The sequence below is a fragment of the Ruditapes philippinarum genome, unplaced genomic scaffold (assembly GCF_026571515.1).
Source record: "Ruditapes philippinarum isolate M1 unplaced genomic scaffold, ASM2657151v2 ctg2061_1_1_1_1, whole genome shotgun sequence".
Lineage (NCBI taxonomy): Eukaryota > Metazoa > Mollusca > Bivalvia > Venerida > Veneridae > Ruditapes > Ruditapes philippinarum.
This window is the reverse complement of record NW_026864207.1, coordinates 1-108,092: the sequence shown is the minus strand read 5'-3', so window position 1 is coordinate 108,092 and position 108,092 is coordinate 1. Positions and strand designations below refer to the sequence as shown.

Below are 108,092 nucleotides of genomic sequence, written 5' to 3'. Positions count from 1 at the left end.
AAGACCCCTATTGATTTTGGGGTCACAAGGTCAAAGGTCAAGGTCACTATTACCTTAAAACTGAAAACAGTTTTCGCTCAATAACTCAAGTATTAATCAACCTACAGCTGTAAAACTTTATAGGATGAACAGTCATGTCCAATACATGACCCCTATTGATTTTAGAGTCAGAAGGTCATAAGGTCAGGGTCACAATGACCTTACACTGAAAATTGTTGTTTATGGAGAACAACTTAAGTTTCATTTGGCCCACAATATTCAAACTTCATAGGACGATTGTCCATATTGGGTAGAAGACCCCTTTTGATTTTGGGGTCACAAGGTCAAAGGTGAAGTTCACTATTAACTTAAAACTGAAAACAGTTTCCGCTCAATAACTTAAGTATTAATTAGGGCTGTAACGGTTTACCGGTACAACGATATATTGCGGTGCAGGATAAATAAATATTGTACCGCATTTAGTTGTACTGGTTTTATTTAGTTATAACAGTGTTCCATAATTTCCTCTATAAATAAAAGAAAGTCTTCCATAATTTTCTTGATAAAATGAAAATGTCCCATGCACAAAAAAAAATAACAAACCAAAAGTAGGAAGTGTGTAAAAAAACGGTGATAGGATAAAAGAAATACATGGTGCCCGGGTAAACAAATGCTTGAATAAACGAATCAAAGCGCTTCGGTGATTTACTATGGCAGATGAAAATAATTACCAGTACCTTAGATTAATAACAATACGTATCGCAATATATTGCAATACGGATGTGGCATATTGCAATATATTGCAATACGCTTTTTACCGTATTGTTACAGCCCTAGTATTAATTAACCTAGAGAAGTAGAATTTTACAGGATGAACAGCCAGGTCCATATCTCCTTTTGTGACAATGTTGCCCTTCTTAACTTGTGTACTCTACTGGCTTACTAAACAGTTGATGTCCCAATGATGCAAATAGTGTGGCTTTCTTTTAAATTGTCATGGTTTTGATGCTTTTAGATTCCTTTTGTTTTACATGACAAAAAGTCTCTGTGACAAGCACTTAATTTATGACCCTGATGTGTACATGTATTTAAGTTTATCTATACCCACCACAGGTCACCCATATGGGCGAGTCCTCCAGAAGTCTGTTAGTAATTTGTTAGGAAGGATAGTGCATGAATATGGAAGATGCCCCAATTCCAGGGGCTTTTCTGGTTCTTTCACTTGTAAGGTGTAAAGCACCATTGCATTGGACATCTGTTTTAAGTCTCATCCAAAAGACTGTTAGTAAGCAAAGAGGTAAGCCAAAAAATCATCTTTCCTGTTTGGCATCATATGACCTAAATTGTGTTTGTGCTCTGCAAAACCATACCAAATAAAAAAACATCTTGTATTAATATATCACAACAAAAAATGTTTAAATAAACACTTGATACCATGTTAAAAACTAATATATTCTTTCAGATTCATCAGTGTAAACTGCAAAAGGGTGATGTAAAAGACAGTGAGAGAAACATTGAAATAAAGTCCGACAACAAATCTGATAATGGTAATTATAATTAACTATGATCATTTGTAAGAATTAATATATTTCTATAATGATTTTTCTATAAGTCAAAAGTTTCAATTCCTTCCTCTTGTTTATAGAAAACCTGTACATTTAGTTTTATGGTATGTATAATAAGTATTACACAGTTTGTTAGTGATTTATGTGACCTTAAATAAAATTTTATTCTGACCAAATGACATTAAAAATATTTACACTTTTTTATTTTTTGTCTTGATAAGCAATCAATAGGCAAGATTAGTCTGATTAAATCATAAATTGTATCTTATGAGTCAATAGATTAAAAAATCTTTTGACAAACCCACTGTAAGGATTTTGCACCTAAAGGATTTATTTGTCAGTCATTTTTCCAAGGTAATATCACAATAGATACCTGAAATGAGTGCCTGATATCAGTTTTCCAAATAATAATTATCTTGGATATGTGTATTTGTAACTATTTTAACTTTCACTTTGTCCAATAGAGATGAGATTGTGTTTAGATACAATTACATGTAAGAAATGAGTAGTTACAATTAATTATATAATATCATAATTAATTATATAATATATATAATATATTATAATATCATTTTGATATTTTTTTATCATTAATTTGCCTGAGTATCCCTTTAAGGTTTTGTTCAATTTGTATTTGACAGATTTTGTCTAAAATCCCCACTATGATTCGTTCCCTAGTTTTTTCATATCAGGCGCTAATTCACAGCTGTCTGCTAATTAGTATAATGATCGTAAGAAAGTTTCTACCGTTTCACCTTCCATTTGGTTTTTCTTTGGATTGAAATGTTTATTGAATTTTCTTAAGACAGTGTCATATTTCTTCGCATTACTTTCTGACAGCTCAAAGGATTTTAACAAATTGTCAGCTTCCTTTTCCATGGAAGATATAAGTTGAGCGACTTTTATCTCTCCTTTTTCTTTATCTGATTCCTATATACATGTAGCTAAAACAGTGAAACACCAAAGAAGCCAGACTTGCTGCGCTAATATTTAATTTCAAGATTAAATTAGATAAAAACATGTGTGCCAGAAAAACTGTATATACTGAAACCATTTAACATTTGCTACCAGGTAACCAGAACGGAATGCCAAATAATTTACTGGCTAATGCAACTGAAGAAACTTATTTTTAATACAGGCAAATTACAGGCATGGACATCAAAAGTGCATCTCTGTGTCACAATCATGTTGCCAGCAGCCAAGATAACGAATGGAAAAGCCATTCATGGGTAACCAAACATGGCTTCCATATACCAAATTAGCCACTGCATAGGGGGAAGCTGTTCATTGTTTGACTCCAGGTCGAAAAGCAATACCAACCTGTTCCACTAAACATTTTGCGATAACAGTGCCAATGGATGTCTTTCGGCCAACAAATGCAACCGGTATCCAATCACAGATGATGGGTATAAGTCCAGCCACTGCAAGAGTCCAAAGGGTATAATGCGAAGCAAAGTTACAGATGGGTAAAAACATTTAGCCAAAGTTGCTTTACAACGCATACCTGGTGTATCATAGAGACAGTCACAGACACCAATGGTTACCCATTAATATGGCCAACAGGGCAGCGATTGCAATGGACAAGCCTACACCAAAACAACTCGGGCCAGCAAAGCAAAATGCAAAAGCAACTGTGGTTTCACCAAGTACTGTGGGCAAAACACACTCAACCCAGTCCATAACATGAACTAGATGTACCAAAATGACAGTGCCAGTACGCGAGAATGATAGCCCCAACACGCCTCATAAACAGAAACGATTGGCATCTACCACCATAGACAATGCATGGGGAGGGTGCAAACATTGTAGATACATGGGTTGATAAAGTAAGATAGCAATAAGCAATACTGATTCAACCCTGCCATTCAGGGGAATCAACTCAACCTGAACCTGCGCTCATGTGATTTCTTTATACCTATATAATTACTGACATTCCATAGCAGCGGTTTATCACAGGGTACCCAGGAGAAATAGCTGCCACTCTATGGGCAACTCCGTAAAACAATGTAACACTGCCCGTTTCCTACTAAGTACATTATGCCAAAATCTCTCAAATTACATGTACCTCTCGTAACTGACACGTCTGACTCCCTTTTAACAAAAACAAAAGAGCAACTAAAAAAGTAAGATAAAGCAGTTTCTGAATACATCAGAGTCCTAATGAATTGTCTATTCATTATCTTTGTAGCACGCATATGATTGTGAATCACACAGTAAGGTCAAGGTCAATGTCACGTTAGACGTCAAAGGTTAAATATCAGAAATATCATGTTTGCTATGTAAATCTAATACCCCTTTAAAAAAAAAATGTTCAAACATGGCTCAAATGTTACCTCCACTAGAGGATGTGCAGAAGCCATGTCATGGCTTTGCTGGCTCAAGATCAAGGTCACATTGGAGGTCAAAGGTCAAATATCAGACAATTTTGTGACCACTCTGTAAATTTTATACCTTTTGAAGGATTTTTTCTACAAACTTAGTTGAAGTGTTAACCTTAATAAGACAATGTTCAGAACACATGTCAATTGCTCTACTGGTTCAAGGTCAGGGTCACAATCTGAGGTCAAAGCTTAAATTTCAGCCAATTTTATGGCTCTTCTAAAAATCCTTTACAACCTGAAGGATTTTCTTCAAACTTTGCTCAAATGTTCATGTAAAGAAGGTGTTATGCAGGACCCATGCAACTTTGTGATGACTTAAGGTCAAGGTCACCCTTAATTATCTGCAATGGCAGTTCTAAATTTTTCGTATGACCTTTTTTAAAATAATAATTGCCTGTGTCATAGAAAATAGCTAGGGGTATTTGTCTCTCCTGTGGCAGCTCTGATTTATTTTGCCAGAGGCCAATTTAAATGGACTTTGCACAAGTTGCCATCCACTGTACGCAGTGAACAGACTTGTAATAAGGGTCTCTCTTTTATGTAGGAATAATTTATAAAAGGGCATAGAGGAAATTAATTATAAACTGAATAGTTAAGATTTTTTTTTTTCAGATGACACCAAATGCCAGTTTATATCCAGTTTACACAGGTTACAATCCACTTAATGACAGACATATCTATTGGGTCAGTTCTTTTCACAGAAAAAAATCAAAATAGTGGATAAATAATATGAACTATTAACTTAATAATGAAACCAAATTTATTATTAATACCCCCACAAACGAAGTTGAGGGGGTATATAGGAGTCATATTGTTGGTTGGTTTGATGGTCCATCAGTTGGTCTACTCCATGGTTTCTGGATGATAATTAGAGTTTGTAATGAGGTGTTGTAATCCAACCTGGTATATAGCAAGCTTATATGAAGACCCCGGTTGGTATTGCTTTTTGATCCCCTGGGTCACCCTTACTAAAAATAGAAAAATGGTTTACAGACAATAACTAGAGTTAGGAATGAGGTAGTGTGATCAAACTTGATGTAAAGCAAGCTTATATGAAGACTCAGGCTGGTATTGTATTTGGACCCCCTGGGGTCAAGGTCATTGTTACTTAAAATAGAAAAATGGTTTCTGGACAATAACTACAGTTAGGAATGAGATATTTTAATCAAATTTAAATTAAAGCAAGCTTATATGAAGACCCTGGTTGGGATTGCTTTTGGACCCCTGGGGTGAAGGTCACTGTTACAAGAAATAGAAAAATGGTTTCTGGACATGAACTAGAGTTAGGAATGAGATAGGATAATCAAACTTGATGTATAGCAAGCTTATATGAAGACCCCAGTTGTTATTGCATCTGGACCCCTAGGGTCAAGGTCATTGTTACTTAAAATAGAAAAATGGTTTCTGGACAATAACTACAGTTAGGAATGAGATATTTTAATCAAATTTAAATTAAAGCAAGCTTATATGAAGACCCTGGTTGGGATTGCAATTAATTGAAATAATTCTTTGCACTCAGTTGAAACTTTATAAATTACAGGTCAAGTTGAAATTTTTCTTCAGACCACTTATTTTTTTAAAGTCAAGGTTGCTGGTGGTCTTTAGTGATAGCTTTAGTTTGCATCTACTTTACACAAGACACCACTTTTAATCCATTTTTCAACAGTTTCCACCCACTTAACACCATTTAATGTTACTTTACACCACTTTTTGTACTTTAGGCACACTGCTGGGCTTGTTGCACAGTCCATACTATAGCTTAAAATCTGTAATGGATTTAACTCATTACAGTGTTGGAGCAGACACTTGACTGAAATTATGATAACAAATTAGAAAAATACCATTTTTTGTGTTGATTTTTTCTGTTTTTGTTCATCAACATACTTAAATCAGTGTGAGAAGATGAATTAGCTGTTTAAAAAAAGCACATTTCTTTGGATGAAAAGGCAAGATTTTAGCATTTCATTATTCAAACGCCCATCTGGATAGTACTGAAATATAGCATACAGTGTGATGCTCCAACATATTTTTTAGTCTTGCCCATTTATACTTAGTTCTGATAGGAAACTTGACAAACAGTGTTTTATTTTCAAATTTGTTATTTCTTTCATCTAAAATATTAAATAATTTTAAAGCAGAAAACAAACCCATTTCACATTTCAAAATAATTGCCAGCCGCAATCTTCTTAGACTAGGTCATACACCTAGCCAAAAAAATTCAGAAATCCTAGTTGGTCATATTGTTTGCTATTTCATTAGCAATGGGTCCTTATTAACAGAAGTTCAAAACAAAAGTAAACGACTGGGTCGTGTAAGTATTAATGAAGTATGCTTATTTTTTTCTTCAGGAATGAATATTGCAAACACCTACCTTAGGGAAACAGCATCAGACTCAGAGGACTTAAATGAGCATAACGTACAAAGATCATCCTGCTCTGCTGTCAAGCATTCTAGAGTGGAAGAAGAACTTTCTGCCAGAAAAACATTGGTATGTGCCGTGGCAAATTTGTCTTTTAAAATTTGCATATCATTATATAAATATAAGACTCCTGATTAACTTATTGTATTTGATATTAATTTCATTTAAAACCTGTACTTTGAATGAATAAACAGATTTGATTTTGTTTTGTTCTGTAGAACTCGAGAAGGGACTTTAAACATGGTCATCACCAAACATTAAACATCAGATGGCACAAGAGGGACTCTGAAATGGTCACAACATATTTTTCAAATTGTATTTATGATGTATCAAGATATGATGCTAAAGGTGCTTTACCAGGTAAATAAAACATTTCCTTTTTAGCTCACCAGAGCACTGCTCATTCCTGTGGAGTTTTATCAAAATCAACCTTATGGTTAACTAGATGTTATTTTCAGAAATTGTGAAGAAGACAGAGGATGGACACCCATTCAGTTGTTAAGTGCTCATGTGAGCCAACAATTGTCCATATGCTGGCAGCATTTGACATGTTATTCAGGTTAATTTTCTGAAAATCTGTAAAATTTGAATTTACTTAGATATTTGGAATAAAGCATATCCTGGCAGAAATTAATACTGTTGATGCTCTGCTAGACCAAACATGAAAAATTTATTTATGTGCCTGCGGTAAAAAATGGCTGATGTAGTTTAGCTTAATTAATGGCCTACATTGAAGAGTCTTGACCTATTGTAGTACTGTTTATAAGGTAAGCAGTTTAGGGCCATGGTGGCCCTCTTATTATGTGTTCTTTTAGTACAAATTTAGAAATTCTTATTCTCCAAAATCACTGTTAGAGCTTAGATGTTTTGCCTGAAATATTTCTTAATGGACCTCTACAAAGTTTTAAAAAATTATAGTCCTAGGGTTAAAATTGGCCCCATCCCAGAGGGACATAGCTTTTCCTTTAATGCATATAGAAAATTCTTTGAAATTATTCTCCTTTAAAACCAAAAGGACTGGAGCTTAGATATTTGGCATTAAACACTTCCTACTGGACCTATATAAAGGTTGCCCAAATTATAGCGCTAGAGCCAAAAATGGCCCAACTCTCTGGGGTCATGAGTTTTCCTTACATATATATAGATTATGATTTGAAAATTCCTTCCTTCAAATCCAATAGGGCTAGAGCCTAGATATTTACATGTAGCATTGGCTCTATAAGAGTTATATAATTGGTCCAGATCTGATGCATTACAGGTCACAAGAGCTAAAATTAGTCTTTTTTAATAGAATCTTTAAAAACCTCTTTCTTAAAAAAACACAATGCTCAAGGCTTCGATATCTGACATGAGCATTATTTTGTGGTACTCTACAAAATTTGTATACCCCTGGAGTCAAAATTTGCACCACCCAAGGGGTCACTTCGTTTATATAGAGTCAATTAGGAACTTTTTGTGGAATACTACAATGTCTAGAGCTGAGATATTTGGCATGTTGCATTGCCTGATAAACCTCCACAAAAGTTGCATAAAATATTTCAGTTAAATGGATATGTAGGTCAAAAGAGCTAAAAATAGACTTTGAAAATGACAACCTAAAGATCTTCTCAAAAACTGTAAGGCCCATAGCTTCAATATTTTGCATTTAGCATAACTTCATGGTCCAAAGCTTAGATATTTGGCATGAAGCATAACCTAGTAAACTTCAACAAACTTTGTGGAAATTTTTACAATTTTGTGCATACATAGGTCACAAGAGCTTAAAATAGACTGTAAAATGAAATCTCAAAAGGTTTTCGGTATGTCAAACAGATATTAGTTTGAATGAAACATTAGCTAGGGAAGTAACTGGAGTAATATTTTTTTGTCAATAACTTTTGTATTCATCTGATGGTAAAAGAAAAAAAAGATTATTAAATCTAAAATAGATTTTACGATTTGATTTGGGTTATGAAAATTTGTTTTCAGTAACTTTACTGTAATCAAGTTGATTTTGGTAACATTACGGACCTAAATATTGTGGAAACCAGATTTTTTCACTGCCTGATAAAAGTTACAGTTACTACTTGGAAATAGTATGCTTAGCCCAAAATGGTTGATATTTCAAAACGGGAGACTTTGTTTATCTACCATGATATCCGAAGTTGCATTTCATAAGGATACCCTTGTGTCCTCATGTGAGGGCTCTGGGGCTAATGGCCCCCTTTGTTCTTAAATATCCCTTTCAGTTTGTCTTGAAATTTTGAATGAAATTATTGTTGTTTTCTATTGCAGGATATAAAGAAATACAGAAATTTATAAGAATCCATCCAGATGTTCTATCTGAACTCCCTTTATCAAAGAGGATATGGAAAATTCATACCAAAATAAACAATGAAAGAAATAAGTCCAGACAACTAGCTAGAAAAACAATGCAGGAAAAATGAAATAACATATCAATTATATCTCTTAGATTGAAAATATTTCATTTATTTACATAAGTAGAAAAACATAACAAAACTGAAATGTGTTTAAGGTCTGAATGAAACACGGATTATAATCAGCTGATGCAGTATGAGGACAATGTTAATTTAGAATGTGTGAATTTGATATCTGGAGTTTCCTTGTATGACAAATGTTTTTATTGTTAACAAAAGGATTATTTATGATTCATCATAAAGAAAATTGGAAAATGTAGTTACAAATAGATATTTGTGAGGTTACTGATTCAACAGTTTTGATATATATTATGTTAAGTGTATTTTGAATATCTAACTTAAAGGAATTAGAAAGGGACTGAGCTTAACAATGAATTCATTATCTATAAGTCACTTTACAAAAGTTTCATGTTTGATTTTCAAAGAATGATAAAACTGTTAGGATATCGTCTTAACAGTCATGATAAATGTTTCATTAATTTGAAAGAACAATCCTGATAAACAAATGTCAAATTTCAATATTGTTGTATGCTTAATATGCTTTATCCTTTGCAATTAATACAAATTGAATGCTGAAACTGTAAACCACTTGTCATAGACTAGCAAAATTGTCTGGAAACTGATCAGGTTCAAAGCAATATGATCTAGAATGTTTAGAATATGTTTTACATTTAAGATGAATTACAGTAGGTGCCAAAATAAATGTAACGGCCATGTCTTATGTAAAATGTAATTTCTTGTAAAATTTAAAATGTAAAGTCACTGTAAATACATGTTTTCTGTAATATTTAAAGGTCAATGTTACAGATTTTGTTACTATAGCAAACTTTGTCTGTACAATGACCTTGTCTTGGATCAAAAAAATCTTTGACAGACATATGTCATTACTCAATGAATTGAGACATGTTTCCATGTACAACAAAGGTGCCATCTGTCATCTTGATAACAGTAAACTTACATGAAGTTACAGGAAATCTGTATGAAGGCTTTACATGTACATAGTTGTAAAGAAAGCAATTATCAATAAAAATATCAAACCACTTGGATTTATTATTGAATGCTATAAACATGCTTTCCAATTTTTTTTATGCCCAAATGTACAATTCAGCCTGCCAAAGTGGATTTCTTGGCTTGAAAGTGGATCATTGTTTTAGTGACAATATTTTTTTTCACCTACAACTTTTAAAAAAACGTACAAAAACTTTACTTGCGAGTCATGAAACTTCACAGGAATGTTTGTCAGCATGACTGTGTAGTTGTGCACCTGGGTTTTCGCTTGTAGATATTTTCAGCAGTTGCCCAGTTATTTGCTCTTGACTTATTTTTTTGCTACATGATGACAATTACAAAACTTCATATATGAAAATAAGTTTAAATTTAATTGTTCAGAAAGATGAGTGGAAACAGTTACAGACAGGGATCCCATACAGCTTTAAACAAAGGTTTAAAATAAGATCTGTATGACTAACCTTTGTTAAACTACAGTAAGCTTTATGGATCTATGAAAAACTCAATTCTGAGTATGGTAGACATTCATTAAAAGAGTCAACATTAAACTGAATACTAACTTTTGATAATCAAATACTAGTCACTGATAAAAACCACTTGAAGTTATATGCAATAAAAATTAAAATGACAGTTTGTCAGTGGTTTATTTCAATAGCTAGCTGGCAAATGTCAGATCAACATATGGTATACCAACATTTATATAACATTCAGAAAGTATTTCATTTTGTTTGTGCATGTCGTGTCAAGGCTAACTCTGAAGTAGGCCTTTGCTCCAATTGTTTGCTTGATAGAATATTTCATATTTTGTAGTCTTAATTCTATTAACGTGACTGTAACTCCTTTTTAGCTCACCTAAGCACAATGTGCTCAATGGTGAGCTATAAGAATCGAGTTGCGTCCGTCGTGCGTCATTAATGGCGTCAAACTTTTCATTAAAACAACATCTCCTCATATACTATTAGGCCAATGTTGCTGACACTTGGCAGGAATGTACCTTGCATGAAGCTCTTTTAAACTGTTCAGAGAATTCAATTCCATGCAGAACTCTGGTTGCCATGGTAACAAATATGAAAAATTTAAAAAATCTTCTTGTCAGAAACTATGAAGCCTAGAGCTTAGATATCTAGCATGTAGCATAGTCTAGTGGACCTCTACAAAATTTGTTCAAATCATGGCCCCAGGGTCATTATTGGCCCCACCCCGGGGGTCACTTGATTTTAAATAGGAAAATTTTAAAAATTTTCCTGTCAGAAACTATAAAGCCTAGAGCTTAGATATTTGGTATGTAGCATAGTCTAGTAGACCTCTATCAAGTTTATTCAAATCATGGCCCCAGGGTCAATATAGGCCCCACCCTGGAGTCACTTAATTTTACATAGACTTATATAGGAAAGCTTGAAAAATCTTCTTGTTGGAAACTGTGAAGCCTAGAGCTTAGATATTTCGTATGTAGCATATTCTAGTGGACATTTACAAAGTTTGTTCAAATCATGGCCCCAGGGTCATTATTGGTCATGCCCTGGGGTCATTTGATTTTATAAAGGAAAACTTAAAAAATCTTTTCAGAAACTATAAAGCCTAGAGCTTAGAAATTAGGTATTTAGCATTGACTATTAGACCTCTATCAAGTTTGTTTAATTCATGGCCCTAGGGTCAATATTGGCCCGGCCCTGGAGTCACTCAATTTTACATAGACTTAAATAGGAAATATTTAAAAATCTTCTTGCCAGAAACTATGAGGCCTAGAGCTTAGATATTATTTCGTATGTAGCATAGCCTTATTGACTTCTACAAAGTTTGATCAAATCATGGCCCCATGGTCAATATAGGCTCCACGCACTGGGGTCACTTAATTTAACATAGACTTATATAGCAAAACTTTAAAACTCTTCTAATGTCAGAAACTATGAAGCCTAGAGCTTAGATATTCGATATGTAGCATAGTCTGGTGGATCTCTAGTACCAGGATTGTTCAAAGTATTTCCCCAGGGTCTTTATAGCCACACCCTGGGAGTCACTTAGTCATTTGATTGTTTTTATTTTCAGAAAATTAAACTTTCATTTTCTCTTGAAATTTATTTTTAGATATGACCTGCAAATATTAAAGGTACTGTATGTTATATATTAAGAATATAACATCCTATCATCATATAGGCAGTTCTGATATCCAAATAAATAGTTATGAATATAAAAGATATCATCAAATGATTGACAATTTTTTACATAGCATATAATATTTTTTTTAGTTGACTGACATTTTTTTTATCTAAATCATATCTCAACTGAGGCAAAAGATCATAAAATTTTAAATTGTGCAATATCCTTACTTAATTGGCTTTCTGTTACATTAAAACATCTGTATTTTTTATTTGAACTAAAGATTTTTCATATATATATATATTTTTTTTAGTTACAGTGTCTAGATGGTTTTTTTATTTGAACAAAAGATTTTTAATATAAAATTATATTTTTTTATGTTACAGGATCCTTATTGTTTGAAATAACAGAAAATCATTTTAATGAGGATATGGCCCAATTTTAAAATTAATGATAATAAAGGGAGATAATTAAAAATGTGTTTTAGATAAAAACAAAAATGTCAGTTTGCATCAACTAAAAGAAATTTTTATTTTTTTCTGATAAATATATGCTATATAAAAAATTGTCAATCATTTGATGATATCTTTTATAATCATAAGTATTTATTTGGTAATCAGAACTGCCTATAGGATGATATACCCCAGGAAATTGTGCTTGAGAAAATGACCTAATTTTGCCTCAGTTGAAAACAACATGTGTGATCAATTTTTATTGGGAACTATAAGTTCTACAGTACAATTTGTTTTAGATATATAAAGATTAACTTATATTTTAAGCTTTTAAATTAATAAATTGGATTTATGCAGTTATTTAAGGTATGACCTTCCTAATGCATTACCTCTGCTTTGAAGAGTATTCAAATAGGCTAGAAATTGAAACTAAGGGCCATGGGTTCAAAACTTCAGAAGGGTCAACTTTTTTTCTTTCATTATTTTTTCTTTTAACATTATTTATGTATTTTTCATAACCTTTTTGGACAGAAAAAAGTGATTAATTTTAATAACAAAATTTATAAAGGTATTTATTTACTAAATAATGCTAAATCTTATTACAAATATAGTACGTGATATTTTCAAAGTCTAATGAGCCCTTCATTTTCGAAAATTTTAGGGATTTTTTTAGTTAGGCCCTCTAAGTTGGAAAATGGTCAAACATTTGTTAAAAATGGGTGGGGTAGGGAAATTTTTTTATACATATTTCATAAAGTTTCAGTAGAAACAGTCATTTTGCTTTTGTGGAATGTTAGATGAATGTTATTTTTTGTATTCCTAATAATAATTAATGGGAAAACATTTTTCATAAGGATGATATTGTTGATTATTTAAAGGTTCATCATTACTGGAAAAGGGCCCTTTTAACATCCAAGCTTAACTTCACAAGTGACCATAAAGTTTGTTTAAATTTCGCAAGCAGGTGTCTTTTAAGGCATATATCTGATCTATATTGTCAATTTTGTTCAGTTCCTTATAGTGCCCGTTAGGGTGGTTTTAAAGTATTTGGAAAACAGTTGCAGGGTTTGTTTTTTGGGAATGCTGACAGGTCATGACATTTTTGGAAAATAATGAAAATCTCTCTACACAAGCATTCCAGAAAGGTCATGACCTCCTAGCCATCAATTATACTTTATTTTACATGGACTTGTATAGGAAAACTTTAAAAATCTTCTTGTCAGAAATATGAAGCCTAGAGCTTAGATATTTGGTATGTAGCATAGTCTAGTGGACCTCTACAAAGTTTGTTCAAATCAGGGTAATTATTTGCCCCCCAACGGGGGTCATAGGAAAACTTTTAAAGTATAAAAGCCAAATCATGGCCCAAGGGTCAATATAGGCCCGTCTTGGAGTCACTTAATTTTACATATTCTTGTCAGAAGCTCTAGAGCTTAGATATTTGGTATGTAGCATAATCTATAGACCCTTTCATTTAAGCGATAACAGTCAGTGAAGAGTTACTTCCCTTACCGGATGTGACGTAAATGGGGGATAAAACTATGCATGCCGCATAGAAAGTTAGCTTATTGAAAAGTTAAATGCATAAATACTGATCGTTCAATTATGATTATAACATGTAAAAATTTACGCATGGATACATAAATTCAATATCAAGACAAAAGAAAAAAATACAAAAGCAAAGATTGAGATTAATTCTCGCTACCACAGATTTATAAATCTACATGTCGCAACGGAGTGAAACAGAGAAATTTCAAAGTGAAATTTTTCATTAGATCTAGATTTTCTCAAATGCCAGGATAAAAAGCTAATAACTAAATCAAATTTTAATATTTTACAAACACCTATACACACCGAAATTGCCTATTATAAATTTAAATGGCCATTTTCTAGTTTTCTGTGTTATTTTCTGTCATTTAGAAAATTCTGGCGTATTTGTAACAAACCTGAAAACACGGATTTATATTACATTAGTAATGTAAATCCGTGTTGAAAATAAGATTACCAATGTCTTTTAATGATTGTTTTTTCAAGCTTTAATAGAACAATAACAGAATGCATTATGTCAATACTTATACTAATTCTTTTTCATTACGCCGTATAAAAATTATTTCAAAGAACCAGTGAAGGATATAATTTTATAAATATTCCGGAAAGAACGAAAACCATGTGGCATTGACTTTTATAATTTTAGATTCGCAACAGACGATAATAAGATAAATTTGATATTAAAAATCTATTCTTTAAAGACCTTTTTCCAGCAACTTATTTCATAGATAAATAGATGTGTATATATAAGCGCCACTGGGCCGTAACTTATTAATTAAAAGGGTACATATGTCGTATATATACAAGCGGCACTTGGCTGTGATATCATAAATCACCAGGGTGCATTTTTTAGAGTTATAACATTACATCAGATTACGTCACTTTTGTTAGTTGTCAAAATATTTATGGTCCGAATTTTGTTATGGATCATCTTAGGGACTTTATTGGTCATGCCTTACTGATTTGATACTCGATCCAGAGTCCTACCAACTGGCACAGTCAAAAATACGTAAAATTATAATTCAGTTAATAACAACTTGTTTTTGTTGTTTTTTGTGCTTTTTAAAATATTTGATAAGCAGAGTATGAATTAAAAAGTATCAAGTTGAAAATATTACTTTACCAGCTTGAATAATATATTGGTGTGATGTACGATTTTTTGAGAGTGCATTTTTGCCGACACAAATAGTATACAGTCCTGTACATTCAAACGAATTTTATTTTTTATGCCTTTACATTTTTTTTTAAATTACATAGATTTATATTGTTTTCTTTTCTTTGACTTAGTAATGCTTAAATCAAAATTATTTTAATAAACCAGTATCTTGCAATTAATTATCACGCAGCCGTTTTTCGAAACAACAGAATACTTACATTTTTGAAATTCAAAATATCTTTTGGGTATTTTATATTAGCAGAGACCTAGATACATTATTTATATTTCTGGTATTAGCAAGTTAGTATGATTTAACTGCCTGGTAAAATTTTCATTATTAAGAATCTAACGAAAATGGTAAGATCATGATCAGTTACCCAGGAATATGGTCTACCATTAAAACAAATCGTTAACCATATTAAATAGTAAACATATTTATTCATTTCACCATCCTTTTTATGTAATATCTTATTTAATTACACAAAATTTTGGCAATTTCAATCTGCCAATCTTAAAAGAGAAAGGTTTAAGATCTTTATATCCCTCTATTATTATACTTAATCGTATCGGCATTGTCCACCGTATCCCCCAATGACGTCATCCAAGGGCGACAACTTGAATACGGTCTTAAATGAAAGGGTCTATAAGACCTCTACCAAGACTGTTCAAATCCTGGCCCCAGGATCAATATAGGCCTCGTCCAGGAAGTCACTTTATTTTATATAGTTATATAAGCTATGAAGCCTAGAGCTTAGATATTTTGTATGTAGCATAGTCTAGTGGACCTCTACCAAGATTGTTCAAATCATGGCCCCAGAGTCATTATAGGCCCCACCCCATTGAGTCACTTGATTTTATTAAACTTATGTAAGAAAACTTAAAAAATCTTATTGTCAGAAACTATGAGGCCTAGAGCTCAGATATTTATTATGTAGCATAGTCTAGTAGACATCTACAAAGTTTGTTCAAGTCATGGTCCACGTGTCATTATTGCCCTGTCTGAGGGGTTACATGATTTTATATAAGAAAATTTAAATCTTGTCAGAAACTATAAAGCCTAGAGCTTTGATATTTGATATGTAGCATAGTCCTGTGGACCTCTACCAGGTTGTTTAAATCATGGTCATTGGTTCAAATTTGGCCCCACCCTTGCATTCACTTGATTTGCATAGACTTGTATGTGTACAGGGAAAGTTTATAAACTTCTTATGTGATACCGTAATACCTAGACCTTTAATAGAATTTCATCAAGGCTGTTCTAATAATTGTCCCAGGGTCAATATGGGCCCTGCGCATGTAAGTGATATAGGGCCACCATGGCCCTCTTGTTTGCTATATTGATAATTGAAGAGCTCTTGACTGCCTTTTCACCTTCATGCCTATATAACTAACATTAAACATAGTTATTTTCAATTCTGCAAGACTCAAGAGTGGAGTCTAGAACCTAAATGTTGAATTTAGAGTCTGTTTCATTTAAAACATTTAAGGAAGTCCTGGAGTAAAACATATTATGACAAACAAATGTAAAACCTGCCACAGGTAATTTTTGATTTGTTGGACAGTTAGAATGTATGTGTATCACACTGCATGATCTATCCCAGACACCAGAATGTAGGAAGAATGTGTCATCTGTTTTATGACATGTATGTCGGGTAGGCTGTCAATAAATATACCACACCCATATTTTTCAGAGTTTTGGCGAGGATGACGCTTTTTCAGTGTACATGTATGTACAGTTTTGATAAAAAAGTTTACCTGTACTGAGTTATGGCATTTTTTGCACTACCAGAATATATAGACGGCTATTGATAAATATCTGTCATACACACTAGTATTCTTTAGAAAATTCAGCAAAATTCAATTCTTTTTTAGTGTCAAAAAGTAAGATGGTTTAGTCTGTAATGTAAAATTGATGTAAAAATTATTAATTAAATGCATTTATTCATAGACTAAGAATAGATATTTGGGATACACATTTTCAGTTTTTTTTTTTAAATAATGCTAGACGTCTTAGTCTGACATGTACAATTTTGACAAATTTCAGCTCAAAAAGCTCTGTATTTTAACTTATTCACAGACACAATTACATTAAAGCCACAATAGCTCTCAGAAATGAAATATTCATTGGTTGAAGAAAAGCTATGAAATGTTGTGACCATGCTAAGTTTCCAAAAACTTTATTATAAGACAAATGTTCAATTCATATTGTTCAATTTTAAATAGAGAAATAATAAATAAACACAGAATTTATTATTTTGGCTGGAAGCAAAATTAGGTAACCCTTGTTTACATTTTGTGTGCCAAGTGATTCTATAATTAGAAATAGCATGTAGATAAACGGTATTGTAATCCTAGTTATATTATTACAATACAGTAATGATGAAAATCATGGGTTTTTCATACATATATTTAGTCTCACTTCATCGACAGAGTTGTAAATCAGGTTATGAATATAAACAATGTAAATAAAAACATTGGGAACATGACTATATTTTTTATACAATATGCGGTAGCATTTAACATTTATAAATGAACAATGACGTTAAAGTTACATTTACTTTTAGAGGTTACATTTTATTAAGATACTCAAAAATAAATATGTTTCTGAGAGCTAATGTGCTTTTAAGGCAGGAATTTATACAACCTACATAAATGTTATTTTTAGTGAATATGTTAAACTGTTAGAACATCATGTAAAATAGCATTGGGTCTGAGAAGAAAGCCAGTAATATTCGAAGTAGAAATCGTCCTTACATAATGTGTGACTGTCATACTTTTTGTGTTGATGCATTGTTGATTTCTTAAATTTCTTATGATTAAGGTATGTAAATATGTGACCTATGACGCACACCCTGCGAGTCAAAATTTATCTTCATCGATATCTTTTTAAATTTTGGATCTTTTTTTTTTAATATCATTCACCATAAAATGCACATGTGTCCGCTGTCCAAAAAAGCTATTGCTTGTCTAGTTTGCCCTTGTATTTTCAGAGAAAATCTGCAAAAAATTGCATTTTTACTGGGAGATCAAATTTTTTGCTGCGATTTTCTATGAAAATACCAGGCCAAACTAGACAAGTTATAGCTTTCTGGACAGCAGACCACTATGCACATTTTATGGTGTATAGTATTTCAAAAATAATCTGGTGTATAATATTTCAAAAATAATCTAGTATTTAAAAAGATATTTTTTAAAATAAATTCAGCTTACCAGGTGCGCCTCATAGGTCACATGTTAACATACACGAAGATGCTTTGTTGAGATTTTACCTTTTGGAAAAATGATAAGGCTGAATAAGGAATTTTCCATGGAACCTCTGTAGCTGAATTGGTTAGAGCGACCAGTAAGCGAGCAATTATGCCTTGTCTGGGATGTCCAGGTTCGAGTCCTGGCAGAGGTTTAAAATTATACTAGTTTTTCCAGGGTATTCATTTAGTCATAAAAAAATCAGAATTTAATTTTGAAATTGAAAATATTTTCATTGAATTTTATTAGAAATTAGAGGGCGACAATGTGTCTTCACAAAACTTTCTGGTCTGTTATTTAATTTATCAATTTACTTGACAACTTGTCTACACTATCAGGAGCTGTATGTCCAAATGCTATTTCATTGTTTTAAGACAATGATGCACAATATCAGCTGTGATGTAAAAGGTACAAGTATATAAGAATTCCAAAGGCAGAAGAACAAACATGATTACAGCATGCATCTATAAACCAGTACCTCACTTACATATTAAAGTTGAATGATACAAGTGTTTGCAAAACAGAAAAATGTCCAATAATTTTCCTCAACAGTAGCTGTGAATTTAGGTGAAAATTGTTAAAGAAATTTAAATATTGAAGCAACTGAGATACAGGTGTTAGTAATAGTTATAATATATGTTACTATACATTTATATATTTCCTCCAATAGGGCTGTTACAATTATTTTAGCTACGTCATGTCAAAACCAGTAACATGCATCTGCAGTTTTACAAGGATCCATGCTGTTTGCATATAGCTTGTGCATAATTTGTTAAATCTGAATGTGATCAGTGAATCAATGTAGAGTCCACTGGTTTATGCTTCATGCCAAATATCTAAGCTCTTGGTCTTGTCTGTTTCTTGAGAAGAAGACTTTGAGATTTTCCCTATATAATTCTGTGTAAACTGGTGACCCCAGGGCGGGGCCAATTTTGATCCCAGGTCATGATTTGAACAACTTTGCTAGAAATCCACAAGACAATGCTACATGCCAAATATCTAAGCTCTCGGCTATCTGGTTCTTATGAAAATGTAAAACTGGTGACCCCGGGTCAATTTTGACCCCATGGTCATAACTTGAATAATTTACGTATATATCCACAGTCACCAGACAATGCTACATGCCAAATATCTAAGCTCTAGGCCTTCTGGTTCTTGACAAGAAGATTTTTGAAGAATTTCCCTATATAACTCTATGTAAAATTAGTGACCCCCAGGGCAGGGCCAATTTTGACCCCAGGGTCATGATATGAACAATTTTGGTAAAGGTCTACTAGACAATGCTACACACCAAATATCTAAGCTCTAGGTCTTCTGGTTCTTGAGAAATTTTTTGAAGACTTCCATTTTAGTTGCCATGGCAACCAGAATTCTGCATGAAATGTTATTCTTTGAACAATTTTGGCAGAGGACCACCCAAGGAACATTTGAAAATTGGACCAGTGGTTAAAGAAGAGATGTCATTTAAGTAAATTGTTGACGGACGCCAAAAGGTGAGTGATCACAAAAGCTCACCTTGTCACTACGTGACAGGTGAGCTAAAAATAACAGATAATGAAACAACTGTATGCATACAATTTATTCAATAATTTCATTGGCAATCAAAATACATTGAAGAATAAGACAATATATTAAAAAAATGTTACTGTATATATAACTTACAATATAGCATGTATGTGGCCATCATTTATATTACTATATCAATTTCATTATTATTGTAAAGAAGTTAAAGTACATATTAAAATACATATTATCCGTCAAAGCCATTGCTAAACAAAACAGAGTTACCAATCACCCCTGTCTGGGATATTTTTTAGATGATACACAAATCATAATATATGAAGTTTGAGGTATGGATCTGTATTTTAGATGTAGACACAGGGCAATGAGTGGAGCAGACACAAAACAAAGTGGCAACAGACCACATTAACATTTAACCTCTTGAGTGTGACCTTGACTTTGAAGGTAGGGACCTGGTTGTTGTGCATAAGACATTGTCTCGTTTTGGTGAAATTTGTGACAAGCTTTTTTAAAATCTCTTGTTGAATGTTAAAAGCTAGTATAGATCAGACACAAACCAGATCCTGTAACAGCCTAACCTTTCATCTGTGTGACCCTGACTTTGAAGGTATGGATCTGGTTGTTGTGCATGACAGGTAGTCGCCTTCTGTTAAATTTTTTTTCAAAATCTCATGAATGATGGCAGAGTTATGTAGAAGGACGGACAAATGAGACCCATAACCCATGTCCCCCTTGCATCATAATACAATTCTTTCACAAGAGCGTTGATAGTAACCAAGATTATTTGACTTTTTAAGTTTTCAAGTCAAAGGCTTTGACAGTAACATATACAATCTAAATGCTGCTCCACGGGGGAATATAAATGATTTAACAAGAGGACCCAGGGGGTCCTTAATCTCTCAACTGAGCCTGGGTATCAATAGCACACATGAGTCAAAATTCATCAATGTCTTGATTTCATTAATGTAGCTCAACATATGTAAAAAGTAGTTCACCATGTCAAAATCTAGGTCATCATTCCATTTTGCATTCAAAACTGTACATGTGATCAAAGTTTCAAGACTGTAGCTCAACTTACAAACCAGATAAAAATTCTCACAAACATTGTGAAAATTATGCTAAAATGTGATTTCTAGAATGCTGACAAGCTTTTTCTATTACTTGACCCAGTGACCTATTTCTGACTCAATCAGGGTTCGTACAGACATCCAATGCCAAAATTCAAGGACTTTTTAAGCACTATTTAAGCACATTTTCCCATTTTTCAAGCACATTTGTTGCACATACACCGACACAATCTTTAACCTATGATAAGATAGTTTGATCACCATTTTTTGTTAAATATATATTTTCTAACATTATAGAAGAACAACTAAGGGTGCATCAAGTACAGATTAGTTCAAAACAACTGCAATTTGTCCACTTACTGTTACCTTGAGTAAACATTTCATTGATTTTGATACTAAATTGGATCTTTTTTTTTTATTTTGTTAGCCGTTGATTATTATCAAAACTATGTCATTCTGTGATTCAAACATTTTCAAGCACATTTTTAGCAAATTTAAGCACTTTATAAGCACTTTTCAAAAGAGTAATCAAATTCAAGGACTTTTAAGCACTGTTTTACATTTTTAAGCACTTTTTAAGAAAGAGACTCAAATTTAAGCACTTTTTAAGACTGTACGAACCCTGTCAAAATTGACCAAGTTTCATACTTGACCTGGAGGTCATCAATATGAAAATTGTCACCAATATTCATTAAGATTAGGCCTAAAATGTGGCCTCTAGAGTTATGACAAGTTTTTTTCTCTTATTTGTCCCAGTTACCTAATTTTTAGACCAATCAAATTTTTTTTGTGGTAAACATTTAACAATGGATGCTTCTGTTGTAGTTTGGGAGCATTCCAAATGTTACTCAGGAAAAATGTTGTTTAAAGATATTCCTTTCATTTGACCTATATGTAGGTTTGGACCAATAAAATTTTTATAAACAACTCTGCTAGTCTGAGATGCTGTTTAAACATTTTTATTTAATTTGATCTTGTGACCTAGTTTTAGGGCTAAACCAATTTCATTGAAAAATTTTGGGTACAATGCTTCTAGTGAAGTTTGGCAACATTCCACCAACTCCTATGGCAGGAGATGTTGTTTAAAGCATTTTCTATCATTGACAACTGACCTAGTTGTTTGATCAAATTTCTTTGAACAAATTTGGTAGACACAGACCCAAGGATGCTTGAGATGAAGTTTCGTAACATTCCAGATCCTATTATGGAAAGAGATGTTGTTAAAATAAATTCCTTTAGCTTGACAAACTGACCTAGATTTTAGACCAATCAAATTTCTTTGCACAACTTTAGTAGACATCAACCTAAAGATGCTTCTGATGAAGTTTGGTAACATTCCAGGCAATAGTATGAGAGAAGTCACTTAAAGGATAGCCTTTAATATGACCTACTGATCTAATTTTGGGACAAATCAAAATTGATCAACTTTTGCAGGTGAATGCCAGGAAGGCTCTGACCAAGTTTGATCAAATTTTGACTGATGGCTTGGGAGGAGATATCATTTGAAGCAATGGTACAGATGTGTGCATCAACGACGGACATTGTGAGGTCCCAAAATGTCACCATGTCACTTTGTGATTAGTGAGCTAAAATTGTGATCACTAGAGTCATAACAAAATTCTTCCAAGATATAACCGGATTACCTACATTTGTAGTTTTTGACCCTTAGTATGTGACCCTATCATTCACTTTTTGCGAGCTGAAATCAATGTTTTTTGCCAGGATCTTATACCTATCCAACCTGGATCATTTTTTTTACATGGCGCCTTCACTGCCGTTTGAAGTGATTTCACATCAATCTGGTTGTGCAGACCCGACCTATCCATGCTATCTAGCACACCTGTTCCAAACAGTTTGTAATTTAGTGTCAACCAAATAGCAACTATTGCCTCTGGAGTTATAGCATCAAAAGCGAACAGACTCACATCGCCTCCCTGTAGGAAAACATCTTCTTTTGAATCATACATTGTGACAGTAAATGTTTTCTTTCCAACAGCTATTGAAGGTATTAGTGTAACATCAGGATTTTCCTTATTTTTAAGAAATGAGAACGTGATTGTTTCTGCGAAAATCTGACAAAGATCATTCGCTGTAAACAGATCATTTTTTTTTACTTCAATTGCAATCAAGGATTCCTTTTCAGACAATGATGAGATGGATGACGCTACAGACGATGATGATGATACACGTGGTAAATCTCCCCCTTCCTCTCTATGAATCTCGCAGACATTTATAATTGGTAAATCAGCCATTATGATGTCTGTTCTACCATGCCAGCCACTTTCCCAACCTGAAAGAGTTTAAAATTTTCTTTTTCATTCAATGAAAATACATAAGATCAAAATGCCACTTACCAACTTGCATAGTTTTTTTTTTTGTAGAAATTTTAAACATACATTAGTCTTTAAGTTGCTTTACTGTAGACACATTGTATATAAATATATTCATACATGTACATCTGTAAGTCTAACTTGACAACTGTCACAGTTTTTCATTACACTTTTAAAACTGTAACATGATGCTAACTTTTTAGAAGATGCACCAAATTATGTTTCTTCATAGACAGCCTGGATAGATGAAACGGTTAGAGCGTGAGACTTGTCATGTTGTTTCTGCGGGTTAGATTCCCAGGGCTGGACAACTAAAGTTACTACAATCTTTCGGATGAGACTTTAAACCAAGGTCCACTGTATGAGTGCTTTAAATTTCACCTGGCACGCAAAAGAACCAGGAGAAGTTTCTGGAATTGGGATGTTTTTCTGTATCTTGCAGTAGATTAGTAATTTTAGATTTCAAATGCAATACCCCCTCTAGGCCAAATAGCTTCTGACAAGAAGATTATTACAGTTTTTCCTAAATAAGTCTATGTAAAATCAAGTGACCCCCAGGCAAGGCCAATATTGACCCTGGGGCCATTATTTGAACAATCTTGGTAGAGGTCGACTAGAGAATGCTACACATGCTTAACTGTGAAAATTTTAGCCCCACCTTTTCTATTCATGGCTAGGTCAACGGACTTTTCCAGTATTTTAAACAGTTACAAATTGACTGACTGGCCATCCAATTGCTATACTGAGGAAATGGTTGACCTAGTTTACATAAAAGAACATGTGCTTTTGTTTGTGATACTGTTTGTGAGCAGTTGACCTACAGTAGCCCTGAATAGAAAAGATGGGGCTTGAATATTTTCATGCAAAAAGTAGAAAGGTCCACTGCTCACAAACAGTATCACAAAGAAAACCATGTGCTCTATTGTGTAAACCAGGTCAAGCAGTAGCCACATATTATCCCGGATTAGTGGTTGGATCATAGGCAGTCAGGCAATTTAAATATTTCTGTAAACACTGAAAAGGTCCATTTGGCACATCCCTGCACACTTGCATACAAAATATGATTTAAATTGATGAAGCCTTTAAAAGGTATAGAGCAGAAACCTATTTTCCAGAATGATGGAAGGATGTAACTATCCAGTCACCGACAGACGGACAGGGGTAACACTAAATGACCCTTCACTATTCTTTGAATGGGAGGGGCATAACAAACATTATTTTTCAAGCCTTAGACAGGTGGCAAACCAGGTGACTACTATAGGACACCAGACTATATCACAACAGTTGAGCTTAACTAGCTTACCAAAGCTTGTGTCTCCTTGCTGACCACACAAGTTGTCATGACCTACACAAGGACATCCCTCTGAAGTATCATATGCTGCACCAATATCATAGAGGTAGGAAGATGACGGAGCTAGTTTGCTGAATAAATGTTGTGCAAGAACCAAAGTCCATGGCCATTCTTTAGAGGTTTTTGAAATTTCTTTAAGGGCTTTGTATTCTGAAAAAAAAAGAGCACATTACAACAATAGGAAAGAAGCCAGAGGCATCGCATAATATAATTTTATTCAACTCGTGCAATAAATTCAGTATTGAACTTACACTCATTCAATATCCTCTATATCTTACTTTTGGAATGATATATTACATGAGATTAGTATTTATTTGTTATATATGTAAACAAGAGCACCGCTAGGCGGAGCATTATATGCCCGAAAGTATTTTTTTTTTAGTAGGATGACCTTAACCGTTGACCTTTTGACCCCAAAATCAATAGGGGTCTTCTACCCAATATGGACAATCATCCTATGAAGTTTGAACATTGTGGGCCAAATGGAACTTAACATATGCTCCGGCAACTGTTTTCAGTATCAAGGTAATAGTGACCTTCACCTTTGACCTTGTGACCCCAAAATCAATAGGGGTCTTCTACCCAATATGGACAATCATCCTATGAAGTTTGAACATTGTGGGTCGAATGGAACTTAAGTTATGCTCTGGAAACTGTTTTCAGTTATAAGGTAATAGTGACCTTGACCTTTGACCCCAAAATCAATAGGGGTCTTCTACCCAATATGGACAATCATCCTATGTAGTTTGAACATTGTGGGCCAATTGGAACTTAAGTTATGCTCCGGAAACTGTTTTCAGTATCAAGGTCATAGTGACCTTGACCTTTGACCTTGTGACCCCAAAATCAATAGGGGTCTTCTTCCCAATATGGACAATCATCCTATGAAGTTTGAACATTGTGGGTCGAATGGAACTTAAGTTATGCTCTGGAAACTGTTTTCAGTTATAAGGTAATAGTGACCTTGACCTTTGACCCCAAAATCAATAGGGGTCTTCTACCCAATATGGACAATCATCCTATGTAGTTTGAACATTGTGGGCCAATTGGAACTTAAGTTATGCTCCGGAAACTGTTTTCAGTATCAAGGTCATAGTGACCTTGACCTTTGACCTTGTGACCCCAAAATCAATAGGGGTCTTCTTCCCAATATGGACAATCATCCTATGAAGTTTGAACATTGTGGGTCGAATGGAACTTAAGTTATGCTCTGGAAACTGTTTTCAGTTATAAGGTAATAGTGACCTTGACCTTTGGACCCCAAAATCAATAGGGGTCTTCTACCCAATATGGACAATCATCCTATGAAGTTTGAACATTGTGGGCCAATTGGAACTTAAGTTATGCTCCGGAAACTGTTTTCAGTATCAAGGTCATAGTGACCTTGACCTTTGACCTTGTGACCCCAAAATCAATAGGGGTCTTCTTCCCAATATGGACAATCATCCTATGAAGTTTGAACATTGTGGGTCGAATGGAACTTAAGTTATGCTCCGGAAACCGTTTTCAGTTTTAAGGTAATAGTGACCTTGACCTTTGACCTTTTGACCCCAAAATCAATAGGGGTCTTCTACCCACTATGGACAATCATCCTATGAAGTTTTAACATTGTGGGCCAAATGGAACTTAAGTTATGCTCCGGAAACCAAATTGCTAACGGACGGACGGACGGCCGTACGGACGGACGCCAGGGGGTATAACATAATATGCCCTTTCGGGCATATAAAAATGGCACTAAGCGGCCATCTTACCAATTCAATTAAATTAATACCAGATTGTTATTATCACATGATTACAAAATTATGAGTACATGGGTTGGTTATTTGTGAACCACAATATGTAAAAACAAACATTGTGCAATTTGCCATGAGCGTAACTGAAGATCTCTATATGTCTGCAAATATAGGATCCAAGCTGCTTCCTTATTATAAGTTTGAAACACCAATGTACCTAAATGGTAAAAGTCAAGATGTACCCACATACAAATGTTTCTAATCATTTTTTAATAGTATTATATGAACTTTTAAGTATAGTGAATAATTTGTGATGTATATAGGATTCTTTAAATATTTAATTAATGTATCCAAATAAGAGTAGTTGAGATGTATCTAGTAAAACTGTGCTTTAGTCAAGATTTAACCATAAAATTAATAAACAAACTCTTTTTCTATCAATCTGCGAAGTCTAAATTGAAATAGAGCCCTCTTTGTACTCAAATATTAAAAAAATATTGGTTGTAGAAGCGGAGGTCAAGTAAAGTGCGCCATTTGTAATTTGAAGTGACAGATAAATGAAACAAAGAAATAGTATTATACGATTGGTCAATAGTATTCCGGTAATTATCTTAACCAATCAAATCCTTATATAATATTCAGAGCGGAACAGTATACATGCAGATAAAATACTGCCACAAGCGAGATCCTTGTGCATTTTTTAATGAAATACGTACGAAGAGGGCATTTGATCAGTGAAGACTTCGCAGATCGATAGGAAAAGAGTTTGTTTATGGAACGTACGTGGAAATTCTAGCCGTTTTTTTGTTTTTTTCCGTAAAAATCGATCAGAAATCGTGTTTGTATACATGAATGGACTGGACGTCGAAAACGACATGAATTGAAAATAATGGCATTTTGCGAAACTTTTCCCAATTTCTTTGCTATTTGAGGGATTTTGATGAAATAAAAAGCGTTGGCACTTGGATTGATCCTTTCAGATGGCGACCAGAAAGAGATAACCGTGATCTGGTCGTTTATTGCAGCAGTGTTCTTGTTTGTTCTGCATGATGTTTTTGTTTCGTTGGGGGCCTTATATCTTTATATACATATATAGACCGATTATGTAAAATATTTGATTATGTGACTAGCGCCTGTGTGTTGGTCAAAATGTTACATTAAAACAAAAACCTAAAAATACATGGATTTTATAATTCATTGATTAAAATTCGTCTGATTGCATATCAAACTTATTCTCTGTTGATTTGATGCTTTAGCATCAAAACTTTTACTTGTTTCAATTGAACCCCTGCCTGGTAATCCGTCTGTGCCACTATCAGGTCTAGGATTTCATGATATTTATGGACTGTCTGTAAATTTATAGACAGTCTAGAAATTTAAAGATTTTTCAATCCATAAATTTAGATATTCAATGTGAAATTTGCTGTTTTTAGTTTTACAATAAAATCCGCAGCTTAAGACAAGTTGTTTTATTGATTGTTTATATTTACTAAGGTAATGGGCTAATTTTCATCTTTGTATGATGATTTTGAAATTTTTGTTAAATGTGAAAATTGAAAGTCATCAAACTGTTCTGAATCTTAACATACTGTTACATTTAATCATATAATACCTAACCTTATTCATTTTAACCTGCGGTTTTAAATTTTAATGCAACTTCTACTATTTTCTTACTTCATGTCTGTAAATTTACAGATAAGAAAATCTGTAAAATTATGGATCGTCCAAAAATTTACAGACTGTCCGTAAATATCATGAAATCTTAGACCTGACTATGCCAACACCCATGTGTCTGTGAGCTGAGCTACATGTCAGGAAAATGCTAAGTTGAAATTTCTTATAAGCCAATGATATCATTTTGCTTATAAAATATATAATAATATAATATAATAATACATGTAGATAATTACTTACCATTTTCCATGTTCTTAAAATACAAGAACAGTCGCTTGAAAGCAGCTTGGATCTCTTCGTTTTCAGGTATCTGAGGAGTATTTGGTTCTGAGTCAATAAATGCACTAAGTTTATCCACTCCTTTACGAAATACTATCCCGAATGTAAACATTTGGTCGACATCAGGCATTTCATCAGACTCTCTAAAATAAGCCTTCGTAAATGAACACGCATCTTCCAGGTTCGTCCGTTTTATTTTGCAACTTCTGAAAATGCAATGTTGTGCTCCACATTTTACAATATCTAACCCAAATTTAAGGCGACGTTTTGCATGAGAATCTGAAAGAAAGTTCTCAAAAACATCCGGCAATTCAACTTTTATCTTCTTCTTGACCGGCTCCCCTTCCGCCATGTCTTTAATATTACGCGCGTCACTGCGCATGTCTTAAATATCAAGGCTGTGACTAAAAAAAGGATTGGAGCACCACACTAAATACCGTATTCCGGTATATACCGGACAAGGCGCTTGAATGATAAAATGCTAAAATCTTGTCTTTTTACCCAACGGAATGAACTTTAACAGGTCTAATTCATCTTTTCACACCGAATCAAGTACGATAATCAAGGAAAAATGTAAAATTCGGCGAAAAAAACGATATTTGTCTATTTTGTGATCATGATTTCTGCAAGCGTCTAGAGGTACTGCTCCAATCCTGTATTGAGCTAAATCCAAATATCAATATCCGGAATATAATTCCGTACTAGCCGTACATCATACCGTACACTTTGTGTCAATAGCGCCATTGTATACACACCGGTCTCTCAAATATCGACCAGTAAGACCGGTGTACACAATGCAATAGCGGTTAAATCAAATAAGATTTGTTATATTTTTTTCATTTAAAATTCAATAATTTCAGGACCAGACAACTGTATGATATAGATTCTCATTCCGTGGTGGACCTTATTTTGAGAATAGATATATACTGGTTGACGTCCTATACTCGGACAATTTTTGCTTTTTTTTGCCAGTAATACATTTGTTGAAAAAAATCAAAAAAGAAAAAAGGGTATTGAAAGCCATGTAAAAATGAAGATCAACTCCCTGTGGTCGCATTTCAGAAAATAATCCGCGCAATAAAATCTTACTCTCGGTGTCGAGAGAATAACAGGATCCTCCCAGCAAACACATGACGTCAAAATAATGTCGGATGGACGTTGGATTTTGGTCATGACGGCGGCGACCCTATTCTTGCATATCGGACAGACATTTCCGCGGATTTCACCCGTTCCAGAAAAACCGGTCTGGCGTCCCCCCATGCCAGACGAGTTACGTGACGTCATTGGATACATGACGTTTCGTTTTACTATGTCATCAACATGAATGGAATAGTAAATTCATACTCTCCTATTACGTTTAGTAATGTTAGCGTTTGAGTGGAAAATCAATAAATGAAAATTTATTTTGATACGATATGCAAGAAAACATTTCTATCATTTTTTTGAGATCCAGATGGGGAAATTCATCCCTCGGATACCTGCCTATGGGCGGTGAATCGGCAAGCCTCGTCACCACCCTTTGGGCAGGTACCCACGGGACGGATTTCCCTATCCGGAACTCAAATACATGACAGAAATTATTATTCCAACGTCTATTCGACGACAAAATACCAACGTCTATTAGACATTCTGTTTTGACGTCGTGTTTTGGTCGGTAATCTGATCTCATAAAAAGAGAGGCCAAGAAGATTTTGTTTATTTGATTCGCGGCATACGCTCCCTAATTTCGTGTCCACATTTAGTAAAATTATAACATTTATCCTCCCATGAGTAACGTACGTAGCGCTTTTGTTAAAAAAAAAACGTTCAAGTAAATTGAATTAATTTAAATTAAAAGATTCATATACTCTGAGTTGAAAGTCCAGATCTTTGTTAATAAGAGGTTAATACACGGCAGGAGAGGGCCGGAAGGTGATAATCGGCCCGCAAAATGAATAATGGACCCGAGGGCTTTAGCCCGAGGGCCATTATTTATTCAGGGCCGATTATCACCTTCCGGCCCTACTCTGACGTGTATTAATGTCTTTAATACACTTGGTAGATCTAATAGTAGCATTTAAAAAAACAAAAAAAAAACAACAACAACAACAACAAAGTTCTTTCGTTGAAATTCTTGTCTACTCTTCTACTGTTCTGTACAGAGATGTTTACTGTTTGTGTGTTCAAAGCAGTAGAATCTAGAAGCAAGTTTTATTTTCTTTTTTTTTTTTCGGAATGAATTTGTCGTATTATTTCTTCAAATTTCAATAGTAACAAAAATGTGTTTGTACTAAATACGCTTAAGCTCTCATAATAAAAATAAAGCGATTCGTGCTGACAACCTACGTTAACTGTTTGATGACGTAAAATATGACGTCATTGTTTCAGTTTGTGCACGTGCACATGTTCTAAGGGCTGATAACTAGTTCTCGGCCCCGGGCCGCAAACTCATAATAGGTCACGTGACACTCATAATCAATTGAAATCATAGGCAATTTTGTTACTATATATAGTAACAAGTGTATTAACATGACAATATAATTATATAAGGATCTTATTGTATATAAATAATTTAACAGAATGCCAAAAAATATTAACCTAATTTTCTGTAATTTCCTAGATGTTCCTATCTTTAAAGTTAATGTTTTCAAAACTAAATTTTATTCACATAAAATAGAGTATTATTAAAGATACATATGATTTTTACTGTTAATAATTAAAAAAACAAAGAAAATTCTCATTTGAATTCCTAAATACTTGTAAAAATGACAAAACTAATTAGCTCCTATTTAGCTGTCAAGCGAACCTATATACTTATCAAGATTGTCTCCCTTGGTCTTAGGATGATATTTTTAAGTTATTGATTAAAATAAATGAACGATGATAAAACCTTGAATTACAATAAATGGCATAATTTTTACATAGGACAGCATAATCATATGGACAGATTCCTAACTTTACCACAAATGAAATAAGATTTATTCTTATTGAAATTTAATTGTCATTATGCTCAATATTTCACTGTCAAGTTGACCTTAATTAGCTATAAATTTCAAAAGATTGACTGATTATGATATAATGGTGATTGACCAATAATTGATACTGGATAATGCTAAGGATAAAATACATAATCTGCCTTAATGTAAAAAGAATCCTCCACTCTTTTTATAGATTGAATGTTACAGACACATTTTGGTTATTTTATAGAAATTTCCTCTTGTCATGTTAACTATTAATCAGTCAGGCTTAATTAGTTATAAAATGAAAAGGAATTATAGCAAAATGTAAAACTTACTTTCATTTAATCCTTTTCACTCACTATATACCATTGGATAAGCATAATGCAACTTTAAGTAATAATTACTTTTCTTATATATTAGTATTATGATAGAAATATATCAGTATAAATGAACTTAACACAAAAATTCATAACTGGTAGGGATGTAGCCTTTTGTAGACCACTGATTTACATTAAACACTTCACTTATTTCAAGTTAAATAGGATTTCGCTAAAAAGTTCATATCCTTTACAAATGGCTTGTTTTCCATTTTTATTATTGCACAAGTACATGTATGTACGTAATGGATGTGACCAAATAGAACATATGTTAGTGATTGGACATTTCATGAAGAATAATCTATGTCTACACTGGTTATTAACAAGGTATCATTATCATCAATGTTTCACACCAAATTATGCAAAAAAATAGTGTGCTTGGCTGCTTACTCATATGGTACAGCTTCTAAATACTCAAATACATTCTCACAAATAGAAATGTAATGTAAGTGAATGTACTGTATAAAAACCAATAATTTCTGGTGAGCGATTCAGGGCCATTATGGACCTCTTGTTTTCAATTATATGATATATTCAAATGAATTGGAATATCAAGGTAGTTTTGTTATAATATCTAATAATTTCAATATACCGAGAATGATATTTTATCTTGTGTTTTGTGTAGTATGTAGTAGTCATAGTACTTGTGCAGTGCCAACTGAACTATAGTTGAAGCAATTTGTGTGCTTGTATGCAGTATAAGGTGTCACCAACTTGCTAGATATGCCTACGTTGAAAACAAAAGAAAAGGTGAAATGAGAAGTAAATAAGAAAATAACACAACACAGTAAAAATATTCTTCATATAGAAATAATGGTTGCGAATCGAACCTGCCTTGCATTGATATTCAACTAAAAATTTAACTGACAGTCTTACCTTCTGCGTTAAGTGGACAGTTTGTAAAATGTGTAGTTTTTTTTTATTTATATCGTTAAAAGATGTTAAATACAATATGATAACCGTTTTACACCTTTATATTTGACTTGACCACTGCGTCACTAAATAATGATATTAAACGTACTCAACACTTTTACCTATGTCTCTGATATAAATAATAAACACAAAAAAATATTGTTTGAAAATTTTCGTAATATTTTCGGGAAATCACTGACCCGTGAATTGCGTAGCTTATCTACACAAACGTTATTTGACTACAAACCTGTTTTAAATAACATTGAAACAGAAAAGGCCCTATATCAGAAATGATGAAGGGGGTTTATAATTTATTATCTCTCATGAATAGAATCAAAAGAAAAAAAGAGACTGCAAGTTTCAACTATATATATATTTGCTTTGGAATATTGCTCTTGAGGGATCTCTTCTTTCCCAGAATACAACAAACATTCAAACATTGAAGAATCTGTGCAAAGAGGATAGAAATATATATAGAAGTCAACACAAAAATTAAACTTATTACGAGGTCGAAAAGCATAAATAACATTTCTGCAACATTAAAATTTTTGGCTGCCAGGCCGCTGGGCCGCCAGGCCGCCAACTTCACAAAAATGACAAAATAATGAAGTGTTCTCAAAGTGATTTTTCACTTTTTATATATCCTTTAAATAACAAGAATTGTCTTAAGAATTCATTTAATGTCGTTTTATTGTATAAATAACATTTCTACATTTCTAAATATGGTTTTTATTTCTTTTATGGTAAGATAGGTCTTTAAAAATTAATTAAAAGAAGCTTTAATTTCTTTGCCAAACTATTATTCTTTAAGTTCAGGCCGCTGGGCCGCTAGGCTGTCAACTTCACGCCGCCAGGCCGCCAACTTCACGCCGCTGGGCCGCCAGGCCGCCAACTTCACGCCGCTGGGCCGCTAGGCCGCCAACTTCACACATCTATCATTATCTCGTATTTGAAAGTTCATAAAAATGAAAAAAACTGGTTCTGAATTTTCCTCTTATTTTGATATTGCCTTTGCGGGTTCATGCTTTTCCGGAATCTTAAAGCCAATACTTAAGTCGATGCGTGGTTCGTATTTAAAATAAAAATTATCCAGTCCCACCCTGGACTTGAACTCTATACCTAATCTTTCCGCAGTTCACTGTCAAAGTTTTCGATCACTTACACAGTGTTCCCCTATCAAATGACCCGTGATACACCCATATGTCTGAATTGAACTTTGAGATAATGCCGTGGACATCAAAAGTTACAGGGTGAGGAAAGTACAGGCTGACCAGGACTCAAGCCCGTCCTATGCCCGCCCGACTGAGCTTTCTGGCCGCTAACACTTTTTCTCCACTAATTATTTAACAGTTCTATGTCAGTCGCCATTTATTCCATAATAAACACAAAGATAAATAATTATTGAATGAGCTGCTAAAAAAGAAACATTCCGTTATCAGTTATCTTTATCCTCGCGAAATAATTGTGATATGGGACAACGAGTGATAATCTATTGAATTGCAGAAATATTTATAGTTCACTCGGCCCCTTCCTGTATCTTTCGTCCAATCATCATCGAAAGATTTTCAAATTTTGCTCCACTTATCTGTATGCACAATATCTTTTAAGAAAAAATATTAAGTGACAATATGGCAGTTTCCAAATATGGAGAATTAAGCTCCGCCTACTGGAATGGTCGAATCCTATATAGCTCGAAAAAGAAAAAAACTTCAGACATTCATTAATTTTTAAACTTTACAAGTTTACATGTTTTTTGTTGTTGTTTTTCTTTAATATTTTTGTGTGTGTTCGTGTGACCTAGTAAAAATTGTGCAATTTCTTTATGTAAACAAAGGAATTAAGGAAAGTTGTAATGAATGGCTATAGAAAGGATGCTTTTAGCACAATATGCTCAATTTCTACAAACTGTCTGGTTTCAATAGCATGACTGCAAAACCGATTGATTTTTTACATACTGATATTACATAAATGTCTGTCTTTATAAAATGAATCTGCTGTATACAATAAAAAGCCAAAATATATTGGGCTTAAAATGACCAGCACGAATTAGCTAGATTATATGTTTGAAGTAATGCAGGAGCTGTTGAGTGTTCATGATCAGTAACAGCATCAATAAAATATTATCAATTTTTATTGAAAGAATTCATCATTATCTCCTTCTATTGGATCGAAATTTGATTCGTCTGCAATGAACAGTCTTGTGACCCGCAAATTATACATGTTAAGCTTTTCTACATGTTCCATCAAATGCAATCGTCCGTTGTAGTATTAGCATGTTTTGGCAAAGAGTCAAACGTTGCGACAAAAGGGGCGGAATGAACTATATGTCGGTATTAGAATTATATACAAATTTAGTGCAGCGGTCGCTATTGCTCCCCTGCATTTAATTTGTATATAAGTCTAATATATGAACTATAACCTATATATATATTGATAATTTATCTCATACATAAGACCTTATCAGTTGTGTGGGGAAATTGCATAAGTCAATTTCTTATGATCTATATCATTTTCTTTCACTATTTAACAATTGTGAGATTATTTGTATCATAGAGAAACAAATGTTGAAATTAAAGAATTTTAGATTGTTTGCTCTTCAGGCCGTAATTTTCATCTATAGGTGGGTGAAAGTGATGTTTGCACTATTTTATATTACACTTGTGCAATAGTCACACTAAATATATATTACATATGTTATTATAGATTAATAAGCTACAGCTTTAATTTCTGCGCCAGATCTAAGTTATATAATGGACCGTTCATTAATTGTACGTTAGTTTCATTTTCAAATCAACTACAAAATCTCCAACTTCATTATCTTCCTTCTAGCGGCCGTTACTTTTATGATGAGTATTTTTAAGATGTAATTTTGCACCTCTCAGCTATAAATATATAAAATGAGTGTCCGCGGGTTTAATCCCATAACCATACGGAACAGACATTTTCAATGTAAACAAAAACATTCATGATAATGTCAGTGTAAAAAAAAACATTCATAATAATTAAAAAAATATGTTAAGTTTCACCTGTTCCATTCTACCAGCCTGATGCCTTACATGGAGTGTTTTAAACGTGCATATATGTTTTCTTTTGTAAATAAATTACCTTCAATATATTTTTATCATTTTGTATTATTTTGTTTCACCATGATCTAATTCTGTAACAAACAGAGGCTAAAAGATATTACATTTTCAATCAGAGCTTGTCATGTCATGTAATAATACTCGTCTCAGTGGCATTTAATAGCTGTGATATATGGTCCATCATTGTTGATTGCAATTAATACTGAGACAGATTACTATCGATAAAAGATAGGAGAGGCGGGGTATAGCCTGATGGATTATTTCTGAATTTTTAAAACAATTTCAGCATCATTTGCCTTCCATCACATAGGCAAAAAAATAAATACCACTTTACATCGGCAAAACTCGAGTATATTCTATTCATAACGTTAGTTTGGTTCAAGCCATAAAAACGCAACCTTGTGTTTTTTATGTGGACCTTTTACAGTCATTTGTAGCTTTCCGACCAAACTCAAATTTTTGCACCGTTTATATATAGGCTGCGTCCTGTAAGCAATCATACTTATTAATTAATAGCAAATTTACCAAGGAAATTGTGTATGTTGAAACAATGTCAGTTTGTTAAATTTACTGCCGTCTATAATTATTGCATGCATTGTTAGTTAGACATTGCTAACATTTCTTCCGCCTGAGCAGAATTTTTAATGTGAACCAATAAGTAGCGACTTGCCAGTTTTCTAGTGTTGCTCCAATTTTCGAAATGGAAACTATAGTGGCTTTAGCTAATACAATTGTCTGAGATTTCCAATAACAATATTACATAATTAGCTCTAACCATTTTTAAGATGTTATTTAACCATTGTTGAAGAAAATCTAAGTCTCGTCTTCAAAATGGATATAGCTAATGATTGTTAATTACAAACAAAAACAAAACAAAAAAGTGTGCAATACATTTATTTCCAATAATAATCTATCATATAAGTACAAATGAAGAAATAATTTCAATTCTACCGCCTATTAGTATATAACTAGTGATATTCATATAGTTATATTACGAGGATATTGGGACAGAAACAGTAGCCTCTAGGGTGGTAACAATTTTTTTTCCATATCTGGGCTAGTTTCCAACCCAGGATGACCCATATTTTAACTTAGCAATCATTTAGACAACCTTTCTGGCCAATTTCAAGGATATTTGGATAGAAACAGTAGCCACTTATGTTAACGAGATTTCTTTTTCTTAAGCTCAACTGGCATACTTTATCATCTGAGATAACCCATAATGGAACTTGTTTGAGATATCAATTGGACAAATATCCTGACCTAATTTCAAGACAATTGATACAAAAATGTGCCTGCTAGATTGTCAAGGAACTAAATGTGGACAGGCAACAGACTAAAGACATTCGCTAACTCTAAAATATCATCCTGAGCATGTTCAGGTGAGCTAAAAATTAAGGGCATTGAAGCTCTTGAATGGGGACTGTTTTCAAATGTTGCAATGCTCTAACTTAAGTCACATTGACCAAAAATACAATTTCAATACTTTATTTACAATAATCAGTTAACAATAAACATAGTAAAAATAATACAAATAACAAGTACATCAAATGACAAATAATCATTATCTAAAGTTTGCATTGCCATAATGTAGTGGCTCTGTATATTTAATAATGGTTTTTCATTTGTCAATATAATAAGTCAAAGTATAATTTGTGTATTTAAATGACATGATATTCAAAGTTAAAAAAATATATTTATGTATAAAAGTAAGTGTAAATTGTAATTATACACAAAAATTAAGAAAAAAATTGCATAAATATCACAAGATCTGTTGTTGTGAACAGAATATGCCATCAAAGCCAAACTCAAAACTGTAACCCAATCCTTTGACCTACAAACATATTTCTTGCATGTGATTGATTTATGTGTCACCATGTCAGAAGTTGCATGAAAAGTTGCTTATATACAAAAATTGAAAAATGATTTGTTTTTGTTTTGTGTAAAATAAGAGTTTCAGGCTCAATTGTCAAAAGCTGCAGAATAATTTGACAATGTATGTAATATTATACATGTTACCTAATCCTTTAGGCAGTTTCAAAGATAAGGCCCTTAGGTTGTCTAATTGTTCTGACAAACATGTCACCTTGACCTTTGACCCCAAAATTATAGGGTTTATCTACTGGCCCAGACCAACGAACCTGTGAAGTTTCAGAGCAGAAGGCCCGTCTGTTGATTTGTAATTGGTTGAAATCTATTTAAAACATTAGGTAAATTTTAAATTTTGCATTTAACCCAACTTTTGTAAGGGTCTTTAATGGACAAGCCAATTTTATCATCTGAAGGTAAAATGAAAATGGGTTGAAACAGTTTTGAAATGAAACCCAAATTTGCCTGGCCCTTTGAGTTGTGACCCCAAAATCCCCATGGTAATTTTTTAGTCTCTGAACAATGCTTTTATGAAGTTTGAGGGCCTATGGCCCATGGGTTGTAAAGTTATTTGTAGGAAATTGTTCTGGCATTTAAGGTGAATGTGATCTTAACCTTTGACTCCATGACCCTAAAATCACCAGGGGTAATCAACTGCCCAAGAGCAATACATCTGTAAAGTTTGAAGGTCAAGGGCCAATTGGTTTTTGATTTATTGAACAGAAACTGAGCTGACATACAAAATCAATGTGACCTTGACCTCTGACCCCAAAATCGATAGGGATCATCTACTGGCCAAAACCAATGTACCTTTGGAGGTTTTGGGTCAAAAAACCCAAAGGGTTTTTTGACCTTGGGGGGGGGGGGGGAGTTTTTCCAAAAAGTCAATATGACCTTTGACCCAATCAAAATTTATGATCTACTTGCTAAAACCAAGCATGTGAAGTTTGGTGACAAAACCCCGCATTTGATACTAGCGGAAAAAGTTTTTGAATTCAAGGGGAATTTTATCTTTACCTATGACCAAAAACCCAAGGGGTTATCTACTTGAAGAACCAAATTTCCCGGATTAAGGGCCCAAGGGGGCCCCTGGGTTTGAAGTTTTTGGTCGAAACTATTTCTACATGCAAGGTAAATTTGACCTTGACCTTTGAATCCTTAACCCCAAAATCAATAGGGGTCATCTATTGGCCAAGATCAATGCACCCTTGAAGTTTATAGATGAAAAGCCCAATAGTGGTCATCTACTGGTCATGACCAACCCCCTTGCCAAGTTTGAAGGTCTAAGGCTTAGGTACTCTTTAGCTATTTGATCGGAAACCATTTGGTCTACAGACAGACCAACAGACAAATGCAAAGCAATATACCCCCACTTCGTTGAACGGGGGCATAAAATGTCCATAAAGAACAATGATGAAAACAAATAAGACAGACAGATGAACATATAGAGGGACAATTTCAAAACACTATATGTATGTAAGATATATATCATTATAAAAATAAAAGCATTTTTTCATTAATTTGAGATATAAATAATTCATTTCAATTCTAAGATCATAGAAATCTTTTTATTTATATAATTATTTAAGATATAAATACATATATTACATATTTCAAAAATTCCAGTGTTAGTCACAATAATATACAGGTCCAAACGACAACAGTTTTGGGGTAAAATAATTCATTTTGACTTAATTTCATTTTCATTTCATTAATATCCTCATCTCAACTCCTTGAGAAAAAAAAATGAAGTATTTAATATTTGTTTACTCTAAACAAGAGGACCAAATTCCCTTTGATCTCTAATTTGTTTTAAATAATAGATTGCCAAAGGAACATCATTAAAAGGACAGTAATATTTAAAGTAAATAAGATACAATTTTTAAAACAAGAGCTATTAAAGTGGACTACCTCCTAGAATATCCTCAGTATTAGATAGTAAAAACAAACTGATAAATATCATATTTTGAAAAGAGGAACATAAAATAAAACAAGACTGGCTGTTAAAACATAAATCATATATGAGGGATTCATTTCCATTTTGAAATGATATACAAAATACATTGTATAAGGATTCTATCAATATTTTCACAAAGATTTACTTAATCTCTATTTGTACATTGCAATATGTTTAAATGGAGAATCAAAATTTTTTTTCATATGTTTTGTATACATATTAATACAAGAGGGCCATGATGGCCCTTTTATCGCTCACCTGATTACTGAGGCTCTAAATGACAAGAAACAACTAATATTGTTAGCTTTGAGAGAAAAGCAGATATAATGTCATAAGGACATTTAGACTGTAACTATAGTCTCTACAATGTTAACAAGATTTTTCTATTTTTAACTCCTGTGACCTAGTTTTTCATTGGTGGTCACCCTAATCGAACTCATGTGAGATATTATTGAGAAAAATATTCTGACAAAGTTTCATGATGACTGAGAAATAAATGTGACTGCTAGTGTTAACAAGATTTTTCTATTTTTAACTCCTGTGACCTAATTTTTCATCGGAGGTCACCCATGATCAAACTCATCTGAGATATTAATGAGACAGATATTCTGACAAAGTTTCATGATGATTGAGGAATAAATGTGACTGCTAGTGTTAACAAGATTTTTCTATTTTTAACTCCTGTGACCTAGTTTTTCATTGGACGTCATCCATGATCGCACCCATCCCAGATATTAATGAGTCAGATATTCTGACTAAGTTGCATGATGATTGAGGAATAAATGTGACTGCTAGAGTGTTAACAAACTGTGGATGGACGACAATCACTGATCCAGCAATATTTAGTACTATGGTTCAACTTTGCTGTAATTATTTTTGTCCTAGAAAGCAGTCATAACCGACAATGAAAAACAGACACAGTTAAGGTTTGAAATTAGAAATTAACTTTAACAATTTAAAGTAAAAGGAAACCAAAGATGAACACATATACAGGACAGTGGCGGAATGAAAACCTTTTTACACTGGGACAAAATTTGACCAACTTTAGTAGGACCTATATAGTAGGACCAAATATCAAAACTGGGGGCCTTGTACTTTCAGACAAGAATTTTAAATTTGCATTTTTGAAACTCCTTTTCTAGCCCAGTAAGCTGCTTGTGCCCACTGGGCAAGAAAAAAAGCCCCCTCCTCAGCATGTCTGAAGTTGCATGCGATGTTGCTTATATGCAAAAATAAAAATATGATTTGTTTTGTGAGATCTCAGTGTTTCAGGCTCAATTGTCAAATGCTGAGGAAAAATTTAATAATGTATGTTATATCATATTTGTTTTATAAAAGTGCCCATATGCAGTTTCAAAGCTGTGGCCAAGGGGTTGTCCAGTTAATGGTCTGATTTGTGTCATACATGTGACCTTGACCTTTGACACCAAAATCTATAGGGGATTATCTTCTGGCCAAGCCCAATGCACTTGTGAAACTTGAAGGCCAATGGCCCATGGGTTGTAGAGTTATTGGTAGAAAACAGTTCTGACATTTAAGTTTAATATGATCTTGACCTTTGACCCCATGACCCAAAACTCAATAGGGGTCATCTTCTGAACTAGAGCAATGCATCTGTGAAGTTTGAAGGACAAAGGCCAGAGGTTTGTTGATTAAATGAATTCTAAAGCTTTTCCTTTCTGACTGTATTTAAATGATCCAAAGGTGGGGCAAATTTGACCTCATGGTCATGTCTCAATCAGAAATGGTAGCTGAACAGAAAATGTAGTGATCAAGCAAACAATGCTCTAGGCCAAATGTCTAAGCTGTAGATTGGTTGTTGCAGAGGAGGGTTTTCCCAAAAAAATTAATTAACAAGAGGGGCGTAGTGGCCTTGAATAGCTCACCAGGAACGACTGACTTTTGTTAAGTAAATTTGCATTTATGTTTGTCAGAATGATTTTATTTATTTAGATGATGTACCATTTGAGCTTTGTAGCTAAATAAGCACATTGTGTAGACATGGATTATTCTTCGTGAAATTTCCCATCACTACTTGTTCTATTTCTTACAATCTAACATATACAAATACATATGATAATGAAAATGGAAGCCATTTGTAGAGGACATGAACTCTTTAAATCAAAATGAGTTAAGTGTTTAATGTAAACTAGAGCTATCACTAAAGGTGATTCATACCCCCACCAGCAACCTTGACATTTGAAAAATAAGTGGTCTGAAGCAAATTTCAATATTTTGACCTCAACAGTCAAGGTCATTTTAAACTTCAGGTCATACTGAAGTGCTAAATAAATGATAATATGCTATGTTTTGTCTGGTTTTAACACCAATTCCAACCTATTTTTGGTTATTTCTTAACAATCCATCCACCAAATGGCCATGCTTGATTAGAATCCATTATCACCAATTAATCCTGTAGTGACCCATAAATAATTTCATATGATTTCTGAATCAGTGGTGTGAGACAAATGACCATAACATTGAATGTCCAAGATCAATATTCACTGAAAAATTTCACATTACCCGAGCCACACAACTGACGGAGGATGGTCTCTACAGCTTAACCACAAGGTCAGGTGAGATAATAAAATGTTATGATAGTAAAATCCATGTATCACCAGGATTGTTCCAGACAAACTATGTTTCTCCAATGTAAAAAATCATTATACATTTTTCTCTGCCTCCTTAAGTGGCATACCACCTTTCTTGACTACCCAGCGCCCACCATCATTTGGTAAATAGTAAGGATCAACTCTTACTTTTCCTTTCAGTTGTCCTAACTGAACTTCATTTTCATAAATAGTTTCAACCTTCTTATTTCTCAAATGTGTAAGAAAGTCAGCAGTAAATGATCTATTCTTGATGTGAGTAGTGATTCCTGTACCCAGTATTGGATAATTTATTGCAAGCCACAAAGCAAGAATTGTTACATATGATATCTCTCTATTATTTTCAAAAATGAAAAATGGTGGACTCTCCAGCAAAACATCATGGTCAGTATCATAGAGATAAAACAGCACATCTGTTTTTGACATACCTATTGTTGGGATCAAGAAATGTTTCAAATCAGGATTTATCTTTTTCTGCAGAAAGGCAAACACAATAGTTTCTGCAATTATTTGTTGCCTATCTCCAACTAAGGAATCACCATCTTTTATTTCAAAAGAAGATGTACTTGGTTTTCCTTCATGATCTTCAAATATTTCATCATCATGAATTTTCATTCCAACTCGTCTTCCCAAAAGGATATCTAAACTTCCATGCCATACATTTATATTTCCTGTAATGTAAAGAAAATTTCTAAATTACAAACAGGGTTCGAATTTAAGCTTGCATACTTGCTAAATGCGAGTGAAAATTTCAAAATGCGAGCAATAATTTCATAAACTTGCTTTTTTGGCGAGTACAAATAATTGGCAAATATATCAATTATCATATATTTTGAATTTTACCAGGGTGGTGTTTATTTGGAGTCAAGTTTGAAACCAGAAGTTTATATTTGTTGAACCGATACGTGCATGCTTTCCAAGTTATATCGGTTTTTTCCATAAGCTAAAATTAGAATCTATTTAATGCACCCTTTTGATTGGCTGAAGGTACTCGGTAGTACGTCACACACGCAAGAGAGTAAGTCCAATCATGAAAATCGAATGCAAACTAAACAAAGAATTGGCACCACCAAATATGTCTTCTAATGTAATTCTTTTGTAAATATTTGGTTTAATCTTATTTATTTTACATCGATTGTAGGACAAGTTCCTAGAGCTTATAATTAACTGTGCTTGATGACTGTTTCCTGGGTTTCTTACCAGAAATCACGCCAAAAAAAAGGGACTGTGAAGTTTTGTGCCGGTATTCAAAACTAAAATATTTGTGTTAAGAAGACACCACAGTCCTTCCCTTTGTAAATATTGTTTGTCTATGACTGCATTTATTACTCACAATCATAAACCACGGAGGACTAATTTTTTGAAAGAGGCTATAGATCATATTTTCGTGTAATGTTTGAATATTTTATTTAAGTACATGTACACGTCTTTGTCCTATTTTCCTCTGAGAAATGAAATACATTTTAGCATCAGATAAATATTATGAATAAGAAAATAGATGAAATCACTTAATACTTCTCACTGCTTGCTTTGGATTATAGCTTTGCTGTGTGTTTGACTCTTGAAATAAAGAATTTGAAACCGTTGTAAAAAAGCAAGTTGTTTTTTTATTTAGCAAGTAAACCAAAAAACTACTTGCTAAAAATAACAAGTACAAAATCTGGCTAAATTCGAACCCTGACAAAGTAGCATAATCCAAAATAAAATTTTATTTCTGAAACAAGAGTGCGATGATGGCTCATCGCTCACCCGAATATAATACTCTCCATAACAGGGAACAAGTAATATTGTAAACTATAAACGAAAAACTGATATAAAATCTAAATCATAAACTGATATCTCAAAGTTCATAATTGTTTGTGAAGTAGTGCACATGAAGAAACATTACTGGGAAAGACTGCTAAGGAAAAATAACAGTTACATAAGAAGTAAATAGATAATATATATTAAATAAAATAAATGGTTTCCTTTGATTCAAGTCAATGCCTGCTGTGAAATTCAATGGTAGATTCACTTGTTGCCATGGACAGGTTTTTCAATATTTGGGCTATGTGACCCAAGGTGACAAATATTCAAACTTGACCTAGAAATCATCAAAAAACCTTTGATTAAACTTAATTTTGTTATAAAATCTTGCCATAAATGGGTACATTGAAGTGTTCAGTTATGGAAACAAACAGGGCCATGATGACCCTAGATCGCTCCCCTGACCTATCAACCACATCCAAGCAATGTCTTAGACGAGCATCCTGGCCAAGTTTGATGACAAATGAGTCAAAAATGTGACCTCTAGTGTGTTAAAAAGGTTTTTCCATATTTGCGCAGTGTGACCTAGCTTTTGACCTCAAGTGACCCATATTCAAACTTGACCTAGGAATAATATAAACAAATTTGCAGACCAATTTTCAGGATATTTGGATAACAACAGTAGCCAGTAGAGTTCACAGATTTTCTATTTTTAGCTCCTGTGACCTAGTTTTTCATCAGAGATACCCATATTAGAACTCCTATAAGCAATTAACTAGACAAGCATCCTGACTAAGTTTTATGAGAATTGAGTCAAAATGTTACCATAAGAGTATTAACAATGTTTTTTCTATATTTGGGCAGTGTGACCTAGTTTTTGACCTTAAGTGATCCATAATCAAAATTGACCTAGAAATCATCAAAATGACCTTCCAGATCAATTTCCAGGATATTTGGATCAAAACTGCAGCCACTAAAGTGTTAACAAGATATTTTTACTTTAAGCTCCTGTGACCTAGTTTTTTTATCGGAAATGACCCAGGTTTTTCAATATTTGGGCTATGTGACCCAAGGTGACAAATATTCAAACTTGACCTAAAAATCATCAAAACAACCTTCCTGAGAAATTTCAAGGATTTTTGTATCAAAACTGCAGCCAATAGAGTGTTAACAAGACTTTTCTATTTTTAGCCCCTTTGACCTAGTTTTTGACCGGAGAAGACCTCTATTCGAACTTGACCTAAAAGTCATCAAAACAACTTTCCTGACCAATAATCAACCCATTTCGATCAAAACTGCAGCCAATAGTGTTAACAATCTTTTTCTATTTTTAGCTCCTGTGACCTAGTTTTTACCCAGAGATGACCCATATTCATACTTCGCCTAGAAATCATCAAAACGACCTTCCTGACCAATATTCAGGATATTTGGATCAAAACTGCAGCTACTTAAGTGTTAACAAGATTTTTTTCTATTTTTAGCTCCTGTGACCTAGTTTTTGACCGGAGATGACCTGACTTCAAACTTGACCTAGAAATCATCAAAACAACCTTCCTGACAAATTTCTAAAATATTTGGATCAAAACTGCAGCCACAAGAGTGTAAACAAGGTTCTTTAATTTTTTGCTCCTGTGACCTAATTTTTTACCAGAGATGACCCATTTTCAGACTTAACCTAGATATCATCAAAACATCCTCCCTCACTGATTTCCAGGAAATTTGGATCAAAACTGCAGCAACTAGAGTGTTGTTAAGATTTTTCTGTTTTTAGCTCCTGTGACCTAGTTTTTGACCCGAGATGACCCATATTGGAACTTCTCATAGAAATCATCAAAACAACCTTCCTGACAAATTTCCAGGACATTTGGATCAAAACTGCAGCCACTAGAGTGTAAACAAGCTTTTTTTAATTTTAAGTCCTGTGACTTAATTTTTGACTGGAGATGACCCATCTTCGAATTTGACCTAGAAATCATCAAAACAACCTTCCTGACAAATTTCCAGAATATTTTGATCAAAACTGCAGCTACTAGAGTGTTGACAAGCTTTTCTATTTTTTGCTCCTGTCACCTAACTTCTGACCTTAGTAACCCATCTTTGAACTTGACCTAGAAATCATAAAAACAACTTTCCAGAAAAATTTCCAGAATATTTGGATCAAAACAGCAGCCACTAGAGTGTTTACAAGATTTTTCTATTTTAAGCTCCTGTGACCTTGTATTTAACCGGAGATGACCCATCTTTAAACTTGGCCTAGAAATCATCAAAACAACCTTCCTGACAAATTTCCAGAATATTTGGATCAAACCTGCAGCCACTAGAGTGTTAACAAGCTTTATCTTTTTTTGGCTCCTGTGACCTAGTTTTTGACCCGAAATGACCCATCTTCGAACTTGACCTGTATTTCATTGAGACAACATTCTGACAAAGTTTGATGATGATCCAATGAAAACTGTGACTGCTAGAGTGTGAACAACCAAATTGTTGACGATGAACAATGCACACTGCCGGACGCCGGACATAGCTTCATCACTATACCTCACCTTGACCACTTCATGGTCAGGTGAGGTAAAAAGAGAAATAATGACCTACTAGTTATAACCAATCAATATGTGAAATATAAAGACCTTGACCTTTGAACTCATTACCACATTATGACTAATCAATATGGGAAATACGAAGACTGTAATAAAAAGTTTTCAAGGTAATAAATGGAAACAGTATTAACATTTAAGGTCCCTGTGACCTTGACCTTTAGTGATTCCAAAATCGATAGGGATCATCTACTACATATGGCCATTCAATATGTTTGTGATGAATAGTTTTCAAGATAATGACCAGTAACCATTGACATTTAAGGCCCCTGTGACCTTGACATTTGACATAGTGATCCCAATATCAATAGGGGACATCAAGAAGTTATGACCAATCAATATGTGAAATATGAAGACTTTGTGATATACAGTTTTCAAGATAATGAGCGAAAATCATTCTGAAATTTAAGGCACCTGTGACTTTGACCTTTACCCTAGTTACCCCAAAATCAATAGGGGTCATCTAATAGTTATGACCAATCAATATTTGTAAAATGAAGACTTTGTGATAAACAGTTTTCAAGATAAAGAGCAGAAACCATACTAACATTAAATGCCCCTTTGACCTTAGCCTTTACCTAGTGACCTAAAAATCAATAGTGGTCACCTTCTAGTTATGACCAACCAGTATCTAAAATATGAAGACTTTGTGATAAATATTTTTCATGGCAAAAAGTGAAAACCATTCTGACTTTTAAGGCCCCTGTGACCTTGACCTTTGAACTAATGATCCCAAAATCAACAGGAGATATCTTCTAGTAAAGGCACCTGTGAACTAGTGACCAAAAAATCAATAGGGGACATCTACATGTTATGAACAATCATTATGTGATATATGAAGACTTTGTGATATAATGAGGGGTAACCATACTGCTATTTAAGGCCCCTTTGACCTTGACCTTTGACCTAGAGACCCCATAATCAATAGGGATCAACTACTAGTTATTACCAATCAGTATGTGAAATATGAAGACTATGTAATAAAAAGTTTTCAAGATAATGAGCAGAAACCATTCTAACTTTTAAGGCCCCTGTGGCCTCGACCTTCGATCTAGTGACCTCAAAATTAAAAGTGGGTCATCTTCTCATTATTACCAATCATTATGTGAAATATTTAGACTTTATGATTATTAGTTTCCAAGATAATGAACGGCAACCATTCTGACATGTAAGAATGCTGTGATGTTGACCTTTGACCTAGTGACCCTGAAATCAATAGGAGTCATTTACTAGTTATGACCAACCAGTATGTGAAATATGAAGACTTTGTGATAAATAGTTTTCAACATAATAAGAAGCCGCCAATGTGACCTTGACTTCGACCTAGTGACCCTTAAATTATTAGGGGTCATCTACTAATTATGACCAATCAGTATGTGAAATATCAAGACTTTATGATAATTAGTTTCCAAGATAATGAGCGGAAACCATTCTGACATTTAAGAATGCTGTGACATTGACTTTTGACACTAACATCAATAGGGGTCATCTAATAGTCATGACCAATCAGTATGTGAAATGTTAAGACTTTGTGAAAAATAGTTTTCAAGATAATGAGCAGAAACCATTCTGACATTTATGGATCCTGTGACCTTGACCTTTGACTTAGTGACCCTAAAATCTATAGGGACCATCTCCAATCACTATGTGAAATATGAAGACTTAGTGATGTATAGTTTTTCAAGATATGAGATGAAACCATTAAGCTTTATGATAATTAGTTTCCAAGATAATGGACATTTAAGGATCCTGTGACCTTGACCTTTGTCCTAGTGACCCCAAAATCAAAAGGGACCATCTAGTAGTTTAATATGACAAATCACTATGTGAAATATGAAGACATAGTGATGAATAGTTTTCAAGATAATCAGCGAAAAACCATTCTGACATTTAAGGCCCCTGTGACATTGACCTTTGACCCAGTGACCACAATTTAAATAGGGGTCATCTACTAATTGTGACTACACAGTATGTGAAATATGAAGACTTTGTGAAAAATAGTTTTTAAGCTGATCAGTGAAAACCATGTGGTCTACTGACGGCCAAACCGACTGACCTTAGTAAAACAATATACCCCCTCTTCTTCAAAGGGGGGGGGGGGGAGGGTAGTTGGGGGTGGCAGCGGCATAAAAATATTTTACTGCATCAAAACTTTAATCTTAAGGTATGACCACCCCAATGGGCACTATAAGGAACTGGAAAATTACAGCATAGGTCAGATATAAACCTTAAAAGACATGCATATGCAAAATTTAAGCAAATTTCATCGTACGGAAATCAAGTTATGTTCATTTTCCTGAACTTAAACTAAGATGTCAGAAGGGCACTTTTTCAGAACAAGGCACCTTTGAATAATATACAACATCATCTGTCTGAAAAATGTTTAAACATTAAATTTTTGGTAAGAAACAAATACTTACATTCAGCTAACAATCCACATAACAAAAATGATTGTTTATACTCAAACTTTATGAAATATGTATAAAATTGTTACCCAACCCACCCTCTGACCATTTCCCTACTTAGAGAGCCTAATTTTAAAAATCCTTAAAATTTACCAAATTAGTGTCTGTATTCAAAGATTCCCTAAATTTTTTCAAAAGTATATGGAACTAGAAGGGTTTATGTCACAAAAACATATGTCTCCCAAAACTATGTATGGTCACTGACATGTGAAGTTTCACTGAGATCCCACCAGTAGCTTGACCTGTGAGAGCCAGACAAGATTTTTCTATTTTTATAACGAATGACATTCAACACTCCTTACAGCTCATCCTGAGCCAGCTCAGATGATCTAACAAGAGCCACCGCTGGGCGGGGGCAACGCTCGACTTTTTACTTTTTCTAAAAGCAAAGAAAGAAATATTTGAACAAATCTTAACGTTTCCTTTTCATAAATTTTATCGGTCTGTCTTGTCACATGAGTTTTGTCTACATATTTTGTATATATAAATAGAAACACTGAATGCATTCTAAAAATAGAAACGCCGAATGCATTCTAAAAATTGAAACGCGGAATGCATTCTATAAATAGAAACACCCAATGCATTCTATAAATAGATACATGCAATGCATTCTATAAATAGAAACACGCAATGCATTCTATAAATAGATTCACGCAATGCATTCTATAAATAGATACACGCAATGCATTCTATAAATAGATACACTCAATGCATTCTATAAATAGATACACGGAATGCATTCTATAAATAAAAACACGCAATGCATTCTATAAATAGAAACACGCAATGCATTCTATAAATAGAATCACGCAATGAAATAGATACACGCAATGCATTCTATAAATAGAAACACGCAATGCATTCTGTAAATAGATACACGCAATGCATTCTATAAATAGAAACACGCAATGCATTCTATAAATAGAAACACGCAATGCATTCTATAAATAGAAACAGTGTTGTTGTTGTTGTTGATGATGATGATGATGATATATATACATACACACCAATAAATATATATGGTCATCAAATGCATAAATCTGAGAAAATTCAGTAATTTAACCTTCAAGGTCAAGGTCATCAAAGAGCCCAAGTCAATTTGGGTTTGATAAACAACAAGGTCTTGTCCTTAAGAATGTTCTATTATAATATGAAGTTGATCCCTTCAATAATAGCAAAGTTACAGCCAGTTACAACCAAAACAATGAAAATTTCAATAATTTGACCTTCAAAGTCAAGGTCATTTATGAGTGAAGGTCAAAGTATGTGTGGTTATTTTTAAGGGTTATCCTTGAAGATTATTATGTTCAAGTTTGAAGACAATCCATTCAAAAATAACAAAGTTACAGCCGATAATAGCCAAAAAAATTAAAATTTCAATAATTTGACCTTCAAAGTCAAGGTCATTTATGAGTGAAGGTCAAGGTATGTGTGGTTATTTTTAAGGGATATCCTTGAAGATTATTATGTTCAAGTTTGAAGACAATCCATTCAAAAATAACAAAGTTACAGCCAATAATAGCAAGAACAAGCAAACTTTGGACTTTTAACCTTGAAGGTCAAGGTCATTTATGGATGAAGGTCAAGGTTAGTGTGGTCTACTGAAAGGTCTTGTCCCAAGGGTTGTTGTGGCCAAGTATGAAGACAATACATCAAGAAATAAAAAAGTTATGATCCAGGTACAAGTTTGCGGACGGCAACGGCAAAGGCAACGGCAACGGCAACGCGACTATAACAATACCTCTACTTTTTTTTCAAAAAAAAAAAAGTCGAGCTAAAAACAATAGAAAATCATTCATTTCAATAAATTTTAATGGAATTTACCTAAACTAGTGTCTCCATAAACTCCAGATATAGGTTCTTTACAACAATGACATATATCACATTTATTTTTAGATGTGTCATCAATCACATACGGCTGATACACTGCCAACGGTGAAAGAATATGATGGGCCAGCCGTACAGTCCAAGATGTTTCATTCTTGCAAGTCTTAAACTCAGGCTTTTTGTATGACATTTTTTCTCCCAAATCTGAAACAAAAATGTAATTGAACTGTAACACCAGTGTTACAAGCAGTTTGAGTTTCTGCTGTCTTATGAAACAAATCACAAGAACATGAAGAAGTCTTTTAGTAATCTCAGTTAATACCACTTGAAATGGTACAATCCAATACTTTTAAAAGGGATGCCAATACACGAAATGTTATGGGAAGTCTTTCAAAGTGTAATGTCAAAAAAGAGTGAACTAGAAATGTTTTGTCAAGCATCTGATGCCCCCACATGCAGCCAAATTTCAAACTTGACCTGCGCATTCCTTTGACGTTAGAGGGACTTAACTCTGCCAAAAATCATCGAACCATGACCAAATTCAGACTTGACCTGCGCATTCCTTTGACGTATCCATATATTAAATTTGAGTTGACTGTGTAATACCGTTGGATAGATAATGAAGGGAAAATGAAAATTTCATCAAGGGGCATAACTGTCAAAAATCATTGGACCCTGACCAAATTCAAACTTAACCTGTATTTACTTATGATATATCCATATGTCAAATTTGAGTTGAATGTGTGCAACTGTTACTAAGATAATGAACGGAAACTGATGATGACGGAATGACGGAACAGACTGGGTAACACTATATGCCCCAGCCATTTTAAGGCGGGGGCAGAAAAATGTATATAATAAAAAGAAATTTAATTTTTTCTTGAATACAGGATTTATTTTCATCTTGTGGTATAAAAATTATCATATCTCACTTATGGCGACTGAAATGGAAATGAATCGCCGCTAATCTGTTGATATTGTTGTTTATTGATACATGTATTTGATCGGCAATTATCAACACTCCAGATATGTCACACGTTGACTTCCAACATCAGCTCAATTGTATCGCCGCGTTTCATTGGTTTTCCAATTATACCGACCAATGAAAATAAGTTAAACTGACCATTTTGATATAGGCGGAGCGTGGTAGATTACTAGATTTTGACATTTGGAAAATTATTGCACATGTTTATCCTAATAACGGCGACATTGATTTCGCTTTTCTAAGCAAACAGAGTGCATAGAAATGTGAAATGTGTTTATTTCTAATAGTTCTACTGCTAAAAATTTACAGGACAGTAGGTCTAGAGAACTTTCAAAATTGGTTGGACCTTTCAAAAAATTTCCGGACATGACCCACCATCCAACAATGTTTCGCTTGGACTGTCTTAGATGAGGAAGTTCTGTCTTAAGGCAGGATATTTAGGAGAGATGTTTTGGTGTTTGATGAGGAGGGAGACGGCAATTAAGCTAACTGCTATCAAGGCTACAGGCAGTATATCATGTGGCAGCATAGGAGCCTTGGTGAAGATGTGAGACGTGTTGTGCTGTCCTGTGCCTTTTGGGTCATCTGGGACAAATACACTGACCCATTTGGGCAATACACTGGTTTCATGCCTTCTCGATTTGCAAGATTGAAAAATAATATACAAAGAAAAAAGAATAAACAGTCTTCATTACATTTTGGTTTTTATTGACAGCATCAAAAGTAATGAAATAATTTAAAACAAATAACTGAAGATAAAACAATCACTACAAATGATGCATATCCCCACATATCACTAAAGGCAAATTATGCTTCAGAAACAAAAATTTACTTCTAGAAGAATTGAAAGATGCTTAACAAGAGCTGTCACAGGAGACAGCGAAGCTCGACTAATAAAGTACTGGACTCAGTAAGGAAGACAAAACTATGAAAGAAAAATCAATTATGTATAATTATGTATTAAGTTAAAGTAAAAAAATAACATTGTTAACATAAATTCCAGATCAAGGGGAATAATTCGCTAGACTTATGAACCTTGTCACAGAACATGTGTGTAATGATAAGAAATATATATATTTGAAGTTTGAAGTAGATACCTTAACAAGAGCTGTCCGTAAGACAGCGCGCTCGACTTTTTTATTGCTTGCCAATAAAAAAAGTTTTTGCAGTAAAAGGCAATACAAGAATCTCTGTATTTTTAAAGTGAACAATGGCCATGAGCATTAAGATATTTAGTGAAGAATTATTTTATTATGACATAATTTATGGTAAAGTGAACAAGTGGATAGGAATGAATTTTTTTAGATTTTTTAAGTTTTTTAGTGCTTGCCTATAATACAAAACATTGACAGTTAAGGGCCATAATTCAAATAAAATCTTTGACAGAATTACCTTCTCCTGGACATGTTTGGGAATCATGATTGTAAACAAGTATTCCAACTTTCAAATTAATATCTCAAACAGTTCAGTCAAAAAGTGGACTGGTACTAAAAACTTAACCAAGATTCTAAGTCGATAAAAGGCCTTAATTTTTAAAACAAATCCTTGACAGAGTTACCTTCTCTTGCGTACAGATGGGGGTAATGATGTGAAATAGCATTAAAAGTTTCAAAGCAATATCTCAAAGGGTTAAGGCAATAAGTGGATTTTACCCATATTCAATGTATTTTCTAAGTCAAAAAGGGGCATAATTCTGTCAAAAAACCTTGACAGAGTTATGTTCCTCTCTTGTCTGTTGATGAAGGTCGTGATGGTAAACAAGTATGGTCAGTTTCAAAGCAATACCTCCAATGGTTTTGAAATAAAGTGAGGTGGTACAAAAAACTTAACCAAGCTCAATACACTTTCTAAGTCAAAAAAGGGCCATAATTCTGTCAAAAACCTTGACAGAGTTATGTACTCTTGTCTGTAGATGGAGGTTATGATGGTGAACAAGTATGGTAAGTTTCAAAGCCATACTTGTAATACTTCTGAAATAAAGTGGGGTGGTACGAAAAACTTAACCAAGGTGTGACGCCGACGCCGACGCCGGGGCGAGTAGGATAGCTCCCCTTTTCATAGAAAAGTCGAGCTAAAAAGTAAAGAAGTTATAATATTTCTTAAAGAAAATCCTCAAGTTCAAAGAGAGATAAATCTGTAAATATTACTTCAAGAGTTATGAACCTTGTCACATAAAATGTAATTGATGATAAGGAATAAGTATATGAAGTTTGAGGTAGACACCTTTAAAACTAAAAAAGTTATAGTAAAAGATAACAATTTTCAAGTAAAAAAATCTAAGTTTAAGGGGAGATAATTCTTGCAATATTGGTGCTACAGTTATGAACCTTGTCACATAGCATGTGGTTAATTATAAGGTGCATATACAGTCGAGACTGCCTTAGCGACCCCCTGATTTCAACGACTCCCTGTCTTATCCGACCTTGTTTCAGTCCTCCCAACATATTTTCCTATATAAATGGTCTGAATTATACGACTCCCTGTCATATGTGACAAGCGACCCTAATTGTCTGGTCCCAATGCATTGCTTTGTCTGATTTAAACGACTTTCACACCTTTTAATTGAATGTCCATTAATTAGGTAAATAATACCTGTTTTAACACCCAAAGAGACAAAATAATTAAGTCCAATTACAATCCAGTAGTCAGTACCCTTAAAAAAAAACTCTACACATCTCTTTCTCAATTACACGGATTACATGTATACAGGTATCAAGTGACGTAGCGTCTTGAGTATTACTGCCAAATATGGTAAGCATGATGCAATCGATGTGTGTTAACAAATTGAGGTCACAGGTGTAATGAACATAATGAACTGAGTAAACTGGGAAAAAAAGGATGGAGTGCTAACGGAAGATTTTTTTAGGCAGCATCTTTTTTTATTATTTACCTTTCTATGGGTGCATGAATAATACAGAAAAAAGTTGATACCAGACTAGTTAATCCTTTGGATATGGATATGTTATTAAAAGTATGATATTTAATTTAAGAATTTGAATGCATCAAATTCAAGTTTATTTTGTACCATTATGATTCAATATAAATCTAATACAAAAAATAAAATAAAATTTTATATTATATACATGCGATTAGAATTTATATTTGCTTTACAGGGATCTTTTTTTATTTACATCAAATATTTTAAGTACCGATGTGTATTTGCAATTTTCTATGAGACTGTATTAAGAGACTCCCTGTCATATGTGACCTTTTTCTGAAGATCCCTTGGAAAGTCACATATGACAGTCTCGACTGTATTTGAAGTATGAAGTTGGTCCTTTAAGAAATAAATAAGTAACTGTAAGAAATAATTTCTTTAAGGAAAATTCTAAGTTCAAGGGGAGATAAATCTGAAAATATTTGTGCTAGATTTATGAACCTAATGATATGGTTGATGATAAGGTACATATATTTGAAGTATGAAGTTGATCCCTTAAGAAATAAAGATGTAACAGTAAAAAATAGTGTTTTTTAAGGAAAATTCTAAGTTCAAGGGGAAATAAATCTGAAAATATTGGTGCTAAAGTTATGGACCTTGTCACATAAGATGTGGTTGATGATAAGGAACATATATTTGAAGTATGAAGTTTATCCCTTAAGCAATAAATAAGTAACAGATAAAAAATAGTATTTTTTAACGAAAATTCTAAGTTCAAGGGGAGATAAATCTAATACTATTGGTGCTAGAGTTAAGAACCTTGTCACATAAGATGTGGTTGATGATATGGAACATATATTTGAAGTTTGAAGTTGATACCTTAAGAAATGACAAAGTTATAGGAAAAAATATTTTACTGCATCAAAACTTTAATCTGAAATCTGGACATGGACGTGGACGCCAACGCCGGGGCGAGTAGGACAGCTCTCCATATACTTTGTATAGTCAAGCTAAAAAGTAGTAATGAAAGTGAAATAATTTGTTACAAGAAGGCCATGATGGCCCTGAGTCGCTCACCAGAAACAACTGCTTTTCAGTGTTGGAATGTCAATATATTCTAATATTAAATTTGAGCATAGAATATCTTTAAACAATTATTTGAAGAAATGCCATGACCTGGGGCATTTAAGCTTTAGCTTAAACGGGGCTAATCAAATTAATATGAGCAAACTTGATAAAAGACTACCTAAGAATGCTACAAAGTTTGATGATCATCTATCAATTATTTCAGTAGGAATTGATGTTTAAAGGTTTTTTCTTTTTTTAGCTTTAGTGGCCCCTAAAAGGGGCTAATCTAATTAATATAAGCAAACTTGATAAATGAGTACCCAAGAATACTACAGACAAAGTTTGGTGATCATCCATCAGTTGGTTCTGAAGTAGAAGATGTTATAAGGTTTTTCTATTTTTAGCTTTAGCGACCCCTAAAAGGGGCCAATCAAATTAACGTGAGCAAACTTGATAAAAGATTACCCAATAATGTTACAGACAAAGTTTGGTGATCATCCATCAATTAGTTCTGTAAAAGAAGATGTTTACACGTTTTTCTATTTTTAATTTTAGCGGCCCCTAAAAGGGGCTTATCAAATTAATATGAGCAAACTTGATAAAAAACTACCCAATAATGTTACAGACAAAGTTTGACGATCATCCATCCATTAGTTCTGTAGAAGACGATGTTAAAAAGTTCTATTTTCAGCTTAAGCCGCCCCTAAAAGGGGCTAATCAAATTAATGAGCAAACTTGATAAAAGACTACCCAAGAATGCTACAGACAAAGTTTGGTGATCATCCATCAATTAGTTCTGTAGCAATAGACGTTTAAACATATATCTATTTTTGATTTTAGCGGCCCCTAAAAGGGCCCAATCAAAATAATATGAGCAAACTTAATAAAAGACTACCCAACAATGCTACAGACAAAGTTTGGTGATCATCCATCTATTAGTTGTGTAGAAATAGACATTTAAAGGTATTGCTTTTTTTAGCTAAAGTGGCCCTTAAAAGGGGCTAATCAAATTAATATGAGCAAACTTAATAAAAGTCTACCCTAGAATGCTACAGACAAAGTTTGGTGATCTCCATCAATTAGTTCTGTAGAAATAGACATTTAAAGGTATTTCTATTTTTAGCTTAAGCGGCCCCTAAAAGGGGCCAATAAAAAAAAAAATTAGCAAACTTGATAAAAGATTACCCAAGAATGCTACTGACAAAGTTTGGTGATCATCCATCAATTAGTTCTCTAGAAATAGACATTTTATGGTATTTCAATTTTTGGGGGCAGTGCCCCCAGAGTTAACAGACCGTCTTTCAATATCCATGTCGTTCTTAATACCAAACTGACAACTCAGAAAAAACAAGTCCCTAAATATTTACCAAAAACTTCAATATGGACGTATTTGATTACAGTTTTGATCCAAATATGATTAAACAACGTATTATATTCACAGAAGTATCTGAAGAAAACTAAAATGTATTGTAAATATGAATAAATATCTACTTAGGCGTAGGAATAACAAAATCTAAAAATAACGTATTAGTATCACAGGAGCGATCTTGTTTATATCACGTGACTCATTCTAAAGCTATCAATAGATACCGAAGATAAGCTCTTTACACGGTCTACAAAATAAGATTTATTTTCGTTATATTTTATATTTCTCATTAAATGCATTAATGAAATATGTATTTATGATTTAAATGAATAATTTTCAACGAAATGAAAATATCTTCATTAAATCATAATGTACAAAAATGAAATTTTGTGCAGAAAATGCATTTAACGAAAATGGCTCCAATTTATCCAGTACACGAAATTAACACAAAATGTATACGACAATATTTATTATCTTTATTTAAATGTATAGAATTGCATGCTTGTTGTGATTTAACGATTTGTATGACAAAATATAAGGAAAATGTCTAATGTACGAAAAATACATACCAAAATCGTTGAAAAAAGCATTCGAAAATAAGATAATACGGAAATAAGATTAATCTTTACGATGATTTACTTTATAGTATGTAATTCCTGTAATCAACTGAAGAAATACTATACTAAAGATGAATAGCATCTGTGTAAACAATGATAACAGCTAAGCAAAAATATGAAAAATAGATAAGAAAGCGACAACGAAAATAAAATGAATGCGTCCCTGAAGATGCTACGAAAATAAGTACATACAAGGAGTCGACGAAAATAAGATCTATTTTGATCATGATTTATATATTACTTTTGAATTAAATCAAAAGTTACTGTTAAAAGTTATGAGAATTTCTTTGTTCCTATTAGTTTAGTATTGGTTAATGAATGAAAGAGTGGTGCCTTTGTTAGGCCTTAGATAGCCTAAAGGCGATTATCATCTTACCAGGGAATAATCACTCTTCCATGTATTTACCTGTTTATTACATGTTTCCTGTGCCATAAGAAAAAGTATGTCATTTTATATTATAACTTTCAACTTTGCAGTTCCTATATATATGTAAAATCAATGCCTCGAAAGCGGTTCTTTTCAGCTGATTGTTAAATTCATTGTTGGAAATAAGTTATTTCAGGAAGAAAAGGCTATGTTACTCCAAAACTGAAATTATAAATTTCGCTGTTTAAACTTCCTGAAACATCCGTTATGTTATTTTTTTCTCACTAATGTCAACAAAGGCTCTGGAGCTATCATTTTAAACTAGAAATATTACTCCTCACAGATACCCCTGTAATAAAATTATTTTTACTGTTCAGCATGCTATTTGTTTTAGTCATTGCAAAAGACTGTTCCTACACACACTGCAAGTTATTTGTATCCAGTTAGTTTATTCAACGTCTTTTTCAAAAGTTTTAAAACTGTTTTATTTGGTCATATTCAGTTTTACGTAGATAGAACATTAGATAATAAAACATCAAGAAAAGCTGGGATCAATATCTTAGCAATTAAAACAAGCTAAAACATGTAAACAGCACAGAGGCCACATTTATAAGTGTTATATATATATGAAACTAAATTGATGATCTTTTATTAGTCAGGTTAGAATCTTGATCATGTGATGTAAAGAACTAGCTCACTAGTTTAAGTTGAAGGAAAAAATAATGTATCAAGCCACACTTATAACTATATTTTAATGAAACTGTCAGCATGTTTACCTTGATTATCATAAATTTAATTGGTCATAAGGACACCTTCATCTTTTTTGTCTTGTTTTTAATTTTTTTAGAAAAACTGTAGCTTTAGAACACTAATTTAATAAATTTATTGAAGCAAGAATTTGTTTCTTGTTATTGTTGTTTGGTGTAAAAAGTGTGATCACTGCATTTTTGTCACAACAGTGCATTTATTACACTATGCCTGTACGTACTATCCCGACATGTTGAAACTTCAAAGCTCTGCCCCCATCAGTCCTCTCAGTACTTTTATTAGCTTTAGTGGCCACTAAAACAAGCCAATCAAATTAATATGAGCAAATTTGATAAAACACTACCCGAGAATGCTATCGACAAAATTTGGTGATCATCCATCAATTAATTCTGTAGGAGAAGATTTTTAAAGGTTTTTCTATTTTTAGCCCTAGGTAGAGACCCCTAAAAGGGGCCAATCAAAATAATATTAGCAAACTTGATAAAAGACTACCTATGAACGCTCAAGACAAAGTTTGGTGATCATGCATCGATTAGTTCAGTAGAAAAAGATGTTTAAAGGTTTTTCTATTTTTAGCTTAAGCTAATCAAATTCATATGAGCAAACTTGATAAAAGACTACCAAAGAATGCTACAGACAAAGTTTGGTGATCATCCATCAATTAGTTCTGTAGAAGATGTTTTAAGGTTTTTCTATTTTTAGCTCTGCTGACATCTTAAAGGGGCCAATCAGAATGACATGAGCAAATTCAAGTGTGACTGTCTCAAGGATGCTACAGACCAAATTTGAAGTAAATCTGCTAAGTAGTTTCAGAGAAGAAGACGATTGTTGACGCATGACAACGGAGCATCCCCCTTTGATACTAATAGCTCACCATGAGCCTTGGGCTCTGGTGAGCTAATAAAGATGCAAGATGTCATAAATGATGTGAGTGTAACAAAGAACAATTAGTAATGAAAGTGTTGATAATGAATGAATTTCATTGACTGAATGTTTTCGTGACTATAAAAATTTTTGTATAACTGTTATAAACAATTAAGAAAAATAAAACAAAAGCCAAATGAAAAATAACCAAAAATATAATATAAATAGCCATCAAATGCAAACCTACACGTATATTTTACGAAAAACGTCGGTAAGGAATCACATGGAAAATACAGGGTGTTATAACTTTTGGTCAGCGGGACAATCTCGCACTGCGTCTGTCAAAATGATTCTCCTAAAAGAAATTAAATCGAAAATAATGGAATGCAATGTGAATAATAATCATTTACTTTTCTCTGAGACAATTATATTATTACTTTTTGTTGTTTTCAAATTAATTAATTCTTATCACAATGTAACTGAAAAGTCTCGGAGAATCTCGGATAACTGAAACGCATCGCTTTTCCAATAAAATAACGTAGCTATCGGTAATTTTTGTCTCCGCGGAGTCTCTGAGGGAGTTTTACGGAGTTTCTCCGAGATTTTCCTCTTAAGTTCCTCCGCGGAAACGCGATAAAAGCACATTCCGCGCCAGCTGTACGTATCTTTTTTATGTAACTTAGTATCTTTTTACATATAAAATATTTGTATCTCTAATTTTAAACTTATTTATATATTCTTACATGTGTACATGCACGCTATTAACCTATCAACTTTTTTCTCAATGGAGCCGCATAATTGTACTGTGTCGCATTTGTACATTGAAGTCATGATTCCGCCATTTCAAGGCAAGTTTTTGTGATGTTATTTGATTTCGCCGTTATTATATACATTTGCTGTTGGCATCAAACAAAAATAAATAAGAGGCATTTAAGTTAATTACAAGATTTTCATGATACAACTTCATGTACTAATTGAATTTCGTGTGTGTATATCTGTTTCAAGTTCATAGAGTACATGCAGCATATAAGTAACATGTATTATTCCCGACGAGTCGCCGCAAATGTTCGCGGTAAAATCGCCGTGATTCGAATTTGCGGCAATTGTATCAGTTCGCTGTGAATTCTGTCGCGTTATAAAGAATGGGGGGTCGCCGCAAACACGCGAATTATGCGGGTTTCGCGTGTCCAGTACTGTATTTTGAATTTGAAGTAAAAGAAAGTAAAAAGAATGAATAAGAAAAATTCAAAGTTTAAGGAGGGGATAATTCTCGAAATATGGATGCTGGATTTATAAACCTTGTCATATTATTATGATGTGGGAGTTTGAAGAAAATCCTATTATGATTGATGAAGTAAAAATTACCAATTTCTCGAAAAAAGTCTAAGTTCAAAAGGGGCATAATTCTGGAAATAGTCTTGCTAAAGTATTGAACTTTCACACAAATGTTGAGTGATAATAAGAAACATATATATGAAGTTTGAAGTAGATACATTCAGAAATAAAGAAGTTATTAAAAAAAAAGCAATATTTTTTTTCATGAAAATTCTAAGTTCAAGGGAGAAAATTCTGATAAATTTTGTGCTAGAGTTGTAAACCTTGTCACATATGATGTGGTTGATGACTAGAAACTTATATTTAAAGTTTGAAGAAAATACCTTAAGAAATAAAGAACTTATAGTGAAAAAGCGTAAAAACTAGAATCAGAAATCTTGAAATTCAGTCTATTTGTTGCCATAGCAACCAGAATTTTCAACATAGGAAGAAAAGAAAAGAATGTGCATAATCTCCAGACTGCCATCTACCCATATTTCAAGTTTCTTTAAAATATTTCCAGTACTTTTTGCGTTATCACTGGATCCAGGTTATGTGTAAAATTTGCCATATTTTCAGTCTTATTTGTTGCCATAGCCAGTCTGCGAAATTAGCGGTTGTCCGATTGCCCGGGACAACTGTTTTTTCATCCAGGCAACCAGTTTTTAAAAGTTCACATGCCTGACGGACAAGTGAAATTTTCCTGAATTTGTTTGCACCGCTAAAGTTATTGATCGATAAATGTCAATTCAGTTACCCCTCTGGTAATAAATGATGGTACCCGCATCCATTGTCCTGTGTAATAGGTCAATACAACTGTATGGAAACCATGTGATAGCAATATGGAGAATGTTTTGCTACTTTCATTTTCATATTTATCGTTTGTTACAACAGATGAAATCCAAACTGTGAGAAAAACATTTCAGCCGCAAGTTGTTTCTTAAAATGGGTTTTATTGATATAAACTTGGATTTTATAGTAGCATTTCTTTGCATGTACGCCTTTACACGGTAAAAATCAAGCACACAATTTTTTTCCAATCTATCAAAAATATGACAGATGATTATGAGATTTCGTCCAATGTGTCGGTAAATTGTTCATGGTCAACGGTTTGAGTTGTATACCTGAGCTACAATTAGATACATTTATTTAGCTAAAGCGTTCAGCATGGCTGAAATCTGGACTTTGTCTATCTATTTTCCAATTATGTCCACCCATTCACGAGGATGTGGACATGTAGTATGTGATCAGGTCTAAGAATTTTTCAGATTTATGTACAGTCCACAATTTTACAGATGTTCAAAGATTATGCAATCCATAAATTTATAGATATGAAAGTGTAAGATGAGTTGTTTTACTAACTGTTTATATAGATAAAGGTAATGAAACAAATTTGATCATTTTGTAATGACTTTGAAATTTTTGAAGAAGAGTGAAAATTGGAAATTATCAAATCGTTCAGACACTTGGAAAACAGTTTCATTAAATCAAATAATCTATAGCCTTATTCATTTTAACCTGCCGTCTTGAATTTTAATGCAACTTCTACTACTATTATTCATTTTGTATGTAATTTTACAAATCAAAAAATCTATAAAATTAAGGAATGTCAATAAATTTACTGACTGTCCATAAATATGTAATCCTAGACCTGATGATATAAATCTTGTAAGTTTTGTTTTAAATTGTTCTCTTACACTATCCCATCACTGTATGGGGGGGGGTCTGATATAAAGTACATAACCCATAATTAAGTTTTATTCCTGATTCTGAAGAAAGAATTCGGGCAACAACTTTTCATTTTGGGCAACAAAATTTCCTGAATAAGTTGCCCAAATGACAACCATTTTTAAATCTTAATTTCACAGACTGCAATATTAGCAACCAGAATTTTCAATATAGGAAGAAAAGAAAAAGACATGCATAATCTCCATACTGCCATCTATCAATATATCAAGTTTCATAAAAATATTTTCAGTACTTTTTGAGTTATCGCGGGATCCAGTTTTGTGGACGGACGGACTGATGGACGGACAGATGGACGGACGTATTCAAATTTTGGTATTTGAGTGGCTACTCTTTAATGTTCTATCTATTGTTCTTTTAGCCACATAAGAGAAAAAGTAGCCACATAAGAGCTTACGGAATGAATAGCATCAAAGGAAATTTACTGTTACCTATTGTTCCTATAGCCCCCTAAGTATCTATATGTTGGCCCAGACGGATGGACAGACGGATGGTAAACCTAAAGTCCCCTCCGATAAACCGGTAGGGGACTAATAACCTAGAAATCATCAAAAACAACCTTCCTGACCAATATTCAGGATATTTGTATCAAAATTGCAGCCACTAGAGTGTAAGCTTTTTCTATTTTTAGCTCCTGTGACCTAGTTTTTGATCAGTGTAAGCTTTTTCTATTTTTAGCTCCTGTGACCTAGTTTTTAATCAGAGATGACCCATCTTTAAACTTGAATTAGAATTCATCAAAACAACCTTCCTGACAGATTTTCAGAATATTTGGATCAAAACTGCAGCCACAAGACTGTTAACAAGATTTTTCTAATTTTAGCTCCTGTGACCTACTATTTAAGCAGAGATGACCCATATTCAACCTTGATCTAGAAATCATCAAACACATCCTTCCTGACAAATTTCCAGAATATTTGGATAATCCACCCACTAGAGTGTTACCAAGCTTTTTCTATTTTTAGCTCCTGTGACCTAGTTTTGACCGGAGATGACCCATATGCGAACTTGACCTACAAATCATCAAAACAACCTTCCGGACAAATTTCCAGAATATTTGGATCAAAACTGCTGCCACTAGACTGTTAACAAGCTCTTTCTATTTTTAGCCCGTGACCTAGTTTTTGACCCGAGATGAACCATCTTCGAACTTAACCTAGAAGTCATAAAAAAAAGTGCCTGACACATTTCCAGAATATTTGGATTAAAACTGCAGCCACTAGAGTGTCAGCGTTTTTTCATCCTTCTATAACGGACCCGTTCACAATTCTAAGCAGACCTTCACAATTTCCAGATCGGGTCCGACGGACCCTTCCACAATTGATTTAAAATTTCACACTCTAAGCAAGGTGTTACAAAATAAACAGCTTTTTTGTCCATTTATCTTCGATTTATATATTGATTACTTTTGGTTTTACAGCTTTCGTTTTTGTTTAAAACCTGGTCATCCCCGTACCGGATTAAAATACCCATAAAAGATTGGGGGGATACTGCGGCAGCGCGTACATTAATAGTATATGTTTATTTGGGTCCCGATTGATGGTTACTGGTATTTACACCCATGTTCACACTGTTAAAACTTTAGTTGCATCTTAGTCATATGTTTTTGCAATGTCGCGTAATTCCAAGTATTAAGTGAAAAGATCTCCAAAACCGATGTGTCGGGTTGCAGATCAATAAAATCAATGTTTGGACAGCAAATGAAATATGATCAGCAAGCTGAAGGTGAAACATCATTAATTTCACATAGTAAACAGTCCAGTTCACATGTTCATTCATCAACCTCAAGTGAAAGTGAACTGTCCATTTTACAGGAAAATGAGCCTCAAACAGTTCAAAAACATGAAACAAAGAGAAATAGCTTTGTAATCTCATATCTTTCAAATGAATTTTTATCATTTGTAGTGAAATGTTGATTAAAGTTATCAGACTTATTCATGTTGTTTCTCTGTCCTCTAGAAGTATGATATTTAAGAAGTTGTGTTGTTAAATACAATAAACTCACTGTTACTCACATACAGTGAGTCATTCCATATGCTTAGATACACTTCACAATAACATCCTTTTTCTTTCAAAATTTTCATAAAAATGATGTGTTATTTTCACAACTGATCTGGTACCGGACCCTTTCACAATTTTGGAGAAAAAACGCTGAGTGTTAACAAAATTTTTCTATCTTTAGCTCCTGTGACCTAGTTTTTGACAAGAGATGACCCATCTTTAAACTTGACCTAGAAATCATCAAAACAACCTTCTTGCCAAATTTCCAGAATATTTGAATCAAAACTGCAGCCACTTGAGTGTTAACAAGCTCTTTCTATTTTTAGCTCTTGTGACCTAGTTTTTGACCCCAGATGACCCATCTTCGAACTTTACCTGTATTTCATTGAGACAAACATTCTGACAAAGTTTGATGATGATCCAATCTAAACTGTGACTGCTAGAGTGTTAATAACCCAAATGTTGACGACAAACGACGCACAATGACAGACGCCAGACATAGCCTCATCACTATACCTCACCTTGACCACTTCGTGGTCAGGTGAGCTAAAAATTAAAACTGAATTAAATCAGCATCGTGGACATATCTGTCCGGACACATCTGTCCGGACACATGGTACTGTAGTGTGGACAATTAAGATTATTTTGATACCCTCCTTCACAGGCCTCAGATGTAAGTGTCAACATAATCAGAAATAAATAATCAAGTTTGTTAGGTAGGAGAAGAACCAAGCTGTACTGTCTCAAATTTCCAGATCTCTAGCTTTAAAATTATGAAATCTGTATGGAAACAAGAGGGCCATGATGGCCCTGAGTTGCTCACCAGAAACAACTGCTTTTCAGTGTTGAAATGTCAATATATTCTAATATTAAATTTGAGCATAGAATATCTTTAAACAATAATTTGAAGAAATGCCATGACCTGGGGCATTTAAGCTTTAGCTTAAACGGGGCTAATCAAATTAATATCAGCGTTTTTTTCCCTTCTATAATTGGTACCGTGAAACGGACCCGTTCACAATTCTAAGCGGACCTTCACAATTTCCAGATCGGGTCCGACGGACCCTTTCACAATTGATTTAAAATTTCACATTCTGAAGCAAAACGTTACATATTGTAAAATAAACGGCTTTTTTGTCCATTTATCGTCGATTAATCCCTATTATTGTTTACTTCCGGTTTTGCAGCGTTTGTTTTGTCTAAAACCCCGTACCGAATGAAAATACCGATAAAAGATCGGGGGGATACAGTGGTAGTGCGTACAGTAATAGTATATATGTTTATTTAGGTCCCGATTGATGGTTCCTTATATTTATACCTGTGTTCACACCGTTAAAACTTTAATTGCACCTTTGTCATAGGTTTTCGCGATGTCGCGTACTTCCAAGTATTACGTGAAAAAGATTTCCAAAACCGATGTGTCGGGTTGCAAATCGATTAAATCAATGTTTCAACTGCAAATGAAAAATGATCAGCAAACTGAAGGTGAAACATCATTAATTTCACATGGTAAACAGTCCAGTTCATCAACCTCAGGTGAAAGTGAACGGTCCATTTTACAGGAAAATGAGCCTCAAACAGTTTCTTTGTCCACTGAAAGCACCACTGAGGCCTGTGACGAAACAGATACAGTTTCAGATGCCCACATTGTTGTTGACCAACCAGAACAAAATGCACCACCTGCCTCTAGTTCTGAACAGAGTAGTTCTAGTATTGAACAGAATAGTTCTAGTATTGAACAGAGTAGTTCTAGTACTGACAAAAGCACTAAAGGAACCAAAAGGCCATTACCAGTTGACTTTGAATCACAATATGATTGGTTGTACTGCAGACTGAAAGCATCAAAAAGGCAGTACTTCTGCAAGGTGTGTGAGATTTTTAAACCTCTATCAGCCAAAGGAGCAGAGTCTCCCTTCGTTACTGGCACCGAGTTAGGAAATCATCCACATCGCAAACTTACAAAGCATGACACATCAAACGTCCACGAGGAAGCTGTAAAGAGGTATGTGCAGTACAAAGCAAAGGAAACCTGTAACATTTCCAACCATGCCTCTACAAATGCAGACATTGCCAGAAACCAGAAGTATATTGATTGTCTGATTGATTCAGTTTACCTGGCAGTGAAGAAACACTGGGCCTTGGACAGTGTTTCCGACATAATGGAACATTTAAGTGCACAAAATTGCCCAGCTGTTGTGGACTACCAGAAGTTCAATAAGACAAAGTATACCTCATCCATATCAGTTTCTGAATGTTTGGAAAGCATTGGTTCATATATTGAGGCCTCATTACTAGAAAAGATCAACAAGTGTAAATACATCACACTGCTGGCCGACGAGTCCACTGATGAGGCTAATCGTACCCAGTTTGCCATTTTGATACGCTGCCTTGTTGGTACAGAAATTGACGATCATTTTGTTGGGCTCGTGCATGTTAAGAGAACAGATGCGGCATCATTGATGGTGGCAACAGAAGAGTTCCTTAGAGACAAGGCTATTCCCATACACAAAATTATGTTTGTCGGCTTTGATGGATGCAACACGATGAGTGGTGTGAATAAAGGTAATTGTTTTAAAGCAATAATGTTTATGTGAATACATTCGGTGTAGTATAACTTGTATTCATTAACTTAACAGCACCGTAAGCAGGGTAGCAAAATTGTTTTATTTGCTTAGTACTGTATTTTTTTCATTTATTTGCAGGGCTGCAGAGGCGCTTTAGGCACCAAGTACCGCATTCTATCTACATCAACTGCAGGAGTCACAGGTTAGCCTTGTGCATCAAACATCTTATCAAGGACTTTCCAATTATAGAGGAGGTAGATGGTTTGATGTTACTGATTTACAAAACTCTTTGACAACTCGCCTCAGAAGTTTGCTATCTTCAAGGATGTTCAGGCAAGCTATGACGTGAAAGAACTCTCTATGGTACGTGCATCTGCTACACGCTGGTTGTCACATGGACGTGCATGGAGGGCATAGTTGAGAGATATGTACAGGTGGGTGACATTATATTTCATGTCAACTGTAAGATACAGTTTGTAACATGATTTGTATGTGATAAAGTGTGTTTTACAGCTAACTATGGATATAGTTTGCACTTAATATATCAATTTACATTGCATTTATAAGAAAACTGAAAGAATAAACTATATAATACACTATAACGTGTCTGATGTTGGCATGATTTTAAAATGTTGTGTAAGTTAATTTACTTTTCAATCATGATTATTAGATTGCTGACACAGTCGACCAGTTGATTGAAGAAAGACGTGATCCAGAATTGCTTGGCCTTCGAACCTCCCTCTTGTCAAAGAATGCTGTTGCAGCCATATTGGTCCTGAGTGACATCCTTGACCCAATAAATATCTTCTGCAAATATCTACAGGGATCTGTAGACTTTTCAACAGTCTCACTGAAGCTTAAGGTAAGAAAGTACCTTACCCAAAAACTGGATTAAAATATTTTTTAAGTTTCTGATAATAGATCATATAGAACTCTTCAACAATTTTAATGCTATATCTGTATATTAATTTACAGGATCTCATTGACACACTTACTGGGCTAGTGCCACAATTTAGAGCATCCCTTCAGGGACCAGTGGACATGAAGTTTGGCAAGCTCGCTGAACTATTTTGGGAAATTGATGAAAGGACCGAGTTAGCAAGACGACTAAGGTATATATTTAAATACCTATCATAAATATAATAAATTATTTTAGTTACAAATTTATCGGTGAAATTCATTACTTTGAAATGCATTTGATTGTTTTTTACTTTAAATGTAGAGTTGACAGAGTACACACCCCTGAACAGATAGTTGAAGAGTTTGCAGTCCCAAACATTTATAAACTCATGCAAGAGTTAGAGGATGGATTTCACTGCACCCCAGTCTTGGATGCATTCTCTGTGTTCAGTATGGCCAATATACCGAAGACACTTCAAAAGCTTCCGGAGTATGGAGAGGTAAGTAATATACTTATTAGTAATATTACATTATTCCACAATGACATAGTCATTAGTCTATAGGTATCACTTGTGGTTATATTTCAGTGATAAAATGTGCTAAAATAAATGAATCTGTCTTGTATGTTTAAAGTGACTTAAAAAGTATCAAACAGGATTATAAATTATATTGATATAGGCAGCCACAAGATCCTTGACATCTCACTATGGCACTGCACAGACTGACATGTTTGAAAGGCAACAAACAGACGCCCCGCCTCTGTTTAACAAGACTCAGGCTGAAGCAGAATTTCAGGCCTTTAAACATCAAATGTTCATGATAGGGTATTAAATGTTCCAAAGTTCAATGTGTCTGACTTTGAAACCAAGTTTCTGATTTATTGCATGTTTGTTTTGCATGTATACTGTTACATTTGCTTTTGTTTGCTGTATTACAGTTACTTGATGTTTGAATTTTAGTTATTAATTAGTTCATGAAATAGTTAGCATGAAAAATTCTTTCAAAATATTGTAACACTACTTAGAAAAATACTTTTTTAGCAAGCCAGCATTATTTTCTTAACATATTATTACTCAGTGTAGTTAAAATGCATACTATCATGACGTCCAAACATTTTAAAAAGAATCATGCTATGGTGTTTACAACTGAGTTTTAATTGTTTTTAAACTTTATTAAAATAAAAAAAAAACATTAAGAGTTTGAACTTGGTTTTCAAACATTGTTTAATAAATTTATGTTTAAGGAGGAGAGATCTTATGCCTGCAACAATGTTGGACATCTTTCTTCAAGACCCAGTTCTGCAAGAAGCATTCCCTTACATGTATGATCTTGCTCTTCTGTCCAGGCTAATTCCTACCAGCACAGCTTCTGTGGAAAGGTCCTTCAGTCTGATGAACCTGTTATGCACTGGGAACAGGAACCGTCTCAACCAGAAAAAGCTCACAGCACTTATGATGATTTGCAGGGAAGGGCCAAAAGTGCTTACAGCAGAGCAAAAAAAGAAAATCCGAGATAATTTCAAAAACATGAAACAAAGAGAAAATAGCTTTGTAATCTCGTATCTTTCAAATGAGTTATTATCATTTATAGTGAAAGGTTGACTAAAGTTATCAGACTTATTCATGTTGTTTCTCTGTCCTCTAGAATTATGATATTTAAGAAGTTGTGTTGTTAAATACAATAAACTCACTGTTACTCACATACAGTGAGTCATTCCATATGCTTAGATACACTTTTCACACTAACATCCTTTTTCTTTCACAATTTTCATAAAAATGATGTGTTATTTTCACAACTGATCTGGTACCGGACCCTTTCACAATTTTGGAGAAAAAACGCTGAATATGAGCAAACTTGATAAAAGACACCTAAGAATGCTACAAAGTTTGATGATAATCTATCAATTATTTCAGTAGGAAATGATGTTTAAAGGTTTTTTCTATTTTTAGCTTGAGTGGCCCCTAAAAGAGGATAATCAAATTAATATAAGCAAACTTGATAAAAGAGTACCCAAAAATGCTATAGACAAAGTTTGGTGATCATCCATGAACTAGTTCTGAAGTAGAAGATGTTTAAAGGTTTTTCTATTTTTAGCTTTAGCGGCCCCTAAAAGGGGCCAATCAAATTAACGTGAGCAAACTTGATAAAAGATTACCCAAAAATGCTACAGACAAAGTTTGGTGATCATCCATGAATTAGTTCTTTAGGAGAAGATGTTTAAACTTTTTTCTATTTTTAATTTTAGCTGCCCCTAAAAGGGGCTAATACAATTAATATGAGCAAACTTGATAAAAGACTACCCAATAATGTTACAGACAAAGTTTGGTGATCATCTATCCATTAGTTCTGTAGTAGAAGTAGTTAAAAGGTTTTTCTATTTTTAGCTTAAGCGGCCCCTACAGGGGCTAATCAAATTAAAATGAGCAAACTTGATAAAAGACTACGACAAAGTTTGGTGATCATCCATCAATTAGTTCTGTAGCAATAGACGTTTAAACATATATCTATTTTTAAATTTAGCGGCCCCTAAAAAGGCCCAATCAAAATAATATGAGCAAACTTGATAAAAGACTACCCAACAATGCTACAGACAAAGTTTGGTGATCATCCATCTATTAGTTGTGCAGAAATAGACATTTAAAGGTATTGCTATTTTTAGCTTAAGCGGCCCTTAAAAGGGGCCAATCAAATTCATATGAGCACACTTGATAAAAGACTACCCAAGAATGCTACAGACAAAGTTTGGTGATCATCCATCAATTAGTTCTGTAGAAGAAGATATCTAAAGGTTTTTTCTATTTTTAGCTATAATAACCCCTAAAAGGGGCTAATCAAATTAATATGAGCAAACTTAATAAAAGACTACCCAGAATGCCAGTCTTCGACTTAACCCACTCGACCGACGACCGAGTCGAGTAAATTTGCGGGTGGTCGAGTGAAAATTCCAAGCTGGTAGCCCGTCTGGTCGAGGGCTTTTTTCATATCCAAATTAAGAAAATGTTAGAAATATGCAGAGCTCCAGATAGCAATGTTTTGGCTTTATGAAAATTCAAAATATTTCTGCTGAACTGGATGGAAAAGAAAACGAAAGTACTTAGCAGGAAGTGACATCGAGTAAAAAGGGAAGGTAACTCTTGGAAGTTTCTTAAATGAAATTATTGATAAAGTTAAATTTGGTGTAATCATCGTAGGACTTAACCTAATATTCAATTTGTTTAGACATATATAATTATAATGTGTTTGCCACAAAATAAAGAAAATTGTTGTACATGCCACTTTAGTTATTGAAAAACAGATTTCTCCCTTGCCACCTGCAGTTTTGTACTCAATATTTTCGTACCAAGTTTACAGTTACGGACAATTTCCTCAAAGACTAATTCTTTGTGTATAAAAGTTTAAATTTTATTATATTTAGTTTTCATTAATTCTAATTTCAATTATAAATAATCAAAACCAAAGAACAGCACTAAAATGTAGTCTGTAGAAATAGAGTATGAATAAAGCCTCATGCTGACCATGTAGCTGATTGTAAAAGAATGTGACACATTCAAACAACAACATGTCAGCAACAGAAAAATGAGTCTTGTCATTAATTTGCTGTGTAACCTTAACAAACCCTAGTCTAGGGAAGCCTGCCTTAACAGAGCAAGTTTTGTATTATTTCACATTGAATCAATATTTTATTATATAAGTCAGTCTGATTTATGTAAAGAAAGGAACTTTTTAGAAGGCAGTGAAATTTGATAACAAAACAATGCAAATTCTTTTTGTAAATTTTACCCTAGAATTTTCATTTTACTCTAGATTTTGATGGGTAAACCACCTTGGCCCTAAAAATTATTAGCAGATTTATTGAACTTAAAACGCTTATGAAATATTATTAATTGTTAGACATTTATTAGGTGTCATCTCATGCTTCACAATATGTCTTTTCCCTTGTATATTGAAGGCACTAAGTCAAAAAGGAACACACCAAAAAAAAAACAAGAGGGCCATGATGGCCCTGAGGTCGCTCACCTGTATATAGGCCCCCCAACCCCCCCCCCCCCCCCCCCCCCCCCCAACGTTGCAGAGCCAATTTAACCCAAGAGCTTTTATTTACACAAACTTGGTAGACACCCATAAGAAGATGTTTCATGCTAAACATTTAAGCTCTAGCTCATTGGGCTTTTTTAAAAGAAGATTTTTTAAAAGTTTTTACTATACACATATAGTTAAAAACAATGACACCCCTGGGGCAGGGCCAGTTTTGACCCCAGGGCTTTTATTTGAACAAACTTTGTAGACACTTACTAGAAGATGTTTCATGCTTAATATCTAAACTCTAGCTATTTGGGTTTTTTCAAAGAAGATTTAAAGTTTTTGCTAAACACATATAAAGAAAATCAATGACCCCGGGGCTAGGCCAATTTTGAACCCTGGGCTTGTATTTGAACAAACTTGGTAGACACCTATTAGAACATGTTTGATGCTCAATATCTTAGCCATAGCTCTTTGAGTTCTTTAAAAGAAGATTTTTTAAGTTTTTACTATATGCATATAGGGAAAATCAATGACCCCCCGGGGCGGCGCCAATTTTCACCCCAGGGCTTTTATTTGAACAAACTTGGTAGACACCCATTAGAACATGTTTCATGCTAAATATCTTAGCTCTAGCTCTTTGGGTTCTTTAAAAGAAGATTTTTTAAGTTTTTACTATATGCATATAGGGAAAATCAATGACCCCCCGGGGCGGGGCCAATTTTGACCCCAGGGCTTTTATTTGAACAAACTTGGTAGACACACACCAGAAGATGTTTCATGCCAAATATCTAAGCTCTAGCTCTTTGAGTTCTTTTAAAGAAGATTTTTAAGTTTTTACTATATGCATATAGGGAAAATCAATGACCCCCGGGCGAGGCCAATTTTCACCCTAGGGCTTTTATTTGAACAAACTTGGTAGACACCCATTAGAACATGTTTCATGCTAAATATCTTAGCTCTAGCTCTTTGGGTTCTTTAAAAGAAGATTTTTTAAGTTTTTACTATATGCATATAGGGAAAATCAATGACCCCCCGGGGCGGGGCCAATTTTGACCCCAGGGCTTTTATTTGAACAAACTTGGTAGACACTCACTAGAAGATGTTTCATGCCAAATATCTAAGCTCTAGCTCTTTGAGTTCTTTAAAAGAAGATTTTTTTAAGTTTTTACTATATGCATATAGGGAAAATCAATGACCCCCGGGCGGGGGCCAATTTTCACCCCAGGGCTTTTATTTGAACAAACTTGGTAGACACCCATTAGAACATGTTTCATGCTAAATATCTTAGCTCTAGCTCTTTGGGTTCTTTAAAAGAAGATTTTTTTAAGTTTTTACTATATGCATATAGGGAAAATCAATGACCCCCCGGGGCGGGGCCAATTTTGACCCCAGGGCTTTTATTTGAACAAACTTGGTAGACACTCACTAGAAGATGTTTCATGCCAAATATCTAAGCTCTAGCTCTTATGGTTTTTTAAAAGAAGATATTTAAAGTTTTTTCTTTCGGTTGCCATGGCAACCAGAGTTTTGCATGGAATTAAATTCTTTGAACAATTTTTAAAGGTGACCACCAAAGGAACATTCCTGTGAAGTTTGGATGAAATTGGCTTAGTGGTTTATGAGGAGATGTCATTTAAAGTAAAAGTTTACGGACGGACGGACGGACGACGGACGGACGACGGACGGACGCCGGACAAAAAGCGATCACAAAAGCTCACCCTGTCACTTTGTGACAGGTGAGCTAAAAAAGTAATATGAAAAGGAATATAAATATGTTGTCAATGCATGTATCAGCAGACATGGTTACAGTTAACGAGGAGAAGAGTATTTTCAGTTTTTAAACAATTTTTTCCAGTGTCTGTGGACAATAAGTTGATATCTTAATAATGTTAAATGGTATATAAAACATAAAGAAAGTGTTATTTTTGTACAAAATGTATGCAAAAAATACCATTTTTGTTTGGGCTAGTTAAAATGTGTTCGGGCTAGTGAAATTTGTAAGCTGCTAGCCCGACTGGGCTAGTGCTGATAAAAAGTTAAGGCGAAGACTGGAATGCTTCAGACAAAGTTTGGTGATCATCCATGAATTAGTTCTGTAGGAGAAGATGTTTAAAGGTTTTTCTATTTTTAGCTCTGCTGACCCCTAAAAGGGGCCATTCAAAATAATATTAGCAAACTTGATAAAAGACTACCCAAGAATGCTACAGACAAAGTTTGGTGATCATCCATCAATTAGTTCTCTAGAAATAGACATTTTACAGTATTTCTATTTTTAGCTTTAGTGGCCCCTAAAACAAGCCAATCAAATTAATATGAGCAAATTTGATAAAACACAACCCGAGAATGCTACCGACAAAATTTGGTGATCATCCATCAATTAATTCTGTAGGAGAAGATGTTTAAAGGTATTTCTATTTTTAGCCCAAGAGACCCCTTAAAGGGGCCAATCAAAATAATATTAGCAAATTTGATAAAAGACTACCTAAGAATGCTACAGACAAAGTTTGGTGATCATTCATCAATTAGTTCAGTAGAAATAGACATTTAAAGGTTTTTCTATTTTTAGCTTTAGCGGCCCCCTTAAAGGTACCAATCAAATTCATATGAGCAGACTTGATAAAAGAGTACCCAAAAAATGCTACAGACAAAGTTTGGTGATCATCCATCCATTAGAGGTGTAACGATTCATCGATGCATCGATGCATCGTGATCTGTCTTGTCCCCGATGTATGCATCGTAATGAAATTACAAATTCCAATATATTGCGATGCAATACATATTTCACCTCCCGATGTATCGATACAGCGGGAAGGTATCGCAATACACTAACAATATCTTCCAGGAATATAAGGACATACGTTTTTTTTGAAAGACTGAAGAAAGAAAAATAGCTCGGATGTAAACAACAAACAAGCGCGACTATTATCATACCATCGTTGTCATCTCGTTTCCCCATGTTCGCAATCATTTAACGGTTACTAACAAAGTTTTATCAATTCCATGTAAATGGGCTGGTGTTCTTTGAACTTGTTTATAATAAAAACATAATTAGAGATCTGTGCGATTTCAAGAAAAAACAACCTACAAACATGAATTTTATTTTGTAGCACTTAAATGTCGGATTAAAATAGTGATGATGACAACATCCCCATGTGATATTCGTCACGTATTTATACTTTCATTTCCGTTGACATCATTTTCCCGTAAAAAAACAACAAAGCAAACAAACAGAAAACATGAAGACTGCAAAATATGTAGACGGGGAAATTACAGTCAATCCTCCCTGGTCATTAAAGTCACGCGTTTTGGGAAAATTGTAGTTTTTGGGGAACCATGAGACAGTGTTGTATATTGTGGAAGACTGGACGTGGAGTGTTTGCAAAATCAAAATAAAATACTCTGGGGTTGAGCACAAATCTTTTGAGAAAACTGAGACTGAAACTTATAAACTGTCATTTTCACAGTTGTAGAGCTAATTGTAGACACTTGTTACTTTTTTTTTTCACAAGAAAAATCTTAAGTAGTGTATTGTAAGACTGAAATTGTTAAACTGCCATATTTACAGTAGTGGACTTTAGTGTTAGAATAGCTAGTACATGTAGATATCAATTTGCTGTTATGGTTTAATTAAAAATACCTCTAATCCTCAAGTAATCAGAAAAGTAAATTGTTAAAAGATCAAAATCGGAAACCAAGTTATAACAACAAGTTAAGAGTTTATTTTTTTTGTTATTGTAATAGTTTTATATTATATTCGTAATTATGCTGTAAACAAATGGCAATTTTTTATATACTAAGTCTAAAAGTCAGTATCGTGATACGTATCGCATCGCAACATAAGAATCGCAATATGCATTGCATTTCTTCAAAGTATGCAATACATATCGTGAATCGCATCGTTTTGAAAAACAAATATCGTAATATGTATCGTGACAGAAAAAAATGGCAATGCACAGCCCTACCATCCATTAGGCCTGTAGAAGAAGATGTTTAAAGGTTTTTCTATTTTTAGCCCTAGAGACCCCTAAAAGGCGCCAATCAAAATAATATGAGCAAACTTGATAAAAGACTATCCAAGAATGCTACAGACAAAGTTTGGTGATCATCCATCAATTAGTTCTGTAGAAGAAGATGTTTAAAGGTTTTTCTATTTTTAGCTCTGCTGACCCCTAAAAGGGGCCAATCGGAATGACATGAGCAAATTCAAGTGTGACTGTCACAAGGATGCTACAGACCAAATGTGAAGTAAATCTTCTAAGTAGTTTCAGAGAAGAAGACGATTGTTGACGCATGACGATGGACGACGGACGCCGGAGCATCCCCCTTTGATACTAATAGCTCACCCTGAGCCTTCGGCTCTGGTGAGCTAAAAAGTTCAAAAAGTGTCCGGTCGGTGGTCCCTCACCAGTACAGACCAAATTTGAGGTAAATCTGCCCAGCAGTTTCAGAGAAGATGATTGTTGACACATGACGCCGGAGTATCCCCCTCTGATACTAATATACGGTGCTGGTGAGCTAATAATTATAATTGTAAAGACATTAACAGAGAACATTTTGACATCCAACATAGATTTACTACAATAAATGTGCATTTTATTTTGAATATGAACTTAGTTTATTTTATTTTTTATTAAAGTATGGAGGAATAGTTTTCAAGGAATTATAAAGTAGATTATATAAGCATACAGTTGACTTTTAATAGACAACAAAAACGTCTATTTGATGCTCTTAATTGAATTTTAATTGAACATCTATAGGTTAACATGTTGCGCTTAATACAAAACGAAGCCTTCACTGCAATGGAACTTGCAAGGTCGGCAACTGTTGCAGATTGAGGATGGGAAAATTTAACACAAGAATTGTCTGTTATTAATTTTGTTTTGGGGGAAAATATTGCACATTTACTTTATTATAAGAGCCTTATATGAATATTTATCTCCGCCTTATGTGTTTTATCTGTTTAGAACGCATTATAAGGATAGTACTTTTTAATAGTAAAAAAAAGTGTCGGTGAAAACTTGACTGCTTTTTGGATAGTCAAAACAATCGCACAAGCTGTCATTCATGCCTGGAAATGACGCCACGAAAGTATGAGAACACAGAAAGCATGGGAACAAGTTCAACAAGTCATGTAAAAGGTTGTTTGCAGTATAACCGGTTTAATACCCTCACCTATATTTCCAAATTAAATGATAAAGAGTCAACTCGGCCCTATACCAACTCGGCAAAGGTCAACTCGGCCCTAAAAACCATTAAACATATTAACATTTTTTACTTGCATGTTGTCAAGGCAAAAAAATGTTATCAATGATAAAATAAGAGATATATCTGGTTTATTATTATATAATTGTACATTGAAGTCTTCCGCAGAATTAAAGTATATTTAGAAGAAATTTGTTATTTTTTTTTCTTGCAGATTCGTAAAAATTGATATAATACAAATGTGTTTTCTTTGATGCTTTTTGTTTGTTAAGTAATCTTCAATAAAATATGACATAAAAAACGTGTTTATTTATTATCATAAGCTTTTAATTAGTTGCAGGTGGTCATTTATCAAGTTTGAATGATTGCGTCAAACATAATTATCTCCTGATAAATCGGTAACCTTCCCGAAACATACATGTGGTAATAAGAGCGGGTGATAATAATTTAAGAAAACATCTTTCCACATTTGTGAATAAGTCCATATATTAATTATTCCGACCATATTGAAAGATAAAACGAACCAATTAATATATAAGATTGAAAAGTGGGCAGAGTTGACCCGTGCCGAGTTGGAAAAGGGCCGAGCTGACTCGAGGGCCCCCGAGTACGTTTTAGGGCCGGGCTGATCCCGATTCTTTCCAAATAGCTGAATATATAGGGTTACAGTATATAACCCAGGGTTTCCATTGACGCACATTTCCTGCGTCCTTGACGCTAAAATATAAACTAAGGACCCGCAATAACTTATTGCCTGCGTCCTCAGGGACGCAAATCCGTAAATCCTGTTTTGAAAGATCTTTCCGTTTTTAAAAGGAAATTGCGTAAATTTGTAGACGGGTTTTATATTGTATACAACAGAGTTATCTTTCTTTCAATAAAAAAACTGTTCAATGCGGAATAAAACGGCGCACGATTGAATTTAGAACTACATTCGAAATGTGTAGCAGTCTACCTCGTTGCTAGGCATTTTATAAAGATGTCGGCTGCGGCAAAAAAATCCCGAAGTTTTAATGAAAAAAGCTAGACAATATCTATAACTAATACCTATCTTTTAAACTTATTCATGATTGGGACCCTCTTAATATTCCATGGGACCCTCATATTTTAGGAACATGAGTCCCTGGGACCCCTAGATAAAAAATCCTAGCAGAAACCCTGTAACCTGTCAAAATCTTATAGATACCTTAAATTAATATATAGAAACATAATGAATGATGCCACATACCTTCTATTTCAAGAAGTAATGAAAGAAGTTTTTCAAGTGCCAGTTTTTCAATGTGCTTGTTTGGAATATATGATTGGTCACTTAAGTATTTCTTTAAAATATTTCCTCCATTTTGAAATATTTCAATAAATGGATAAATCTCTTTGTTTGAAATGCTTCTCTTAGTTGTCTCATCGACATCGTCATCCTTGTCGTAACTCTTCTTCGTCTCGCACTTTGCCCTGGAAAAACTCGTACAGAGATGAGCGTCACTACTTATTATTTTAAGTAAACAAAAGCAAAAACGAGGACTTGATTCAAGTGCTTCTAATGCAGACCTTAATCCATCTATTTTCTCCAAACCAATGTCTGGTAGTTTGGCTAATTTTATTTTTTTTTTCAAAGGGATTGAGGAATCACCCTCCGCCATTTTCCTTTCATTACTAACTCGACGTTCTCCGCAAAACGGTGGTGGATTCGGTACGCCCGGGATCCGGGATCGTATTGAAAACTGATAAACTATAGGCCTATTTGTGTTGATTATTGTCGTAATGAAAGGCGATTAAACGTTAACTTTTTAATTTCTATTGTTTGTTATGAACGGTAAATTAATTGGTAGACAGACGTTTCACTATTGAGACGGTTCACACCAAAACGTTTCACTCCCAAATTCACTCCCTTTTTATACCAAATTTTTTCTAAGACTTATATGATATACTAAAAATAAATAGACCTTGAATTTAATAAAAATTAATTACAGAAGGGAATTTCACTTTTTGGTTATGACTATTTACTCAGTTATCATAATTGTTTTCGCTGTTTCTGTATTTATTATCGTACATATGGAACAGGTAAGAATGCATTATTTTTGTTATCATAAATACTTTTTAAACAGTAAATATATTACATTTTATCGACAAAATTCTGAAATTTTCGACGCTGTATTATGTACGTATATGTAGAAGGATTTTAAACCTTTGTCAAGCAGTACCTATATAGATAAATAATTTAACTTAATGGCCATTGCAATCAGAAATGCCTTTAAATAAAATTACAATAAAAGCATTGGGACTTTTTCAATGTTTGTGATGTAAAATCATTATTTTGTGACTAAAATTCAATATGAAAGAAAAATTGTCTTTCATAAAGTGCGACATCTTAAATCATAATAAAACTAACATAAGAATAATTATATTAAATATCAGAGAAGTTGCATGAAAACATATTAAAATTTACATACATTGTGATTCATGTTCTTCTTCTTTATTTTTATTTATTTATTCATTCATTTCTTTTCTTTTTTTTTTGAGGGGGGGGGGGATATATGTTGGACTGGATATGATTGTATTATCTTATAGTTCTTTACAGCTGTTAATGATAAGAATTTATAGGTGATTTTCTTTGCATTAAGTATGATTCAGTATGTAAACATTCTGCAAATTTTCTAAAATAAAAATAATTTATTTATATATCGGATTAAACATTATATTTTAATTTGTTATATCACGGATTTATATTCCATATAAACAAAACTTATAATGGAGAAGTTTCTGTTTCCACGACTTTTGTTTTAATTGGATGTTATCTAAAAACTATTTTAATGGTCCAATAAACAACTGATTAGTAAACTGTTTATGCTAAAGTGCAGTGTTTATACAAATGATTTAATGGTGATGTCAAACTGTTAGTTGTTGGTCTCAGTGTTTATACAACTAATTAGGTGATGAGATTACTGTTAATACCACAATTACCTACGTTTGTTTAATGGCTACTTTTTAATAAATTGATAAAGAAATAATTCAAAAGAATAATTAATTTTATACACATCTTTTTAAGACTTACATGAAATAACAAATATTTTAATTTTATATTATTAATTATTTATATATAATGGATATCTTTTATTATTTTAGCAATTATTTTTTTGTTAATTGATATCAAGTTATTGACATTATTTCCATGTGACTTATTTTTTATGAAAGTACTAATGAAAATATTATTCTCAAGGATGAGCATGGTATATCAAAGAAAATAAAAGTTCTGTTCAGTATAGTTTATATTATAGTTTATATAAGTATGAATTCTTTTTTAACAATTGTGTGTTTTCTTTTAAATAACCAACCATATATCTTATATCATCACCTATTAAACCATTTATCAATGCAACAAAAATAAAAACAAATGTATATTACAAACTTTAATTGCTTATCTACAACAGAAAAACATACATCAAAATAAATAATCAATCTTGATATGGCTATTAAAAATGGAAATAAATTTGTTAACTTTCCTAAAAAATATCTTTAAAAATGGGAGTGAAACGTCCATACAATTGACAAATTGGGAGTGAAATGTCCAGGCGTGAACCGTCCTGGGAGTGAAACGTCTCAATAGTGAAATGTCTTGGGAGTGAAACGTCTGACATTCAAATTAAATTAATTTAACATATTTACTGCAGTACAGTATCTAGAGCTATTTATTAACAAACTTAAAATGCGGAAATTATTTATCGCATTAGATTCTACTGGACTTATAATTATATGCCTTATTGGAAAAAATAAAGATTTTGTTAATACAACATTTGGCTAAATTTTATATTCACGTATTTAAAAAGTATTTTAAGAAAAGATTATAAGATATACGTAATTGATAACAAATCAAAGTACCGAGAGGACTGATGGGGGGGGGGGCAGTGCTTTGAAGGATAGTACGTACAGGTTTTAAGTGTGGCTTGATACATTATTTTTTCCTTCGACTTAAACTAGTGAGCTAGATCTTTACATCACATGATCAAGATTCTAACCTGACTAAAAGATCATCAATTTAGTTTCATAAATATATATCACTTATAAATGTGGCCTCTGTGCTGTTTACATGATTTAGCTTGTTTTAATTGCTAAGATATTGATCCCAGCTTTTCTTGATGTTTTTTATCTCATGTTCTATCTGGGTAAAACTGAACATGACCAAATAAAAACTGTTTTAAAACTTTTGAATAAGACATTGAATAAACTTACTGGATACAGATAACTTGCAGCGTGTGTAGGAACAGTCTTTTGCAATGACTAAAACAAACAAATAGCATGCTGTACAGTAAAAATAATTTTATTACAGGGTGATCTGTGAAGAGTAACATTTCTATTTAAAATGATAGCTCCAGAGCCTTTGTTGATATTAATGCGGAAAAAATTAACACAACGGACGTTTCAGGAAGTTTAAACAACGAAATTTTTAATTTCAGTTTTAAAGTAACATAGCCTTTTCTTCCTGAAATAACTTATTTCCAACAATGAATTTAACAATCAGCTGAAAAGAACCGCTTTCAAGGCATTATTTTTTACAGTCATATACTATATATATATATATATATATATATATATATATTTTTTTTTTTTTTTCAATTCAATTCAATATTTTATTTGGCATTAAACTACATATAGCATATAGCCATTATTACATAATATGGTTAAGTGTAAGACACTTTTACAAAAAATTGTTCATAATACAGTACAAAATGTGTTCAGAGAAGTTTTTTACAATATATCTTCATGAGATTTAGCAATTTAAAATATGAGATATATACTTAAAATGCTTAATAAATTGTTATTGTTGTCTATATATATGTATACAAATACAATCATACAATATGTTTTAAGATATGTTATTTACGGTATGTCTTTATGTAGATCTAACAATATACAAGTTAATCAGAGTTTCTTACAATCTTGACAAATTATTAAGCTCTTTTTCATGTTTAGATGACATTAAAGTTTCCATTTTTGAAGTGTGACCAACGGCAAAAATATGGTTTTAAATTATAATATTTTGGACAAACGAGTAAAAAATGGAATTCAATTTCGATGACATGCATATTGCATTGTTGACATAGTCTATTTTCTCTTGGAACTCCGTTGTGCCTACCAATTTCAATTACTAGATTATGTGATGATAACCGAAATTGCGTCAGTTGTACTCTGTATTTATTTATATTTACACAATTTAAGTATACAAATGCGTTATTTTTAGGTTTATTTATTCCTACGCCTAAGTAGATATATTATTCATATTTACAATACATTTTAGTTTTCTTCAGATACTGCTGTGAATATAATACGTTGTTCAATCATATTTGGATCAAAACTGTAATCAAATACGTCCATATTGAAGTTTTTGGTAAATATTTAGGAACTTGTTTTTTTCTGAGTTTTCAGTTTGGTCCTAAGAACGACATAGATTTTGAAAGACGGTCTGTTAAATCTGGAGGCACTGCCCCAAAGAAACCTTTTGACGTGTATGACAGGTGGTCAATTCCCGGGATTGCTGTATTGTTTAATAGATCCCGGCTTTTCTGAATGCAAGATGGTAATGGTCAATTTCCCGGGATATGTATACCTTATACGATCCCGGATGTTCTTAATGCGATTTCCCTGGATATCTTATATCTAAGTAGGAAATTCAACGTTTTTTCCCGACCGTCATGGTTGAGTATTTATACATTATTGTAAATACAAGTTCAACTTGCCGTGCTTATTTTAAGTAAGAAATTTCTGAAAACTATATTCTTGAACTGGCCAATTCCCGGGATCTCTATATGTTTTAATACGATCCCGGCTTTTCTGAACACTATATTCTTGAACTGGCCAATTCCCGGGACCCCTATATGTTTTAATACGATCCCGGCTTTTCAGAAAAATATCTTCTTGAACTTGTCAATTCCCGGGACCCCTATATGTTTTATTTTCTGGCTCCGATTCCTATAATCTTTCCGAATAACACTGAAAATAGTAATCCACGTTACATAACTTGATGAACATTTAGATGGGCATCAATCATGCTAAATGAAAAATATCAACACCTTAATTCGATTTAATATTTATTGCATTAAACATTTATTATGCTAAAAATTGATATTTGAAAATACTTATAATTTCTCTTTCTAAATGTAGAATAAACATATTTTAGTACGCATATGTAAGATGTATTATCTTTACACATGATATCAGTAAACAAAGTAAGAAACACTTTCATAAAAAGGCAATTTTAAAAGAAAAGACCAAAATGAAAGGTACAATGAAATATATTGTGATATTTTCAACTTAATATTTTTCATATTCTGCTTATTGTAAAGAAAAGATTTTTCTTCATTTAACCTATAAAAAGGTTTTCAATTTTTCAGGGACCTTTATATAGAGGTTTTGATGCTAAAGCATCAAGTCGCCGGATAGAAATATGATTGTATTATCATAAACATTAGAAAATATCAGTTTAATGGTTCGAGTATAAAGAAAAAAGGAACAATGTGTTGAGTAATGTTTATTCATAATAAAACATCATATTTGAAGCAAACTTGCTTAGAAATATTGTCAAGAAACTGTTATCATTATTATTAATTAAGCAACTATTGTTTGGCAATATTGACCTGAGTCTTATTAATTTGCGGGAGGTGTTTCGTTAGTTTCCGTAACTTATTATGATTAATGTTGTAAGTATAATTAAATATCAATTAATACTGCTCGATAGCCTGGTGGTAAGTATGACGAAGTTGTGACCTAGAATGCGCAAGTTCGAATATTAGACAATTCCTGTTTGTAGTTTTCATAAATTAATTTTTATTATATGTTTTAAAGGGTATAAATCTATATCTTATGAAATATTTTTATAAAACTTATCAACAGTAAAATTATATTGTTTACATTATAATATGGCTGATTCCCGAAAAAGTTGTAACATAGAATGTCTCTGTTATTTAATACACATGAAAAGATATACGTAAACAGAATAAAATGTTCCGGAACAAAATAGTATTTTGCTATTTTAAGTAGGGTTCTATCCGTTTAGCAATCACTTTGTGCATGCGCCACTCGCTTTAAGGCAATTTAATGCCATTTCGATTTCATATGCATTCTTTTTTAAAACCCGAACAATATTTTTTTCATGAGATATATAGCTTTATATGAAACATAAGTTGATAAATCGTGTGTTTCATTTCTACCACTTTTTTATTTCATAATTTTGATAATTTTTTACTGCCATGTGTACGAATTTAATGCAGGCATAACACATAATGGTCAAATTTTGCAAAATACAAAAAAAAAAACAAAAAAAAACAATCATATTAAAAGAAAACATAAAAAATCACTTTATCGAACCTACAGTCTTCAATTTGAAACTAACTGAAAATCTAACACCTTGTCATAGAGGCTTGTAAGGCAAGTGATATGCTGGTAATTCTACTTGTAATTTTACTTTATACATAGAACAGAACAGAACGTATATTTTATTAGATTTGCACCAATATCGTTGTACCATACATTGAAATCCGTATAGTTTACTTCAGAATCCGATAATTACCGACAAATAATTACCGATCATCGAATATTTGCAAAGTGACTATGAAAATATATATGCTTAATTATTGCATAAAACAATGCAATTCTACTGTAAAAGTGGTGTCTGCATAAAAAATTATTCTTATGCGCTATCGAAAAAATATATAATTTAGTTGAAATCAATATTCCCGTCGTTACATACGATATAGTTAACGTTTAATTGCCTTTCAGTCACATAAACTATCAACACAAAAGATACTTATTTTAGTTTTCTCTATGTATCCAATACGATTCCGGCCCCCTACCGTCAACCGTTTTGGAAACCTGCGCGACGGAAATCGACGGAATATAACGAAATCAACGATTACCACTATATATTTCAATAATGTGCATCTTAAGCATAAATTTACTTTGTGGTGTTCAACTTAAACTAAACTATCGAACGTTCTTGTCAGAAGTTTCACAGTATAATCCTTTACCAAGAAAAAAGGAAAAGGTTTTGAAAATCTGTTTTTAATGTGTAAAATACGATATTCAGACCTTTCTGATGGTATAAGATATGAAACTGATTAATGAAAAAATAACTTTGTAATTATTCATACAAAATTACAGTGATTTGCACGTTATCAGCTGCCATACCTCACAAGTTACCTGTATGTCTTATCAGCCACTTGTTACTATTAATAGATTTTATAACGTGTAGTCACGTGATTCTTACAAAAAGAACAGGGAGAAACTGTTAATAATAAATAAAATGAAATAGGTCACAACCAAATAAATTAAAAGTGCCTTTACAAATATCATGCATAATTTATTTATCACAAAATATCAACGCTTGACACTTTGAAAAAAGTAAAAGTATCCCTAAATTCAATGACTTATCCACATGAATACATCATTAATTCATTTTATAAAAATTGTAATGTTGCTTTTTAAGATGTCAATATCTGAATGTTTGATTTCATTGAGCAACGATATTGTATGTTTGAATTTTTGAGATTACTGAAAAACAATTGTGGTCTTTAATTGTTCAGTAATTGATATGCTTTTATTTTCAGATTTTAAGGCCTTCTCCTACCATAGGTATAATAATATCAAACTGTTACAAATATAGTCGCCGGCGCGACTAATAATATACATCCCTGGTTCTCTGTAAGATTTCTATCCCGCATAAATACAAGCAATCTGTATGGTTATAAATTCGACAAAATCAGGCATTAATCGCATATATCATGTAAATTATTACTTGAATCTTGAATCTTTTTACTTTTCTTAAAATCTTAGTACATTTTTCGCAAGTTTGATTTTCTTGAAATATTTTGGTTTACCTGGAAGCATGCAGCTTTAAAATGAATTAATATACTGAAACATCTGTTTATCTTTATGTCTGTATCTGTGAATTTTGTTACGAAAGTTATTTAGATATATTGCCTGAACATTTGAGGCGGTTGGTAACTAGATTAAGAACTGGGAAGGGCCAATTCTCTAATGTTGATCAAACTTGTGGCCCAACCATTTTGCTTTTTATGAATAACTATAACATCTAGTCTACGTCAGAAAGAATTACAGGTTGACAACAATAACGATGAGAGAGCAGTTCAAGACTAAGTTCAGCACCCAGTGCCGGCTGTTTCGAATTATTGCAGTAGGTCAACATAATCGGCCGGCTCATCGCAGGAGGAATAGGCGCTCCCTTGTTAATCAAATATGAAAAAATCTGGCTCTCTATAGGATATCCCCCCCCATATTCTGAACGGTCAATTTCCGGTATCTCTCTTTGTTTAATACGATCCCGGCTTTTCTGAATGTGACATGGCAGTGGTCAATTCCCGTGATCACGATATATCTAATACGATCCCGCTTTTTCTGAATGTGACATGATAGTGGTCAATTCCCGTGATCTCTATATATCTAATACGATCCCGGCTATCTGAATTTGATATGACAGTGGTCAATTCCCGGGATCTTTATATATCTTAATACGATCCTGGCTTTTCTGAATGTGATGTGGTAGTGGATCTCTACATATATATCTAATATGATTCCGGCTTTTCTGAATGTGATATGGTAGTGGTCAATTCCCGTGATCTCAATATATCTAATACGATCCCGGCTTTTCTGAATGTGATATGGTAGTGGTCAATTCCCGTGATCTCAATATATCTAATACGATCCTGGCTTTTCTGAATGTGATATGGTAGTGGTCAATTCCCGTGATCTCTATATATCTAATACGATCCTGGCTTTTCTGAATGTGATATGGTAGTGGTCAATTCCCGCGATCTGTATATATCTAATACGATCCCGGCTTTTCTGAATGTGATATGATATTGGTCAATTCCCGTGATCACGATATATCTAATACGATCCTGGCTTTTTTTTCAATTTCGATTTTAAAATTGGAAATATTAGTGATACGATTGATTACAATGTCTTTTTCGGAGGCAGCTATTCGCTGTTCACAAAACAATAAACAATTTACTACAGTCGATGTTAATTTTCGTTTAAGTAAAGTTGTATTTTGAAGCGGAGCATGCGCGTAGCAATGTTTGTAGACTGGTTCTAACTATTTTAGGCTGTAAATGAGATTCATTAAACTAAATGTGATACGCAAAAAAGGATGCCACCAGCAATCAACTTCAACACTGTTGAGAGGTCTGATCTCTACAATAACCTTAATCGAAAACTGACAGGAACAAGTAGTTAGATCTAAATTGTAGTTTTTTTCGGGCGACAAAGAGAGCATTTTTCTCAAAAACGCAAATTTAATACATAAACGCGAACTTTTGCTTAAATCACTATTAATATCTAATAACTTGTATGTTTTAACCTCATAAAATTTATTAATTCTATTATGAACACAATCTTAATGTCTCCATAATTAATAATTAATTAAAGATTTCATTTAATATTACTCATTCGTTAATTTGTTTGTTTCCTTTTAATTGTTTGTTTATTTTTTTAATATTTTCTTTGTATGTAATGACTTATTTACAAATGAAGTCATTGTTTTCATAAAACAAATGCTTGTTAGAAAAACAAGTACATATCATCTTATTGTAAGATTTATAAATCGATGTAGCTCATTTTTCACAGCCAATGTCTTTTCCAACAAAGTCCGAAAAGTTAAATCCCTTGGTTCATAATAATTAAGATTTTTTCCAATGTATGTAGTCTATAATGACCTTCCCTTTAGTTGTAGATAACTGTTAGGCACGACATCCACGTGCAGATTTACTACATGCTTGTGCTAATGTTTAATATTTACATAAATTCAGGTGCGTATTTGGAACTTACCTGTTGAAATCATTACAAGAGACAACCTCCATACTTTTTTCCAAATTAATTAAAAAAACAATAATAATGGTGTTCATAGACTTGAAGTAAACCAAACCCGGCTCGATATTTCATTTCATAGTTTAAAAGTAGATATCTCTTATTTAGTAAAGTTTTTCTTTTTTTGAATTGGAATTGTACTCTGTTAAATGATTATACTTTTTTGTATCGGAATTATACATTCTCTGTTATATAAACATTTTGTTATGTTCCCCAAATTCTATTGAAAAATGCTTGGGTGAAACATGGTCCTTCAAATAGAAATTTTATTTGAAAAACCCTGGGTAGAATTAAAGACATGTTCTGTTCTGTTCTTTTCCGATATAATATAATCTAATTGTAAAATTTACAAATCGATGTAGACAAAGTCTTTTTCAACATAGTCCGATTAGTTAAATCCCATTGGTTCAATAATATTAAGATTTTCGCCTATACATGCAGTAATACTTTTTTTAAAGCTATAAATGACCTTCCTTTTAGTTTTAGATAATGTTATGCACGGCAATCACGTGCAAATTTATCACATGTTTGTGCTAATGTTTAATACCATATGTCGTGCCATACATACAATAAGGATACCTGTTCAAATCATCATAAGAGACAACCTCCATACTTTTTTCAAAATTAATTTAGTGAAAAGTAAAGCCATCCCGGTTTGATATTTCATTTCATAGTTTAGAAAAAAATATTTGTAATTTGGTTTCTCCTATTTAGTATTTTTTTCTTCTTTTTTACAATTGGAATTATACTTTTTTGTACCGGAACTATAGATTCTCTGTTATATAAACATTTTGTTTTGTTCCCCAAATTGTATTGAAAAATGCTTGGATAAAACAGGGGTCTTTCAAATTTATATGAAATACCCTGGGTAAAGTTAAAAGACATGTTCTGTTCTGTTCTTTTCCGATCAAGTAGGGCGAAGTAAAACATTTTCGGCAAAATTTCGTCGACTTCGGCCTAAATGCACTCGCTGCATACTCGGTGTCCTGCAAGACAAAGTATATTATATCAAGACAAGTTTAGCCTACCAAAATTCATTCTAGGGCAACACTCAATTAATTAATATGGTTTGAACAGGAGTCCAGATATAGAAGCTGGAAAAATTGTTTTACATGTATCTTTAAAGTATATATTTATAAAGGCTTAATAGAGTTCTCAGGGAAATAATACTGCTGATGATAAATTGACAGACAAGTACATGCATGTATGATGCCAACTTGATTGCCGTAACCGATAAATTCACTATGGTCGTTCACTCACGCTCGATTACTGTAAATCTGTATCATATGCTTGAAACGGGCTATAACTGACCGGACAATTTAACCTTTTCTGGTGCAACAATCGCAATTTTTCAGACCTTTCCGTCAGTCTTCGGATATATTATAGCCAAGGATATTCCGATTGCAGATACAATAAACAAATAGGCTCGTCCAATTTGAAAGGGGTGGGGAGGGGGGCACTACGTATATACAGAAAACGAAGATTAATATTGTAGTTCGGATACCATGTATTATGAGTTACATATTTGCCCTTTTTTTATAAACTTGGCTTCTTTTGTTCAATGATCACAATTATACTGTTTTGTGTCGTCTGCTACTAATAACTGTTTACCTCAAAACTAAAAGTAAAACTTCCTGATATCAAAATGGCCCTGTTCATAACACAAAATGGCGCGCTCTATGTACATTCATCATGCTTTGGATTTCTATGTGAATTTTGATATCGTCACGTCTTAGTGAGTTCCACCAAACATAGTTCTTCCTTCTCATGAAAATACACAGGAAATTACATACAGATATATAGTACGATTTAGATTTCAAAGGTCAGAAAATATCAAAGAGCTTGCAGCCCTTTGATTAATTAATTGTTTATTTTGAACTAAAATGACTGAATTATAAGGTTGAATGAATTTGACCTTCATAACTCTTTTTCATTAGTGGATTTTAGTTTATGGTTTACGTAGGCAATAAACAACTTTCTGTTGGTCGCTTATATCATTGGCGGTAAACATTTTTGTCTTTTTCACCTCCTTTTTGTGCCGCCTTGAAACGACATATAGGGATTACTTTCGTCGGCGGTGGTGTCCCCTAAGGCTTGTCCGGAGCATAACTCAGTCACTATAAGTCGGATTTAGTCCAAACTTGATAAGCATGCTTCTTTCAATGATCCAGAGTGCAGTGCACAAGAATCGTTACTCAGCGCTTCTTAATTTTTGAGTTAATGCCCTTTCTTATAGGCAGACAAACTTAAACTTTCTGAAACTATTATCATAAGTCATTAATTTATGTTTTATTTCGGCACTCGGGAGTGTGGCGATATGTATGGATATTATGACATTGGAAATTAATGATTATATAATACACACTACTATTGTCTGGATAAGCCGATGGTCAGTTATCACCAGAACACCATTGAATATATATAAGTTTTATTCTAACTATAAAAGCATATGTCAACGCATTTTATTCAACTGGTATCAACGGGACAAGTGTATACTGAGTTAAACCCACGATTGACAAGAGAGAATGAGAAATACAACACCCCCTTACTAAAGCTTTTAAGTTAGTTTACTTCTTATATTTAAATCTGAGTACAATCATTCAATTATCTCAAATATTTCATTCACAAAGAGCTAGGTTCACTAACCATGATATTTTGCCCAATATTTTTATTAAAATAGTTTCTTTGAACTTTACATGTTTCCAAATTTCATTTATAAGATCTATGCCTAAACTGTTGAAAACAACATTTTACAAGGTATAGAACCTCTTAGTGCTTGCAAACTGTTTGACGCAGATACCCATACAATGCTAAAAATTGAGCAAATTCACGCCCGTTTAACTCACAACGAGTGAAAAATGTCCATCGGTAAAAATGTTGTGAGCAACTTCCGTTCCTCGTTGTGAGCACCCATCTAGGACGTGTGACACGATAAACAAGGTGAGTTTTTCATAATTTTTGATGATTACAGACATTTATGTAAAAATATCGGAATGCGGTTAGCTAGCGATGTGTTTTCAGAGTATGCACATGTAAAGATATTGCCTATTGGTCGACAATTTGATGGAAATACCGTGCGACGCAGTCACTTGGGGTAGCTGGAAAACTGGAGACAACTTCTCTCCGGACCAAATTTAACATTGAAAAACGTCGATTCTGGTGACGTGTTGTGCATTCTAACCTAAAACAGATGCCCACAAGTCTTCAGCGTAAATTATTACATGAAAGTCTTCATAGAAAGGAAGATATACCCTTTTTTGCTTTAATCCTCGTTGTGAGCACCATAACCTCGTTGTGAGCAAGACAGGCACAGTGTACAGTCTGTGTTTGACATTTAAATAGCATTTTCATCATGAAATAGTGGCATTTTAAGAAATCTTCTTGACTTCTTAGATGTTTCACCACTGGTACAATTTTGGGTTAGCTAATTTTACAGTGTGTTTAACTGAAAAGAATGTTTTTTGCAAGAGACATGACCAAAACTTTTCTTTTGATTTTTATGCATCACTGACAGTTTTTCTAGTAGTTCTAATATTTTTCAGACCAGGGCAAGTACATACTTGGTGCCTCGCTTCGGTCTCTTCTTGAACGACCCCATGTCTAATCACTGAAAAGAATAGTACTGCAGTTGGAAGGCCTTGTCCAAAGAGGTGTTGTGCCTAATTATGAATTAAATTGATTTACTAATAAGGACATTATGGTTAATCTTAAATGTTTTTGGACAATTTGACCTTCAAAGTAAAGGCCATTCAGGGGTCAAGGAAAAAAATACAGGCCCGTAGGAAGGTCTTGTGCTAAGGGATGTTGTGTTCAAATATGAATCAAATCCGTTTACTAATGAGAAAGTTATGGCCAATGTTAAAGTTTTCGGATGGATTGACGGACTGACGGACGGACAGTTTCAAAACTAATATGCCTCCCTTCGGATATGCACAGCGTCTTGCAAAGAAATGCTGCTGTGCAAAAACGTTTTTAATTGCTTTGGTAGATTGAAAACTATATTTTCACCATCTTTTGTTTGTTTTGGGTTTTACGTCACATCGACACAGTATAGGTCATATGGCGACGTTCCAGCTTTACTGGTGGAAGAAGACCTCAGGTGCCCCTCCGTGCATTTATTTCAGGCACGAACGGGCACCTGAGTAGAACCACCGACGTTCCGTAAGCTAGCTGGATAGCTTCCTCACATGAAAGAATCCAAAGTCCCTGTCGGGATTCGAACCCAGAGGTGAGGGGCAAGCGGTTTGAAGTCAACGACCTTAACCACTCAGCCACGGACGCCCCCTTTTTCACCATCTAAATAACATATTAAAACCAGACACGCACTGCGCTTGTCTTGCTCACAACGAGGTTATGGTGCTCACAACGAGGATTAAAGCAAATAAGGATATATCTTCGTTTCTATGAAGACTTTCATGTAATAATTTACGCTGAAGACTTGTGGGCATCTGTTTAAGGTTAGAATGCACAAAACTTAACCAAAATCGACGTTTTCAATGTTAAATTTGGTCCGGAGAGAAGTTGTCTCCAGTTTTCCAGCTACCCCGAGTGACTGCGTCGCACGGTATTTCCATCAAATTGTCGACCAATAGGCAATATCTTTACATGCGCATACTCGGAAAATACATCGCTAGCTAACTGCATTCCCATATTTTTACATAAATGTCTGTAATCTTCAAAAAATATGAAAAACTCACCTTGTTTATCGTGTCACACGTCCTAGACGGGTGCTCACAACGAGGAACGGAAGTTGCTCACAACATTTTAACCGATGGACATTTTTCACTCGTTGTGAGTTAAACGGGCGTGAAATTAACGATTTTCTGCATATTTAATAAAGGCAAATACTATGAGCGCAGCTGAGTACCAAAATAAATATTTTTAGCATTGATTGATATTGTGCAGATTGTCATATTGTCGAAGTTTAAAGATGGTACTCAAATGCGCTCTGGTAAAAAGATAATTTAAACGCTTCAAAATGTTCGTACTTTATGACAGTATATTTTCATTAAACGACACATCCATCGTCGATAAATACGATCGGCATTTTTAAAAATAAAATACAAACGTGTTGAAATGCTTGAATATTCTACCTTTTGTATATTTTTATGTATTTTTTGTATAACTAACCTTTTTATCAACAACAATTAACGGTTTAACATATGCTGGTTCGACTGATTTTGAGTACGAGTTTTGTCGGTTTCCAATGCAACATGTAAACAATGCTTCATTTGGTTAATTTAAACCGCATTACAAGCGCAGATCATTCTTTTTTAAAAAAGGTAAGATATTAAAAAAATACTTACAAATAGATTTAAAATTAAGTTAATCGTAAACTAAGATTTAAATTATCCAGAACTGAAGCATTTTTTGTGCTAATATCCCAGAAGCATATATCTAGATACATGTATTCTAGCTGGTCTGATAAATTACGAATATAGTTTTTTGCAAATGGTAGTTAGAGAAATATGTAAGTAGTTTCAACTTATATATTATAGTTATATTACTTTTTCATAGGAGTACAAAAAGCAAATATTGCATCTATAAGTTCGTCTGCAGTAGTCCGCATTTACTGTACGTATAACTTTTCGATTCGATAACAGTGTTGCAGAGGTAGCATTCCCGCTTTCCAAACTAGCGGGCTGGGTTCGATTCCTCATCGCGGCTTTTTAAATTTTTTTTTTTTAGTTTTATTTTTGAACAATAGTAGAACATCTTAAATCCCGTCTTCATTAATTATGTATCTATTTTTCGTACGAGAAGTTGCTATCATTAGGCCTGCAGTACCTGCATCTAAGTAACACTTATCGGTACTAAGATATATCTGTAAATGGGCAAATCCCAATATTTAACGTCTAATATTTATTTTTTTTATGAAACATAATAAAAATACATAAAATTGTTTCAGAAGCATGGTGAAAAACATTCTGTGTGTTCTGTGCAAGAAACGAACCAAGAAAAGTGAAAGACGCATAACTTCTCTGCCTATAAAAAAAATTCTGCAGAAAGAACTTGGCATTGCTACATTTCCAGACGACATATTTTGTGGCGCCTGTAGGATAAAGTTTTACAAGAAAACTAAAGCCAAGGCAAATCCGATCTAAGCGAAGATCGCGACGCAGACTACGAACCACCCCAGGCATCAACCTCGTCCAAGCATTTAACCAGTCCGCCGTCTGTATGTATCTAAGCATATTATTTTATCTAGAAATATTGTAGTGTTTTTATAACTTTTTTCCCTTTATCAGTTATTTTAAAAAGAATGATGTTGAAATCAAATAAGAATGAATAGTTCTAGTTTGAAAATAAATTCACAATTAAATTACAAGTACATGTATTCATATTTCGAGACTAAGAGACATTTAGAAAGATTTTTACGAGAAAAGATTTTTTTACGAAGATTGTTTTATGTGTTCTTGTTTCAGGTTACCCTTAAGATACCTACTACTAGCCGGAGCCACTCAAGATGCTTCGTCTGCAAACGTCTGGGCCAAAGCTTTTAAGGTTATCGGCAGAAGGACGCATAACAGCGTTTATACACCACAATATCCTTATAAACGAAGATAATAGATGCTACACAGTACACCTTGCCGATGGATATATACTATCAACAGCGGTTGATATTATCCAGACTGTCACCAGTCAGTCGGTACTTAGTCGTTCTGCCATTAACGACCTCCTACAAAAAATGCGCAATGTTTGCGTATTACAACAATCACCTTTCAACTGACAAGTTAAATGACAGTGACTTTCCATCTTTAACTGGCCTTTCAAAGACACAATATGACGATGTTTGCCACCATGTAGCCGATAAAGTGAAAAACACATCTACACGATCAGCAAAAACCAGTATTGGACCGTTCTTAGTCAAGTTATATTCGGGTATATCAAATAAACTACTGTCGACAATATTTGGCATCACCAAATCAAGTGTAAGGAGGGCTGTCTCGACCGTCCGCCATGCATTTATGAGAGGATTTGTACCTCTTTATCTTGGAATCGAGGCGGTTACACGCGAAGATATACTTTCAAAGCAAACAAAGCAAAAATCTAACAACTTTGCGTTCCAGAGACGTACATACAGCCTCCACAAAGGACGTCCGCTTGTTGTAACAACCACTGGTCACTTCGTAACCGTTGTAGGGCCGTATCTGGCGGACTCCAAGAACAACGACGCGGCTATTCTTAATCATATGTTGAATTCGAACATTGAAGACATAAGAGGTTTTCTGGAGGAAGGGGATATATTGGTCGTAGATCGGGGATTCCGGGATTCGCTGTCTCTGCTTGCCGATCTCGGAATCCAGGCCGAAATGCCAGCCTTTTTGTCTAAAGGACAAAAGCAGATGTCAACAGTTGACGCAAATGCAAGTCGTCTTTTAACTAAAGTAAGTTTAATTTTAGCACATTCATTTTTGTACATTAATAACAATACTCTTTAAATTGATATGCATTTTTATTATCAGAGTTGGCATAATATAAGCTTGCTTTAATAGTACTGTTAGTAAGCAATTATTTTAATCCTATGCATACTTCAATTTCATTTCATTTTATGCAATATTTAAACCTAGATGCACATAAAACGGTTTTCATAAACAGTTAAAATATCCCTTATTGATGTATTTGCATTTTTGACTTTTTGTATTATATGAGTTAAGAAACAATGTATAGTGCCACCGTGTTATAATAATTCTGAAGCGACGATGTTGAATCGGATGTTCATATGTTCAAAAATACGGTTGCATACATTATTTAGATTATTTCTTATATTACCCTGGGGCACATAACTCTTACATAACTCTGTATTCATAATAGCGATAATGCCTTAGGAACCAGTTAACATAATGCAAAAAATATACATACTAATACAATTTGAACAGTTTATAAAAAAAATTCTTTATTTAGTAAAGAATCCCACGTGGAAAGCAAAAAGTTCGTGCGAAACCGTCACATGTTCACGTGTATAAAAATTACTACAAATGAAAATTTATAGACAGATGATTAAAAATAATTGTAATTTCATACCCATTAATAATAAGTATAATAATTTTATTTTGTTTTGTTATTTATTTTCTTTTGAAGAAATAACGATCTGTATGTCTGTTTGTCTTGTTTTTATCTATACATTTTTGTGTTTTCAGATCAAAATCGCTGTAATTGTGATAATCTATATTTTCTCTTACGAATGTTTTAAAACCTAAAGGTTTTTTTCGGTATAATAAGATAAATAACACGCGGCTGTCGGGGTGATAGAGGATATTGCCAACCCTTGAACTGGCATAGCGCCTCGGGTTATATTTAGCTCAGTCAGGCTATATCCTCCCGTATATCCCGTCAGCAACTTGTATAACGAATAATATATAAGCAAAGAACCAAAAGCTCCATAATTCATAACTGATATGCTACGAGTTTGGACATGCTATGCGTATAAAGTCACCAATACATGGTATTTGACCTTTTGGCATGACAAGATCAAGGTACTTAAAACGTTTGATCCGCGCGTTTGCCGACTCAACGACCCATCTGATCTGCAAAGTAAAAATAAATTAGTTTAATTGATTTTATTTTTTCGCTTAGATAAATACAAATGTATTATATAAATAACACATGGCTGTCGGGGTGATAGAGGATATTGTCAACCCGAGAAGTGGCATATTAACCTCGGCCGCGCCTCGGGGTAATATACCACTTTTATACTAAAGAGATTATTAATTACTTTTAAAAACTGATTATGCACAGTTTAAACTTTAGAAAAGCAAAACAGAATGTTTATTAACACTAAAAATGTGTACAATGTCATAAAATTGGCAAAAATGATTCTCTCATCTTTATGTCAAACTGAAAGAATATGAAACGATTAACACCAGCTTTAAAAAGACAAGTAGACTTTTTCTGATTATTTTCATCCTTATCAAATTTCAACTTATACGAGATAGTAAGGATGAAGGCCTTACTGCGTATATCTGTCATTTTGATATTAATTACTCGCGTACCAAAATCAATTTTGACTTGATAAGATAAAAGATAATCGTCATCCATGTCCAAAATGTTTTTCACATACGTTTACAACTTTTAGTACCCGATTCAATGAAATATTGAAATCGTTCTGGTAATTGTCGAATGTTACAAAAAATAATGAATGACTTTGTATATGGCTATAACAATTTATGTAGGCAACAAAGTTAATCTATACATAATGTTCCAATGAAGTATTAATTTTGCAACAATACTCAATACCTGATATGTATATGCGATTCTCTCAGTACACAACATATGCATTCATAAATATATTTCACGAAAATCGTCCTGTACTTTGAAAACAATATTATAATCTGACTGCATCTTCTCGTGTTCAAGTGACATTAACTGAACAAACATTGATCTTATTGACTGGAATCATGCTATCAATTAAAATGTATGTAATTTCTAGCATGTTTGTCTATACAAATAATGTATAATGCAGTTTTGAAATGTAAATATGTCTGTTTGATAAACGAGATTAAAATGGAGACAGAATCAGTCAATTATGTTTGAACAAGTCGTGTGACAAGAAAAAGTTTGTAAGAATATGTTGAAATTATTTAACAAGTTGGAAATCTTTTAATTGGTTTGTAATTTTTCGTTCCAATATTTCAACGCCACATTCAGCGCGAAATTTAAATATTCAAACCTGACCCAAGAAATCATTAGTGTTTTCTTCATAAAGAAAAATCTGTGCACATAGAACTGCGTTGTGTTTTAATTTCGAGGAAATAAAACTTGTGTATGTCTCTCCCTTTCCGATCAATAACTTGACAATCCATGGGCCCCTGCACTGGTGCATTGGTCTTAGTCAGTAAATGACCCATTTTGATTTTGGGGTCAGGGGGTTAAAGATAAAGTCACATTGACCATGAATGTCAAATCATTTTTATATCAATATCTCGACAACCCATGAGCCATTGACCATCAAAATTTACAAATGCATTTCGTTTGGTCACAAGATGACGTAAATGGATTTTTAGAGTAAAGGGGTCAGAGGTCAAGATAACATTGACCTTAGGATCATAGAGTCATATACTACAAACATTAAATTTCAAGGATAAAGTCACATTGACCTAGTACGTAAAAATGGTAGTTGCTTTGGTTAATGTATTTTATTAAACTAAAATTGTTTTTGGTATTCACATTTCAGGGAAGGTCAAATGTAATGTCATGAAAGAAGTCTACATGATTCATAAAATTTATGCATATATTATTTGGTTACATTTGTGATAACTTTGTCATAAAATTGCTGCACAAAACTTTTACGGTCACATGCCCCTGGTTATGACCAGTGGATAACCCCTATTCATTTTTAGGACATTAGGTCAAAAGTCGGTCACAATAACCTAGCCATATAACTAATTGGCTGCCAGTAGGGGGCATAAATGTTTTACAAACATATCTTGTTTTTTTTTTCAATCCAGTGTAATTTTACTTTCCTTTAGATGAACTTTCATTGAAACATTCTTGTCAGGAATAATAAAAGTGTTATTATTTTGTTCGAAAACATATTTTGCACAATTTAAACTGCGGGGCAGGAAAACAGAATGTTTGTTAATGCTAAAATGTGTACCTACGTTTCTTAAAATGTCATAATTATTAGCAAATTTTATTTTCCCATTTTCATGTCATACTGAAAGAAGATGAAACATTTTTACCATATTTCAAAAGTCAAGTCTACTTAACTCCTATTTTTCTGATTTATGCCTATTTTTTCTGATTGATCTCATCTTTATCAAAATTCTTCTTTTTGTCTGTTATCATACGGGATAAATACGATGAACTATGGAGAAAAGATCAACAAGGCAAGGTGACGTTCACCGAACGCAGCGCCCACAAAACTAAGCCACACAGGACCACGAGCGAGACGCTCCGAATGGCTTTTTATCTACTGTTCCTATATAAGTATAACAATTAGGACAATTTCGTGTACCAAGTATAGAATAAGGCTTTCTTGAAAACACAATTTTATTTCCGGAATTATTTAAATCGATTGAACAAAATTAAATTTAACTTAGATAATATTTTAAAAAATTTTAATATCTATAAAAAGCTGCTTTCGATTTCTCATTGTCTTTGTTTGATGTAAAAAAAAAAGTGGATAATATTAAATAAACCTTCACTTGTTTCAACTCTATAAGTTTCAAACGTTAAGATGAACCCAATTTTTAAATACTTAAAATGCCACTTTTCTGAATCTGCCTTCATTATATATAAATATATACATATATACGACATAAAGTCGAATTGAGAAAACGATTAGTTTATGCATTCAATCAAATGTAAGATGAAAACTCATTTTGAACTATTACCTGATTAAATTATATTTCATTGTAATTTCACTTTCATTTAAACTTTCTTTTCTCCAACACACACAAAAAAGCCAAGACATTATCAATTTCTCCCAAAACTGATTATGCACAGTTAAAACTGCAGGGTGGGAAATAATGCTAAAATGCGCGCATTCGTTTTCTCAAAATTTCATAAAAATTGGCACATTTTGTCCCCTCATCTTTATGTCATATTGAAAGAATATGAAACGATTAAACCATATTTAAAAAGGCAAGTCGACTTAACGCCTATTTTTTCTGATTGTTCTCATATTAAATTATACTTTTTGTCTATTGTAATACGAGATATTTACGATAAAGTCTTTACTGCGTATCCCGTATCATTCATTTTGCATTTAATAAAATAGCTGTTAATCGTTATATAAGTCCTAAGATCTTGTCAAAAACCTTTACAATTTTGAATCAGTGTAATAATGATATAGTTCCGACAATTGTCGAATATACTACAAGAAATGATGAATCATTTTTATTTGGCAATAACGCTTTATGGTGGCAGTTAAGGTAATATAACAAAGTAAGTCTGAACATAATGCTTTATTGAAGTATTTTGCAATCAATTTCAAACTCTAATGTGTATATACACTTCTTCATGTCATATTCGACTTTGTACCCTTTTTAATTGAAGAAAAGATTACGCAAATTTCATTATGATTATATGACAATACAAATCACATGTATGAATAAATAATAACTATGTTAAACGAAACTCCTTGCACTTTGCAAACAATATTATCATCTTTTTAAAATTTGACTTTTGTCCAATTTGCAGATATTTTAGATGAAGGTCTTACTTTATTTTTTTATCAATTACTCATTAAAGTTTAAACATATTTCATTTCATACAATTTGTTAAATACAAATATTACATACAGATATGAATAACACATTACATTGGTTAAAATGGATCAGATCCAAAAAGAGGTCTTTACCAAGCACACAATATATTTCACTAAATCAAACGGCGTTTTATAATGTTGGATAAAGTTCTAAGGGTATATTTTATGATTAGACATGTCAATTTCGTTTGGATAAAATAGTTTTTAAAGCGTAAGTGTAATTTATGATAAGAAACATGTTGTAAAAGGTGATACAAAGTTGAGAATTAATTAAAACAAAAATTCTTAAAGTCTCATTTATTGATTACGTAAAAACAAACAAAAGCAATACCAGTCCGGGTCTTTATAGTCTTTATATATGCTTGCTATATACCTAGTTTGATCAGAACAAATCATTCCTAACTTAAGTCCGGAAACGATTTTTCAATTTTTAGTAACGGTGATTTTCAAGCAAAAAATAAAATAAAATAAATAAAGCAGCAATGATCATGGCCATTCAGTATAGATACTTAACGTGGATTGGTCTTCTTTGCATACATTTGCTAAAAAGTCTTTGAAATATTGATAAATAAACAAGAAAATATGTTATTTGGATATTCTTATGGAACACCTCTTGACAAAGTTAATCTTATTGGAGCTCTAAGTGAGGATTTATCAACGTTTTTATGATGATTAATAATATTGTGTTCTAGAACACTTTATTATCTACTATATATGGACATGTAGTATTGGATCACTTACCCGCACTTACTGATGACATCAATGTTTCATTTCTTTATTTATTGTTGTCATGTACGAAAGTACACATTATTAACGTGATTATTTATTGTATTGAAGATCTTCCATTATAGATCAATTCACTTTAAACGCAGATTAATGTAGCGTTTGTTTCGGTAGTATTTTAAACTCATTATTCTTATAACATGTATTATAGAGTTGTTACATTTTTTAAATAAATAAGTATTAGTCACAGTAATGAGAGGCTTATTTAAAAATAGATCGATCATGTGGCCGATTTATGTCCTTAACCACTATGAGATTAAGATGTAGATATATATGTAATGTCAGTTTTAATGGGATGTTCACAAAACAGGCATAAAACTTAAAACATTTAATAAACATTATAAGTTTTTTGTTTAGTACTTTTTATATTGCACTCAAGTTCATCTTATATAAATCGAATGTAATAAAATATATAAAGAAATAAGATTTTAAATGATATATCAAAGCATTGTTTACGATTGTATAATTATATACATTTTTGTTTACACTTTAAATACGATATATAATTGTATACATTTTTGTTTACACTTTTCTTGAAATATCATTTTGATTGTCATCAAACATAAAAGTCATGTACCAATTTATCTGATATTTGTCAAACATTATTTCGAATATTATTTGAATCTGCGCGGAGAATTTTATGATTTTCAATATTATCAAGATTTCTACTCAATGATTTGATTGATACAATGTCAAAACTGAGTACCTATAAAATTGTTAAAGATTGCATTGGATTTGAAAAATGTTTGACGTGTGTCAAAACTGATGCTTATCGTATTGCATTGATTAGATTAAGATGTTCTTCCCATAGACTTGTAATTGAAGAAGGTCGTTTCAGAAATGTTGTAAGAGAAGATAGAAAATGTATATTTTGTAAAATGAATGCTATTGAAAATGAACATCATTTTGTTCTTGTTTGCCCGCATTATCGAGATATAATGCATGTCTCCCTAAATATTATTGCCATCGGCCAACGTCTCAGAAATTTAAAACTTTGTTAACTACACAACAGTCGAATGTTTTAAATAAGTTAGCAAAATTTATATATGTAGCAAATATAAAATGCTAAATATATACTGATTAGATTTATATTAGTTCAAATGTAATTCTGTATTAAAGCTCATAACTTTGTTTGCGTGGCCTGATAACATTTCATTTTTGTCCGTACCGATGCACTACATTTGTACTTGTATTATATAAACCGTTACGACTGACTGGTTTATAATCATACGACCCAGGAATCGGAAGATTTTATCGGACAATGTAGTAGCCACGTGCAGATAAATTTATGTGCTATCGAATTGACTTGTATAAAATGAGTGTTAATACAATTATCATCATTCCCTGTATATAACATACTCTTCTCAAGATATTTTTTGCCGCTTAATATATTTATTTAGGCAAAAAACTGCATGCTCTTCAGATCTGGAGGAAATAAAAGTATCTATCTACATGCCTAATAAAGTATTGAAAACTAATTAACTCATTAATAATTGAACAGTTATCAGATAACTGAAATGCTACTGAAGTATTTTTATATTAGTAATGAAACTTAGAAGTGAAAGCCAAAAATATCATGACCATTCAATAAGAAAAACTTAAATGCAAAATCAAATTTAGCAGTTGTTCCAGTAGTAACGTTTTAATTCTTATAACATGTTTTATATTTCAATTCCAATATTCATATAAATTATTATAGGTTTAGAAAAAAGTTGTGTTCTGTCAAATTAACAATTTCATCTTTATAGAAAGGCCATCAAAATTTATATGTTGAATAAGAAAAATAAAACGACATAAAGTCGATGATTCTTCAAGTAAGTTGGATAAGGAAAAAACGAAGTAAAGTCGATTCCTAAATTCATTTAAAATTTCGACTTTATGTCGAATGTGTGTGTTATTATTTACTAATGACAGAAAAGGATAGGCGATTCCTGTCATTTAAGGTAGAACGCGACACTTTGCGAACTTTCGAGTAGCGTCTTGAAAATTGGCATGTGAAAAGTTGACCATATTTTATATTAGATTCCGTTGATTTTATTCCAATAGTTTCAGCCATTTTTTGTACACAGTACGTCAAAGTTGACCATCAAAGCCCTTTTTATAACATGACGTTGGTTCGTATCCTTGGCAATTGTTACGGGTACAACGACGCCACCGGTTAGCAAAAGTTCTTAAAGTCTACAGTATTCGACGGAAATTAATTTTTCCTTTATGCTGATATAAAAATTATCATTTTACGCCGACAACTATTTGTAATATTGGAAGAAAAGCGTCATTTTTGTGTAAAATTTGACGTTCAGTTTAGCTACATTTTTCGCCTTTAATGCCGTGTATTAAATAATCCTTGAATTAAATTTTTGATTTTGTTCTTATATGCCTTTCAAATGTATACTCAGTCTAAATGAAACAAAAAAATAGGGGGTCACCTACTCAAATTTTTCGGTACATGTGATTTTTTTTATCAGCATAAAGGAAAAATTAATTCAACGGAATCTAATCTGAAATATGGTCAACTTTTCACATGCCAATTTTCAAGACGCTACTCGAAAGTTCGCAAAGTGTCGCGTTTTACCTTAAATTGATCAGAGGACTGCATTTTACTTGTATATATAATGCTTGTAATGTTTACAAGACATATGTTTTAAGTAAAACAAATGAGCAGATAAATTGACCAGCATGTTGTTAAAACAAGTGAAACTTAATTATGTTCTGTGTAAATCATCTCAATTATATATGTCACACATATGATTCAAAACGAATAACGGATTATTTAGATAACTTGAACATTTTATAAGGTTTCGGGAAAAAAACATGTTTTGATAAAAACAATCTTACATCGCAACCATCTAAATAAATTAACTGATATAGTTAAAGATAGCCAAAATGTTGATGAGGCGATGTGGCCGGTTAATGTCATTTCACTATGACCTTAAGGTGTTTATATTTGCAATGCGTGTTTTGATAGGATGTACACACAACACATGCATATAAATTGACGCATTCGTAATGAATATCATGTACAATAATTTCATTTACTTTACTTTAATGTTGTTCAAATAGAGTCGTATCTTCATTGATTCATATGACACCACTGAAAGAGAGCGAAGTTGTTTTCTTTTTATAGATTTTCTGAATATTAGATTGAAAAGTGGACTTCATTTCATATAAGGATTTCATTAATTACATTATAACATGTTTTGTAGATTTATTGCATATTTTTCAGTAAATAAGCTTAGTCATAGTAATAAAATGAATAACACTTTTATCTAAAAAAATACCATCAAATTTTTATATGTTAAATGAGGAAAAAACTATGTTTAGTCGATTTTTAAAATCATTTAATTTCGACTCAATACCGAATTTGAATATGATTATACATTTACGACAGTAAGGGGTAAGTCGCTTCTCGTATATTCAAAAAAAAATCAGCTCAATGTATTTTCTCTCGGAAGTTGCATTTCATAATAAGCTCGTAATGTTTACAAAAACACATGATTTAAGTAAACAATGGAAGCATAAAAATACAAGATTGCATCTCCAATTAAGTGACCAACAAAAAAAATTATTTAACCAGAAAAAGACCCCTAAGTTAATGCTTTTATTTTTAATCGATGAGGGAATGTTCACAAAACTTGCTTACAAATTCATTTATTTTAATAAACATCTTTTGTTTTGTTTTAACTTTTAACATTGCATTATTCCCATTTCAAATCAACTGGATATAACTACTACGGCTTTAGGGCATATTAGACCTAAAAAAGTATTATTTTAATTTTTTTTCAATCAGCCCTTTATTTTGCTACCATGTAAAAGTTTTCAAAATAGATCTCATTGGGATATATATTTATGTCATCTTTCGGTTGCTTTAAGTTTTTGCCAACAAGAATTATTAAAGTGAATTAGTATTTTGAGTGGACATAAAGATACGACTATGTTTACATTTTTCTATATTTTTCATCAAATTATTTCACTTCCAGCACTTCCCCCTTATGGTGATAAGTTGCAGCATGCTTTTAGTCCATTCTTACAATATTACAAAACAAAATTTCACCCTTTTTATCGATTCTGAGGAATATAGTGTCTTTAAAGTGAATTGAAATAGAGTCAAATATATGTAGTGAAAATGATTTTAAATAAGATATAAAAGATAATAGCATTTTTAGCATAGTTTGTCTTGTAATATCAGTTTGACTGTCATCAAATACATGTATAATAGCCACGTATCAATTTATCGAGTATTTGTGGAGTAATATTTTATAATCACCAAAATGATTTCGATCATTCTCTGAATCAATGCAGACAATATCATGGCATTTTTAAATGAGTAATTAACTCATTGCTAATTGTACAGTTCAAATGTTGCTGAAATATTTTTATATAAGCCATGAGACTGAAAGCCGAAAATATCATTACTATGCAATAGAAAAATTAAATGCAAATTTAATCGGTAGTATCTGTTTATAAATTCTTATGACATGTTTAATAGTTAATTCAAATTTTCTTATTAATTAATATGGGTCATTGAATAAATTTTGTTTCGAAAAAACGTACTTTCATCTTTATGAAAATAACCATCAGATTATATATGTTTACAAAGAAATAAAAACCGATGTAAAGTCAATTTTGTTAAACCATTTAAAATTCCGACTTTATGTCGAAATTGAATATGATTATTTACTCAAGACAGCAATAATTGAGTGATGTCTTGAATCAAGAAGTTATTTATATGACTTCATTTGTTACATCTTTTACTTTTATTTTGCATTATTCAATCTTTTAGTTAAAGATATACTAGGGTAATATTTGATATTTGAAATTAGTGATAATTGCTGAAAAGTCTCTTTGTGAATGTGAAATAAACATGTTTTGAGTACACACAGACTACATATGTTATGTTTTGAACTGTACACGCTGTAGGTAAATACAGTATGAATACATAGTATGGTTAAAAAGACTGGCAGTTTTTTTTTAAAGAAATGATCAACTTTACTTGACCCGTTATATGGAATGCAGCTTTCAATACACGTTTTTGTGTGTTCTAATATTCAAAATAGACATATTCAGTATGAATTTCATAGATTTCAATACATTTCTGCAACAAAAATATTTCACGCAAAGATGAGCCTAGTACATCTTTAATTTGATATAAAGTCAAATATATAGAGGATTTAAAATGAGTGTAGGTTTAATACTGAATTTATTAAACGAGTTGAATAAAAGCATATTATGCGAGCCTCTGGAGAGCATAATATTGTTTGATTCAACGAGTTTAATTAATTCAGTGTTAAACCTACACGAATATGTTATTCTTTTTATCACATACCTAAAATAAAAACAATTAAGAGTAAAAAAGTATCATTTTTCATCGACACGCCTTCAGTGTAACGCTTACATTTAACGCGTCTTTACGCTTTGTTTATATAGCGCAAATGACGCCATTTCATAGTGTTATTACACTAGTGTAATATCGTTTTTATTAAATGGCTTTATTACACTCCTGCGACGTGAATTATGTGATAAAAATGATATGTATAAAAATAAGATTTTAAATGATAGAGCGAAACACCTTATAACATTTTATATAAAATTTCCTTGTTATACTATTTTGTCATCATCAAATGTTACAGCCATGTTCGAATTCATTCCTTATTTGTTTAGCATCGTTTTATAATTACGATGACAGTTATTTAACCTTGTACTTTACAATGCGGTAAAAAAAATCCGGATGAGTACACAGCTGGAAAAACATATTGGACCGGCCGCTTTGCAAGTCTAAACTTATTTCTCAAGCTGTGTATGAGTCAAGATATATACCCTTATTGTACAGTTAAACGTTTAATAATCTATCAGTTCTAAATAACACTTTTGTTGTGTTTCAACGAGTACGGCAGTCAGCTCGTCAAACACATTTCTCAAGCTATGTACAAGTTCAAATGTGTACAAGTCAAAATATATTCCCGTATTGCGGAGTTAAACGCCTTTCGAAAAATTTCTTTGAATCACAGAAAAAGAAAAAAAAATCTTAAAAGTTATGGCAAAACTGCCGAGTTAATATATGCTAGACATTAAAAGTTTACAAGACACATTCAGAATGACTATCTTGTATCTAATTTCATCCAACACATAAACTCCCTTAAGGGCCCCACAGATTAGGAACGCAGCTACCAGCAGCCAAGGTATTCATTACGAGGCTTCAGCAGCTAAGGTTAACACGTTACAATATTCTAAAACAAAACATCTATCAAAGAATTTTTTTATTGAGGATAGTGAAAAATTGGATAATAATAAAAATGGATGAGAATGACAACGAGGTATGTTTAAACGTTATTATTTAGATTTCTTTTTTATTTGTTGTAATATTGATTTTTACAAATTATAATAATTATAAAAAGCAGAGGCAAGTTTTATTTGAAGAATCATTGATACATAAAATTATAAGTGATGGATACCACGTCACAAAAATTAAAAATTCTGCAATATGGAGAAACATTTATGAATGGATACCACGGTTCTAAGCTGTTCATAAACACACAACAGCGATGGGATATACATCGCGTTGTATTGACCGTTCATAAATGGACGGGCATGACGGATACCAATCAAATATGCTACAAAACGAATCAGTTATGTTATTAGATTCAAAGTCAATAAATTGCCAAAAAATTGGTTTTTTAGCGAGGAAATACATCGACGTTAGGTAAAGTTTTCATATGGTCGCGGAAAAGACGGATAACAGCGTCAAATAAGCCTAATATCGAAACAACCTAGGTTTTACGTAACAAATTCATTGGTAATAGATGGATATACAATATCATATAATTTTCTTACAAAACGATATTTAAATTTTGTACGATATTATTGCAACTTGATCTTAATGAATAGATCATCTATCCATGTCAGTCAGTTAGACTAGATGTATTGTTTTTCCACATGACTTGGCCGTAGGCCAGGGCGGAAGTAAC

General features: G+C 33.0%; 3 protein-coding genes across 3 annotated transcripts; 1 reads left to right on the top strand and 2 right to left on the bottom strand.

The window, feature by feature from the left end:
* Nucleotides 1-1,441: 1,441 nt before the first annotated feature.
* Nucleotides 1,442-9,339, top strand: LOC132724835 (uncharacterized; the record flags this gene model as incomplete). Its single annotated transcript, XM_060709788.1, has 4 exons — nt 1,442-1,526; nt 6,274-6,413; nt 6,563-6,704; nt 8,619-9,339. Coding segments are annotated over 4 exons (519 nt in total), but the record flags the coding sequence as incomplete, so codon positions are not given.
* Nucleotides 9,340-19,834: 10,495 nt separating this feature from the next.
* On the bottom strand, nt 19,835-28,901 carry LOC132724834 (uncharacterized). Its single transcript, XM_060709787.1, has 3 exons — nt 28,185-28,901; nt 24,490-24,687; nt 19,835-23,146 (listed from the first exon to the last, which is right to left on the bottom strand). Exons 1-3 carry the CDS (start codon nt 28,603-28,605, stop codon nt 22,542-22,544), a joined length of 1,224 nt encoding a protein of 407 aa, XP_060565770.1. The 5' UTR covers nt 28,606-28,901; the 3' UTR covers nt 19,835-22,541.
* A 9,618-nt stretch (nt 28,902-38,519) lies between these two features.
* Nucleotides 38,520-78,909, bottom strand: LOC132724833 (uncharacterized). The gene is made up of 3 exons (XM_060709786.1): nt 78,493-78,909; nt 50,599-50,805; nt 38,520-42,640 (listed from the first exon to the last, which is right to left on the bottom strand). The coding sequence occupies exons 1-3, from the start codon at nt 78,899-78,901 to the stop codon at nt 42,024-42,026; spliced, it is 1,233 nt and encodes a 410-aa protein (XP_060565769.1). The 5' UTR covers nt 78,902-78,909; the 3' UTR covers nt 38,520-42,023.
* Between the last annotated feature and the right edge of the window lie 29,183 nt (nt 78,910-108,092).

Coding starts and splice junctions, on each gene's coding strand:
- LOC132724833 (XM_060709786.1), bottom strand. CDS start 78,901: ATGGCGGAGGGTGATTCCTCAATCCCTTTGAAAAAAAAAATAAAATTA. Junction 50,806..78,492: donor ATTACTTCTTGAAATAGAAG/GTATGTGGCATC, acceptor TTTTTGTTTCAG/ATTTGGGAGAAAAAATGTCA. Junction 42,641..50,598: donor TTATGGAGACACTAGTTTAG/GTAAATTCCATT, acceptor TTTACATTACAG/GAAATATAAATGTATGGCAT.
- LOC132724834 (XM_060709787.1), bottom strand. CDS start 28,605: ATGCGCAGTGACGCGCGTAATATTAAAGACATGGCGGAAGGGGAGCCG. Junction 24,688..28,184: donor TTTTAAGAACATGGAAAATG/GTAAGTAATTAT, acceptor TTTTTTTTTCAG/AATACAAAGCCCTTAAAGAA. Junction 23,147..24,489: donor GCAAGGAGACACAAGCTTTG/GTAAGCTAGTTA, acceptor AAACTCTTTCAG/GTTGGGAAAGTGGCTGGCAT.